The sequence below is a fragment of the Pristis pectinata genome, chromosome 12 (assembly GCF_009764475.1).
Source record: "Pristis pectinata isolate sPriPec2 chromosome 12, sPriPec2.1.pri, whole genome shotgun sequence".
Lineage (NCBI taxonomy): Eukaryota > Metazoa > Chordata > Chondrichthyes > Rhinopristiformes > Pristidae > Pristis > Pristis pectinata.
In genome coordinates, this window is record NC_067416.1 from 55939897 (window position 1) to 56084075 (window position 144179).

At 46.9% G+C, this 144179-nt stretch overlaps 2 protein-coding genes across 2 annotated transcripts in view; both read right to left on the minus strand.

Moving 5' to 3' along the window:
• Positions 1-36870: 36870 nt before the first annotated feature.
• On the minus strand, positions 36871-89187 carry LOC127576520 (titin-like). The gene is made up of 19 exons (XM_052026997.1): positions 89108-89187; positions 88629-88991; positions 65204-65512; positions 63939-64238; positions 55149-55448; positions 54740-55060; positions 52574-52873; positions 52165-52485; positions 50034-50333; positions 49625-49945; positions 47457-47756; positions 47048-47368; positions 44883-45182; positions 44474-44794; positions 42315-42614; positions 41906-42226; positions 38262-38561; positions 37853-38173; positions 36871-37291 (listed from the first exon to the last, which is right to left on the minus strand). Exons 1-19 carry the CDS (start codon positions 89151-89153, stop codon positions 37281-37283), a joined length of 5376 nt encoding a protein of 1791 aa, XP_051882957.1. The 5' UTR covers positions 89154-89187; the 3' UTR covers positions 36871-37280.
• A 35036-nt stretch (positions 89188-124223) lies between these two features.
• Positions 124224-144179, minus strand: part of LOC127576491 (uncharacterized) — a 605240-nt gene continuing 585284 nt past the window's right edge. Inside the window, exons 12-20 of the mRNA XM_052026972.1 lie at positions 144145-144179; positions 142758-143137; positions 137187-137283; positions 134751-135053; positions 134346-134663; positions 128801-129103; positions 128395-128712; positions 125000-125142; positions 124224-124519 (exon numbers count right to left, since the gene is read on the minus strand). The exon at positions 144145-144179 is cut by the window's right edge and continues 286 nt beyond it. Coding sequence (XP_051882932.1) covers positions 124508-124519; positions 125000-125142; positions 128395-128712; positions 128801-129103; positions 134346-134663; positions 134751-135053; positions 137187-137283; positions 142758-143137; positions 144145-144179 — 1909 coding nt within the window. The 3' untranslated portion in view covers positions 124224-124507. The remainder of the gene's footprint in view (positions 124520-124999; positions 125143-128394; positions 128713-128800; positions 129104-134345; positions 134664-134750; positions 135054-137186; positions 137284-142757; positions 143138-144144) is intronic.

Below are 144179 nucleotides of genomic sequence, written 5' to 3' on the forward strand. Positions count from 1 at the left end.
CTACCCATCGCCCACCGCCCCAACACCCATCCCCACCCCTCCCCTACCCCATCCCCGCCGACCCACCAACACCCATCCCCACCCCTCCCCTACCCCGACTGCCCCGCCGCCCCAACACCCATCCCCACCCCTCCCCTACCCCGACTGCCCCGCCGCCCCAACACCCATCCCCACCCCTCCCCTACCCCATCCCCGACTGCCCCGCCAACACCCATCCCCACCCCTCCCCTACCCCGACTGCCCCGCCAACACCTATCCCCACCCCTCCCCTACCCCCCACCGCCCCAACACCCATCCCCACCCCTCCCCTACCCCCCACCGCCCCAACACCCATGCCCACCCCTCCCCTACCCCCCACCGCCCCAACACCCATCCCCACCCCTCCCCTACCCCCCACCGCCCCAACACCCATCCCCACCCCTCCCCTACCCCGACTGCCCCGCCAACACCCATCCCCACCCCTCTCCTACCCCCATCCCCGCCGACCCACCAACACCCATCCCCACCCCTCCCCTACCCCGACTGCCCCGCCAACACCCATCCCCACCCCTCCCCTACCCCGACTGCTCCGCCAACACCCATCCCCACCCCTCCCCTACCCCGACTGCCCCGCCAACACCCATCCCCTACCCCTCTCCTACCCCCATCCCCGCCGACCCACCAACACCCATCCCCACCACTCCCCTACCCCGACTGCCCCGCCAACACCCATCCCCACCCCTCCCCATCCCCCGCCAACACCCATCCCCACCCCTCCCCTCCCCCATCCCCCACCACCCCAACACCCATCCCCACCCCTCCCCTACCCCGACTGCCCCGCCAACACCCATCCCCACCACTGCCCTACCCCGACTGCCCCGCCAACACCCATCCCCACCACTCCCCTACCCGACTGCCCCGCCAACACCCATCCCCGCCCCTCCCCTACCCCGACTGCCCCGCCAACACCCATCCCCACCCCTCCCCTCCCCCATCCCCCACCGCCCCAACACCCATCCCCAACACTCCCCTACCCCGACTGCCCCGCCAACACCCATCCCCACCACTCCCCTACCCCCATCCCCGCCGACCCACCAACACCCATCCCCACCACTCCTCTACCCCGACTGCCCCGCCAACACCCATCCCCACCACTCCCCTACCCCGACTGCCCCGCCAACACCCATCCCCGCCCCTCCCCTACCCCGACTGCCCCGCCAACACCCATCCCCACCCCTCCCCTCCCCTCCCCCATCCCCCACCGCCCCAACACCCATCCCCACCACTCCCCTACCCCGACTGCCCCGCCAACACCCATCCCCACCCCTCCCCATCCCCTGCCAACACCCATCCCCACCCCTCCCCTCCCCCATCCCCCACCGCCCCAACACCCATCCCCACCCCTCCCCTACCCCGACTGCCCCGCCAACACCCATCCCCACCACTGCCCTACCCCGACTGCCCCGCCAACACCCATCCCCGCCACTCCCCTACCCCGACTGCCCCGCCAACACCCATCCCCGCCCCTCCCCTACCCCGACTGCCCCGCCAACACCCATCCCCACCCATCCCCCACCGCCCCAACACCCATCCCCAACACTCCCCTACCCCGACTGCCCCGCCAACACCCATCCCCACCACTCCCCTACCCCCATCCCCGCCGACCCACCAACACCCATCCCCACCACTCCCCTACCCCGACTGCCCCGCCAACACCCATCCCCTACCCCTCTCCTACCCCCATCCCCGCCGACCCACCAACACCCATCCCCACCACTCCCCTACCCCGACTGCCCCGCCAACACCCATCCCCACCCCTCCCCATCCCCCGCCAACACCCATCCCCACCCCTCCCCTCCCCCATCCCCCACCGCCCCAACACCCATCCCCACCCCTCCCCTACCCCGCCAACACCCATCCCCACCACTCCCTATCCCCGACTGCCCCGCCAACACCCATCCCCACCCCTCCCCTACCCACATCCCCGCCGACCCACCAAGACCCATCCCCACCACTCCCCTACCCCGACTGCCCCGCCAACACCCATCCCCACCACTCCCCTCCCCCATCCCCCACCGCCCCAACACCCATCCCCACCACTCCCCTACCCCGACTGCCCCGCCAACACCCATCCCCACCACTCCCCTCCCCATCCCCCGCCAACACCCATCCCCACCCCTCCCCTACCCCCATCCCCCACCCCCCACCACCACCCATCCCCTACCCCCATCCCCCACCAACACCCCTCCCCTACCCCCATCCCCCACCACCACCCCTCCCCTACCCCCATCCCCCACCACCACCCCTCCCCTACCCTATCCCCACCCCTCCCCATCCCCCACCGCCCCAACACCCATCCCCCACCCCTCTCCTACCCCCATCCCCCACCGCCCCAACACCCATCCCCACCCACCGCCCCGCCCACTCCCTCCCACGTGGCGGCCCATCCTCCAATCACACCTCGCCCGTCCTTCCCGCTCGCGCCGCGGCCGTTGGCGGTTTGGAGCGCGCCCAAGCCCACGTGGCGGCGGACTCGCCCTATCACAGCCCGGCGTTTCTTCCCGCGCTCCTCCGCCCGCTCGAGCTCCGGCCGTTGGGGCTCAAACCGCGCGGCTCCCGGTGCGGCCGGTGCTGCAGAGGTGGTGCTGACCCCACAGACCGTGTCACTGGGCTGATACTCGCACACCCAGGGTTGTTGGTGCCCCGGGGACGGTGCTGACAGGACAGGCAGTGTCACTGGTGGTGATACCCACAGCTTTTCCCATTGCTTTGCCGGAACAACTGAGACCATTCCCCACTGCCGTTGATAAAGAAGTGGTGAAGTGAGGTTCAGCAGCTGGAAGGTGAGAACCCCCACGGGCGTCCCCAACACTGACAGATCTGGGTGTCCCAATGTTGTTTTAGCCACCAACACAGAAGGTTGGACGTTGATGTTGCCGCCCCGAGTGAGGGGCTCAGGAGAAGGTCAGCTGAAGGAACCAGGTGGCGTGGACACATTCTGGAAGGGTCACCTGGAGGGAGAACCTCGTCTTCATGGGGTTGGATTAGCTGTGGAAATTGAGCTGGTTGTCACTTTACCAACGGCAGCTTTGGAAGAAATGAATGTCTCCTGACCCTGTGGGTGACTGTAAAATGGAACCAGCTCACTCCTGGCACCGGTGTCTACGCTCTGGGTGTTGGAGATGGGGCCAGAGAGCGTTTCTTCTGCATCTCTCAACCAATCCTGGCCTGAATTCAAATGGGAAACAAATTGTTTCCCTTTGGTGATTTTGATGCAAGAATTAGAAAGGGCAGAAACCTTTGGAAATTGGGGATGTGCAATTGGCACGTAAAGAGAGGCAAAGGCAACTTCAGCAGAACCCTCGCAGGTCAGGCAGCATCTATGGAGGCAAAGGGACAGTTGACGTTTTGGTTCAAGACCCTTCAGTCCAGATGAAGGTCTCAACTTGAGATATCAACTATTCCTTTGCCTCCACAGATGCCGTCTGACCCTGAGTTCCTCCAACATTTTGTTTCTTGCCACAGGTTCCAGCATCTGCAGTCTCTTCTGTCTTCAAGAGAATCCTCCTCCTGATGAACTGTATAGAACAGGGACTCCTCGTCACTCACACACTGCATTGTCGAGAGATGATACAAGACCTCATGGCAGCACCCTCGATCCAAGCACTGGCATCATTCTCATTGCCGCAAGGGACCTTAAGGATGTTGAAATGACAAAGTTGACAGCTACTGGACTGAGTGCCAAATCACAAGAGAAATTCTGATAAATTGCAATGTACGAGAAAGTATTGTGTTCAGTTCTGGTCATCTCATTATAGGAAGGATGTGGAAGCTTTAGAGAGGGTGCAGAGGAGATTTACCAGGATGTTGCCACAGTGGGACAATGGCCAGCACGAGGGGACATAATTTTAAGGTGATTGGAGGAAGGTGTAAGGGGGATGGCAGGGGTAAGTGTTTTTTTTTTTTTACACAGAGTGGTGGGTGCATGGAAGGCACTGCCTGCAGAGGTTGTGGGGGCAGATACATTCGGGACATTTAAGAGACGGTTAGATAGATACATGAATGATAGAAAAACAGGGGGCCTATGTGGGAGAGAGGGGTTAGATAGATCTTAGAGCAGGATAAAATGTGGGCACAACATTGTGGGCCGAAGGGCCTGTACTGTGCTGTAGTGTTATATGTTCTGTGTTCTACCCATTGACCAAAGAAAGAAGCGAGATCAAGTCCCTAAAGGAGAACGTCACTATTGTGGTAGAATGGGACATTGGGCTAGAAGTTGCAGGCCTTGTTCTCAAAAATGGTAGAGGCCACATTTGAGGAATTGCAGTGAAAGATGCCTCAGTGAGTGGCTGCATGCATTTTGAAGATGGTATACACTGCAACCGTGGTACATCAGTGGTGGAGGGAGTGAACCTTCAGGTTGCTGATTGGTCATCAATCAGATTGCTTTATCATGGATGGTGTCAAGATCCTTGAGTGTTGGCAGAGCTGTGATCATCCAAGGAGGTGAAGAGTATTCCATCATGTTTTACAACTGCAGTTCACTCTGGGTGATAATGTTCTCTGCAGTCCTGCTGCTGAGCAGTTTAAATGATATCTTCCCCCTCATGGACCACTGTTGAGAGCAATCAATCCTGCCCATGGATTCTAGGCTGCATCCTATTTTTAAACATCTCCATTGACTCTTTATTCAGCCTCCTCTGCTCCAAAGAAAACAGCCTCATTTTATCCAGTCTGTCTTTGACTAAAATAATTCAGCCCTTGCAACATCCTCTCGTCTCCTGTTAAATGTTACAACCAATCCCTCACTCCACAACAAATCCTAGCTCTCCACGGAGTGGGGGCGGGCAGCTAGAAACAGCACCAAATATGCCAACACAGGGTGTCAACCTGGCAATGCTGCATCTCAAAACTGCATGTCTGTTAAACAGCAAAAGTAGCATGCAATAGCCAAAGCTAGGTGTCCCATGAACAAGAGATCAGATCAAAGCTCTACAGTCCTGCCACATGAAGTTATGAATGGTGATGGGTAGTGAGATGAGGAGGCTCCAATACCACTAAGCTCCAGTCTGGTGGAGCTCAGCACATAATAGCTAAAGACAAGGCTCGAGTGCTATTGTGTTCCAGAACCAGTTCTACCCCTCCCCAAACTGTTTTAGTGCTCCAAATCACTGATATCTGTCCAACCCTGGATAGTTGTGCTCATGTGATTCCAGATCCTCAGTGCAGTAGACTTGTAGCTGCCCTCTGAAAATGTATAGCATAACCTTGCATTCAATGACTCCGTCCTCCGCACCCCCCCCCCTTTCTCTGTCTCCCCAGCACATAAAGAGGAAAGCTGTGTACAAATAGAATCCATCTCTCTTCCTTTTCAACCACCCTCTCCCCACAGTTGGGGAGTTCTGATGAAAGGTCATCAACCTGAAATGTTTGCTCTGTTTCACACCCCACAGTGGCTGCTTGACCTGCTGAGTATTTCCAACATTTACTATTTCTAATTCTTTCCACCTTGCACAAGGACAAGTTCTGCCAATGACCTTGAGGCATGTTGTCTGCTCAAGGCTGTGAAAGCGATGGAATCCAAAGAAGAGTGACAAGTTGTATCCAAGGCTTCCCCAGTGGCATGAAACAATGGGGTTGGGCGATTGGTGCTTTTGCATTTGGAAGGCTGTTGCAATGGGGTCAGTACTTGGTCATTTGCTATTTTTAATATATAAATTAATGATGGCAACTTAAATGTAGGGGGCGTTATGCAGTTGGAAAAATGGTGCATTTCATTGACAGGAGGAAAGCAGACTGGAGGAAAATATAGATGGTGGGGTCAGATGGGCAGAAAAATGGCAAGTAGAATTTAATCCAGAGAAGTGTTGGGGAATGTGTTTGGGAAGGTGCAACACAAGGAAAAGAAATAGACAATAAATGGAAAAATATTGAGTTATGTGGAGAAGTAAGGGACAGATCTTTAAAGTTAGTGGAACAGATCAAGAAGATGGTAGTAAAGGCCAATGGCATACTTTCCCTCATTAGTCAACACATATGATGTAGGAGCAGTGATGCTGGAACATTCAACATTAGTTGGACACCTTCTTGGATACGACATACGTTTCTCTTCACCACAGTGCAGCAAGGCTGAGAATGTACTGGAGAGGGTGCAGTGGCAATTTACGAGGATGCTGCAGAACTGGAAACTTCCTGGATGTCTTCTCTATCCACAAAAGAGATACTGGATGACTGGAGGACAGCAAATGCAGCAGCTACCTTTATTCAAGAAAGACACCGGGGATAAGCCTGGTAATTAAAGGCTGTGAGTCTAACATCAGTAATAGTTAAATTTTTGAAAAAAAATCTGAGAGACAGGACAAATCTGCATGCAGAAGTAGGGATTAAAGTTAGCCTGGCTTTTTAAGGGGAGATCTTCAGAGACCAATTGAGTTTTTGGAAAAGGTAACTAAGTATTGGTATTGGTTTATTATTGTCACTTGTACTGAGGTACAGTGAAAAACTTGTCTTGCATACTGTTCGTACAGATCAATTCATTACATAGTGCAGTTACATTGAGTTAGTACAAAGTGCATTGAGGTAGTACGGGTAAAAACAGTAACAGTACAGAGTAAAGTGTCACAGCTACAGAGAAAGTGCAGTGCAGTAAGGTGCAAGGTCACAACAAGGTAGATCGTGAGGTCAGAGTCCATTTCATTGTATAAGGGAACCGTTCAATAGTCTTATCACAGTGGGGTAGAGTTGATGAGGATGTAGTCTACATGATCTCCCACATTGGAGACTGGTCAAAAAGATAAGGGCCCATGGGAGCCAGAGCGAGTTGGCAAATTGGATTTGAAATTGTCCTGGTGTAGGAGGCCAAGAGTGATTGTCGAGGGTGTTTTTGTGACTGGGAGCCTGTGACTGGTGGGATACCATATGGATCAGCATTGAGATGCTAAATGTGTTTTTTTTCCCACAAACAATACACAAGTTTATTCAATTAAAAGCACTACAAAAAGATGCATAACTACATCAACCATTACAATAATCACTGCAACAAAAAGAACTATACATATGTATAACTACATCAGATTCAAAGTAAACTACAGCAAAACACTTTCAAATTAAAATACCATTGACACCACCTACAACACACTTGATCTCCTGGGGGGGGGGGGGGGCACCGATCCTGGAGATCTCCCAGGGTGCCTGCAGATACCGCATGCTCCCCCTCCAAGGACACCCGGGCATGGCCATAAACCCAGAAGAGGGGTGGGCAGTTGGCCTGGGCAGAACCCTCGACTGCCCGCTGCCTGGAGCCGTGAATGGGCAGCTTGGCCAGGCCCAGCAACAAACCGACCAGGAGATCCCCCGAGCACTAACTGTCTTTTGCTTGAACAATCTAGCTGTGGCAATAGGATGTATGTTTAGTAAGTCTGCAGATGACATGAACATTGTTTGTGTTGTTGATGGTGAGTCTCGTTATCAAACAATATTGATGTGTTAGTAAGATGGGCAGAGCAACTTAATTCTGTAATATGTGAGGCAATGAATTTTGGGAGGACTATTAAGGCTATGATGAACACAGTGAACGGTAGGATCCTGGCAAGTGCTGCAGAACAAGGGCACCTTGATGTACATGTCCAACGATCTCTGAAGGCAGCAGCATAGCTAGATAAAGTGTTTAAAATGCAAATGGATACTTGCCTTCACTAATCAGGGCATAGAGTCAAAGAGTAGGGAGGTTATGATACAATCACATGAAGCGTTAGCTGGGCCACAGTTGGAGTACTGTATGTAGTTCTGGTAGCCATAATTTTGGAAGGGTGTTCTTGTACTGTCGAAGGTGCATTGTAGATTCACCAGAATGTTGCCAAGGATGGAATATTTCAGCTATAATGTGAGCCTGGATAGACTGGATGATGCTGGAGGAGCTCATCAGGCCAGGCAGCATCCGTGGAGAAAAGCAGGCGGTCAATGTTTTGGATCAGGACCCTTCTTCAGGACTGGAGATAGGAAAAGGGGAAGCCCAATATATTGGAGGGAAAAGCAGAGCAGTGATAGGTGGACAAAAGAGGGGAGGCAGGATGGGCACAGGGTGGTGATAGGTAGATGCAGGTAAGATGGTGATAGGCAGGTGCAGGGGAGGAGGGGAGAGCAGATCCACTGGGGGATGGGTCAAAGGTAAGGAGAGAAAGGAAAAAAAGTAGAAAAAAAAGAGGCTAGGAAAGGGAAGAAGGGAAGAAGCATAGTTGCCGGGGGGGGGATTACCAAAAGTGGGAGAATTCAATGTTCATGCTGTTAGGCTGCAAGGTTCCAAGATGGAAAATGAGGTGCTGTTCCTCCAGTTTGCGCTTGGAATTCTGGCAGTGGAGGAGGCCGAGGACTGACATATCAGTGATAGTGTGGGGGGGGGGGGGGGTTGAAGTGACTGGCAACAGGGAGATGCAGATCGCGGTTACGGACAGAGAGCGGGTGTTCTGTGAAACGGTCACCTAGTCTGCATTTGGTCTCGTCAATGTAGAGGAGGCCACACTTGGAGCACGGAATGCAGTAGATGATATTAAGGGAGGTGCAGGTGAATCTCTGTCTCACCTGAAAGGACTGTTTGGGTCCCTGGATGGAGGTGATGGAGAAAAAGGGATAGCATGCTTGCAAGAGACAGGGTTGCTATTCCCTTTCACTCAATTTCTCCACCTCTGCCACATCTGCTCCCATGATGAGGCTTTCTACTCCAGGACATCCGAGATGTCCAACTTCTTTTCTAACTGGGGTTTCCCCCCAGCTGTGGTTGAGAGAGCTCGCACCTGTATCTCTGCCATTTCCCACATCTCTGCTCTCACCCCCACCCCTCCCAGACCCAACAGGGATAGGATCCCCCTTGTCCTCACATTTCATCCCACCAGCCCACGTATCCAAAACATCATTCTCTGCCACTTCCTCCATCTCCAACAGGACCCCACCACCAAGCATATCTTCCCCTCCCCACCCCTTTCTGCCTTTCGCAGGGAACGCTCTCTCCGCAACTCCCTCGTTCACTCCCTCCCCCTCCCCCCCCCATCCTGCTCCCACCCTGGGAACTTTCCACTGTCCCTGCCATAGGTGCAACACCTGCCCCCTACATCACCTCCATCCAGGGACCCAAACAGTCCTTTCAGGTGACAGAGATTCACCTGCACCGCCCTTAATATCATCTACTGCATTCGGTGCTCCAAGTGTGGCCTCCTCTACATTGACGAGACCAAATGCAGACTAGGTGACCGTTTCACAGAACACCCGAGCTCTGTCCGTAACCGCGATCTGCATCTCCCTGTTGCCAGTCACTTCAACTCCCCCTCTCACACTGTCACTGATCTGTCAGTCCTCGGCCTCCTCCACTGCCAGGAGAATTCCAAGCGCAAACTGGAGGAACAGCACCTCATTTTCCGCCTTGGAACCTTGCAGCCTAACGGCATGAACATTGAATTCTCCCACTTTTGGTAATCCCCACCACCTTGCTTCTTCCCTTCTTCCCTTTCGTAGCCCCTTCTTTCCTTTCTCTCCTTAACTTTGACCCATCCCCTGATGGATCTGCTCTCCCCTCCTCCCACACACCTGCCTATCACTATCTCTTACCTGCATTTACCTACCACCACCCTGTGCCCACCCCACCTCCCCTCTTTTATCCACCTATCACTGCTCTGCTTTTCCCTCCAATATATTGGGCTTCCCCTTTCCCTATCTTGAAGAAGGGTCCTGACCTGAAACTTTGACCGCCTGCTTTTCTCCACAGATGCTGCCTGGCCTGCTGAGCTCCTCCAGCATCATCGTGTTTTTCATCTAGATTCCAGCATCTGCAGTCCTTTGTTTCTCTGGATAGACTGGTTTGTTTTTCTTGGAGAGGAGAGGGCTGAGAGGGGACCTGATTGAAATGCACAACACTCTGAGCAATAGAAACAGGGTAGATAGTGAGAAACATTTCTCCTTCGCAGAGGTGTCTACAGCTGAGAACAGATTTATGGGAAAGAGCAAGAGATTTAGAGGCACTTTGAGGAAGAATATTTTCATCTGGAGGTTGTATTCTGGGTCATGGGGAAGGCAGTACTCTCACAACATTTAGGAAGTGTTTAGATGAATTATTGAAACACTATGGTATAAAGGGCTGTGGACTGCATGCTGCAAAATGGGATTGGTATGCATGGGTACTTGATGGCCAGCAACGATACAGTGGTTAGAAAGGACTCTGACTCCACAACTGGAAAATTGATGCAATGAAGAAAAATTGGATGCTTGATTTTCTTTGGAACAGAAGAGGCTGAGGGGAGACATTATTGAACATTGGAAGATAACGAATGGTCTCCCGTGTCGCACATTTTCTATGATTCTGTCTATAAAGATCCTCCCCCCCCCCACACCTCCATTCTCTGCCACACTCTTACTTCCTTCTCTGTCTTCCTCTCTATGTCTCCATCTCTCCACCCTCTGTTCTCTTATCACTCCTCCTGCTCCCCATCACACTGTGTTCAGGGAGAGAGGGTGTTAGCAAAGGCTTCCTGCAATGAACTGAGTGAGGGGTAACCAGAAACAAGAAGCAGAGGACCAAGTTGTCGTTAGCAGTAGAGGGAGGCACTGAAACCCTAGCATTACCTCTGCCTCTCATTTCTTTTCCTCTTTGCATGCCTCCATCTATTGTTCATCTGCCATTGTCTCACAACTCCACCCCCTTCCCTCTCCTACCTGGCTCAAACTGCCAGTCATCTTTCACCCCTCCTCAGTCCACCAGTCACTTCTGAATCCTGTCTCTCCACTCCTCTTTACACTGGCCACCCCCCCTCTCCTCCCTTACTCCTGATGTAGGGTTTCGACCCAAAACGTTGACAGTTCCTTTCCTGCCACAGATGATGCCTGACCTGCTGATTTCCTCCAGCAGATTGTTTGTTTGGCCAGCTCTTGTAGAAAGAGTATCCATAGTGGCTGCTTCAGTATAGTTTGTGTCAGTGTGGAGGGATGGTGAGATGATGGGGGCACAGGCAGTGGCGATAGAAGCAGCAGCAGGGTGGACATTTAGGATATAAAGGCAGGAGTTTAGCCTTGTTGCAGGTAGTTGTTGCCCAATACCTGTGTACAGTTGTTGTGACACAGATTCAGGGTGTCAGAGGGCAAGGGCTCTGAACACAGTCTGGCAGTAAATGATTTATTTACAAAAGACAAACGTGGGACGATCACAACGGGAGTAAAATACACACACACACACACACACACACACACACACACAAAAAACGAACTAGGTACAGATAATCAAGGAAAAACAATACAATACCCGCCACCCCTTGACTCAGTGCAGGCACGGCTCTGTGCTACTAGGGACACTAACTAAAACGCTCCCAACCCTTTAACAGTGCACACCTCACCAATGATTTCTCCAGCGCCGTCCCTCGGTCCTTGGCCTGACATGAAGTAAGGTGGTCCCTCGGAGACAAAAGAGTAAGAGCTGAGCACATAAGGCACTCTTTATAGTACTGGAGGGCTGGGGGATCCAGCCCAGGTAATTTACAAAGGCCAATGGTCAGGTGTGCGCTGATGGGTGGGATGGGGCCAAACCTTGATTGGCAGTGATGTGTCTTCTGACCAGGTAGCAGTGGTGTGTCTTCCGACCAGGTAGGGGGCTGTGCTGTCATCCACGACCCTCCACAATACAACAGTGAATATTACTTGCCACTTATCAGCCCTGGATGTTGTGCAGGTCTTGCCACCTGCAGACACTGAAAGATGGTTTCATTATTTTATATCCATGTTTGGACCAAGGTTGTAATAAGAGCTGAAGACCGGTCCTGGTGGAACCCAAAATAAACATAAATAAGCAGGTTATTGGAAAGTAGGTGTTGCTTGGTCCTATGATTAGCTTCACCTTCCACCACCTTGCTGATGATTGAGGATAGTCTGATGGGCATAGAAAATAGGAACAGAAGCAGGCCATTCAGACTTCTGCCCTTCTCCACCATTTGATGCAGTCACGGCTGATCCCCTGTCTCAGTACCATTTTACTGAGTCTCTCCATACACCCTGAAGCCATTTGTCCAGAAATCTATCACGCTCCTTAAATATATTCAGCAACTTGTCTTCCACTGGCTCTGTGACAGACAATTTCACTCAGAGCTTCCCCACTGAATGAAGAAATATCTCCTCCTCTCATCCCCAAATGTGTTACCCTATATCCTGAGACAGTGACTCCTCATTCCACCACCCCCCCTTCCTGCCAACCCAGTCAGGGAAAACATCCTTCCTACATCTAGTCTGTGTAGCCCTATCAGAATTTTGAATGACTCAAATGGGATCTCCTCTTGTTCTTATAAACTCCAGTAAACATAAGCCAAGTTGTCCCACTCTCTCCTGGTGACAGTCTTGCCATCCCAGAAATGGATTGATGAATCTCTCCTACACTCTGTCCATGACATGCATATTCCTTATTTGATAAGGAAACAAAGACTGTACACAGTAGTCAGGTGGGGTCTCACTGAAGTCCTGTATAATGATTGGAAAATATCCTTGCTCCTGTACTCAACAAAAAGTCCATAAACCATTTGCTTTCTTAATTTGCTGGATTGGAGTTGTCTCACTCTTTATGCGGACAAAGCATAAGACATAGGAGCAGAGTTAGGCCATTCAGCCCATTGAGTCTGCTCTGCCATTCGATCATGGCTGATTTATTTTTCCCTCTCAAACCATTCTCCTGCCTTCTGCCTGTAACCTTTGACGCCCTTACTGATCGAGAATCTATCAACCTCCACTTTAAATATACCCAATCACTTGGCCTCCACGGCCGTCTGTGGCAATGAATTCCACAGATTCACCACCCTCTGGCTAAAGAAATTCCTCCTCATCTCAGTTCTAAAGGGACATCCTCTTATTCTGAGGCTGTGCCCTCTGGTCCTAGAATCTCCCACCACTGGAAACATCCTCTCCACGTCCACTCTATCCAGGCCTTTCAATATTCAGTAGGTTTCAATGAGATTCCCCCTCATCCTTATAAACTACAGTGAGTACAGGCCCAGAGCCATGAAATGCTCCTCATATGTTAACCCTTTCACCCCTGGGATCATTCTTGTAAACCTCCTCTGGACCCTCTCCAATGCCAGCACATCCTTCCTTAGATATGCAGCCCAAAACTGCTCACAATACTCCAAGTGTGGCCTGACCAATGCCTTATAAAGCCTCAGCATTACATCCTTGCTTTTATATTCTAGTCCTCTCGAAATGAATGCTAACATTGCGTTTGCCTTCCTTACTACTGACTCAACCTGCAAGTTAACCTTAAGGATTAGGACTCCCAAGTCCCTTTGCACCTCCAATTTCTGAATTCTCTCCACATTTAGAAAATAGTCTACGCCTTTATTCCTTCTACCAAAGTGCATGACCATACACTTCCTTTTGCTGTATCCCATCTGCCACTTCTTTGCCCATTCTCCCAAACTGTCCAAGTCCTTCTGAAGTTCAAACCTCAGCAATTTTCCAGATCATAGATAGAGTAAACAGTGGGTATCTTCCTTCCCAGGGTCAAAATGTCTAATACCAGAGGGCATACATTTAAGGTGAGAGGGGGAAAATTCAAAGGTGATGTGCAGGGTAGGTTTTTTTGCACAGAGAGCAGTAGGTGCCTGGAATGCACTGCCAGGGATGGTGGTGAAGGCAAATACAATAGAGGCATTTAAGAGACTCTCAGATGGGCACTTGCACGTGCAGAGAATGGAGGAATGTGGACCATGTGCAGTCAGAAGGGATTAGGTGTCATTAGTTTGGTGCAACATCGTGGGCCGAAGGGCCTGTTCCTGTGCTGCACTGTTCTATCATCAAGCAGTGTTGTGGCTCTACTGGGATGTTGGAGGGAGACATGGTCAGTTATGGGCCAGAATCTTCAGCATTACAGCTGGAATATTGTCTGTTCCCATAGGCATTTATGTAGTGCTTTTTCTTGATATCACCGTGAAGACTGGCTGTGTGATGGTGGGGACATCGTGTGGATATTGAGATGGATCATTTACTTGGCACTTCTGGCTGAAGCAAATACTTCACTGTTGTGTTAAGCTCCACCATGGGTGAGAATAGGGATGTCTTGTCTTGTGAAATTAACACCACTCCTGTGAAAGTACCCTGCTCCTAGCTCCCTGCTGTGACACACATCATCCCCACTGTGAAACTCCTTCGTTGTGCAATTCCCCCTATAAATCTGCACCCAAGGATCCCTATGCTATATGAAACACTGCTCTAGGAATATTCCTGCCCTGTGAAATTCCACCCGCTGCCCTTTGGAACTCAATCCTAGGAATGTCTCTACCATGTGAAAATCCACACTGTGGGACTCTAGTCTGGAACCATAACTATCCCCTGAAATTCAACCCTGGCCAGTGCCTTACAAGTCCCACCTTGGGAATATTCCTGGCATCTTGAATAGTCAAGTCAAGTTGAGTTTATTGCCATGTGCACAAGTACGGTGAGGTACAGGTACAATGAAAAACTTGCTTGCAGCAGCATCACAAGCACGTAGGTTCAGACAACACACAAAAAATAAATTATACATGAATTATACAAGACAGTGAAAAGAGTACAAAACAAGACCTTAGAGAAACAAACCACAATCAGAGACGTCCATGCTAGTGCAAGAAATGGTCTGTAGTGTTCCATTGCTGAGGTAGGATTAGGGAGCTGTATGCCGATCCCAGTTTGCTGAACCTGCAGCTTGGAAATCCCACTGCCCTTATAAAATCCACAATGTGAAGCACCTTTTCCTGAGAAACTTCACCTTGGTTATCTCCCTAACCTGTAAGATCACGAAACTGCACCCTGGCAATATGCCTACTCCATGAAATTCCACCCTGGGTATATCCAACTGCCATGTGTGACTCCATCCTGGGAATCTTCCTTCCCTATCAAACACCACCCTGGCAAAATCCCTACTCCATGAAACATCACTGGCCTGTAAAACTCCATGGAACCTCCATTTCCTGGGTGACTTAAGTCTGGGTTTATCCCCACCTAGTGAGACTTTACCTGGGAATATTGCTTCACTGTGAAACATCAAACACAGAACAGTACAGCACAAGAACAGACCCTTCAGCCCACCATGTCTGAACTGACCATGATGCCAAATTAAACTCAGCCCATCTGCCTGCATATAATCCATATTCTTCCATTCCCTGCATGTGCATGTGCATGTCTAAATGCCTCTTAAACATCACTGTCATATCTGTTTCCATCACCAACTGCCTGCACGGAACTCCACCCTGGAATATCCCTCCCATGTAAAATTTCACCCAGGCAATATCCCCGTTCTGTGAAATTACAGCCTGGGAATCCCACTGCCTTGCAAAATTGGACTTTGGAAATATTCCAATCATGTTGAACACAAATCTGTGGATACCCCAATTCAATTCAATTGAACTCAAGCACGGGAATCCCACCATCCAGTGCTCTGGGATTTATCCCTGACAAAGGATAATATGAGGATATATCCCTGACAAACTCCACCCCGGAAATACTTCTGTGGGATTCTGCCCTGGGAAACCCACCAGTCTGTGAAATTCCACCTCAGGAATATCCTTACCTTGTGAATCTTTGCTCTGTTAATCCCTGAGCTGTAGATTGTTGTGCTTAATACCAAATTATATTAGAGATATTACTGACAACTGGTGAAAGATAAACTTAGTTTTACTCAAACACTTATTTGCAAAGACAAATCACGACTTACACAGTACACTACCCATCAAGACACAGGTGATCGGTCTTTCACTTCTGTTCCTTTGTTCTGTGAGTCCAACACTCAGGGCTCCTCCCTCTGAGAGTTGGCTCTTGGTTCTCACAGCGAATTCCAGGACTCAGTAAGGAGTTAAATCCTGTTTCCAAGACCCATCTTCCTCCTATCTCTTCTGTTCTCTTCCAATGAGATGAAGCCACATTGATAGCCCAGTCCCGGTCTGACCCATTTCACCCATTTTTGTCCCATTACCACTGTACTACTGGATGTTACATTGCCACCTCCACCTGCCACTTCACCGACTGCAAAACCACTTAGTTGTTGGTAGTGAGCTAATCAAGTACACCGAAAACATATGATTGATTTCTCCTGACAACTCAGACAAGGACTCAACACCTCCAGTCAGCTTAGCTCTTCTTCCTGCTGTTGAAGTCATGGATGTCGTTGAGATGTGTTGGAACTGGAGATGTTGTTATCCAGAAGATTCTTCAGAAGTCAAGAATGAGGCACCAATCCTATGGTTACAGCCAAATTTATTGGATGTTCATCAAAGTACAGGTTAGGCAGTATCAGCCTGTAACAGTAAGTAGCAGCGGGGAACAACAAGGAACAAAGGACTGCTCCTTGTGTTCTCTCTTTATACCACAAACCTGTCTGAACCAGCAAGATACGGGACTCATCACTCACTGAAAACAGAGCACAGTGGAAAAGTACTGAGTTACACTGCCATAACACTTCAGGCTTATAGACAAAGGAAAATAAAGAAATGCAGAGCCGAATATACTAAAAGTTACAAATGTTTACAGACAAATGGGTTATTATACAAACATATAAGCAAGCGTAAAGAAAACTAAAACTAGAAGGAAAACAACAATCTAGACCCTAATCCAACAGTCCCCTTTGATTCAAAATACAACATCTTGAATCAATACATCAGAGGTAGAAAAACATGCCATACCAGCATGGAATAAGACTTAATCACCCCTGAGATAAGAACGTCAAAGGAAACTCATACAGGTATGTCATAATCAGGTGTATGAGGTGTACAGAGTGGAGCAGTTGGTGATCTGTCTTTACTCTGTCCCATGGACAAGAGATTCAGAGACTTTGCTCAATGTCTTCTGGCTGGTTGTGATTTAATCACTGTAGCCCAGTGGCGTAGGCACTGAGTTAGTGGTTACTAGCAGATTAACCTCAGTGCTTGCTGTCTCCATCTTCACTTCCTGGTGCCACCTTAGCTCGCTTGCAGTGGCTAACATGTATCCACTTACTTTTTCCTTCGACCTTTACTGCTGAGTTAGTAGTTAGCAGCCTCGTCCTCTGGTATTGCTGTCCATCGACTGAGAAAGCCAACCACGGTTGACATTCAGGCATCAGGGGTACAGACCAGAACCTGTTGACTATGTCAATGACTGTGAGCTGCTCGTGTGATGGCTTCAGTGCATTGAGAATGGTTGATGGGTCAGCCACTAGAGGGTTTAACCTGTCAGCGCATTGATTGGCTGTCAGCATCCAGATGCCATTCACTTTCTTCAGGCCAAACCAGTCTGTATGATAGACTGTGGGTTTTGACAAGAATTCCCCATCCCTCCAGTTGGTTAATGATAGGTAAAATATCTTTAATGTATGTTTTGCTGTACTACTTAGTACATAGGGGCACCTTTTCTGACAGGGTCCATTTCCAGAAGGCCACAGTCATTTTTCTCCTTCAACCATACTCTGTGATTTGTTAGTTCAGATTTGACCTACTGTATTAGGTTCCAGGCATCTCTACCATTCATGAACTCAAGGGTGGAGTTCAGGGTCAACGAAACATCCATTCCAAGGAGAGGTTGCGAGCTGTCTCCCACCCAAAATTGTATTTTTTGTAAATGAGGACCAAGCTGCACTTCAACTGGTATAGTTTTGTTTAGAATGATTTTCTGTCCTCCAGCACCATAGGCACATTTGTGAATATTGGTCAGTGGCACTTTGCATTTTTGGGCAATAATTTGGGCCATAGATGTTAGCTCAGCTCTGATATCCAACAAGAATTCAACACATTCATTTTCAATCAGTAGTTTAACACATAGACCATCTATGTTTTATTCTATCAGGGCAAGCAAGGGCTTCAGGGAAGGAGTTAGTTGTTTTTTGACTCTGGGACTGCGTCCAAAAGCCGCCTAGTCAGTTTTTGAAACTGTGTCATCAGGTCACGGTCTTCCGACATTGGTGGAGCTGATGGTTGAGGCTGTTTCCATTGACCACCTTTTTTTGGCCTGCAGCTTCTAGCCCAATGTCCCATTCTACCACAATAGTGACATTCTCCTTTAGGGACTTGGTCTCGCTTCTTCCATTGGTCAACAGGTAGCCCTGTCTGTAATGTTCTCACTCAAGCTTCCATGTCTCATTCCACTTTAGTAGTGGCTTCCACTAACTGGCTGATTGAAGTGCCAGTTTTATTCCAATTTGATTTTGTTAAACTAATGATTGTGGCAACATCTGGCTCCAGGCCATCCATAAAGGTTGACTTCAGTGTACCATAGTCAGATGTTATCTTCATTTACCATTGGCACTCCTGAGTGGTTCAACCACACAGTTCTGAAGCATTCCTCATATTCAGGGATGTCCTCAGAGTTCTTTTACTTGCAGCTGTCTACCTTTCCCCAGTCTGTTGGTGTTGGTGTTTGTTCATGCAACCACATCTTAATGGCATTCCAACCACCTTGTAGATTTTGCTTATCTCCCATGTCAGTACTAACTCTTCACATCAATTGTTTGACTTGACAAGGAAGTAACATAGTGGCCAGAATTTGGATGTCATCATATGTGTGTAGGTCGTATAGATTCTTAATACGCAAAGTTCAGTCCAGGTCTTTGAACTTCCTTTTTTAGGAAGTGGGACTTCTTTAGATCGTCTATCAATTTTCTCAGGTTCAGCAGATTTGTGAGAAAACACTTGTCTTATTTCATTGTGCAGCATCCCTGCTTTTGTCTTTAATTGAGCTGGTCGGGGCATGGCTGCCAGATCTATCTTCTCATCATTGTCATCATCACTTGAATCACTAGAGGATGCCTTTGTATCAATGTCATGTTTGTTCTTCAATTCCTCTAAGTTCAGATAGAGGTGCTGCTTTGGATTATTGTCTGTTGTAGGGCGTGTATCCAGTGACAGGACCTTGCTCTGCTTCCCCATACTGTCTCAGTTTGTCTCTGAGCATCGTACGGTTCACTTCGACTCTATCACACTTCACCTTTTGTTTTCTCACTTGTTCAACTAATGCACAGATCTTTAGATTTTTTATTGTCTCTGTCATTCTCACTTTGTAATTTGTCACAATTCTCCTTTTCCTTTTTCACTTTTTCAGTTAACGCACAGATCTGTTCTTTACATTTTTTACAGTCTCTATCATATTGATATTGTAACTGAATATGTTCTCTCTTTCTTAGTTGTGACGTGACTGCTCATGTCCATCGAGTTTTCTCCTTTCCCTCAAGTCATTCTCTGGATTTTATGCCAGCTTTTTTAGTATCACCTAGCAGCCAGATTCCATTTGGCTCAGTATTGATGGTGTGTTTCATTCTGAAGTCTTCATCAGTCTTATCCTGCTGGAATGTTTTGTTTAGATAAGAACTCAAGCCCTCAGTCATCTGTTAACATGCAACAACTGGAGGTTCAGTTCCCCCTTTGATTACAGTAGGTTTCTTCTCTAATTTGGCCATGGTTCTGATTCTCCTCCTGCTGCAGCAGATGCGTTCAACAATCGCCCACTTACTAGAGCTTCTTTAGCTCATATCAATAGATTGTACAACCAACATTTATAACCATGTATAGCCGAACAGTTTAAGTTTAATTCGTAGACCGTGCGCATCCAAACAGTACTGTTTAGTCACTTAAAAATAGAGGATCCCTGATGATTAGGAGAGTAAGGAGAAAGATCTTTATCTCCTGTTGAATGAGTGCTTTGAAACTTTCCATCTCGCCTGGGATTCTCCCCCATCCTTTCTCCTTGCAACTATCAGTCAGACTATGCCTAGTTGTTGGATCTGGAGATGTTATCCAGAAGGTTCTTCAGAAGTCAAGAATGAGGCACCATTCTTATGGTTACAGCCGAATTTATTAGATGTTCATCAAAGTACAGGTTAGGCAGTATCAGCCTGTGATAGTAAGTAGCAGCGGGGAACAACAAGGAACAAAGAACTGCTCCTTGTGTTCTCTCTTTATACCACAAACCAGTCTGAACCAGCAAGATACGGGACTCATCACTCACTGAAAACAGAGCACAGTGGAAAAGTACTGAGTTACACTGCCATAACACTTCAGGCTTATAGACAAAGGAAAATACATAAATGCAGAGCCGAATATACTAAAAGTTACAAATGTTTACAGACAAGTGGGTTATTATACAAACATATAAGCAAGTGTAAAGAAAACTAAAACTGGAAGGAAAACAATGATTTAGACCCTCATCCAACAGATGTTAACTTTGTTACAGTCAGACCACCAGTGACTTTGTTTACACCTCATTTGGGCCCTGGTTGTCCTTTGTCTCAAGATGGACTGGTTTATCCTGTGATTGAATTGTTATCACTCCTTCCTGGTAATTTCCAAGCATTCTCAAAGAACTTCATGGACCATTACCCATCCTTGTATGTGACAGCCTCAAAAGGTTTATTCAATCTGAAATCTGCCCACTAGTCTGTCCTGCAATGGTTGTTTTTAACCATTTATCTACCACCGTATCTCCACCCCAGAATATCTCTACCTCCATGGGAAATCAACTGCTCTGTGAAACTCTAGTCTGGGAATAATCCTACCCTGTGAAACTCCAGCATGGAAGAGTACCTGCCAAGGAAAAGACCAAATGGGGAATCCCCCCTTTCCTGTGAAAATCCACCCTGGAAATATCCCTATCCTGGTTGAGCGCATTCTTGGAAATCCCACTGTCCTGGGAGTATTTCGTATGAGATATTTCAAATGACACAGAAGAAGGCCATTCAGTCCATCAACTGAATGACAGGCGTCAGAACATTCCCTTCTGTTCTATTTCCCTTATCATTGCCTGTAACCTAAACCCTCTCACATGCCCATCAACTGTCTGCTGATTGTTCTGCTACCTACCAACACTGGGGTAATTTACAGAAGCCATTTAACATAGCAGCCTCCCTCTGGAATGTGGGAGGAAATCAGAGCATAGAGGGGAAATCTACAAAGTCACATGGATGCAAATTGCACAGACAGCACCTAAGGTCAGGATCAAACCCTGGTCATTGCAGTTCTGAGGCAGCAGCACTAACTGCTGTGCCACTGTGCTGCTCACACTGTGAAATATCATCCTTGGAATCTCCCGACCCTGTGAGAATATACATGTTTTCTGAGCCACCTCCCCTCCTCCCATCCCCATCAGAGAATATTCCTACCTGTGAGGCTTCATCCTGGGAATATCCCTACCCTGTGAATCTCCACACTGGAAATATCCCTACACTGTGAGACTCCATCCTGTGAATATCCCACCCTGTGTATGCTGCTGTCGTGTGAAATTTCACCTGCGATCCTATTGCCCTGCCTCATCCCACCCTGGGATTAAACCTAGCTGTGAAACTGCATCCTAGGACATCTCTTCCTTATGATGCTATGATATATCTTTATCGGTCACATGTACATGGAAACACACAGTGAAATGCACCTTTTGCATAGAGTGTTCTGGGGGGCACGCTGGGGGGCAAGTGTCGCCACGCTTTGACAGTCCGTTAGGAATATCCCTACCATATGACATTCTATCCTGTGAATCCCATTTCCCTGTAAAATTCCATGCTTGGGAATATTTCATTTTACATAGTTCATATGACATTTGGTCCATTGAGTCCGTGATGACTCTCTGAGCTCCAACCCTTCAGTCCCTTCTCCTTCTTATTTCCCTAGAACCGTTCTTTCTTAAGTGCCCACCTATTGCCCCAATTGCCCTGCCATTCATCTAAGCTAGGATAACAAACACGCACTTGTGTGAGGACGCCCGAACACCCAGGGAACACAAGGCAAATACATGAAGAATGTGTAAAGTCCACACAGACACACCCAAAGTTAGGACCTGAGCCACTGGACTTGGGCGACATCCCTAATTGCTGCAGTGCTCTGCACCCACACAGTGAAATTCCATGCAAGAAATACATCTGCCCGCTGAAACACAAACCTGGAAATATCCCTGTCTTGTGAAACTCCATGATGACAACATTCCCACACTGTGAAACTCCACCTTGGGTATATCACCAGCATGGAAAGACCTCAGACTTCAAACCCTTCAATTTGCTGCCTCCTTTCTCCCTCCCACCCCACAGGGCACAGGGTCAGAAGCTGCCTCTGACCAGCTGGCTGCACTTTGTACAAACAGACTGTCTGAGCCATTGGCTGAGAGGAGAGAAGCAGAGACACAAACAGGAAGCAGAAGTCAAAGCCATTATCTGTGAGCAGTGAAGTGTGTAAAATATACTGGAGGACTGGAAGCACTTACTCACGGAGGGAAAGAAGGAGATGGCAGGCCAGTGTGGGGAGCCGACATTACTGGAGGGGAGCAGAGGCCAGTGGCAAGGTAAGGTCCTCATTTATTGCACATCCTGGGTTTGGAGATGGCTGAAACATGAGGGTGGGAGGGAGACTGGTTGCTGAGCGACACACGTTGTTTGTTGGCTGCTGTCACCACGCTGCTGTGAAAGATGGAAGGCAGTTGTCATGGTGTCGCGAGAGAGAGAGAGAGAGAGAGAGTCCATAGGGGAGAGATGTGTTATCAAGCAGGAGAAAGGAAAGGAATGATGGTACAGAAGGGAGAAGTGTGTCATGAAGTGGAAGGCAGAGGAATCAGAAGGAAGCTGAGTGTATGGAGCAGGAGAGAGAAAGATGGAGCACGAGGAAGGAGATTGAATGGCAGACAATGTGAATGGGACGGGTATTCTTTGCTGGATATAAACACTGGACTGTGTTGTTGGTCTCTCTGCCTGATGATTCAGTTGCGATACACTGGTACAAAGTTTAAGTTACTGCATTTAATTCAGAAGCTAGAGTGGTGATTTGGACACATGAGTTCAAATCACCACACAGCAGTTGGGGAGTTTAAAGTCAGTTCATTACATATGTGGAATTAAGAGTCTGTGTTAGTAGTTGTAACATTGAGAAATGGATTGATGTCTAAACCCATGTGCTTCAGGGAAGGAAATCTACTGACCTTACTCAGTCTAGTCCGTATATGATCCTTAACTGCACTGTGAAATGGCACAGTAAGCCACCCAGTCAGTTCAAGAGCAGTTAGGGATGGGCAATAAGTGCTGGTCTTATCCACATCCCATGAAAGAATCAATAAAAATAACACACCATTTTATTGTGTTATGACTGATCCACCACTATTTTATATTCAGATCTGGATTGGGATTGACTTCTAACTAAATTGCAATGTAATTCATACGGTGTTATGTTCCTTTTTATGACTGATTCACTATATATTGTTTGTTGATTGTTATGTCATGATTTTATATTGAATTGTTTGTATGGAGATTCTATTTACAAATTATTGTCATTTGTATAACTGGATGTGGGTTGAATTCCCTCAGATATGGCATTGGGAATCACTCTGCCAAAAACTGTACTGGTCAGGCTTGTTTGTACATGGGACAGGTAATCTCCCCAAGATCTGGTCCCAAGTCATATTCACCCATCACTGGTTCCTATGATATATTCTGCCAGTATCTGAACCAGGGCCATGTTCCTCACTAGCTGCTCTGCCTTCTGGGTTATGGGCACTGGGAATCTCCCCCACTATGTGATTTTGGGTGCAGTCTGATCTGATCTTATTTTCCCAAATGTCTGAACTTGGGGCATTCCCTCAGAGGTGGGTTTGGGAATCTGATCCTGGGGTTCTCCCAGATAACTGATTTTCTTCATGAATGTATCCTCTCATACTTGGGAATCAGAACCTTTCCTAAGACTGATCACATATTCCCGACTCTATCATATTGTGTCATGCTTGAGGTTTAGTAGTAACCACACCTGAACCTGGTCCATTTCCCACTGTCTGGTCTTTCAGAGTTTTTCCCAGTGTCCATTCCTGGGATGTATTCATCTACTGTCTGGCCTTGGATGCCTTCCCCCAATGTCTGGCCCTTGGACTTAAACCCCGCTGGTGTGTATCACCACAATGTCTGTTTATCTATTCAGTTCTTTGATTTAATTAATGCAGTATCTATCCATGTATCTTCTCCTGCTGTATTTTCCTGCACTGGCAGATTTTCTCATGATGCTATCTCTTGTTAACATCAGCTTAAGACAAGTACATGGTTGACAAAAAGCAGAATGCTGGATGAATTCAGTGTCCATCAGTATCTGTGGAGGCAAAATGAGCAAGTCAACGTTTCAGGTCAAATCCCTGCATCAGGACTGGGAGTGAAGAGGAAAGGTTGCTCGTATATCTCAAATTCCATTTGGATAGCCCAATAGTATGAACACTGAATTGTCCAATTTCAGGTAACTCACACCCTTGGGTGTTCTCCCATGCACACACTACCTGCCCACGAGTTTCCTTCTCCCTTTGTTCACCTCTCCCATCTCCTCCCCCAACCTGGTTCCATTTGCCCTTCATCCCCTCTCCATCTGTATTCACCGATCACGTACTAGCCTGCATCCCACCGCCATCATCCCCTTGTACTGCTAGATACTGACAACCTTTGCCCTTCCTTCTCAGTCCTGATGAAGAATCTTGTTCTGCAACATTGATTTATAGCTTTAGCCTCCACAGATGCTGATTTGACCTGCTGATTTCTTCTAGGGTTCTGTCTCTTGTTCCAGATTCTAGCATCTGCAGTCTCTCTTGTCTTCATCCAGCTCTGTGTCACCTGCACTTGTATCAACCCCTCCACTGCCTCTGATCTGGGATCCTGCTTTTCTAAGATCCAGAACAGGATGCACAAAATTATCTTCAACTAAATATTGGGAATACTAAACTCATTAACTTCAATCCCCACAATGAATTTTGTTTCTGAGCCACTGATTCTATGTCTCTGCCTGGCCTTTATAGGAGCCTGTTTACAATTTCAGCCTCCAATTTGCTTCTGAGTTGAGCTTCCTGTTCTCATTGTGAGTTACAACCTTTTCAAGTGACCCGGGAACAAAAATACAGGCTGAATTCAGACTGATCCTTCATTGCCATGCTGAGGGACAGGGGTGTCGTCTTTCAGCTGAGACATTGAGGTGAGAAGAGAAATTCCCTTCCCCACAGAATTATGGGGTGTGGAGGATGGAAAGGAGGATAATACCTTTAAATATGGGATTGAGAGCCATTAAGTTTATTGTCATGTGCACAAGTACGGTGAGGTACAGGTGCAATGAAAAACTTGCTTGCAGCAGTATCACAGGCACTCATTATGAAACATTACACCAATATCTGGCTCTAGGATTTATAACAGGGTTCTGAGAAACTCCTCCAATGAGCCTTCGTGTTTTCCTCGATATCTTTCTCGGGGTGCAACGCCTCAGTATTCCCACTGTGGGAATCCCTTATGACCATGAGTGGTAAGGGTGGGGCTACACTCACATATTACAGGCTGGAAATCTCTCTGATATGTGTCCTGGGGTGCATTACCCACTTGTTGGACTTGGAGGCAGATGAAGTCGCTGCAGTGGCGAGGGAACTAAGATGGGCTAAATGGTTTCTCTACAACTCCAATTATTTAACTTCCTTTGATTTTTTTTGTTTTTTTTCATCTAATTTCAAACCAAAATGTATACTCCAGCAGAAAACTGAACGATAAGCTACAGGCAATGGTTTCAACACAATCTGATTTACAAAATATGACATAGAAAGTCCCAAGAGCCAGACTGCCCACCTCCATGTTACTCCATACTCCCCTGTATTTTTCATACTCCCCTTCATTCTCCTTCTCCCCTCCCCAGGTCACCCTTACCCCTCATGCCTGTCTTCTCCTTCTTCACTGCTAACACTCCCCATCCCCAAAGATTAACCCTGCCTTCCTGTCCCCCTCCTGTATCCCCCTCCCTCCAGTGTCACATACCCTGACATGTTCCCACTGTGATGTCCTCTCCTGTCCCTCCCTCCCACCTACCCCTCTCTGTCCCCCTATTTCCCCTCCAGCATCCCCAGTGCATTTGGAGGTTTATCTCCTGAAATGAGCGGTTGCAGTGCAGTAGCCTGGGATTGCTGAGTGAGTGAGAGGGAGACTGCATTTCCAAACATCAGCAGCCACACGGGGATTTCTTGACTGAATGTGGGCCGTGTATCTGCTGGTCACTGCAGAACCTGAAATATAGACGGGAGAGTAAGATATTGTGTGTGCTGAGGTGCAGCACAGACTATAACCTGTAAGGACGGGGAAACCAAATAACATGCATTCTAGAAAATGGACCCCCATGGACAGGTGGTCTTTCATTAGAGGTCACCCCTAAAGGACAGTCTGAACACCAGTTGGGGCCTTAGGGTGTTGGGCTCATGTTGTCAGTCACAAGTACCCTGTTGTTCACAATTTCCTTCCTTAAGCCCAGGGTTATTGCCCCAGGTACCCAGTCACATTCTGTCACCTTTTGCTGTATCAAGGCCCAGAGGACAGGAGTAAAGAGGAAAGGTTCAAAGTCCCAGGGGATGTGAAGGGCCCCAGACTGCATCGTCTGTCGATTGTGCTGTAGTTGGGATCCCAGAGTCCGAGGATGCAATGTGGTGAGAAATAGAAGGTGAAAATGTGGGCTTCATGGGATATCCCTGTTGTTAGTCATTTGGTTACCTTGACAATAGTGACGAAGGTGCTGTAGAGGAAACTGATAATGAACAGAATGGCAAAGGCAGCAACTGCAAGCACATTGTCAACTCCATTCAAGTCTCCCGGTTCTTCCTTCCCCTCCTCTCCTGTCAAGTCTGTGCAGACTTCTGAAACAATAGAGAAAGTGAGACTGTTAGTTTCCTGCAGATGTTTCATGGAGGTCAACAAAACCCCAATGACATGAAGACAACAGGAACACATGAGGCTTGAGCCAGTCCCACCATTCAATGAGATTGTAGTTGATCTATGAGCAAATCTATTGATCTAATTTTTCTCCAGATTCATTCATCCCTTGGATTATCCAAACTCTGCAGTCTCAGGTTTAAAATTACCGTCAGGTCTGACACTGATAATGCCAGTGGAAGACAGTTCCAAACTTTCATGAACCTCTTCCATGAAGAATGCCTGTCTCTAATTTTTATACATGCATCCTGTGCTAAGCTATACAACTAAAAGAAATACTTTCTCCAAAGCTCAGTATGGCTAAACGTCAGTATGCCTAAACAACTTGTCCTGTCCTCTAGATATAAAGACCACCATTCTCATTTGATTATTTTCTCCACCCCTCCACAACCATGTTAATCTTCTCTGTATATGGAGCCCTCAGTCTCTCTGAACCTTTACTACACCCATCTATTTACCATTTTGAAATACTTTATTATTTCCTTTTTAGTTTCTATGTCATTGACCTGATTTTTGCCACAGATTTACCCACTAACTTAATCTATTATTACTTTGGGAGTTAAAGCCTTCCACTACTGATAGTTCTGCCAGCCTTGTATGACTGGTAAACTTGTAAACATGGCTTTCTACCTAACATCTAAACCATTAATAAATATAGTGAAAAGTTTCAGCACTGAACACATTGCTGCAGGTCATGGCTCATCTTGTGATTTGATAGAGGTGCACAAGATGATAAGAGGCATAGATCGAGTGGACAGTCAGAGATTTTTTCCCAGGGCGAAAATGGCTAACTCGAGGGGGCATAATTTTAAGGTGATTGGAGGAAGGTATAAGGGGGATGTCAGAGGTAAGTTTTTTACACAGAGAGTGGTGGGTGCATGGAACTCATTACCAGCAGAGGTTGTGGGAGCAGATATATTAGGGACATTTAAGAGACTCTTAGATAACCAAATGAATGATAGAAAAATAGGGGGCTATGTGGGAGGGAAGGGTTAAATAGATCTTAGAGCAGGATAAAATGTCGGCACAACATTGTGGGCTGAAGGGCCTGTATTGTGCTGTAATGTTCTATGTTCCATCACTGCCTACCCATTGTCCCTTATTTCTGTGTCTCTCTACTTTCTGGGTGAGTTTAGCAAATCCCTTCACAAAGTTGATAAAAATACCTGTCCATTAGATTTGAATATTTTTAACCGTTGACCAACAGGTTGATCAGGAATGTTCTATCCTTTGGACAGTGGAAACTATAACACACACACATATGTACATAAATATATATAAATGTATACAGTGAGAGACAGACCAGAAACCATCGATCCAAGGTCACCTGTCCCTCCCAACCAGGCAACACCTCCGACCCCTTGTGCAAGTCACTCATTTACTGTCTGCCCAAACATACCGGCAAGGAACACTGACAGCCGAAACCTTTCCGCATCTTCTTTATTGAACTTTCATTGGTTACATTCACATATACGTACGTCTAACCTCTTATGGGGTGTACACAGGTTTCAAACAGGATCAGACCCGACACACACAAATTTGAACAGGAATGCAGGATCTCAAAAATGTTGGTCAATGATATTTGATACGAATTTGATCACAGAATATATTTGATGATAAAGGACTTAATTTTGATTATTTCAGTGAAGGTTAATATTAATAGTGAGGTAAGCCGCATTGTCATAGGTTCAACTATCAATTGGCGGTTGGCCAGTGATGTTGTTGGCCACCCTGTCCATGGAAATCTCTGCTGCAGAGAACCCAGTGACCCAACACATCTCCATCTCATCCGGTGGGGAGGGTAGCCTTGAGAGCGAGTCTACTGGGAATAGACTCTTTTATTCATCTGATGTTTACCTTGAATATTCTGCTCTCACACCGACCTCAGCAACTTTTATATCACTAGTGACCTCTCCGCATCTGAAAATGAAGGCTTTTCTCTTTTGGAAATGTAAGAGAAATTGCCAAAAGTAGTCAGCAGGTCTGAGAACAATTGTGGAGAGAGAAAGAGATGACATTTGAGGTGGCATCACAGGTGTACTCTGCACCTCTGCTTTAGCACTGGTCTTGTGCACCTCTCTGGGTTGCTGGAACTCAACAACTGTCTGGTGTCCAGTTACATTCCACAATGCCTGCTCCAATGGAACTCAGATATCTTCACCAATATAAAGGCTGGCTAATATAGTCCTCCAGACACTTGGTGTGACAACGATATAAGGAGATGTTGTTTGCATGAATGACAATCCATTCCTCCTCTTCCACAGAGATTTAAGGAACCTCCCAAGTCAGGCCCTGATCTCCAGGAAACCCTTACAGAACACAATAGCAGCAGGCAGGAGGAAACTGTGTCCTCAGTTACCCATCCATAAATAAGATCTCATCTCTGACCCAACAATAAAGCTGCTTGTGTTTGACCTTCAATGAAAAACATGAAGCACTTTAAGTTGGATCAGAACTGGTGTCACGGCTGCAGTCACTTGAGCACAAACAGTGCATTAATTCTGCAGAATATTACAATCACAACCCTGTTCAGATTGTGAACCGTGCAACAGATTCTGTGCTCTGCACAGAGTAATGGTGACATTGCAGAGATACATTCCCTTTACTCAGGAGCAATAACTGATTAACCAACCATAACCTGGACTTATTACTGTGGGTCCAATACAGAAAGGGAATGTAACATATTGGACGACTTGCCACCAGATGGTTACACATCACCCCATTGCTCACAGGCTTGTACCGAGCTCCATTCTCACTTATCCTGGGACTCCCTGATGGACCTCTTCTCCAGTGTTGGCAAACAAATGTACAAACACGAGTACTCAACCCCACTCTCCAAATCTGCCCCAGGACCATTAGTCATCTGAAGATGTCTTTATCCCTGTTCCTTCTGTGCCCCTGAGTCTTCACCCATCCTTTCTTTCACTTCCGCCCATCTCCCGGGTGACCCATAACTCCTCTAAATCACTGAGAAGCTGCTCACATAAGGTGGTCGTCATCCAGTTCCTTCAGTTCTGCTGACAGCCAGACTTGCTTCAAGTTTCTGAGATGCTGGTGTCCAAACATTAATCCTGTGGTCATTATTTCATCGTTCCCTCACTGCCAAGGCCGGCATTTCTTGCTCTGCTCCACTGAATGAATCATCAGGTCCATCAGAGGGCAGTGAAGAGATTGGTGTGGGGCTGAAGGATAAGGGTAAACAGGGTAGGAAGGTGGGTGTGCTTCACAAAAGGACATCAGTGAACCAGTTAGGTTTTATGTGATTTTCACAGCTTCACAGTCACTTCTACTGACAACAATTCATTTCCTGTTTTTACTTCTGAAATTAAAATACCGTACTGTCATATCTGGTTGTTGTGTGTTCAAGCCATTCTTGAGGGGCTTGGGAACAGAGTGAAATCACAGTTCCTGGTGCTTGTACTGAGGGAGTGCTGCACTCTCACACATCTATCTGAGGTGGTACACAGACGCCCTGAGGGCTTTCAACAGTGGATGGACAGATCCTCTTACCACTAATTTTAAAGAACAGCAGAGTTCATCTCCTCTGTGGACTGGCTTTTGGGGTGTTTTGGAAGAAAGCAAATAAGTAAATCCAATTGTTTCCTAGTCAAGGCCTCTGGATATCAGTTCACTAACACAAGCACAACAATGCCACACCTGTCTTTCACTGTTGAACTTGCTTGGTCCTAGTTAGTGGCAGGGGCAGAGGATGTCGACATTGGAGTGAATCCCAGCACATTCAATGCTTTTTGCCTGCTGACTTTTCTGGTCTTGTTGATCCAAATCTCTTCAGTGGAGAGATTTTGGATAAAGACAGACAATTCTGCAGATGAGAAATAGAAAAACACGGACAAGCTCTGGTGTCAGCTGGCTTCACAACTTCAGCACAGACTTGTACTGAAGATCAATATGCACAAAACTGTACATTAGAATGAAATCAGGATTGTTTAAAGGCTGGGTTTTTCCTCTCTGCTTACAACCTTTGACTGAGAAAACAACATCAAACATCAAGGAACTCATTTCCTCAAGAACCAGTTGGGTCACAGCAGGAACTGCAAGATAGTTGCAAGGCTGTGTAACATTTAGCTGCTGCAGTGTCAATAAAATGCAACCTTAGAGCAGTGAAATGCAATGAGAGATGCAGTTTCTGACCAAAGAAAACATTTCCTGAATTCTTCTTGTCTGGGTGCCTGTGTGGGACTGTCGATCCATTTGTGACATTGAACCTGCTGAATTATTGAGGTCTCTCATCTCTGTTCGGACTGAGCCTGGGATTCCTCCAGTTTGAACATCCTGATGCTTTCAAATCTCCCATGACCCTACCTCTCTCTATCTCTGTAACTTGCACCAACAAAACAAGAATATTCAGAGAATATTACACTCCTCCCGCTGTTGTCCCTCAGTGAACAGGACTCCTGTGACCAGTGACTGTGCCTTCTCTGTAACTTTGGTCACAAGCACTGGAAGTCACTCAATAAACCTCACTTGAAACAACCACATGTGGTAAGGTAGCATATTGGTTCAGCGACTGGCCTGGAGACACGAGTTCACATCCTAATATGGCACAGTGGTGCAGCCAGAAGGGATACTGTCTCACAGCACCAGAGATGTGGGTGCTGTCTGTGTGCAGTTTGCATGTTCTCCCTGTGATTGTTTGAGCTTCATTTGGGTGCTCTGGTTTCTTTCTACATCCCACAGAAGTGCAGGTTGGTCGATTAATTGGCCCCAATATGCAGTTGAGTAGTAGAATCCAGAGGGGAGAGGGGAATTGAAGAGAATGTGGGGAGAATAAAAAAATGAGATCAATGTAGGATTAGCGTAAGTGGGTAGTTATTAGTCCATATGAACTCGATGGACGGAATACCTCGCTCTGTGACTGTGAAGCAGCTGAGGATTCAAATTCAGTGGAACCAATTCTGCAATAAGTCCAGTGTCAATAACACTGACTACAAGGCAACTACATTGTTCAAACCATCTGGTTCTTGAGAGAAGGAAATCAGCCATCCATTCCTGTACTGTCCATATATGACTACAAACACACTTGTGACTGCTCTCACAAATGGCCCAGCAAGCCCTCACCTTAAGGACAGCTCGGGATGGCCATGAAATGTTGGCCAAATGCTGTGAATGAATCAAATATCTTTGACCAAGTTTCTGGGCACCTGTCCTCTGGCTTGGTGTCAGCTTTGTCTGTTAATGTTCCAGTGAATTACTCAGTGTGTTTTAGTACTCCGATGGAAGTATTTGAAAGGAAATTATCGATGACCACCAGGCAAGGAAAGATTATTTGCAATGGCCGTGCAATACATTTGAAGTAGAATAGTATCAGATGTCTTCTTCTTCTCAAGGTTGGGGATTATTTATGCAGAGAGTTATTTTCCCCAATTTCATTCCTGAATCATTGGATGAGGAAGAAGGTTGGATCAATTATTACACGTTCTGCACTGTCACTTGTCTTCTGAAGCACCATCGTCACTTCAGTACCCAGCAGCTCACTGCATCTTCTGTGCACCATCAACACACCCACATTCACTCCGGTCCATGTTGACTGATCTCGCTCTCCCAGACATGTGTGAAGACGGTGCCTGTCACTGTGTTATGACTCTAACCTACAATGATACCAGGAGTGAACTGCTTTGATTGCAGGTTGAGCTGATGTTCAGTGTAGAGGGCCTGTCTGACTGGGCCCTTTCTTGAACAAACCTACAGTGTTCCCACTGAAGTCTGAACAAGTTTGTGGCCAGTTTCATTTAAAACATATGAGACAAATGGCGCACTGCACCATTCTGTAGTCATAATCCGGTAAAGTTTGGTCAGAGTTTGGACAATGATTTGTGAATTTGGGTTCAACCAGCAGTGCCCTGATGTTAAAGATTGCCAAGTGTTCAGCCCTGTGCTGCAGTAGTGACACAGTCTCAATATGCAGGTGAGAAGCAGTTGGTGTCAGAAAGCCTCACAGGGTTGGGACAATTTCCCTTATTGTGGGAAAATGCTGGAAGTACTCCAGAAGCAGTGCTTGATTGTGTTAACCTTTGGGTGGAATTTAACCAAACACCTCCTGAATTTGGGAATACTGTATTCCTGTTGACAAATGAACCCATCTGCAACTTTATGAAAGAGTTCCCCAACTCCTTTGATGGCAGTCACCCAGCTCCCCCTTCCACCTTCACTACCTCCTGCCCCACACACTCTGGACGAGAAAAAGGGGATTCCTGTTGTTGTAAACAGGAGTCAGACCAGAAGAGGGATCTGGTCAAGCTGTGCGTCTGGGATCTGAGTCACACTGAACCAACAGTGTTCAGAAATAAATGGGCAAGGAATAGTGAGGAGTCTGAAGGGGTTAGTTGTTGCTTCCTGTTGTTAGGTTTGGAAGCCAGTGGATGCTGTGGGCTGAACTTAAATCTGCTAAACAGGTTGTAATAAAACTGGATCCCCAATTACATTCAAGACCAATCACTTCACCTCACTCTTATCTTCCTAATAGTTACACTAATGCGCAGCCCCATCCCCGAGTGCCAGTTAAGATAAATCAGGTACTGGGACATTGGTATGCATCCCATACAAAAGCATGGAGGGTTTGCCTGGAACAGGGAGATTTGAGATTCGAGACATTTTCACCCTCATTCCCTGTGCCTGGAAAATGGGAGCTGCGCGCATCTCCCAATATCTACATTGTGTTTGTAGGATCCTCAAGGGATGAGATCACACAAACCTTAAAGATCTGCGGGCCACGAGAATATAAGAAAACTAGAAAACAGAAGCTGGTGGAAGCTACCTGACCCTATAAAGATCTCACGTTATTGCAGTTGTCCCGTTCACTTCATCTATTGCCACCTCGACACTTTAAACATTCCTGCCACACCTCTTATAACAGCACCTGCTTTTCTGTTGCTGGAAACTCATGGATTTGTATCCCATGCTTTCAGTCATTCATAAACTCATTAAATAGTTGTGGCCACAACAAAGATCATTTCTGGACACTGCTCATTATCACATCCTGCTGGGTTCAGGACCCATCCTCTCTTCTGTCCATCCCTATCATTCCGCCAATTTCTGAACCATACCACAATTTGTTTTCAGTTCCATAAACAGTAACTGTGGCTAACAGTCTCTTAAGAGGAACTTTCACAAATACCTTCAAGAAATTGATATAAATTAATTCCTATCTCTCCTATTTTCATTGCCTCCTTCAAAGGTTCATTGGGGTTCACAAGATGCGACATAACTTTAAAAGATCTGTGCTGGATAACACAGGGATGAGGGGTGTGGGTTTCTGAAGGAGTGGCACTGAGGCCAGTGAACCATTAGGTGGCCTCCCTGTCTCTTTCTTGGTCTGTCTGATTCTTCCTGCTGTAGTCTTGGAGTCTGTCCCACTGCCTTCCCTTTGACTTACTCACCCACTATTTCTCTGTCTGTCTGGTTCCCATTTCATCTTTTGTACCTGTTTGTATTTCTTGTGTCTCTGTTTCTCAGTCACTGTTTTCATTTTTCAGTTACGTGCAAACAAATAACAAACTAAGTTGCTGATAAAAGCAGGTGAGAAGTCCTGAGAGACAGAGATTTAAATGTACCATTGGAATAGAACAGTTCCCAACACTGAGACGTTTCTTTTATTCAGCCTCACACGTGAGCAGCAGCAAGGTGACTGAGGACATTGATCCCCCTTGTTTGACACAGATGTCATGTGTGGCTGAGTGGTTCACAATGTCACCTCTTGGTCAGAGGTTGTGGGTTTGAATTTCTCTCCAGGGCCTTGCAGCTATTATCAAGACCAACACTCCAGAGAAGTCCTGAGGGTCAGATCCACCACCAGAGGTGGTGTCGTTGGGATGAGATGAGGCTTCAAGCAGAGGCTTTTCAGGTTGATCTCAGTCATCCCCTGACACAACTGGAAGAAGGAGACACAAGAGGCTGCAGATGCTGGAATCTGGAGCAAGAAACAACCTGCTGCAGGAGCTCAGTGGGTCAGGTATCATCTGTGCAGACAGAAGGATAGTCGATGTTTCAGATCAAAACCCTGCATCAGGGCTAAGAGTTTAGAGGGGAGATGGCCAGTAAGAAGAGGTGAGGGGGTGGGTTGAGGCAGGAGCTGACAGGTGATAGGTGGATCCAGGTGAGAAGGGGTACACATGATGGGCAGATGAAACCAAGTGGGGAAAGGGAAAGAAAATGGGTAACAGGGTTGGGGGGGGGCAGTGGTTTATAAGGACGGTACCTCATATTCTGCCTGGGTGGTCTACAGTTGAATGGTATGAACAGCGATTTTTCCAATTTCAGGTAACCCACACCCTCTTTGATTCTTTCTCTCTCCTTATGATGTACCCAGGTTCTCTCAACCACCAGTCTTCCTTCCAACCCTGCCCCCAGCCTCCCTTCCAACCCTGCCCCCAGCCTCCCATTACCCAGTTTCTTTCCTCTTCCCTGCCTGCTTCTATCTACCTATCACCCACACACAATCCACTGGGTCACCTATCCCCTCCCTCACTGGTTCCGTTTGCCCATCATCCCTCTCCTATCTGATTCCACATCACCTTCCTTACTTTGCAGATTCCAGAATCTGTAGCCCTTTGCTGTCTCTACTTTTGACCTTCCAGCCTCTGACTTAATCTCCATCCTCCCCTCCCCTACCTGGCTCCATCTGCCCATCATCCCACTCCTCACTTGTTTCCACCTCTCACCTGACAGCTCCTACCTCACCCCTCCCCTCACAATTTTATACAGAACAATAGGAGAGTTCTCCTTGGTATCCTGAGCCAGTATTTATCGTGCAACAGACAGCTAAACATGGAAGATCTGACCAGATCCGATTTGCTATGTGGGAGCTTGCTTGGAGTACATTGTGAGATTTAGACGAGGAAAGACCGTGGTGCAATCCGTTCACCTTCTGTCACGTGACACAGTGATAATGGAGTTGTTGGCTAATGATCGCAAACAATCTCTGTCCATCAGTCGTCAACAGATCCAGGCACGGTGTGGGGACACCCAATGGAGGAAGCTTTGGACACCACAGATCCAAAGTCACCTATTTCTCCCTGTTCTACGAGGCGTGGTAGGTGATGAGCTTACCATGCCTCATAGAAAGAGAACAGTCCAGCACAGGAACAGACCCTTCAGCCCACAATGTCTGCACCAAACATGATGCAGAATTAAACTACATCTCTTCTGCCTGTACACGATCCATATCCCTCCATTCCCTGCATGTTCATGTGTCTATCTAACAGCCTCTTAAACGCCACCATCGTATCTGTTTCCACCAGTACCCCTGGCAACTTGTTCCACACACCTACCGCTCTGGTTAAAAAAAAACTTGCCACACACATCTCCTCTAAACTTCTCCTGCCGCCTCACCCTAAATGCATGTCCTCTTGTAATTGACATTTCTACCCTGGGAAAAAAGATTCTGACTGTCCACTTATTTATGCCTCTCATAATTTTATAAACTTCTGTGAAGTTTCCCCTCGGCCTCCTGACGCTCCAGGGAAAACAACCCAAGTTTGTCAAACCTCTTCTTACAGCTCATATCTTCTAATCCAGGCAGCATCCTGGTAAACCTCTTCTGCACCCTTCATTGGTCAGGGAATTGAGTATAAGAGTCAGGGAGTCATGTTTATAAAACTTTAGCTAGGCCACATTTGGAGTATTCTGTGCAATTCTGTTCACCCCATTATAAGGAGGATGTGGAGGCTTTGGAAAGGGTGCAGAAGAGGTTTACCAGGATGCTGCCATGTTTTTCCAAATGCGTGTAAATCCTATCCCTAGGAATCCTTTCCAGCAGTTTCCCTACCACTGATGTGAGACTCACTGGCCTATAATTTCCTAGATTATTCCTATTTCAAAGGAACAACATTGGCTACTCTCCAGTCTTCTGGGACCTCACCTGTTGCAAGTAAGCATACAAGGATCTTTGTCATGGCCCCAGCAATCTCCTCTCTTCCCTCTTTCAAAAACCTGGGATATATTCCATCAGGCCCTGGGGACTTATCCACCTTAATGCTCTTCAAAAGACTCAACACCACCTCCTTCTTATTCTCAAAATGCCCCAGCACATTGGCATGCATCACCCTAATCTCACTACCCTCCTTGTCCTTCTTGTGTTTTAAGTTACTCACTTAGTGTCTCCCAAAACACAACAGCAAGGGACACTCACAACCAAAACATTTTCATGTCATATTTATTGAACATGGATTGGTAAATTAACACATAAATAGATTCAATACCATGTGCAATCCTATACAGCATTGAAATCTGTTCAAATATGGCAGAGAAAAGGTTTGAAGGGTTTCCAGCTGCTCATAGATTTGTGGTGAATCATGTCAGTTGCTTAATTTGATCCCTCAATCGAATTTTATTCTCAAGGTCCAGATTTTCATCATGTTTTAAGTGTCAGGAGATTAGTGACCCAAACCATCCTCCGGGTCAGTTAATATTCATAAAACTAATAAAATAAGCACTTTATAGATTGAATCATGAGGGATTATACACAAGATTTAAAACTAGTGGTCAGAACAAGTGAGAGATTGACCAGGGTGGCTTTGCTGTGAGATTTATTGATCCTTCTGAACAGATTGGTTGTGATCGACTGATGTCCCACCACACAGGAGAAAGTGATGCCACTATTTCAGGCTGCATCTGTGGAGAGGGAAATAGAGTTAACGTTTCAGGTCAAAGATCTTCCTGCACTTTTCCGTCATAGTTCAAAATGTGAGCAGCGGCAATATACTGATTTTATACCAATCATTTAAATCCATTTTTACTTCATAAAGTGTAACTAGATTCTTCAGCTGCTTTGTCAGAATGTTACGTATTCAAGCCACCCTCCAGAGGCTTCCGCACATTATCCAGGCTGGCTGTTTCCACACAGGAGCAGAGAGCGCTGCTCTGATGGAAATTCTGTCACAACGAGGCCACGAATTAGAGGCTGGGATTACGCCAAATGCAGAGAGAAAGACCATATTGAAGAAGGGTATCAGAGATCTCCAGGCTGCCGGTCCAGTGAAATGGTTTGGATTGTCCTCAAGTTATGACAACATTTTCAGAGATGCAATTATTTCTATGGTCAGGCTTCTGGATTATCATTTCACTCACATAACTACAACAGGGCTGCACCATGTTTCAGTGTTGACCTTGTCTGGCAGGGTTTATAGCACAAAGCAAACAATGTCAATAATGGGGTGAGTCCCAGGGCCCTACCTTGGATGTTCTTCACCTCCCGGCTGACACTGCTGTTGGAGGGGGGATGAGATACCGTACATCTGAAGACTGAGCCTTTCTTCCACTCCTCTGTACTCACAGTCAGGAAATGGCTGGCACTGAAAGTGCCCCCCTGCTCCAGAGCAGTTGGTGCAGCGCTGGTGGTGTTTGAGGTGATCAGGGAGCCGTCTTTCTCCCAGGTAATGTCAATGCGGTCTGGGTAGAATCCGGAGACCACACACTCGAGGGTGGCCGTGTTCCTACTCTTGGTCCCGTCGTGTGGTGGAGGCAGCAGTCTGACCTTGGGACGTTTGGTCTCCACTGGAATAGACGAGCAAATAATGGAAATGTAAAACGGTTTTACTCAGGTAACTAACGTTTGCGATTTATTTGCTGATCAATTGCCCACCTTTGGTACTTCTTGTCTGCGCTGACACTGGTTTGGAAGAAGGCTCTCGAGCAGAGCACACGTACTCAACCCCACTGAACCACTCCTCTATACTGGTCCGGAGTTCACTGATCACTGTGTTTTGGGTCCCTTCCCTCTCCGGTTGTCGGATCACAGCTTCCCTACTTCTGTCCTTCCCATTGACCAGCCAAGAAATGTGGACCTTGCCTGGATCACTACAGATAACAGTGCACTTCAGGATAGTGGTCTTGTTGATCCACATCTCTTCAATGCCAGGATTTTGAATAAAGACAAACAATTCTGTGGATTAGAAATGGAAAACTTCAGAATTTTAGTGGAGGCTTTTCCGTTGGTTATGTTAAGTCAGGACAGAGCATCAACGTGTATCGCCTATATTCTTTGGAAGTAGAATGAGAAACACGCAGGGTTGAACAATGTGTCGTATGTTGCTGCAGGTTGTGACTGACAAAGGACCTGCCCACTGGGTTTTCAATCCCTTTCCCATAACTGTGACCAATAGGTTCACTGCAGGGACTGCAAGATGGGTGTGAGGCTGAGCAACATTTACATACCGCAAAGTCAATGACAGGTTTGTGTACCACAGTGAGAGGGAAGCCTGCAGATTTCCTAGCACAAACACAATTCAATATATCCTTTGCTTGGAGCCCCTTCACATCCCAACAAGCCAGTCTTACTGTGACAATGCTTCTCCCCACCTCTGCAACCTTCACCTCCCACACAAGCTTCAGCATGCGATATATAACAGCCTCCTAAATGCCTCTATCATAAATGCCTCCACTACCAGCCTTGGCAGCACATTCCAGGCATCCACCACTATCTAAGTAGACATCTTAACCCACACATCTCCTTGGAATTTACCCCCTCTCACTTTAGATGCACGTCCTCTAATATTAGACATTTCGACCCTGGCAAAAAGATACCATCAGTCTACTCTATCTATGCCTCTCTGAAGCTTGTAAACTTCTATCAGGTCTTCCCTCAGCCTCCACTGCTCCAGAGAAAACAACCCAAGTTTTTCTAATCTTTCCTCATAGCACATGCCCTTTAATCCAGGCAGCATCCTGGTAAACCTCTCCTGCACCGTCCCCAAAGCCTCCACATGCTCCTATAATGGAGCAACCAGAACTGAATGCAGCACTCCAGATGCAGCCTAAATATGAAGCTGCAACATAACTTCCTGACTCTTGAACTCATTGCCTCGATTAATAAAGGCAAGCATGCCGTATGCCTTCTTTACCACCCTAGTAACCTGTGTAGCCACTTTTAAGGAGCTATGGACATGAACCCCATGTTACGTGCCCAGGTTGCAACTTGATGAGTGTCACTTTAAGATGCCTGAATGGTAGTGTGTGTGGCTTTGTCTGACTGCTACTAGTGGGAGATTCTATAACTGGAATGCTGCAGGTGTCTTAAGGTGGATTCATTGAAGTGCTGGGAACTGCAGATATATCTGTGAGGTGATTGTCGAACCCAGCAACAGACATCAGGAGAGAGAGCGAGAGAGCGACAGACAGAGAGACTTGGTAGCACTGACTGCCAGTCTCTGTATCTATGGGTGAAGCACAATCGTTGTGACCGTCACTTTTCAATCCATGTATGGATATTTGGAACAATCTGTGGAGTCTACTTTGTCATTAACCTGGACAGGAAAACAGGTATATCTGTGGGTGGCAACGTATCGAGTGCCCTCGGTGTGGCAGATACTTCGGAACAAAGCAATGGAGATCTTCGGTGATTGAAGCGTCATATTGGTTCCATCGTGGAACTTGTGGAATTCGTAAACACCTTCTCTCTGCATTCTAACATGGTTTTCAGAAGCCTTTGCTCATCGTTTTGCTTCATGACTTGCTCATCTGAACTGGTTTACCATCATAAAACTTTGAGAACTATTTCTAGACTGGGTGGTTTGGGAACTAGCAACACACACACTTTGGTTTATTTTGATCAATATCTAATATCTAACGGTTTCTTTTCTCTTATTATTACAAGTAGTTATTAATACAAAGATTTTAACGTGGAAACCTGGCTTGTTGTGTTTCTATTGTTGCTTGTACGTAACAAAATTGGGGGCTCGTCTGGGATAGATCCAAGATTGACGAGAGTGATCTGGGATCAAGACTGACACGAGAGGTCTGGGCTTGAAAGAAATTGGGGCTTATTGAACGACTGATTGTTGATCTGCCTGATAAATTTCTTTTTGATTGGCTTGTGGGTGTGGAAACCAGCAACAATGGATGTTGATGCATTTTTGGACTCGCCAACATCTGAGGAATTGCAGTGGGCGAGGAAGGCAGAGTTGTTGAGCATTGCTAAAAAGTTAAAAATTGAAGCAGCAAAGCTGCCTATGAAAAAGGCAGATATTCGGAGACTGATAGCTGTGTGTTATGTGAATGAAGGGCTGTTTGAGGAGACTAAGCTAGAACAGTTTCCTGAGAGTAAACCAGAGATCTCTGATTCCCAGGTACAGCTGGCTCAGATGCAATTTGAATGAAGGAAGTTAGAGATAGCAATAGAACAAAGGAGATTAGAGATGGAACACAGGAGGATGGAGATAGATAGGGAGGAACGGGAGAAACAGCGACAGCATGTTAGAAATACTGCATCGTGGGGGTTCTGTTTCTGGTCCTGGTGGTAACTTTATGGCCAGTAGGGAGGTTCGATTAGTCCCTCCTTTTGAGGAGGATCAGGTTCATCAGTATTAACAACATTTTGAAAAAGTTGCTCAGAGTTCAAAGTGGCCACTTGATAGTTGGTCTCTTATGTTGCAAAGTGTGAAGGTAAAGCTCAACAAGCTTATCCTGCCCTATCTGTTAGTGAAGCAACTAACTACGAGACAGGAAAACAGGCTGTGCTTAAAGCCTACGAATTGGTTCCTGAAGCTTATAGACAAAAGTTTAGGGATCTGAAGAAATCTGTGAACCAGACTTGTATGGAATTTGCTAATGAAAAGAGTGTGTGTTTTGAACGATGGTGCATGTCTAAAAGTATAAATGAGGATTATAACAGACTGAAAGAGTTGATGTTGGTAGAAGAATTTAAAAGGTGTGTCCAGAGTGACTTAAAAACTTATTTAAATGAGAAGGAAGTGGCAACTTTGCAAGAAAATGCTAAGTTAGCATATGAGTTTGCTTTAACCCATTAGTCTAAGTTGGGACTTAGTTTTGAAACTAAGACCTTCCAAAAGAGTTATAGGGATAATCGAGGTAAATCAGAAATTAAATTGGGAAGTAGTACAAAGGGGAAGGATAATCGGAAGGAAGTATCGGAGAAACCTGCTGATTGTAATTGTTATTACTGTAAGAAGCCTGGTCATGCAAGAGCAAATTGTTCCCTCCTGAAGAAGAAGAAAGAAAACAGGCAGTGCCAAAAGCTTGTTTGAAATAGTTCAAACAACTAAAAATCAAAAGGGTTTTGGACAGGCTGATAAACTTCAGTCCTCGCCGGAGGCAAATGCCGAGATGTTGGATGGAGTTAGGGATGGAACTAGGGTCAGGCTTCTGGATTATCAGATCACTCACATAACCGCAACAGAGCTGCACCATGTTTCAGTGTTGACCTTGTCTGGCAGAGTTTGTAGGACAAAGCAATCAATGTCAATTATGGGGTGAGTCACAGGACCCTACCTTGGATGTTCTTCACCTCCCGGCTGACACTGCTGTTGGAGGGGGGATGAGATACTGTACATCTGAAGACTGAGCCCTTCTGCCACTCCTCTGTACTCACAGTCAGGAAATGGCTGGCACTGAAAGTGCCCCCCTGCTCCAGAGCAGTCGGTGCAGCGCTGGTGGTGTTTGAGGTGAGCACAGAGCCGACTTTCTCCCAGGTGACGTTTATGATGTCCGGGTAGAATCCAGAGACCACACACTCGAGGGTGGCCGTGTTCCTACTCTTGGTCCCTTCGTGCGGTGGAGGCAGCAGTCTGACCTTGGGACGTTTCATCTCCACTGGAACAGACGAGCAAACAATGGAAATGTAAAACAGTTTTACCCAGGTAACCATTGTTGGCCATTTAATCGCTGATCTATTGCCCACCTTTGGTACTTTTTGTCTGCACTGACACTGGTTTGGAAGAAGGCTCTCGAGCAGAGCACACGTACTCAACCCCACTGAACCACTCCTCTGTACTGGTCCGGAGTTCACTGATCACTGTGCTTTGGGTCTCTTCCCTTTCCAGTTGTTGGATCACAGCTTCTGTACTTCTGTCCTTTCCATCGACCAGCCAAGAAATTTGGACCTTGCCTGGATCACTACAGATAACAGTGCACTTCAGGATAGTGGTCTTGTTGATCCACATCTCTTCAATGCCAGGATTTCGAATAAAGACAAACAATTCTGTGGATTAGAAATGGAAAACTTCAGAATTTTAGTGGAGACTTTTCCGTTGGTTACGTTAAGTCAGGACAGAACAACAACATGTATCGCCTATATTCATTGAAAGTAGAATAAGAGAATCACCCAGGGTTGAACAATGTGTCGTATATCGCTGCACGCTGTGACTGACAAAGGACCTGACCATTGGGTTTTCAATCACTTTCCCATAACTGCGACCAATAGGTTCACAACAGGGACTGCAAGATGGGTGCGAGGCTGGGCAACATTTACATACTGCAAAGTCAATGACAGGTTTGTGTACCACAGTGAGAGGGAAGCCTGCAGATTTCCTAGCACAAACACAATTCAATATATCCTTTGCTTGGAGCCCCTTCACATCCCAACAAGCCAGTCTTACTGTGACAATGCTTTTCCCCACCTCTGCAACCTTCACTTCCCACATAAACTTCAGCATGCGATATATAAGAGCCTCCTAAACGCCCCTAATCGTAATTGCCTCACCTACCAGCCTTGGCAGCACATTCCAGGCATCCACCACTATCGAAGTAGACATCTTATCCCGCACATCTCCTTTGAATGTACCCCCTCTCACCTTAAATGAACATCCTCTAATATTGGACATTTCGACCATGGCAAAAAGATACCATCTGTTTACTCTGTCTGTGCCGCTCTGAAGCTCATAAACTTCTATCAGGTCTTCCCTCAGCCTCCACTGCTCCAGAGAAAACAACCCAAGTTTTTCTCAGCTTTCCTCATAGCACATGCCCTTTAATCCAGGCAGCATCCTGGTAAACCTCTCCTGCACTGTCCCCAAAGCCTCCACATGCTCCTATAATGGAGCAACCAGAATTGAATGCAGCACTCCAGATGCAGCCTAACTATGAAGCTGCAACATAACTTCCTGACTCTTGAACTCATTGCCTCGATTAATAAAGGCAAGCATGCCGTATGCCTTCTTTACCACCCTAGTAACCTGTGTAGCCACTGTCAAGGAGCTATGGACATGAACCCCATGATACCTCTGTAGTTTAAGGGTCCTGCCATTAACAGTGTACTGTCCCTTTACATTCGATCTCCCAAAGTGCAACACCTCAGATTTGGTCGGATTAAGCTCCATGTGCTATTTCTCTCTCCATATCTGCAACTGGTCTATATTCCGCTGTATCCTTTGGCAATCTTATACACTATTCACAACACCTCCAATCTTTGTATCTTCTACAAACGTACTGAGCCACCCATCCATATTTTCATCCAGGTCATTTACAAACAGCAGAGGTTCTAGTACAGGTCACTGCAGAACAACCCCGTCATGGACCTCCAGCTAGGACAAGTCGCATTGACCACTACCTCTGTCTTCTGAAGGCAAGCCAACTATCAATCCAAAAGGCCAAATCACTGTGGATCCTGTGCATCCTAATGTTCTGGATAAGCGCAACTAAAATTTCCTGCTGCTTTGTCAGAATGTTGTGTGTTCAAGCCGCCCTCCAGAGGCTTCCGCACGTTGCCCAGGCTGGCTATTCCCATGCAGGAGCAGAGAGAGCGCTGCTCTGCTGGATATTCTGTCACATCTAAGGCACTTATTAGAGGCTGGGAACACGCCAAAGGCAGAGAGAAAGATCATATTGAAGAAGGGTATGAGGGATCTCCAGGGGGCCAGTCCAGTGAACGGGTTTGGATTATCCACGAGTTATGAAAACATTTTCAGAGATGCATTTATTTCTCTGGCCACGCTTCTGGATTATCAGATCACTCACATAACCACAACAGGGCTGCACCACGTTTCAGTGTTGACCTTGTCTGGCAGGGTTTATAGCACAAAGCAAACAATGTCAATAATGGGGTGAGTCCCAGGACCCTACCTTGGATGTTCTTCACCTCCCGGCTGACACTGCTGCTGGAGGGGGGATGAGATACCGTACATCTGAAGACTGAGCCTTTCTTCCACTCCTGTGTACTCACAGTCAGGAAATGGCTGGCACTGAAAGTGCCCCCCTGCTCCAGAGCAGTCGGTGCAGCGCTGGTGGTGTTTGAGGTGATCACGGAGCCGTCTTTCTCCCAGGTGACGTTTATGATGTCCGGGTAGAATCCAGAGACCACACACTCGAGGGTGGCCGTGTTCCTACTCTTGGTCCCGTCATGTGGTGGAGGCAGCAGTCTGACCTTGGGACGTTTGGTCTCCACTGGAACAGACGAGAAAACAATGGAAATGTAAAACGGTTTTACTCAGGTAACTATTGTTGGCCATTTAATCGCTGGTCTATTGCCCACCTTTGGTACTTCTTGTCCGCGCTGATACTGGTTTGGAAGAAGGCTCTCGAGCAGAGCACACGTACTCAACCCCACTGAACCACTCCTCTGTACTGGTCCGGAGTTCACTGATCACTGTGTTTTGGGTCTTTTCCCTTTCCGGTTGTCGGATCACAGCTTCCCTACTTCTGTCCTTTCCATTGACCAGCCAAGAAATATGGACCTTGCCTGGATCACTACAGATGACAGTGCACTTGAGGATAGGGGTCTTGTTGATCCACATCTCTTCAATGCCAGGATTTCGAATAAAGACAAACAATTCTGTGGATTAGAAATGGAAAACCTCAGCATTTTAGTGGAGACATTTCCGTTGGTTATGTTAAGTCAGGATAGAGCATCAATGTGTATCGCCTATATTCTTTGGAAGTAGAATACGAGAAACACGCAGGGTTGAACAATGTGTCGTATATTGCTGCACGTTGTGACTGACAAAGGATCTGCCCATTGGGTTTTCAATCCCTTTCCCATAACTGGGACCAATAGCTTCACTGCAGGGACTGCAAGATGGGTGCGAGGCTGGGCAACATTTACATACTGCAAAGTCAATGACAGGTTTGTGTACCACAGTGAGAGGGAAGCCTGCAGATTTCCTAGCACAAACACAATTCAATATATCCTTTGCTTGGAGCCCCTTCACATCCCAACAAGCCAGTCTTACTGTGACAATGCTTCTCCCCACCTCTGCAACCTTCAATTCCCACACAAACTTCAGCATGCGATATACAAAAGCCTCCTAAACGCCCCGATTGTAATTCCCTCACCTACCAGCCTTGGCACAATATTCCAGGCATCCACCACTATTTAAGTAGACATCTTATCCCGCACATCTCCTTTGAATGTACCCCCTCTCACCTTAAATGCACGTCCTCTAATAGACATTTCGACCCTGGCAAAAAGATACCATCTGTTTACTCTGTCTATGCCGCTCTGAAGCTCATAAACTTCTATCAGGTCTTCCCTCAGCCTCCACTGCTCCAGAGAAAAGAACCCAAGTTTTTCTAATCTTTCCTCATAGCACATGCCCTTTAATCCAGGCAGCATCCTGGTAAACCTCTCCTGCACCGTCCCCAAAGCCTCCACATGCTCCTATAATGGAGCAACCAGAATTGAATGCAGCACTCCAGATGCAGCCTAACTATGAAGCTGCAACATAACTTCCTGACTCTTGAACTCATTGCCTCGATTAATAAAGGCAAGCATGCCGTATGCCTTCTTTACCACCGTAGTAACCTGTGTAGCCACTGTCAAGGAGCTACGGACATGAACCCCATGATACCTCTGTAGTTTAAGAGTCCTGCCATTAACAGTGTACTGTCCCTTTACATTTGATCTCCCAAAGTGCGACACCTCAGATTTGGTCGGATTAAACTCCATGTGCCATTTCTCTCTCTATATCTACAACTGGTCTATATTCCACTGTATCCTTTGGCAATCTTATACACTATTCACAACACCTCCAATCTTTGCATCATCTGCAAACTTATCTGCAAACTTAAAATGAAAATCCACATTTTCATCCAGGTCATTTACAAACAGCAGAGGTTCTAGTACAGGTCGCTGCAGAACACCCCCGTCATGGACCTCCAGCTAGGACAAGTCGCATTGACCACTACCCTCAGTCTTCTGAAGGCAAGCCAATTCTGAATCCAAACGGCCAAATCACTGTGGATCCTGTGCATCCTAATGTTCAGGATGAGCGCAACTAAAGTTTCCTGCTGCTTTGTCAGAATGTTGTGTGTTCAAGCCGCCCTCCAGAGGCATCCGCACATTGCCCAGGCTGGCTATTCCCATGCAGGAGCAGAGAGAGCGCTGCTCTGCTGGAAATTCTGTCACGTCTAAGGCACTTATTAGAGGCTGGGATCACGCCAAAGGCAGAGAGAAAGACCATATTGAAGAAGGGTATCAGGGATCTCCAGGGTGCCTGTCCAGTGAACGGGTTTGGATTATCCACGAGTTATGAAAACATTTTCAGAGATGCATTTATTTCTCTGGCCACGCTTCTGGAATATCAGATCACTCACATAACCACAACAGGGCTGCACCACGTTTCAGTGTTGACCTTGTCTGGCAGGGTTTATAGCACAAAGCAAACAATGTCAATAATGGGGTGAGTCCCAGGACCCTACCTTGGATGTTCTTCACCTCCCGGCTGACACTGCTGCTGGAGGGGGGATGAGATACTGTACATCTGAAGACTGAGCCTTTCTTCCACTCCTCTGTACTCACAGTCAGGAAATGGCTGGCACTGAAAGTGCCCCCCTGCTCCAGAGCAGTCGGTGCAGCGCTGGTGGTGTTTGAGGTGATCAGGGAGCCGTCTTTCTCCCAGGCGACGTTTATGATGTCCGGGTAGAATCCAGAGACCACACACTCGAGGGTGGCCGTGTTCCTACTCTTGGTCCCGTCGTGTGGTGGAGGCAGCAGTCTGACCTTGGGACGTTTGGTCTCCACTGGAACAGACGAGCAAACAATGGAAATGTAAAACGGTTTTACTCAGGTAACTAACATTGGCCATTTAATCGATGGTCTATTGCCCACCTTTGGTGGTACTTGTCCGCGCTGACACTGGTTTGGAAGAAGGCTCTCGAGCAGTGCACACGTACTCAACCCCACTGAACCACTCCTCTATACTGGTCCGGAGTTCACTGATCACTGTGTTTTGGGTCCCTTCCCTCTCCGGTTGTCGGATCACAGCTTCCCTACTTCTGTCCTTCCCATTGACCAGCCAAGAAATGTGGACCTTGCCTGGATCACTACAGATAACAGTGCACTTCAGGATAGCGGTCTTGTTGATCCACATCTCTTCAATGCCAGGATTTCGAATAAAGACAAACAATTCTGTGGATTAGAAATGGAAAACCTCAGCATTTTAGTGGAGACTTTTCTGTTGGTTATGTTAAGTCAGGATAGAGCATCAACGTGTATCGCCTATATTCTTTGGAAGTAGAATAAGAGAATCACCCAGGGTTGAACAATGTGTCGTATGTTGCTGCACGTTGTGACTGATAAACGACCTGCCTACTGGGTTTTCAATCCCTTTCCCATAACTGCGACCAATAGGTTCACTGCAGGGACTGCAAGATGGGTGCGAGGCTGGGCAACATTTACATACTGCAAAGTCAATGACAGGTTTGTGTACCACAGTGAGAGGGAAGCCTGCAGATTTCCTAGCACAAACACAATTCAATATATCCTTTGCTTGGAGCCCCTTCACATCCCAACAAGCCAGTATTACTGTGACAATGCTTCTCCCCACCTCTGCAAGCTTCACTTCTCACACAAACTTCAGCATGCGATATATAAGAGTCTCCTAAACGCCCCTATCATAATTGCCTCACCTCCCAGCCTTGGCAGCAGATTCCAGGCATCCACCACTATCTAAGTAGACATCTTATCCCGCACATCTCCTTTGAATGTACCCCCTCTCACCTTAAATGCACGTCCTCTAATATTGGACATTTTGACCCTGGCAAAAAGATACCATCTGTTTACTCTGTCTATGCCGCTCTGAAGCTCATAAACTTCTATCAGGTCTTCCCTCAGCCTCCACTGCTCCAGAGAAAAGAACCCAAGTTTTTCTAATCTTTCCTCATAGCACATGCCCTTTAATCCAGGCAGCATCCTGGTAAACCTCTCCTGCACCGTCCCCAAAGCCTCCACATGCTCCTATAATGGAGCAACCAGAATTGAATGCAGCACTCCAGATGCAGCCTAACTATGAAGCTGCAACATAACTTCCTGACTCTTGAACTCATTGCCTCGGTTAATAAAGGCAAGCATGCCGTATGCCTTCTTTACCACCGTAGTAACCTGTGTAGCCACTGTCAAGGAGCTACGGACATGAACCCCATGATACCTCTGTAGTTTAAGAGTCCTGCCATTAACAGTGTACTGTCCCTTTACATTTGATCTCCCAAAGTGCGACACCTCAGATTTGGTCGGATTAAACTCCATGTGCCATTTCTCTCTCTATATCTACAACTGGTCTATATTCCACTGTATCCTTTGGCAATCTTATACACTATTCACAACACCTCCAATCTTTGCATCATCTGCAAACTTATCTGCAAACTTAAAATGAAAATCCACATTTTCATCCAGGTCATTTACAAACAGCAGAGGTTCTAGTACAGGTCGCTGCAGAACACCCCCGTCATGGACCTCCAGCTAGGACAAGTCGCATTGACCACTACCCTCAGTCTTCTGAAGGCAAGCCAATTCTGAATCCAAACGGCCAAATCACTGTGGATCCTGTGCATCCTAATGTTCAGGATGAGCGCAACTAAAGTTTCCTGCTGCTTTGTCAGAATGTTGTGTGTTCAAGCCGCCCTCCAGAGGCATCCGCACATTGCCCAGGCTGGCTATTCCCATGCAGGAGCAGAGAGAGCGCTGCTCTGCTGGAAATTCTGTCACGTCTAAGGCACTTATTAGAGGCTGGGATCACGCCAAAGGCAGAGAGAAAGACCATATTGAAGAAGGGTATCAGGGATCTCCAGGGTGCCTGTCCAGTGAACGGGTTTGGATTATCCACGAGTTATGAAAACATTTTCAGAGATGCATTTATTTCTCTGGCCACGCTTCTGGAATATCAGATCACTCACATAACCACAACAGGGCTGCACCACGTTTCAGTGTTGACCTTGTCTGGCAGGGTTTATAGCACAAAGCAAACAATGTCAATAATGGGGTGAGTCCCAGGACCCTACCTTGGATGTTCTTCACCTCCCGGCTGACACTGCTGCTGGAGGGGGGATGAGATACTGTACATCTGAAGACTGAGCCTTTCTTCCACTCCTCTGTACTCACAGTCAGGAAATGGCTGGCACTGAAAGTGCCCCCCTGCTCCAGAGCAGTCGGTGCAGCGCTGGTGGTGTTTGAGGTGATCAGGGAGCCGTCTTTCTCCCAGGCGACGTTTATGATGTCCGGGTAGAATCCAGAGACCACACACTCGAGGGTGGCCGTGTTCCTACTCTTGGTCCCGTCATGTGGTGGAGGCAGCAGTCTGACCTTGGGACGTTTGGTCTCCACTGGAACAGACGAGCAAACAATGGAAATGTAAAACGGTTTTACTCAGGTAACTAACATTGGCCATTTAATCGATGGTCTATTGCCCACCTTTGGTGGTACTTGTCCGCGCTGACACTGGTTTGGAAGAAGGCTCTCGAGCAGTGCACACGTACTCAACCCCACTGAACCACTCCTCCGTACTGGTATGGAGCTCACTGATCACTGTGTTTTGGGTCCTTTCCCTTTCTGGTTGTCGGATCACAGCTTCCCTACTTCTGTCCTTTCCACTGACCAGCCAAGAAATATGGACCTTGCCTGGATCACTACAGATAACAGTGCACTTCAGGATAGGGGTCTTGTTGATCCACATCTCTTCAATGCCAGGATTTCGAATAAAGACAAACAATTCTGTGGATTAGAAATGGAAAACCTCAGCAGTTTAGTGGAGACTTTTCCATTGGTTATGTTAAGTCAGGACAGAGCATCAATGTGTATCGCCTATATTCCTTGGAAGTAGAATAAGAGAAACACGCAGGGTTGAACAATGTGTCGTATATCGCTGCACGTTGTGACTGATAAACGTCCTGCCTACTGGGTTTTCAATCCCTTTCCCATAACTGCGACCAATCGGTTCACTGCAGGGACTGCAAGATGGGTGCGAGGCTGGGCAACATTTACATACTGCAAAGTCAATGACAGGTTTGTGTACCACAGTGAGAGGGAAGCCTGCAGATTTCCTAGCACAAACACAATTCAATATATCCTTTGCTTGGAGCCCCTTCACATCCCAACAAGCTAGTCTTACTGTGACAATGCTTCTCCCCACCTCTGCAACCTTCACTTCCCACACAAACTTCAGCATGCGATATATAAGAGCCTCCTAAACGCCCCTATCGTAATTGCCTCACCTACCAGCCTTGGCAGCACATTCCAGGCATCCACCACTATCTAAGTAGACATCTTATCCCGCACATCTCCTTTGAATGTACCCCCTCTCACCTTAAATGGACGTCCTCTAATATTGGACATTTCGACCCTGGCAAAAAGATACCATCTGTTTACCCTGTCTGTGCCGCTCTGAAGCTCATAAACTTCTATCAGGTCTTCCCTCAGCCTCCACTGCTCCAGAGAAAACAACCCAAGTGTTTCTAATCTTTCCTCATAGCACATGCCCTTTAATCCAGGCAGCATCCTGGTAAACCTCTCCTGCACCGTCCCCAAAGCCTCCACATGCTCCTATAATGGAGCAACCAGAATTGAATGCAGCACTCCAGATGCAGCCTAACTATGAAGCTGCAACATAACTTCCTGACTCTTGAACTCATTGCCTCGATTAATAAAGGCAAGCATGCCGTATGCCTTCTTTACCACCCTAGTAACCTGTGCAGCCACTGTCAAGGAGCTATGGACATGAACCCCATGATACCTCTGTAGTTTAAGGGTCCTAACATTAACAGTGTACTGTCCCTTTACATTTGATCTCCCGAAGTGCAAGACCTCAGATTTGGTCGGATTAAACTCCATGTGCCATTTCTATCTCTATATCTACAACTGGTCTATATTCCGCTGTATCCTTTGGCAATCTTATACACTATTCACAACACCTCCAATCTTTGCATCATCTGCAAACTTACCGAGCCACCCATCCACATTTTCATCCAGGTCATGTACAAACAGCAGACGGTTCTAGTACAGGTCGCTGCAGAACACCCCCGTCATGGACCTCCAGCTAGGACAAGTCGCATTGACCACTCTGAATCCAAACGGCCAAATCACTGTGGATCCTGTGCATCCTAATGTTCTGGATGAGCGCAACTAAAATTTCCTGCTGCTTTGTCAGAATGTTGTGTGTTCAAGCCGCCCTCCAGAGGCTTCCGCACATTGCCCAGGCTGGCTATTCCCATGCAGGAGCAGAGAGAGCGCTGCTCTGCTGGATATTCTGTCACATCTAAGGCACTTATTAGAAGCTGGGATCATGCCAAAGGCAGAGATAAAGACTATATTGAAGAAGGGTATGTTGGATCTCCAGGGTGCCTGTCCAGTGAACGGGTTTGGATTATCCACGAGTTATGAAAACATTTTCAGAGATGCATTTATTTCTCTGGCCACGCTTCTGGATTATCAGATCACTCACATAACCACAACAGGGCTGCACCACGTTTCAGTGTTGACCTTGTCTGGCAGGGTTTATAGCACAAAGCAAACAATGTCAATAATGGGGTGAGTCCCAGGACCCTACCTTGGATGTTCTTCACCTCCCGGCTGACACTGCTGCTGGAGGGGGGATGAGATACCGTACATCTGAAGACTGAGCCTTTCTTCCACTCCTCTGTACTCACAGTCAGGAAATGGCTGGCACTGAAAGTGCCCCCCTGCTCCAGAGCAGTCGGTGCAGCGCTGGTGGTGTTTGAGGTGATCAGGGAGCCGTCTTTCTCCCAGGCGACGTTTATGATGTCCGGGTAGAATCCAGAGACCACACACTCGAGGGTGGCCGTGTTCCTACTCTTGGTCCCGTCGTGTGGTGGAGGCAGCAGTCTGACCTTGGGACGTTTGGTCTCCACTGGAACAGACGAGCAAACGATGGAAATGTAAAACAGTTTTACTCAGGTAACTAACATTGGCCATTTAATCGCTGGTTTATTGCCCACCTTTGGTACTTCTTGTCCGCGCTGACACTGGTTTGGAAGAAGGCTCTCGAGCAGAGCACACGTACTCAACCCCACTGAACCACTCCTCTGTACTGGTCCGGAGTTCACTGATCACTGTGTTTTGGGTCCCTTTCCTTTCCGGTTGTCGGATCACAGCTTCCCTACTTCTGTCCTTCCCATTGACCAGCCAAGAAATGTGGACCTTGCCTGGATCACTACAGATGACAGTGCACTTCAGGATAGTGGTCTTGTTGATCCACATCTCTTCAATGCCAGGATTTCGAATAAAGACAAACAATTCTGTGGATTAGAAATGGAAAACCTCAGCATTTTAGTGGAGACTTTTCCGTTGGTTATGTTAAGTCAGGATAAAGCATCAACGTGTATCGCCTATATTCTTTGGAAGTAGAATAAGAGAATCACCCAGGGTTGAACAATGTGTCATATATTGCTGCACGTTGTGACTGATAAACGTCCTGCCTACTGGGTTGTCAATCCCTTTCCCATAACTGCGACCAATAGGTTCACTGCAGGGACTGCAAGATGGGTGCGAGGCTGGGCAACATTTACATACTGCAAAGTCAATGACAGGTTTGTGTACCACAGTGAGAGGGAAGCCTGCAGATTTCCTAGCACAAACACAATTCAATATATCCTTTGCTTGGAGCCCCTTCACATCCCAACAAGCCAGTCTTACTGTGACAATGCTTCTCCCCACCTCTGCAACCTTCACTTCTCACACAAACTTCAGCATGCGATATATAAGAGTCTCCTAAACGCCCCTATCGTAATTGCCTCACCTCCCAGCCTTGGCAGCACATTCCAGGCATCCACCACTATCTAAGTAGACATCTTATCCCGCACATCTCCTTTGAATGTACCCCCTCTCACCTTAAATGCACGTCCTCTAATATTGGACATTTCGACGCTGGCAAAAAGATACCATCTGTTTACTCTGTCTATGCCTCTCTGAAGCTCATAAACTTCTATCAGGTCTTCCCTCAGCCTCCACCTCCAGAGAAAACAACCCAAGTTTTTCTAATCTTTCCTCATAGCACATGCCCTTTAATCCAGGCAGCATCCTGGTAAACCTCTCCTGCACCGTCCCCAAAGCCTCCACATGCTCCTATAATGGAGCAACCAGAATTGAATGCAGCACTCCAGATGCAGCCTAACTATGAAGCTGCAACATAACTTCCTGACTCTTGAACTCATTGCCTCGATTAATAAAGGCAAGCATGCCGTATGCCTTCTTTACCACCCTAGTAACCTGTGTAGCCACTGTCAAGGAGCTATGGACATGAACTCGATGATACCTCTGTAGTTTAAGGGTCCTGCCATTAACAGTGTACTGTCCCTTTACATTTGATCTCCCAAAGTGCGACACCTCAGATTTGGTCGGATTGAACTCCATGTGCCATTTCTCTCTCTATATCTACAACTGGTCTATATTCCACTGTATCCTTTGGCAATCTTATACACTATTCACAACACCTCCAATCTTTGCATCATCTGCAAACTTATCTGCAAACTTAAAATGAAAATCCACATTTTCATCCAGGTCATTTACAAACAGCAGAGGTTCTAGTACAGGTCGCTGCAGAACACCCCCGTCGTGGACCTCCAGCTAGGACAAGTCGCATTGACCACTACCCTCTGTCTTCTGAGGGCAAGCCAATTCTGAATCCAAACGGCCAAATCACTGTGGATCCTGTGCATCCTAATGTTCTGGATGAGCGCAACTAAAGTTTCCTGCTGCTTTGTCAGAATGTTGTGTGTTCAAGCCGCCCTCCAGAGGCTTCCGCACGTTGCCCAGGCTGGCTATTCCCATGCAGGAGCAGAGACAGCGCTGCTCTGCTGGAAATTCTGTCACATCTAAGGCACTTATTAGAGGCTGGGATCACGCCAAAGGCAGAGAGAAAGACCATATTGAAGAAGGGTATGAGGGATCTCCAGGGGGCCCGTCCAGTGAACGGGTTTGGATTATCCACGAGTTATGAAAACATTTTCAGAGATGCATTTATTTCTCTGGCCACGCTTCTGGATTATCAGATCACTCACATAACCACAACAGGGCTGCACCACGTTTCAGTGTTAACCTTGTCTGGCAGGGTTTATAGCACAAAGCAAACAATGTCAATAATGGGGTGAGTCCCAGGACCCTACCTTGGATGTTCTTCACCTCCCGGCTGACACTGCTGCTGGAGGGGGGATGAGATACTGTACATCTGAAGACCGAGCCTTTCTTCCACTCCTCTGTACTCACAGTCAGGAAATGGCTGGCACTGAAAGTGCCCCCCTGCTCCAGAGCAGTCGGTGCAGCGCTGGTGGTGTTTGAGGTGATCACGGAGCCGTCTTTCTCCCAGGCGACGTTTATGATGTCCGGGTAGAATCCAGAGACCACACACTCGAGGGTGGCCGTGTTCCCACTCTTGGTCCCGTCGTTTGGTGGAGGCAGCAGTCTGACCTTGGGACGTTTGGTCTCCACTGGAACAGACGAGCAAACAATGGAAATGTAAAACGGTTTTACTCAGGTAACTAACATTGGCCATTTAATCGCTGGTCTATTGCCCACCTTTGGTACTTCTTGTCCGCGCTGACACTGGTTTGGAAGAAGGCTCTCGAGCAGAGCACACGTACTCAACCCCACTGAACCACTCCTCTATACTGGTCCGGAGTTCACTGATCACTGTGTTTTGAGTCCCTTCCCTCTCCGGTTGTCGGATCACAGCTTCCCTACTTCTGTCCTTCCCATTGACCAGCCAAGAAATGTGGACCTTGCCTGGATCACTACAGATGACAGTACACTTGAGGATAGGGGTCTTGTTGATCCACATCTCTTCAATGCCAGGATTTCGAATAAAGACAAACAATTCTGTGGATTAGAAATGGAAAACCTCAGCATTTTAATGGAGACTTTTCCGTTGGTTATGTTAAGTCAGGATAGAACATCAATGTGTATCGCCTATATTCTTTGGAAGTAGAATAAGAGAAGCACCCAGGGTTGAACAATGTGTCGTATATCGCTGCACGTTGTGACTGATAAACGTCCTGCCTACTGGGTTTTCAATCCCTTTCCCATAACTGCGACCAATAGGTTCACTGCAGGGACTGCAAGATGGGTGTGAGGCTGGGCAACATTTACATACTGCAAAGTCAATGACAGGTTTGTGTACCACAGTGAGAGGGAAGCCTGCAGATTTCCTAGCACAAACACAATTCAATATATCCTTTGCTTGGAGCCCCTTCACATCCCAACAAGCCAGTCTTACTGTGACAATGCTTCTCCCCACCTCTGCAACCTTCACTTCCCACACAAACTTCAGCATGCGATATATAAGAGCCTCCTAAACGCCCCTATCGTAATTGCCTCACCTCCCAGCCTTGGCAGCACATTCCAGGCATCCACCACTATCTAAGTAGACATCTTATCCCGCACATCTCCTTTGAATGTACCCCCTCTCACCTTAAATGCACGTCCTCTAATATTGGACATTTTGACCCTGGCAAAAAGATACCATCTGGTTACTCTGTCTATGCCGCTCTGAAGCTCATAAACTTCTATCAGGTCTTCCCTCAGCCTCCACTGCTCCAGAGAAAACAACCCAAGTTTTTCTAATCTTTCCTCATAGCACATGCCCTTTAATCCAGGCAGCATCCTGGTAAACCTCTCCTGCACCGTCCCCAAAGCCTCCACATGCCCCTATAATGGAGCAACCAGAACTGAATGCAGCACTCCAGATGCAGCCTAACTATGAAGCTGCAACATAACTTCCTGACTCTTGAACTCATTGCCTCGATTAATAAAGGCAAGCATGCCGTATGCCTTCTTTACCACCCTAGTAACCTGTGTAGCCACTGTCAAGGAGCTATGGACATGAACCCCATGATACCTCTGTAGTTTAAGGGTCTTGCCGTTAACAGTGTACTGTCTCTTTACATTTGATCTCCCAAAGTGCAACACCTCAGATTTGGTCGGATTAAACTCCATGTGCCATTTCTCTCTGCATATCTGCAACTGGTCTATATTCCGCTGTATCCTTTGGCAATCTTATACACTATTCACAACACCTCCAATCTTTGTACCTTTTGTGAACCTACTTAGCCACCCATCCACATTTCAGAATCAGTGGAGGGATTTTGAACAAAGGCAGACAATTCTGTGGATTAGAAAGGGAAAAGTTTGGAAGCTTTGTTGAGATTTTTCTGTTTGGTTATGTTCAGCTAGGACAGATCATCAGTACATTACAGCTGTACTCACTGGAAGTAGAATTACCGAAACACCCAGGATTGAACAGTGTGTCACATATTGTGCAAGTTGTGACTGAGAAAATAAATTAGAACAAAGGACGTGCCAACTGGGATTTGATTCCTGTTCCAATGACTGTGACCAGTGAGGCTGAGCAACGTTCAGTTGCTGTGTAACAGTGAGAGAGAGAGCAGATTTCTTTGCAGAGACACAGTTCAGTATATTCTCTGTTTGGAGCCCCTGTGGCATTGACGAGTAACACTGATCACTGTGAATCAATGAGAATCCTTTTCTCTGTCTGGGCTGAGCCTGGGATTCACTTAATGAAGTTCACATCCGGACATTACAGTCTTACTGTGACCTTGCCCTTCCTCATCTCTGCAACCATCACCTCCCACACAGCCTTCAGTAAAGGTTGCATCCTTCCAACTCTGGTCACTCATACACCTGCACTCCTTCTGTTGGCCGTGTCTTTAGCAGTCTTACTTACAAACACTGAAGCTCACTCAGTAAACTTCCACAGGAGACCCCAGTCTCTCCTCCTTGAAATGAGCAGCTCTGGTAAGAGTGTATGCATAAGTTGCTGGGCTGATGATCTGGTGATGGAGTTCAAATCCCACCTGGCGGCTGGGAATTTAAATTTAATTAATAAATGCATTCTGGAGTGAAAAGCTGGCATTGGTGGTGAGGACTGTGGAAGGTTTTGATCTGTCATAAAACCCATCCAGTTCACTGTTGTTCTTCAGGGGAGGAAATCTGTCATCCACATCTGGTCTGACTGATATGTGACTCCAGACCTGCAGCAATACGGCTGAATCCGAACCACCATCAGAAATGGCCCAGCAAGCCCCTCAGTTCCAGAGCAATCGGTGATGGACATGAGATGATGACTGAATAAAACATCTCTCTGACCAAGCTTTGGGGCACCTGTTCCCTGGGTTCGTGTCAGCTTTGTGTGATTGTGCTCCAGTGAAGTTGTTGAGGTGTCTGACCATTTGAAAGTAACCATTTAAAAGGAAGGAATGGGTGACTCGTTCTCCGGCAACAACAGAGCAAACCAGGAATCCAGAGAAGTGACAGAAGTCTCCCTCTTGCTCCAGGTTGGGATTATTTTCTGCATTCGATGGACTTTCCCCCATTTCACTTCAGAACCATTGGGCTCGGAAGAGTGAGATTCATTAATTTATTGCAAATGATTTACACTTCCACTCGTCTCCCAAAGCACTTCTGTCAGTTCAATAAAATTGCAGCTCACTTCAGCTTGTGAACTCTATTTACTCACTTTGGTCCACATGGGCCATTTTTGCTGTCTGACGCTAATTATGGAGGGTGATCGTGTTTGTGCCAGGTTTGAAACCTTCAATGAGAATTTGAGTCTATGCCTTTGAATTTAGAGCAGATGGATCTACACTGTTGGCTCCTTGCTTTGTGAATCTTGACTTAATCAGCACTGTGACGTTTGTTTTTTTGCAAGGTGCTCAGTCCTGTCCCATATCAGTGACATAGTTGTGATGTTCAACAATCCCTGGTGAGGGCAATCCCCCTCACAAAACCTGACAGAGTCAGGACAGCTCTCCTTTTTGCAAAATAGTGATATTGTTTCACAAGAAGCATGTTATTCTGTTAATCCTTGGGTGATGCTAACAAAACACTCTCTTTAATAATGAACAAAATGTGCTGGAGGAACTCCCAATAGGTCAGGCAGCATCTATGGAAGGACATGAACAGTCGACGTTTCGGGCCAAGACCCTTTATCAGGACTGGATAGGAAGAAGGCAGAAGCCAGAATAAAAGTATGGGGGGAAGGGGAGGAGCTGGCAGGTGATAGGTGAATCCAAGTGAGAAGGGGAAGATAGGCAGGTAGGGGAGGGGGGAAGAGGAAGTGGGAACGATGTGAGAAGCTGGGAAGTGATAGGTGAAAGAGGCAAAGGGCTGGAGGAGATGGAATCTGATTGGAGAGGACAGTGGACCATGGAAGAAAGGGAAGGAGGTGGGGAACCAGAGGGAGTTGGGCAGGTTGTTGGTGGGGGGGGCGGGTGGTGGGGGGTGGAGGTGGGGGCAGAAACGGGGGGAGTGGTTACTGGAAGTTAGAGAAATTGTTGTTGGTGCCGTCAGGTTGGAGACAACCAAGACGGAATATGAGGTGTTGTTCCTCTAATCTGCCTCTAGCCTCAACTTGGCAGTGGAGGAGGCAGTGGACAGAATCAGATTTATCATCACTGTCTTACAAAGTGAAATTTGTTGGTTTGCCCCAGCCGTACAGTGCAAAGACAAAATTACTGTGAATTACAAAATAAATGAATAATGCAAAAAAATGAATAATGGGGTCGTGTTTCCGGGATCACAGACCATTCAGAAATATGATGGAGGAGGGGAAGGAGCTGCTTCTGACTCATTGAGTGCGGGTCTTCAGGCTCCTGTGCCTCCTCCCCGATGGTAGTAACGAGAAGAGGGCGTGTCCTTCGTGATGGATGCACCGCCTCTTGAAGATGTTTCGATAGTGGGGAGGGTTGCGCCTGTGCTGGAGCTAGCTGAGTCTACGAGCCTCTTACCATCCTGTGCATTGGAGCCTCCATACTAGGCGGTGATGCAACCAGTCAGAATGCTCTCCACCGTACATCTGTAGAAATTTGCAAGAGTCTTCGGTGACGTACCGAATCTCCTCAAACTCCTAAAGAAGTAGAGCGGTTGGTGTGCCTTCTTCGTGATGGCACGCCAGCGTCGATGTGTCGGGCCCAGGACAGATCCTCTGAGATGTCGACGCCCGGGAACTTGAAGCTGCTCACCCTTTCCACCGCTGACCACCACCCCCCACCCCCCTCAATGAGGACTGGTGTGTGTTCTCGCAACTTCCACTTCCTGAAGTCTGCAATCAATTCCTTGGTCTCGCTGATGTTGAGTGTGAGGTTGTTGTTGTGACACCAGTCAAACACCCGATCTACATTACTCCTGTACGCCTCCTCGTCACCATCTGAGAATTTACCGACGACAGTGGTGTCGTCGGCGAATTTATAGATGGCGTTTTAGCTGTGCCTAGCCACACGGTCATGAGCGTAGAGAGAGTAGAGCAGTGAGCTCAGTGCACATCCTTGAGGTGCACCCGCGTTGATTGTCAGCGAGGACCAGATGTTATCACCGAACCATACTGACTGTGGTCTCCCGATGAGGAAGTCAAGGATCCAGTTGCAGAGGCAGGTACAGAGGCCCAGCTTTAGGACCTTGGTGATTAATACTGAGGGGGTGATGGTGTTGAACGCTGATCTGTAATTGATAACCAGCAGCCTGATGAATGTTTTGCTGTTGTCCAGGTGCTCCAAAGGAGAGCGGAGAGCCAGTGAAATTGTGTCCACTGTAGACCTGTTGCAGCGGTCGGCAAATTGCAGCGGGTCTAAGTCCTTGCTCAGGCAGAGGTTAATTCTGGCCATAACCAACCTCTCTAAACACTTCATTGGAGTAGATGTGAGTGCCATTGGTCAATAGTCATTGAGGCAGCTCTCCCTGGTCTTCTTGGGCACCAGTATGATTGCTACCCTTTTGAAGCAGGTGGAAACCTCAGACCACAGCAGTGAGAGGTTGAATACATCCTTGAACACTCCAACCAGTTGGTCGGCACAGGTTTTCAGTACCCATCCAGGTACACCGTCGGGGCCTGACACCTTGCGTGGGTTCATCCTCTTGAAGGATGTTTTGACATCGGCCTCCAAGACAGATCACAGGGTTGCCAGATATTGTGGGGATTCGCACAGGTGTAGTGTTATTCTCCCTTTCAAAGTGTGCATAAAAGGAGTTCAGCTCATCAGCGAGTGAAGCATCACTGCCATTTATGCTGTTAGGCTTCGTCTCGTGGGAAGTAATGGCACGCAAACCCTGCCACAGCTGTCGTGCATCCGATTGTGTCACTAATTTCACACAGAATTGCCTTTTCACTCTCACGATGGCCTTCCGTAGGTCGTACCTGGATTTCCTGTAGGATTCTGAATCGCCAGTCTTGAACACCACAGACCTAGCCCTCAGCAGACTGCGAATCTCCTGGTTTATCCAGGGCTTCTGGTTTGGGAAAACTCAGTACATCCTCAAAGGCACACACTTGTCCATGCAGGTCTTGATGAAGTCAGCGATGGCTGTGGCATATTCGTTCAGATCCAAAGATGAATCCCTGAACATGGTCCAGTTCACCGATTCAAAGCAGCCCTGTAAACACTCCTCTGCCTCCCTTGACCATACCTTTGCGGTCCTCAGTCTCTGCATGTATGTTGGGAGAAGTAGTACAGCCAGGTGATCAGACCTGCCAAAGTGCGGTCGCGGGACGGCACAGTTGGCATTCTTGGTGGTGTAACAGTGATCGAGTCTGTTGACTCCTCTGGTTTCACAGCTGACATGTTAGTGGAAGTTGGTCAGAGACTTCTTCAAGTCGGCCTGGTTGAAGTCCCTGCGATGATCGGGAAGGTGTCAGGGTGCACTGGCTCGGGACTGTCGATCATGGCGCTCAGCTCAGCTCCTCCAGTGCCAGCTGGACATTTGCCAGGGTGGAATGTACACCACCACCAGGATGACGGTGGAGAACTCCCTCAGCCGATAAAATGCATGACACTTGACTGCCAGATGTTCCAGGTCAGGGGAGCAGGACTAAGACAGAATCACCACATCTGTGCACCACAGTGAGTTAATCATGAAGCAAACACCGCCACCGTGCAGTCCATGCGGTGGATGGTGAATCCCTCAGGCTGGTGCGCCGTGTCCGGAGTGCTGGGATAGGCCATGTCTCTGTGAAGCAGAGTACACAACAGTCCCCGATATCCCTCTGGTACTGCAGTCTTGCTCTGAGGGCTTCAATTTTATTTTCCAGAGACTGTACATCAGCCAGGAGGACAGTTGGGGGGGAGGGAGGCCTTAGGGCCCTGCCTTTCAGTGTTACCTGGAGCCCTCCCCGGCACCCACATTTCCTGAGAATGGAGATTGTTCCCCGAGGTTCCAGCTGCAGCATGCGCTCCCTGGGTGGTCTGGGATCCCGAATCTGCCGGTTCTGAAGATCACTAGTTCTTTTAAAATGACTTCTAAGTGACTCTTATGGCAATGTCTGTGGCTAGTTGTAAATGGGAATACTTGAGGATTCGCTTGGGAGCTGCACACAGAAAGTTGCCCTCTCCAGCACCATTTTAAACCACCTATTTCTGTTCAACTGACACAGACACGTCACTGTGGGAATGGGAAGTGGAATCAAAATGCCTGGCAACTATTTTATACATCAATACATCGAGCTCCTTCGTTCTGTCTGCCGTAACAGCAGACATTTTAATTCCACTTCCCATTCCCACACTGACATGTCTGTCCACAGCCTCCTCTACTGCCAAGTTGAAGCTAGATGCAGGTTAAAGGAACAACACCTTATATTCCATCTTGGTCGTCTCCAACCTGACGGCATCAACATCAATTTCTCTAACTTCCGGTAACCCCTCCTCTCTGTCCTCCCCTTTATTTTCCTTTATCCCTCTGGCCCCATAACCCCTCCCCTTTCCCGTCCCCCGCCCCCAGCCCATCAACTTACACCTCCCTCCGTTTCCCCACCTCCTTCCGTTTTTTCCATGGTTCACTGTCCTCTCTGATCAGATTCCATCTTCTTCAGCCCTTTGCCTCTTCCACCTATCACTTCCCAGCTTCTCCCATCGTTCCCAGATCCCCCCCCAACAATCTATCTTCCCCCTCTCATAGATACACATACAGGCCCTTCGGCCCACAAAGCTGTGCCGAACATGTCCCTAACCTTAGAAATTACTAGGCTTACCCATAGCCCTCTATTTTTCTAAGCTCCGTGTACCTATCCAAAAGCCTCTTAAAAGACCCCATCACATTCACCTCCACCACCGTTGCCAGCAGCCCATCCCACACACTCACCACTGTCACCCAGATTCACCTGCCAGCTTGTGCTCCTCCCCTTCCTCCCACCCTTTTATTCTGGCTTCTGCCCTCTTTCTTTCCAAATTCTGATGAAGGGTCTCGACCCGAAACGTTGACTGTTCATATCCACTGGGTGAGAAATAGGTTCCAGTTCTTGCTGACTGGAGTCAGACCAGGAAGACATCTGGCCAAGGGAACTGGAACTGGGATCTGCGTCACACTGAAGCAGCAATGTCCACAAATGAATGAGTGTGTAGATGAGGTGTGGAGGGGAGGGGGAGGCAGTTTGAATCGGGTGTTTTCTCCTCTCTCTGTTACACTTCAATCCCAATGGATACCAGAGGTTGGACTGGAATCCAGTAAATGGATTGTAATGAAACTCTGATGAATTCCATCCACAGCCAATCACTTTATTTCACACTTTCCTGCCCAACAATGATACTGTCGGGTAGAACCATCTGAGAATGTCGCATTGAGGTTAGTCTGGTACAAGAACATTGGCACACACTCCAAACAACAGCTGGGACATGGTACACCTGCAACTGGAAGATTCATAGATTTGAGTGTCAGACACTTTCACCTCCCCTCCTGTGCTGGAAAATGGGAGCCCCACACATTCCCAATCTCTATCCTCTGTATCTGGCATCCTATCGGGATGAGGTTATACCAACCATGATAAACTGCTTCACCTGGCCCAGGATCAGAGAACGCAAAGTCACAACATTCACTCAAGGGTTGGGGGTCAATTCAAAAATAATCCAGGGCAACTACATTTCAGTGAGTGGATAATCTACAGAACAGGCTCTCAGGAAACACTGGAAACAGATTGTGGAGATTGAATCAGATACAACATTGCAGAGATGTTTTTTGAGGAATGAACATTGAGGAGACGGGGAAAAGGGAACAGGGACATTTTCTCCAGATGGTGTGAAAGACGGGACGTGTGCTTTGCTCACCGTCTCATTTTTCTTGTCACCGCACACAGAGGCAACTAAAGTTGTGTGAGAGTGAACGGACAGGAGACCCAATCTTGCACCTTCCCTGCCCAGTAGATGGTGTTGGAGTTACTGATGGAAAGAGTTGATTCAAAGTGCAAAAGCAAAATACTGAACATCATGCATCACTCAACAGGTCTGACATTAGGGACAGGAATTGGGTGGGAGGGTCAGTGAGGTAGTTCAATTCTATAAGTAAATTAATTTTCTTTCAGACAACACTCACCCTCTTTATATTGCATGCTGATCCTTTCCCTGAAGCCATAAGGAACATGGCTCACTTCACAAGTATATACATGTCCATTGGTCCAGTCATTCATAGGCAGTGTCAGGTAAGCAAATGTTTCAGAACTAGCATTGGTTTTTGAAGTGGAAGGGAGAACGATGCCTGCTTGAGCTAATCCACTGTTTTTCCAGGAAACTTTAAATTTGTCAAGGTGGAATCCAGATACCACACAGCCCAGGACAGCAGTTGTTTGATTGTGGATAACCTCCGGGGATGGAACAAGGGGGATGAGCTTTGGAGCTGTAACACATTTAATATCTGCCATTACATGACTGCTTTAGGCACAATGTAGGTGGACAGCATTCCCCCAACACAAGACCCCTCCGCAATGTTGTTGATATACCAGTGATCTGTTGATGTGCTGGATCCACACTGTGACACTGGACAGAGCTGTGAGTGGGAGGGCTGGGTGTATAACCCAGGCCTCCCCAGCAATGTGCCCCACTCTGCAGTGACGAGGGGGAAAGGTGGGTAAGTGTAGTGGAGGTGCAGACCTGCCCTGATCTAATTGTCTGGTGGGGTGGGTACAAAGAGCAGAATGGCTGACCCGATTTCCTGTGAGCAGGAGTAGATAGGGTGGAACTTGGGAACCACAATTTTAGGATAAATGGGAAAGAAGAACAGATGGACAGGAGGAAATTAACTGCAAGGGTTTGTTCAGATCTGGAAGACGATGGTTAGAGAACGGTGGAAGCAGATTCTTTCGTCACATTCACAAGGGAATTGGATTTTACTCGGAGAGGGGACAGCTGCAGGGTGGAGGGGGAAGTGCAGGAGGAATGGGGTAAAGTTTAAATTGTCGTCCCGATGGCAGGGGCACGATGGGCCTGCGGTCTCTGTGTGATTCTGTGTCCGGGAGCTGATCTGGAGGGAGGTGTTCAGGGGTGGGGGTGGTGGAGAGGTTTCTGAAATTAGACAAAGGAGTGGATACAATGGGGACAGATCTGCACAAGTTGCTTCCTCCACCCTCCACTGATACAGAGTTTCATTGACTTCAGGATGAAGTTTCCCCTCTTACTGACTTCCACACAGTTTCCCCACAGCCTTTTGTTTGTGAGCAGCAACACCGCTGGCTTGTAGGAATAGAATAAATGAGCAAGAGAGTTAATTGCCATCCTCCTACATTGTTTGACAAAGGTTCCCACTCCGGGTTTATCCCCTGACACCAATGCAGCTTTAAAGAGAAAATAATATCTCATACTAACATTGAGGTTTCTGGAACTCTGCTGTCACCATCTCGCTTGGCTCGTACCCTGCCTTGCAGGAGTAGACTTCATTCCTGTTCCAATCCGCCGCAGGGACTCGGAGCAAGCTGCTCATTGTGTATGTTGAACTTTGCCCCAAGACTGCCGGGTACTTCTTGATTCCAGTGGTGATGTCCCCACTCTTGGTGGACCATGTCTGACTGATGCTCTCAGGCTGATAGTCCTTGACCAGACAGAGGAGGCTGATCTCTTGGCCAGATTTCGTGTTGCAGGAAGGGGTGATGTAGACTGATGGCAAGGACTTGGCCACTGAAATGTAAATAAATTCACAGACGGCTCTGTAAATAAATGCATTACTGGCAGACGAAGCAGGAGACATGGTGTTGCATATAAAACCAGTAATTTCCAAAATCTTTTACCCTGTTACACAAAGGGCTCACCACTACAACTCTCAGCTGGGTATCTGTGTCTCTGAGGTAGACGGGTGTGGATCAATCCCACAGCAGAGAGTTGGGCAGACAGTCCGGGCCAACACTCCAGTGCCGTACTGAGGCAGTGATCCAATGTCTGTGTCGGATTTCAGTCAAAATATCAAAGGTGACACCCTGTCTCTCCCCCAAATACAATTATTGATTCTGATGAGACTGTTCGCACCAGATCAGTGGAGTTTACAGAACAAGGAAGAATTTAGCAGTAAACTTATTCAAATAATTATGATCAGTTCAATGGTGATGTTGGTTAGAACACTGAAGTAAAACTGGTGTGGATACCTGTATCTTGTCTCCAGCACCACGTGTGATATAGAGGTGTCTGTGTAATGGACTCTGCTTCTGAAATCCAACTGAACTGACCACACGATGCAGCTGACACTGCATCACACATGTAACGTGTGTAACTGAGTAAGAATTTCAACCCCACAGAGCCTGTGTAAGTTACAGGCCAACCAGGAGGGAATGGTAACGTGGGTAAGAACGGACAGAGGAACTGTGGAAATACAGGAGCCCAGACTGTGTGGGAAAGTGTCGGCCGACACAACTGAAGTAAGGATGAGATTCCTGAGCAGATGCAGAAATCTCAAAATGCTTTTTGGTAGGTTGATTCAGAAGATAAAGAGGCATAGGATCCAGGGTAAATTGCAAGTTTGGATTCAGAATTGGCTTGCATAGAAGACAGAGGATGATGGTGGAAGGGTGTTATTCTGGCTGGAGGTCCATGACCAGTGGTGTTCAGCAAGGATCAGTGCTGGGACCTGTTGTTTGTGATATACAGTATGTCAATGATTTGGATGAAAATGTAGTCGGGTGAATAAGCAAGTTTGTGGAAGACACCAAAACTGGTGCAGTTGTGGACAGTGTAAAGGACTGTCAAAGGATACAGTGGGATATAGATCAATTACAGATATGGGTAGAGATATGGCAGATGGAGTTTAATCTGGGCAAGTGTGAGGTGTTGCACTTTGGGAGGTCATTTGAAAGGAGAAAGTACACAGTTAATGGTAGGTCCCGTAATAGCATTGAGGTACAGAGGGATCTTGGGGTCCAGGTCCATAGTTCACTGAAAGTGGCTACGCAAATGGATAAGGTGGTAAAGGCTGCATGTGGCATGCTTGTCTTCGTTGGTAGGGGTGCTGAGTACAAGAGTAAGGAAGTCATGCTGCAGCTGTATAAAACTTTAGTCAGACCACGCTTGGAGTATTGTGTGGTTGTCCCATTCTGGTTGTCCCATCGTAGGAAGGGTGTGGAGATTATGGAAAAGATGCAGAAGAAGGTCAACCAGGATGCTGCCTGGATTAGAGGGTTGGAGTTATGAGGAAAGGTTAGACAAACCTGGGTTGTTCTCCTTAGAGCATCAGAGGCGGAGGGGAGATCTGATACAGATTTTTAAAATTATGAGAGGCATAGATAGGGTAGACAGTCAGAATCTGTTCCCCAGGGTAGAAATGTCAAACCCCAGAGGACGTGCTTTTAAGGTTAGAGGGGGAAGTTAAAAGGTGACATGAGGGGCAATTTTTTTTGCAGAGAGTGGTAGGTGCCTGGAATAGGTTAGCAGGGGTAGTAGTGGAAGCAGGCAGATCGGAGGAGTTAAGAGGCTTTTAGATAGACACATGAATATGAAGGGAATGGAGGGATATGGATGATACACAGGAGGAGGACATTTGGTATAAATCGGCATCAAGATCGGCACAACGTCGTGAGCTGAATGACCTGTCCAGTGCTGTCCTGTTCTATGTTGACAATATTTTCACTGACTGACCAGCCCAGACAGTCCAGTGAGGAAATGCAGGTTATGGCAATTCCCAAGGTGCAAAATCCACTCAAGAGAGCTGATTCTCAATTCATTTCACAGGAAATGAAGGACTGTTGACTTACTAGGCAAGTATTGAGTTTAATTAAATTATTGCAGATATCCCTAAGTGCTTATAGGTGCTTTAGTTTCAATATTTTTTATCTTAATAGTCTTGAATAGCTTCTTAATGCTCAGTATATTGACGGCTTGGACAGGTGGATAAATCGGGGATGTGGTTTCACCAGTTGTCAGAATTACCTTGAGCGGTGTTGTGGGCGCGGCTTGTTCTGGCCCACTGATGTGATGTCATTTACCTTGTGATAGACTCTGCCGATGGCAGCTTGTTGATCATGGATGAGGTTAAATCACCCAATCAGAATGTGTGGGCAGACAAGAACATGCAGGGACCCTGGGAGCAGGAGACTGGCAGGAAAGTAGACATCAGACAGTTTGAATTGTAGTAGGTGAGGGCTCTGTTGTCCAACAGTAAGATGGTCAGCAGCCACACACACACACACACACACACACACACACACACAGACATATTCTGCTACTGGAAGGGCAGCAAACTCAAAATTTGGAGAAAAAGTGGTGGGAAGGTCAGGATTTCAATCAGGGCTAATATAAAATAATGGAATGTTTACAATAATTTATATTGGAGGAAGAAGATAAAATGCTGAAATCTCGTTGCTTTCAAATTGAAGATATAAAACAAGAGGTCCAACAGCCTTAGCAACAGAGGGGAGGAGCCAGCAGAGTTTAAAACTTGCTTTGCAGGTATGAAAGTGAGGCAGGCTCCAGCAGAGTTCTGTTTGAGTTGCAAGTGTGGTGTTTGAGGTTAAAGTGCTGAGGCTTTGGCTGTGAGGTCTCAGCAAAGAAGCTTAACAGATGCAAGTGTCAAAGTAAACACATGTAAGGCTTTTCAACTTAAATCTTTGTAGTTGGAGCATTAGGATGGCAGTGAGGGCAGTTGTATGCTTGTCCTGCAGGATGTGGGAGATCAGGGGGACTTCCAGTGTCCTTGAGGACTCCAGGAAGTGTGTTCAGCTGCAGCTCCTGGCTGACTGTGTAAGGAGCTGGAGCTGGACGTGCTAAAGATCATCTGAGGTGCTGAGAGCACCGTAGATGAGAGTTTCAGTGAGGTGGTCACACCCAAGGTGCAGGCTGCAGGTGACCACCACAAAAGATAGAGGGGGTAGAGAAATAATGCAGGATTCCCCTTGAAAACAAGTATACAATTTTGGATACTGTTGTTGGGGGGGGGGGGGTGGTTTAGAAATGACCATTTAGGAGAAAGCAGCAGCAGCCAGGTCTGTGACACCAGGACTGGCTCTGAGGTTCAGCGGGGAAGGGTGAAGACGAATAGGACTATAGTGATAGAAGACTTGATAGTTATGTGGGAAGACAGGAAATTCTGTGGCCACAAAAGGGATTCCAGGATGGTGTGTTGCCTTCCGGGTGCCAGGGTTGAGGATGTCTCTGAGCAGTTGCAGAACATTCTTGGGGGGGGGGAGGGGGAGCAGCCAGAAGTGGTTTTGCACATTGGCACAAAGGACACAGGTAGAAAAGGGGACATGGTCCTACAGAGTGATTATAGGGAATTAGGAAAGAGGTTAAAAAGCAGGAACTCGAGGGTAGTAATCTCTGAATTACTCCCAGTGCCATGTGCTAGTGAGGGCAAGAATAGGAGGATATGGCAGATGAATGTGTGACTGAAGAGTTGCTGCAGGGGGCAGAGATTCAGCTTTTTGGACCATTTGGATCTGTTCTGGGACAGAGGTGATCTGTAAGAGAGGGACAGGTTGCACCTGAACTGGAAGGGGACCAATATCGTGGCGGGCTGTTTTGCAAGTGCCACTTGGGTGGGAGGGTTTAAGTTAGATTGGCAGGGATTTGGGATCCAAAGCAGCAGTGGGGCTGATGGGAGGCTGGAAATTGAGACAGAATTCAATGCCAGCGAGGTCAGTCGACAAGACAAGCAGCAACATGGCAGGGAGCAAGGAATGACTGTTGGACTAAGTTGTATTTATTTCATTGCTGGAGGCCTGACAGGTAAGGTGGGTGAACTGAGGGCCTGGGTATCTACGTGGAACTGGGATATTATAGCCAATGCAGAAACACGGCTGAGGGAGGGACAGGACTGGCAGCTCAATGTTCCAGGGTACAGGTGGGACTGAGGAGGAGGAAAGAGAGAGGGGTGTTGAGTTGCTGATGAGGGAGAACATCACAGCAGTAGTCAGAGATAAAATTACTAAGGGATCATCCAGTGAGGCTTTATGGGTGGAGCTGAGAAATAAAAAGGGGATGGTCACCTTGTTGGGATTGTAGTATAGGATCCCTAATAGTCAGCAGGAACTAGAGGATCAAATATGCAGGGAGATTGCAGAAGGTTGCAAGAATAATAGGGTTGTTATAATAGGGGATTTTAACTTTCCTAATATGGACTGAGACTGCCATAGTGCTAATGGCTTAGATGGGGTGGAATTTGTTAAGTGTGTTCAGGAAAATTTTCCTCAGGCAATATATAGAGGGTCCTACTAGGGAGAGACCATAGTTTATCAGTATTAAATTAGTTGTGGGAAGGGCAGATCTGGTCCACAAGTTGAAAGCTCTAAATCGGGGCAAGGCAAATTTTGATGGTATTAGACAGGAAGTTGTAAAAGTTGATTGGAGTTGGTTATTTGCGGGCAAAGGGACATCTGGCAAGTGGGAGGCTTTTAAAAGTTTGTGAGTTCCTGTCAGAGTGAAGAGCAAGGCTGGGAGGAGTAGTTTAGATGTTTCAGAAGGGATAGCGAGGGAGGTAAAAGGGGGGCGGGGGGAGTGGCATTGGTAATCAGGGATAGCATCATGGTTGCAGAGAGGGAGGACGTCATGGAGGGAACATCTATTGAGTCAGTGTGGGTGGGAATCAGAAACAGGAAGGGAGCAATCACTCTATTGGGGGTGTTCTATAGGTCCTGCAATAGCCACTGGGACACTAAGGAGCAGAGAAGTAGGCAGATTTTGGAAAGGTGCAAAAATAACTGGGTTGTTGTCATGGGTGATTTCAACTTCCCTAAAATTGACTGGCACATCCTCGGTGCAAAAGATTTAGATGGGGCAGAATTTGTGAGGCATCCAGGAAGGATTCCTGACACAGTATGTGGACAGGCCGACTAGAGGGGAGGATCTAGTACTGGGCAATGAACCTGGTCAGGTGAGCATTTCAGAAATAGTGACCACAACTCCCTAACCTTTAGCATAGCCATGGACAAGGATAGGAGCAGATGATATAGGAAAGTTTTCAATTGGGGGAGGGCTAATTACTATGGTATTTAGCAGGAACTTGGGAGCAGATGTTCTCAGGGAAATGAACAGCAGAAATGTGGAGGCTGTTTAGGGAACACTTGAATGGGGTTCTGGATAGGTTTGTCCCACTGAAACAGGGAAAGGATGGTAGGGTGAAGGAACCATGGTTGACAAGAGAGGTGGAACATTTAGTCAAGAGGAAGAAAGAAGCTTACTTAAGATTTAAGAAGCAAAAATCAGACAGGGCTCATGAGAATTACAAGGTAGCCAGGAAGGAACTTAAGAGGAGAGCCAGAAGGGGACGAGAAGGCCTTGGTGAGTAAGATTAGGGAAACCCCAAGATGTTCTACATGTACATGAAGAACAGGAGGATGACTAGGGTGAGGGTAGGACTGCTCAGGATAAAGGGGGAAACATGTGCCTGGAGGTGGAGGTGGTGGAGAGGTCCTCAATGAATGCTTTGCTTCGGTGTTCACCAGGGAGAGGGACTTTGACAAATGTGAAGTCAGTGTAGAACAGGCTAATGTGCTGGAGCATGTCAAGGTTAAGAAAGAGGTAGTGTTGGAGCTTTAAAAAAATCAGGATAGATAAGTCCCCAGGGCTGGATGGGATATACCCCAGGTTACTACGGGAAGCAAGGGAAGAGATTTCTGGGACATTGACGATGCTCTTTGTCCTCCCTGGCCACAGGAGTGGTACCAGAGGATTAGAGGATGGCAAATTTTGTTCTGTTGTTCAAGAAGGGTAATAGGGATAATCCTGGGAATTATAGACCAGTGAGTCTTGCTTCAGTGGTGGGCAAACTAGGACAGGATTTATGAGCATTTGGAGAACCATAGTCTTATTAGGGATAGTCAGCATGACTATGGTGAGGGCAGGTCATGTCTTCCTAGCCTACTTGAGTTTTTGGAGGAGGTGACAAAACAACTTGAAGGTAGAGCAGTGGATGTGGTGTATAAAGACTTTAGTAAAGTGTTTGACAAGGTTCCCCATGGTAGGGTCATCCAGAAAGTCATGAGGCATGGGATCCATGGAGACCTGGTTGCATGGATTCGGAATTGGCTTGCCCATAGAAGGCAGAGGGTGGTAGTAGATGGAGAGTATTCTGCTTGGAGGTTGGGAACTAGTGGTGTCCTGCAGGGATCTGTTCTGGGAGCACTGCTCTGTGTGAATTTTTTTTATAAATGCCTTGGATGATGAAGTGGAGGGGTGGGTTAGTAAGTCTGCAGATGACAAAAAGGTTGGAGGGGTTGTGGATAGTGCAAAGGTTGTCTATATCCCGTTGTAACCTATGACAAGATGCAGAGTTGTGGCAGATGGAGAGGGCAGAGAAGTGGCAGATGGAGTTTAATCTGGAAAAGTGTGAAGTGCTACACTTTGGAAGACTGAACTTGAAGGCAGAATACAAGGTTCATGGCAGGATTCTTAGCAGTGTGGAGGAACAGAGGGATCCTGGGGTCCACGTCTATAGATCCCTCAAGGCTGCTGCACAAGTTGATAGGGTGGTTAAGAAGACTGAGTTCAAGAGCATGAGGTAATGTTGCAGCTCCATAAATTGCTGGTTAGACCACCCTTAGAGTATTGTTTTCAGTCGTGATTGTCTCATTATAGGAAGGATGTGGAAACTTTCGAGAGGGTGCAGAATAGATTTACCAGGATGCTGCCTGGATTGGAGAGCATGTCTTATGAGGAAAGGTTGAGTGAGCTGGGGCTTTTCTCTTTGGAGCGACGGAGGATGAGGGGTGACTTGATAGAGGTGTATAAGATTATGAGGGGCATAGACAGAGTGGACAGCCAGCACCTTTTCCCAGGGCAGCAATGGCCAATACCAGAGGACATCCATTTAAAGTGAGTGGAGGGAAGTTTAGGGGAGATGTCAGAGGTAGGTTTTTTTATATACACAGAATGGGGGTGCCTGGAATGCACTGCCGGGGGTGGTGGTAGAGGCTGATACAATAGGAACACTTAAAAGACTCCTAGATAGGCACATGGATGTAAGAAAAATGGAGGGTTATGGGTTGTGTAGGAGGGAAGGGTTAGATTGATTGTGGAGTATGTTTATATAGGTTGGCACAACATTGTAGGCCGAAAGGCCTGTACTGTGCTGTTCTATGAGTAGGGAACTCTGGATGACGAGGGATATTGATGCTTTTGTCAGGAAAAAGGAGGCATGGGTCAGGTACAGGCAGCTGGGATCAAGTAAATCCCTGGAGGAGTATAGGGGGTGCAGGAGTGTACTCAGGAAGGAAATCAGAAGGCCACAAAGTGGGCATGAGATGGCTTTGGCAGAGAAGATTTAAGAAGAATCCAAAGAAATTTTTTAAGTATATTAAGGGAAAAAGAGTAATTGGAGGATAGGGTCCCTCAAAGACCAAACTGGACATCTTTGTGTACAGATGGGGGACGTTCTCAATGAATCCTGTGTTTTGACCAAGGCATGAAGACGTCAGAGCTTGAGATAGTTAATGGGGCTGTCTTGGGGACAGTTAGTCTGCAATACAGCAGAAAGGTACTGTATGTCTTAAAGTGTATGAAGGTAGGTAAATCTCCTGGGCCTGATCAGGTAAGTCCAAGAACACTGAGGGAAGCTAGAGAAGAATTTGAGGGAGCTCAGGCTGAGATATATGCATCATTGTTAGCGATAGGTGAAGTGCCAGAAGACTGAAGGGTGACTAATGTTGTGCCTTTATTTAAGAAGGGCTGCAAAGAAAAACCTGGGAACTACAAACTAGTAAGCCTAACATTTGTGGCAAGTATTTGGAAAGACAGAGGTTGACTAGGGAAAGTCAGCGTGGCTTTGTGCATGGGAGATCATGTCTCATGAATTTGATTGTTTTGAAGAAATAACTAAGATGGTTGATGAAGGCAGGGCGGTAGCCATAGTCTATATGGACTTTGATAAGGTTCCACATGGTAGGCTGCTACGGAAAGTTAGATCGCATGGAATCTAGGGAGAGCTGGCTAATTGGATACAAAGTTGGTTTGAGGGTGATGGTGGAAGGTTGTTTCTCAGACTGGAGGCCTGTGAATAGTGGTGTTCCCCAGGGGTTAGTGCTGGGCTCATTGCTATTGGTCATGTACATTCTCATCCGGATCATTAATATACAAGGCGGTGTTAGTAAGTTTGCAGATGATACTAAAATAGTGTCGTTGACAGTGAAGATGGTTATCAGGGATTACAGAGGCATCTTGATCAGCTGGGTAAGTGGGCTGAGGAATGGCAAATGGAGTTTAATTTTGATAAGAGTGAGCTGTTGCATTTTGAGAACACAGTCAACAGTAGGGCCCTGGGGAGTGTTGTAGAACAGAGGGACCAAGGAGTACAAGCACGTGGTTCCCTGAAAGTGGCATCACAGGTAGACAGGGTGGTGAAGGCGGCACTTGGCACGTTGGCCTTCATCAGTCAGGGCACTGAGTACAGAAGTTGGGATGTTATGTTGCAGTTGTACAAAACATTCGTGAGGCCGCATTTGGAATATTGTGTTCAGTTTTGGTCACCCTGCTGGAAGGAGTGCAGAGGAAATTTACCACGGTGTTGCAGGAACTCAAGGGACTGAGTTATGGAGAGAGGTTGAGCAGGTTGGGACTGTTTTCACTGGCGTGTAGGAGAATGAGGGGTGATATTACAGAGGTGTATAAAAACACGAGGGGCACAGATAGGGTGAATGCACACAGTCTTTTTCCCAGTGTTGGGGAATAAAGAACTAAGGCAAAGATTTAAGGCGAGAGGGGAGAGATTTAATAGGAACCTGAGGAGCAACTTTTTCACCCAGAGGGTGGTCAGTATATGGAATAAGCTGCCAGAGGAAGTGGCTGAGGCAGGTAAAATAGCAATTTTAAAAGACACTCAGACAGGTACATGGATAGGAAAGGTTTAGATGGTTCTGGGCTAAAGGGGGGCAAATGGGACTGGCTTAGATTGGAATCTTGCTCAGCATGGACCAGTTGGGCCAAGAAGCCCATTTCTGTGCTGTGTGACTCCATGACAAGCAAATAGCAATGGGCATGATTTAACTGGTCAATAATTACAGCTACATGTTTAAGAACCATTTCTAGGTTTGCATTCCTGAGTAAACACAGGTGATTCAGGCTGACAGAAGGTCAGGCAGAGCAAAGAAATTGTCCCTTTCTAATTCCTTTCAGACTGCGCCTTAAACAAGCAGTGAAATGCTGATCTCAGACTGCCCATTGGGGAGACAACTTCTGTCAAACAGCGGGACAAGCCGACCTGTACTGTGGGTGAAGTGCCACAGGATAGGAAGCACAGGGCACGGTGCCAGCTGGACCATATCCACACACCGGGCTGAATGGGGCTGGTTCTAACCTGCTGCTGGGACTCTCCCCACGCTGCTGCACAAGGAAAGGTGGGACCTCACTGGGCTTCTGGATGCCAGAGACCTGCGGTGAGATGTATTGAGGCCTCAGCATTGGGTGGCCTCAGGCAGCACACTGCTGGGTCTCTGGGCCCCAGAACACCCTGACACAAGGTAAACCTGGGGTATCAAAGCTGTCATGTAATTTAAACAGGTTTTAAATATCTCCTCAGAAATATTAAAGTTGATTTAATTTCCTGCAACAAATAATATTTTAGTGTGTTTTGTTTAAAATAATAAACCTGTCATGCATTAAAAACACAATAATTGCCCAGAAGTCATTCAGAACTAACTGTCTTCCCGACTCTGCAGGCCCAGGGTCCCCAGTCAGATGAATGGGGACTGTGATCCTTTGCCAGGACCGGTCTGGGAGGGGATCATTGAGGTGGATTCCTCAGTGTAATCCTGGGATGTCCAGCAGGGCCCGGCTCCATGTGGTGGAGGGTTGTGACATGCCCGGTGGCATCTGCCGCTCAGTAAATCCCAGAGTACAGTGGCTCTGTGGAGGTCTGAGACTGACTCCAGTGTAAGTGGCTGAACACTGGTGGTTCCCTTTGGGTTCAGGCACAGAACATGTCATCCATGCTAAGGAGAGGGACCAAGAACCAGTTTCTCAGGAAGCAGAGGTCATCCCTCTTCGGCAGCAGGACGTTGACTGCTGTGAGCCACAACAAGGGTATTTCTCCAGTTGCCAGGCTTTCCCCCAGGACAAACACATCGTGGCTCCCAAGGATTCCCCGAGTAAGTCCATGGTCAGCCAGTCTAGTCCCGGGGACTTGCACCACTGTTCAGCCCTGCTAACTACAACATAGAATCCAGATGATTGGCGCCTTTCAGGCTGACATTGGGCACGTCCTCGCACACACTTCTGCTCTCAGTCTCACTGGATGGACAAAGAAAGCAAAAGCCCTGTAAAAGGAGTGGACCAAGTCACCTATTTCCTCTAGATATGTGACACAGATGCCATCATTGATCAGCAGCTCCACAAACTCCTTATGGATACACCATCATTTTTCCAACAAGTCTAAATCATTTAGGATCTAGTCCCGTGACCTATCAAACTGGAGGTCCCTCAGCACATCCTTTTCACATTTGTATGTTGGCCACAGGGCCAGGTCCCCAATGGCTCAACCCAGACAGGACTCCAAGCCAAGCACCTCCCAAGGTGCCCAATCTCAAGACTCCCACCTCTTGTTTGACACCTTTGCGTATCAATTGCTAGAGTTGTAGAGACAGAAGCCGGTCCTTTGGCCCACCATGTCTATGCCGACCTTTTCACCCATCTACATTAATCCCACTTGCCTGCATTAGTTCTATATCCTTCTATGCCTTATCTGTTCAAGTGTCTGTCTAAATGTCTCGAACATTGTGCTTGCATCTGATTCCACCATCTCCTCTGGTAGTGAGTTCCAGATATCAACTACTCTGTAGAAAGGAACCGTCTCCTCAAATCCCCTTTAAAACTCCTTCCTCTTACCTTAAAACTATGCCACTTTGTTTTTGATACCGCTACCATTGGAAAAAGATTCTGACTAATTATACCTCTTCTGACCTTATATAACCAGATAAGGTCACCACTCTGCCTCCTTCGCTCCGGGGAAAACAAGCCCACCCGATCCAATCCCTCCCCAAACCTCGAGTCCTCCAATCCAGGTAACATCCTGGTGAATCTTCTCTGCACCTTGCCCAGCTCAACCACAGCCTTTCTATAGTGTGACGACCAGAACTGTACTCAATACTCCGAGTGTGGTCTCACCAGTGATTTGTAAAGTTGCAATTTGGCCTTCCAACTTTAATATTCTATTACCCTGATCTATGAAGGCAAGCCTTCTTCACCATCCTATCCACCTGTGTCACTCTTGGTCCCTCTGTTCATCAACATTCTTTAGCACCCTACTGTTTACTGTACATGTCCTACTGCTATTTGACTTCCCAAAATACGACACCTTGCACTTGTTGAGATTAAATTCCACTTACCCACTCTCCACCCACCTATCTGATCTAGCTGTAGCCTTAGACAACCTTCCTCACTATCCACAACAACACCAACTTGCATGACATGCAGAACTTACCATTAATTCCTCCTACATTCATATCCAAGTCATTTATATATATCACAAACCACAAGGAACCCAGCACCAATCCGTGATACGCCACCGGTCACAGATTTCCAACAAGAAAAGCATTCTGCCACTGACTATCCTCTGCCTCCTATCATCAAGCCAATTTTGGATCCAATTCGCCACCTCGCCATATGCTTTAGCCTTCTGGACCAGCCTACCATGCAGGACCTTGTCAAATGCCCCTCTGAAGTCCATATGGACAACATCTACTGCACTGCCTTCATCAATCTTCTTAGTTACCTCCTCAAAAAACTCATATCAGTGAGGCAAGATTTGGCCCACACAAAGCCGTGCTGACTATTGCTAATTTGCCTTTCCAAATATACATGAATTTTATCCCTTAGAATTTTCTCCACTAATTTCCCTAGCTTTAGTTTCCTGGTTTATCCCTGCTGCACTTCTTAAAAAAAACATTAACAGTCCTCCTGTCTTCTGACACCTCATCTGTGGCTATCAAAGATGCAAGAATCTCCATCAGGGCTCTTGCTATCTTCTCCTTCACTTCCCCTACCAACCTGGAATAGATCTCATCCAGCCCAGGGGATTTATCAATGCTTTTGCATTCCATGACATGTAATACCTCTCCTGCTTAATACTGACCTGCTTCAAATTAGTCACCTAGCCCTCTCTGAGCTCACTATCTTCCACGTCCTTCTACTTGGTGAATATAGGTGAGAAGTATTACATAGAACAGTACAGCACTGGACAGGCCATTCGGCCCATGATGTTGTGCCAATCCTGAAGCCAATTTATACTAAATGTCCTCCTCCTGTGTATCAATCATATTCCTCCATTCCCTTCATATTCACATGGCGATCCAAAAGCCTCTTAAACTCCACCGAACTGCTAGCTTCCACTTCTACCCCTGGTAAGCTATTCCAGGCACCTACCACTGTGTAAAAACAAAATCAAACTTGCCCCTCATGTCATCTTTAAACTTCCCCCCTCTAACCTTAAAAGTATCTCCTCTGGTGTTTGACATTTCTACCCTGAGGAAAAGACTAACTGTCTACCCCATCTATGCCTCTTGTAATTTTAGAAACCTCAATCAGGTCTCCCCTCAGCCTCCAATGCTCTAGGGAGAACAACTCAAGTTTATTCATTTAGGACCTCATCCATTCTTCGATAAAAGCAGGTGGTCAACGTTTCAGGTCAGGACCCTTCTTCAGCACTGAAAATAGGAGAAGGGTAAGTATAAGGTTTAGTTTTTAATAGGGTTAGAATTTACTAGGGTTAGTATTTTTTATTTTTTATAAGTGTTTTAAAAGTTTTTAGTGGTCAAGTGGGGGCTGGACTGCGCAGGCGTGGCGCGGGCAGTTTAAAAACCAACTGCCTATAGAGCGGGCAGCGTCGGAGCGGGCAGCGGAGTGAGAGAGAGCAGAGTGTTCTGGGCTTTGGCTCAAGGGGCTTCGGCAAAAAGGGGTAAGGCAGGTGAGTAGCTGGTAGGTAGGCAAAGGTAAGGTTACCTGTTGTCTGTGATAAATATTTAAGTAGAATATCAGGAGGGGTAATAAGAGGAGCGGCCAGTGTGTGAGTGGCACAGGGTAGGAGTGGAGCCTTGAGGCTTTGGCTCAAGAGGCTTCGGCAAGCAGAGGCTGAGGAAGAGCTAGCACCCTGAGAGGTAAGGCCGGTAAGTTCCTTTAAGCTAATTAAAGTCGGATTGGGTAATGAAGGCAGCAGCTAGGGCAGTTGTGTGCTCCGAGTGCAGTACGTGGGAAGTTAGGGACAGCACGCTTGTCCCTGATGACTACATCTGTAAAAGGTACATCCAGCTGCAGCTCCTTGAAAACCGTGTTAGGGAACTGGAGCTGGAGCTGGATGAACTTCGGATCATTCCGGAGGTACAGACATAAATAGGAGTTTCAGGGAGATAGTTACACCTAAGTCAGGAGGCAGGTAGCTGGGTGACAGTTAGGAAAGGGAAGGGGATTAGACAGAAGGAGCAGAGCACCCCTGTGGCCGTTCCCATCAACAATAAGTATACCGTTCTGGATACTGCTGGTGGGGACAACCTACCAGGGACATGTTGTAGTGGTTGAGTCTCTGGCACCAAGGCGGGACCCTCACCTCAGATAGGAGGGAGGGTAAAGAAGAGAGCAGTAGTGATAGGGGATTCAATAGTTAGGGGGGCAGATAGGAGATTCTGTGGGAGAGATCGAGAATCCCGGATGGTCTGTTGCCTCCCTGGTGCCAGGGTCCGTGATATCTCAGATCGAGTTCTTGATATTCTCAGGAGGGAGGGTGAGCAGTCCATGTTGGGACCAATGACGTGGATAGGAAGAAGGAAGAGGTCCTACAAAGAGAGTTTAGGGAATTAGGTGCAAAGTTGAAGGACAGGACCTCCAAGGTTGCAATCTCAGGACTGCTACCAGTGCCATGTGCTAGTGAGGCTAGAAATAGGAGGATCATGCAGCTAAATATGTGGCTAAGGAGTTGGTGCAGGAGGGAGGGCTTCAGGTTTCTGGATAATTGGGCTTTGTTCCAGGGAAGGTGGGATCTGTTCCAAAGGGACGGTTTACACCTGATCTGGAAGGGGACTAACATACTTGCGGGTAGGTTTGCTAGTGCTGCACCGGTGGGTTTAAACTAGATTTGTGGGGGGGGGGGGGGGGGGGGGGGGAGGGGAACCAGAATGTTAGAGAAGAAAGTGAGGAGGAAAATGATCGTGCGAGGTCTGCAGGTATGGGCAGAAATCAAAGGTTTGTACATGATAGTAATGTTCTCAGGTGCATCTATTTCAATGCAAGGAGTATTGTAGGTAAAGCGGATGAGCTTAGGGCATGGATTGGCACGTGGGATTACAATGTTATTGCTATTAGTGAGACATGGTTGCAGGAGGGGCAGGACTGGCAGCTTAATGTTCCAGGCTTCCGTTGTTTCAGACGTGAGAGAGAGGGAGGGATGAAAGGGGGAGGAGTGGCATTACTGGTCAGGGAACAGATCACGGCTGTGCATAGACAGGACAGCCCGGAGGGCTCGTCTACAGAGGCCATATGGGTGGAGCTGAGGAACGGGAAAGGTATGGCCACACTAATAGGGTTGTGTTATAGACCGTCCAATAGTCAGAGAATTGGAGGAACAAATCTGTAGGAAGATAGCAGACCGATGTAAGAAACAGAAAGTTGTAATAGTTGGGGATTTTAACTTTCCACATATTGACTGGGACCCCCACACTGTGAAAGGGTTGGATGGCTTGGAATTTGTCAGATGTGTTCAGGAAAGTTTTCTAAATCAATATATAGAGGTGCCAACGAGAGAGAAGGCAATACTTGATCTCCTATTAGGGAACCAGGCAGGTCAGGTGACAGAAGTATGTGTAGGTGAGCATTTTGGGTCTAGTGACCATAATGCAATTAGTTTCAAGATAATTATAGATAAGGATAGGTCTGGTCCTCGAGTGGAGGTTCTAAATTGGAGAAAGGCCAATTTTGTGGAAATGAGAAAGGATTAGGTAGGGTGGATTGGGATAAGTTATTTTCTGGCAAGGATGTGCTCAGTAAATGGAAAGCCTTCAAAGACAAAATTTTGAGAGTGCAGAGTTTGTATGTTCCTGTCAGGATTAAAGGCAAGGGTAACAAGCATAGGGAACCTTGGTTTTCCAGGGATATTGGTGAGCTGGTTAAGAAAAAGAGAGAAGTGTATAGCAGATATAGGCAACTAGGGACGGATGAGGTACTTGAAGAGTATAGGAAATGTAAGAAAATACTAAAAAAGGAAATCAGGAAGGCAAAAAGAAGACATGAGGCTGCTTTGGCAGATAATGTGAAGGTAAACCCAAAGGGTTTCTACAGGTATATTAAGAGCAAAAGGATAGTAAGAGACAGAATTGGTCCCCTAGAAGATCAGAGTGGTCGTATATGCGTGGAGCCTCAGGAGATGGGGGGGGGTCTTAAACAGTTTTTTTGCATCAGTATTTATTCAGGAAACTGGCATCGTGGATATGGAAGGAAGGGAAACAAGCACTAGTGTTATGGAACATATAGAGATTAAAAAGGAGGAGGTACTTGATGCTTTACAGCGAATAAAGGTAGATAAATCCCCAGGGCCTGACAAGATATTTCCTCGGACCTTGAGAGAGACTAGTGTAGAAATTGCGGGGGCCCTGGCAGATATATTTAAAATGTCCTTAGCCACGGGTGCGGTGCCAGAGGGCTGGAGGATAGCTCATGTTGTTCCATTGTTTAAGAAAGGCTCGAAGAGTAAACCGAGTAATTACAGGCCAGTGAGCCTGACATCAGTAGTGGGTAAATTATTGGAAGGTGTTGTGAGAGATAGGACATGTAAGTATTTGGACAGCCAAGAGTTGATTAAGGATAGTCAGAATGGCTTTGTGCGTGGTAGATCGTGTTTAACGAATCTTGTGGAGTTTTTTTGAGGAGGTCACTAAGAAAGTAGATGAAGGTAAGGCTGTGGATGTTGTCTACATGGACTTTAGTAAGGCCTTTGACAAGGTCCCACATAGGTTCAGTCAATGGGTATCCATGGAAAGGTTGTAAACTGGATTTGAAATTGGCTGAGTGGGAGAAGACAGAGAGTGGTTGTGGATGGTTGTTTCTCAGATTGGAGGCCTGTGACTAGTGGTGTGCCTCAGGGATCTGTGTTGGGGTCATTGTTGTATATATCAATGATCTAGACGATCATGTGGTAAATTGGATTAGTAAGTTTGCGGATGACACTAAGATTGGAGGTGTAGTGGACAGTGAGGAAGGCTTTCAAAGCTTGCAGAGGGATCTGGACCAAATGGAAAAATGGGCGAGAAAATGGCAGATGGAATTTAATGCAGACAAGTGTGAGGTGTTGGATTTTGGAAGGACAAATCAAGGGAGGACATACACAGTAAACGGTAGGGCACTGAGGAGTGTGGAGGAACAAAGGGATCTGGGAGTTCAGATACATAATTCCTTGAAAGTAGAGTCACAGGTAGACAGGGTTGTGAAAAAGGCTTTTGGAATTCTGGCATTCATAAATCAAAGTATTGAGTATAGGAGCTGGAATGTTTTGGTGACGTTGTATAAGTCATTGGTGAGACCAAATTTAGAATATTGTGTGCAGTTCTGGTCGCCGAACTACAGGAAGGATGTAAGATTGAAAGAGTGCAGAGGAAATTTACAAGAATGTTGCCGGGTCTTCAAGATTTGAGTTATAAGGAAAGATTGAGCATGTTAGGACTTTATTCCTTGGAGTGGAGAAGAATGAGGGGAGATATGATAGAGGTTTATAAAATGATGAGGGGCATAGGGTTAATGCAAGTAGGCTCTTTCCACCTAGATTAGGAGAAATAAGTACAAGAGGACATGGCTTTAGGGTGAAAGGGGAAAGGTTTAGGGGGAACATCAGAGGGAACTTCTGTGGGAGTGTGGAATGGGCTGCCATCTGATGTGGTAAATGCGGGCTCGCTCTTAACTTTTAAGAGTAAATTGGATAGATACATGGACGAGAGAGGTCTGGAGGGGTATGGGCTGGGGGCAGGTAAATGGGACTAGCCGAATAATGTTTCGGCACAGACTAGAAGGGCCAAATGGCCTGTTTTCTGTGCTGTAGTTTTTTCTATGGTTTCCATGGTTTCTAAGGGGAAGCCCAATATATCAGAATTAGAAGTAGATGGGGGAAGAAACAGAGCAGAGGCAACAGAAGGCGAAGCCTGGAGAGAGGGACGCCCCGAGGAGGAAGGGGATGGGAGGAGCAGAGAGTGGTGTAGAGCGGGGGTGTCTGCACCGTCCTCCGGCACCCCCTCCCCTGCCTGGCCGGACACCCTTTCTTATTCCCAAGTTCTACCCATATGGCTTCACTGGACAATCCCTCCAATGTATCTATTCTATGTATCGCAATCAAGTTCTCCCTAATCAATAGTACAATTCCTCCTTTTCTTTTGAATCCCCTTCTGTTAAATCTGAAATTGCTATATCCTGGTACATTAAACTGCCAATCCTATCTTCACTCAACCACGTTTCTGTGATTGCAATAATATCATAATTCCATCTGGCTTACCCATGAGGCTCCTTGCAGTAAAGTAAATGAAATTGAGCCTGCCAGCCCTACCATGGACCCTAACCTCGTTCCGTCTACTCTACCCACTAGACTCGCTTGATTTATCCTCCACATTGCACTGCTACCATGCCTCCCATGCCCCACCAAATTAGTTTAAACCCTCCTGAGTTGTGAGAGCAAATCTCACTGCAAGGATATTGGTTTCTGTTCAGTTTGGGTGCAACCCATCCTTGTGCAGGTCCCACCTATTCCAGAAGTGATCCCATGGTCCAAGTACCCTCCCTCCTGCATCAGCTCTTCAGCCATGTGTTCATCTATCCTATCCTCCTGTTACGGCCCTCACTACCAGGTGGCATGGGTAGTAATCCTGAGATTACAACCTGTCTTAACACCCTAAATTCACTTTGCAAGATCTCACCCCTCTTTCTACCCAAGTCATTTGTACCAACATTCACTATGACCTTTGACTGTTCTCCCTTCTCCTTCAAAATGTTCTCTACCTGATACGAGACACCCCTGACCCTGGCAGTAGGAGGCAACATAACAATCTGGAGTCTTGTTGTTGTCCACAGAAGTGCCTGTCTGTTCCCTTCACTAATGAATCCCTAACTGCCAGCTCTCATGTGGACTTTACCCTCCCCTGATGTTCAATCATAGTCAACCATGGTGCCACAAGCTTGGCTGCTGCTGCCTTCCTCTGAGAAGTCATACCCCCAACAGTATCCAAAACAATATACCTGGTTGGGAGGGGAATGACCACAGGGTATTCTGTACCACCTGCCTGCACTTACTGCCCTTCCTGGGGGTCACCCATCTCCTTTCTTTCGGTACCTGCAGTGTGATTCACTCGCTAAATGTACCATCAACAACGTTTTCTGCATCCTGGCGACTCCACAGTGAGTTAATCTGCAGCTCCCATTGCACCTCACAGTCTGACAGGAGCTACAGCTGATGCACTTCTTGCCCATATACTCACTAGGCACCTCTGCCCCTCCTAACGGAAGAGACAGTTGAGAGTCTTGCCCACATCCCACCAGAGGCTCAAGGAGGGGAAGCCGTCCTGCATCCTTCTCCAGTCAGCCCTGAATTGATGGAATGAATCCCAAAATCACCCATCCTCCAGCAGCCAGTTAACGTGCCGCACACACTAAGTGGTGGTCCGACCGTGGCACTGGCTGCGTCCAGGCCACCAAGATGCAGGGCCTGGGAATGGACGCATTCACAAAGTGTAACCACACGTCACCCAGATGCACAGTGAGGTGGAGGAAGCAGCTGAATGTTCCTTGAAACCCCAGGATCTCTGGCAGAAAAGTCAGGGCAAACAAGGTAACCACCCCATTGGAAAGCAAGCTGAGGTGACTCAGGTAGATCCCTCCTTGCCACTCCAGGAGCCAGGCAGCTGTCTCTTCCAGAACAGTATGGGTTTCTTGCAGGGCACTCACCACATAACTCGCTTCCCCAATGACTGGGAGATTGTGAAATCCACGGAGAGACCCCCTGCTGCCTTTAACATTGAGGCTGATTATGGTGATCTTCATCCAAAGAATACTTCATCCAAAAAATCCCATCACCAGCACCCATTGGAGAGGTAGTGGAGTCACTCATCTCCCTCCACTCCCTCAGCTGTCCAGTGAGGAACCCCTTGAAGTGGCACCACTCAATTGGAGCTATACTGTACTCCTCCCATATTTTTGAGGATAGAATGGACAGACTCCATGAGCAGTGCCAGTCTGACCAATGCTTAATGGCCAGTGGACCCAACTGTGGTGACCCTTTGGATTCTCCAGGAAACCCCTCCATGGAGTGTGGGGACGGGGGGGGGGGGGTAGTGGGAGGGGAAGACTCAGAACAGGGCACAAGGCTGTCCACCACCTCCATGTACATCGCACCCCACCCCAGAGTGCCTGTCCACTGGGCAGTCACTGCTAGCAACCTATGTGCCCACCCCACAATCCTTAGTGGGCACCTCATCCAGGCAGCCCCACCTTCATCACGATCCCACTCCCTGGATCAGTGGTGGAGGAATCCTCCCTGAGCTTCCCTGGGGAATCAGGGCCATTTGGCAGCACCAGGACAGGCTCCCTCTCCACCAGGGTAGTCACCCTGCTGGGGTGGATGTTGTCTGTCTCTGGCTCCAACATCACTGCTCCGGAAGTCCAGCTGGAACCAGTTCCTGGGGCAGAGGGAGGCAATTCTCCCCTACCCCACCACTGCCCACAGGCCCAGAACTTGGGCAACTATTTGCAAGGGGAAAGAAATGACATGCCACCTCTGGGTTGGGCAACTCCTGGGCATTGTTGGTGTGGCCATGGCTGACCCAGGACACCCTACCCAGAACGTGTCTCCAGGAGGTCCCCAGCCTCACTGTCCAATGGGAGAGAGTGGTGCTGTGGGACTTGCCCCATTCCCCTAAAACCGGGTAACAGAGTGCCCCCTTTAGGGGTTGTGGCCACAATGTCACTGACATTGGTAGAAGACCAGGGATCCACCCCAAGGCAGGTGGCCCCCTGCACCTCAGGCCCATCCTGTACCTCAGAGGAAGAGCGCTTCCTCCTCTTCTTCCTTGGGGAGTGAGGAGGCTCAGAGACCACAGAGGAAGTCTCTGCCTCCCCTGCCTCAATTTCATACCTGGATCCCCAGGCCCTTGCTCAGCCTGAGGGTAGATGGGCTCCCCAGGGATGAGCTTAGGTTAGGACTGGCAGTGCAGGGGATGTGCCCAGAGGTGTCTCGTCTTCCTCCGCACCTTCTGTTCCCAACTTCTGGCTCAACCCCATGCCCACTGGAGGGATAGCAGTACCACCCTGGGCCACTAAGCATGCCCCACCTCCTTGTAGGAGCAGCACCACTCTCTGTCTGAGCTCCAGAGGCCGTCCCCTGGAACTGGACCATGTCCTCCTCCCACATGAGCTGCATGAACAACTGGCAGCAGAAGAAGAAGACACGGCTGAGGCTGCTCTCTGGAAGACTGAGTGGGATTGGGGTGATCCCTGACTTCACCTCTCCAGGTGGTGGAGGTGGGAGAGGAGGAGCTCACCAGGAGTGAAGGGTGGGACATTGGAAAGCTAAGGAGAGGAGAGGTGAATTGGGATGGGAAAGGGAGAAGAGGGCAGGACAGTTTGTGCTGACCTCCTGCAATGGCTCTTCAGCAGTGCGAGTCCTCTACATCTTGGTCAGCTGGAAGCAGCCTGCGCTTTACCAAAGTCCAAGACGTTAATCAAACTTTCTTTCCCCAGACAGCCCCAGCTGACCCGGCCAGGCAATCGGGTTACTGATGTTAAACTTGATGTAGACTTGGTGTAGACTCGCAGCCCCACCCCAGTGATGCTCCCGCCTCCCCAGCACTTCCACCATGCAGCCGTCACCTTGCAGGATACCTTAAAGGTTAACCACCAGGTCGGATCGGTGGTAAAGAAAGCGAATGCTATGTTGGCATTCATTTCGAGAGGTATAGTGTATAAAAGTAAGGAAGTGTTGATGAGGCTCTACGGGGCACTAGTGAGGCCTCATTTGGAATATTGCGCGCAGTTTTGGGCCCCACATCTTAGGAAGGATGTGTTGATGTTGGAGAGGGTTCAGAGGAGATTTACGAGGATGATTCCAGGAATGAAAGGGCTTACGTATGAGGAGCGTTTGTCGGGTCTTGGACTGTACTCACTGGAGTACAGAAGAATGAGAGGGGAACTCACAGCAACATTTAAAATATTGATAGGAAAGGACAGAGTAAATGTGGCTAGGCTGTTTCCCTTGGTGGGTGAGTCCAGGACCAGAGGGCACAATCTTAGAATTAGAGGGTACAGTTTCAAAACAGAGATGAGGAAAAATTTCTTTAGCCAGAGGGTGGTGAATTTGTGGAACTCCTTGCCATGTACAGCAGTGGAGGCCAGATCAGTGGGGGCGTTCAAGGAGGAGATAGATAGATATCTAAATAGTCCGGATATCAAGGGATATGGGGATAAGGCCGGAAATTGGGATTAGAATAGTTTTTTTTTCTTCTTCCCCCATTCCCCATTTCTCATTTCTATTTCCCTTTCCTTGGAGGAGACTCGATGGGCTGAATGGCCTGCTTCTGCTCCCTTGTCTTGTGATCTTGTGAATATACAAGGAATCTTTTACTTTCCCAGAATAAAGTCCTTTTCTTTCCTCTTTCCTCCAGCTTCCCTCAGCTCAGCCAGCCACACACCCAGCTCCACAGCACGTCTGCACACTGACTGAACACGTGCGTCCAGTCCTTCAGTCAGCACGGCATCACTCAGTGCTGTCCTTGCCCTGTGAGTGAAGGGCCAGTGCAGAAGAAATTTGTACCCGACCCATCACTGACGGGACAGTACAGAGGGTGCTTTCTGCTGTATTTTACTCATGATGTCTGCCCTTGGGGTAAGATGAATCAACCATCAACCTATCATACATTTGCAGACCATTCCCTCAGACTGTGTCTTAATCCAATTACCTTCAACATGAAAGCAGCGGACAGTAAAACCTGCCCCAGTAACTCGACCCTGAACAGATCCAGTGTTGTCATTGACAGGGAACACGTTAAACTGCACTTTAAGGGCCATTTCCAGCTTCTAGTTACTCTCCTTCCCACTCCCACACTGACCTGTCTGTCTCCAGCTTCCTCCATTGCAACAGATAGGCCAAATGCAAATTGGAAAAATATCTCCAATTCTGTTTGGGTAGCTGCCAACCCAGTGGTATGAACACCAAATTTTCCAATTTCTGGTAACCCACAGCCTGTGTTCTCCCTCATGCACTCACCTGTCCACCCAGTTTTCTTCACCCTTTGTTTATCTTTCCCTCCTCCTCCCATTTCCCTCCCCCACCTGATTGCATCCATCTATCATTCCCTCCTCATCACCTACCCTCGCCTCCGTCCCATCCCTCCCTCTAACTGCTTATATACTGGCAATCTTCCCTCTCAGTCTCCATCCGAAATGTCAACATACAGCTTTTGCCTCCACAGATGCCGCCTGACCTGTTATGTTCTGCCAGTGTTGTTTTTTTCGTTCCTTGAACGTGGGTTCAGTTGGCGCTGAGTATCAGAACCCAGACATGAACCAAACACTGAGCTCACTCACCACACAGGGTTCATCGGCTGGTGTTGAGGCACAGCCAAAACCTGAGGACAAGATCCAACCCCATTCCCCTGCAGACTGTTCCCGGTCTGTGGACAGCTCACTGGTGGGGTGGGGGATGTACCGTTGGACTGTTCCCGGGGATGTTCTGACTCTGGAGAAACCCGCCCGTCTCGGGGGGATTCATGTCATTGCTCCAAATATCTCACCGACTTCAGGCATATCACCGAATTCACCAATACTGTAAATTAATGAAATACAAATGGGTGAAGATGGAATTGAGAATTGGTCTTACCTGAAGTCACTGTCAGCGAGGTTCCTTTCCCCCAGTCTCGAAGATCGTAGTATGGAGTACCCCCATCTCTCGCACAGTAATAGACTGCAGTGTCGTCCACTGTTGGGTTCTTCATTTCTAGAAAAACTGTGTTTCTGTCCTTGGAAGCGATTAATCGGTTTTGGAGTCCAGGCGCATAGTCCGGGTTATTTTTGGTCCATACTATCGCCAGCCACTCCAGCTCTTTCCCGAAGACCTGTCTCACCCAGTGAACATTTTTATTTTTGAGATCGACCCCACTGACTGCACAGGTCAGTCTGTGGGACTCCCCGGGCTTTACCACCGCTGACGCGGGCTGTGTCAGCACGACGGCAGACCGCACGCCTGTCAATAAAAGAGAAAAGAGTGGACTTTAATAAACAGTTCCACGAGCAGAGGGTCACAGAGCCTCCGAGAAGCAGCCGGGACACCGGTGGGGCACAAGCGGCGGGGACACCCACCTGCCAGACAGGACAGAAGGAGACAGAGATAAGGAGCGACCCCCATTGCCCTGTGCACTGAGCCAGACTTGGACACTCCGGCTTCAGCTCCGGCCGGCTTTGTCGGGAGCCGCAGTGAGCGCTGTTTAAATAGGGACATGGGCTGTGGGTGAGAGAGGGAGCAGCGGCTTGAACAGGCTCCCACCCACTGAAACCAGAGGCGCAGCTTCCTGTCCCCGCCCCCAGCAGCGATTTCAATTCCCCAAAAGATGTTTGTCTCCACAACAGGGGGCAGGTCAGCGGCAGTGCTCAGATCTGGATTAAAGATCTGTCACACACTGCTCGATTCATGAACTTCACTGTTGAACCGTTTGTGTAAGCGGAAACACCCAGAGAGGGACTGAGAGACACTGGTCAGTGTACAGATATTCTCCTGAGGGAGAGGGACTGAGGGACACTGGTCAGTGCAGATATCCCCCTGAAGGAGAGGGACAGAGTGACACCGGTCAGTGTACAGATATCCCCGTGAAGGAGAGGGACTGAGAGACACCGGACAGTGTACAGATATCCCCCTCGGGGGGAGGGATAGTAAAGTGCAGGAAAGGGACAGAATTAAAGAAAAAAAAATCTCCTGACAACCTGGCTGCACCCACATTGTGAGATTCAACCTGAAGCAGATTCCTGACAAATTCCCTGACACTTTTGCAGCGTGAATTTTGCTTGCCAGTTATCGGCCTGATTATGATCAAGATTTTGGTGCACACAGGTGTGGACTACTTCATTTGCTGAGGAGCCAAAATAGGGTTGAATATCATGAAATCATCTGTGAACATCCCCACTTCTGACATTCTGGAATGAAATTCATTGATGAAGCAGCTAGGTCAAGGACAATAAGTGATATCCTGGGTTTGGGAAGATTAACTTCCAACAACCAAGACCATCTTCCTTTGCGTGAGGTACAACTCGAACCACTGGAGTGTTTCCCCACTGATGCCCTTTGACCAGTTTTACCAGGGCACTTCAGTATAGCTTGGCTAGAGGCACCACTAACTCTGAAGCACAGGTCTTCAGTATGACAGCTAGGATGTCTCATCTTGTCCCATAGCCAAGTGCTGTACCTAGCACCCTCAGCCATTTAAATCAAGAGTGAATCCAATTGACTGAAGACTGGTTTCTGCAACAGTGGAGATATCAAGAAGAAGCCGAGACAGATTACCTGTTTGGCATTTCTGAATGCTTCATTTTTTTTTCTTCAGTACTCACATGCTAAGCCCTGCCATCATTGAAGACAGATGATATTGGAGCCTCCTCCCCCACAACCAGATGTGGTTGAACTGCAAAGCTTTGATCGAACCCTTGACTGCAGATCTCTTTGCTCTGTCCATTGCATGCTTAGTACACATGTAGTGCTATGCTGCAGCTTCACACCCAACCTCAAGGCACTGGAGAGATACAACCAACACCATCTCTACAAAATCCTCGAAATCTACTGGAAGGATGAACAAACTAATGCTGATACCTTTCCCCGGGCTGACATCTTCAGTACTGATGCCGAGGTTGCACAATATCAGCTGTTCACATGTGCAACAGACTCCAGAAATACACACTCCGTTCCAAGCCCGTCACAGGAAGAGGGGCAGAGGAACAGATTTGAGGATGTGCTCACTGCCTTCCTGAACAAATGCAACATCCTTACTGAATCTTGGGAATCTCTGGCACATGACTGATCAGAGAAGGAGCACATGAGATGGTAGTGGGAACATCAAGTCCGTACATCAGTGCAGACAGAAGCCCTGCATTAGCCATGGAAGCAGAGGAGCACCTCACAAACTGCTAACCCACCCACTCCATCAGGCACTGCCTTCCCTATCTGTCAAATAAATTGCAATTCAGACATTGGCCTCATCAGCCACCTCACACCAGAGGTGAAAGTCATCCTTGATCCCAAGGGACTGATTAAACTGTAGAAGAGGAAAGAGGTTAAGATAAGATCTTTATTAGTCACATGTACTGTACATTGAAACACACAGTGAAATGCATCATTTGTGTAGTGTTCTGGGGGCAGCCCGCAATTGTCGCCACGCTTCTAGTGCCAACATATCATGTCCACAACTTCCTAACCCGTACGTCTTTGGAATGTGGGAGGAAACTGGAGCACCCAGAGGAAACCCATGCAGACATGGGGAGAACATACAAACTCCTTACAGACAGTGGCCAGAATTGAACCCAGGCCACTGGCGCTATAAAGCATTACGCTAACCGCTACACTACCATGCTTTGAGCTTTTGATAGTGTTGACTGTACATAGATCGTCAAGAAATCCAGCTCCTTGAGAGAGCTGAACTTCTAGTTCAGTGGGAATAAGGTCATAACACAAAAGTTCCTGTTTTTGGTTTAATTAAACTGCACCTTTAATGTGAGCCAAGCTCTGTTTTCTCCTCCGACTTCATCCCGTGATTTTGTTAGAAAGAATTCCTCAGGCAGTTTTGTTCTCTCCAAAGGACGGATGTTCTCCATGCTTGCATGGAGCACGTGTCTTCATCCTATTCTCCCTTCAGACTTTCAGTCCTATTAGTCAGTCTGCCTTTTGGTAATTTAGAACCAATAAACTGCAAATATATTTCCATGCCTTATGCAAGGCTGTTTACTCAGGGAGGCCCTTTGTTCAATTTGTGTTGCCATCTCCTATGGAACATCTGAGAAGGAAATAGCCCCCAGATCATTGCCCAGTTTCACTCACCTGTCAACAATGAAAATATGAAACGTGTTTCCGGTAAATCGACAGCTGCACACAGAGATTCTGTTCAAATGTGTCCCATGCATCGAGTGTCAGAAGGAGGTTGTTCAGTCCTCCAGTCTATTCCCACTGATGCTGACCTGCATCTGAGCTCCATTTACCCACCTTGGCTCCAGATCTTTTAATAACATAAATCTAACAAAAAATTCTATAACTGCAGAAATTTTCAACTGCCCCACTCCACTCCTTGACAGTTTTCCAGAGGGAGTTCCAGATTTTCAGTGCCCTGAATATCTTGGGTCCAACTTTTATGTTTTTTTTGCCCTTGTTCTGGAATCTACAGTAGAAGTAACAGATTCCCTCTGTCCACTCTAATAAACACTTTAGTGATTTTAAACTCCCCAGTTAAACCAACCAAATTTTCACACTTCAGGGAACACAAAACCAGACCTAATATTCTCACTGTTCCAGTCCCATTACCACTTTGTTGGCCCCTAGGCTGCCCTCCACCCTCACCTTCTCTTCCCCCCCCCCCCCCGCCCACCCAGGACAGCACATTGTCCTGAGGGGTGATGCCCAGAATCACAGCCAGTGCTCCAGATGTGGTCTAATCAGAGCTCTACACCATCGCTGTGTAATGTCCACCCCTTTGTATCCCTGTGTTCCCCACTAACTGATGCACGTTGGGACCTTTGGTTAAAATTCATCCATAGGATTAATCAAACCCCAAACCTGCCCGTGGTCTCGCAACACAAAGCAAACCTTCCACTTTTCCTCGTGTGCAATGGAATTGGTCATTCCCTTATGGAATCTGTCAGTCAAGTGAGTCACCAAACAACTACCTCTGTTACTGTGACTGTGGGCAGTTTCCCTCCTTATGCTTCTCATCACAGCTGAAACTTTTCAGACAAACCTGCCTACACCCACCAGTTGCCCGTATTCATTACAGGTTGTTTAAAACTTTCTAGGCTTACTGCTGTCAGATAAAATCTCACAGCTGACTGCCCCTTTCCAGCTCCCACTGCCTCTGTCTCCCGTTCTGAACTGAGACATGAGAGTGAAGGCAGAAGTTACCCGAGCCTGACGATCTGACATACCAGACCACAGGTCACAGGTCTGGGCGCCAACTGCTGCCGCTGGGAAACAGCAGCTCCTGAGAGTGAGTTTGGGAGTAGGTACTGGAGAGAAAAGTGAAGGAAAAATAATGAGGAGAGGGATGAGAGGGGAAGAAGGACAGTGAGAGAGACATGAAATGGGAGAAAATGGAAAGGGGAGGAAGAGTGGAGAGGGGTGACAGAGGGAGGAAAGAGGAAATGAGAGAGAAAGCAGGTGGATACACAAGCTGGGGAAAGGGAGGGGAGAGAAAGACAAGGGAAGAGATAGAAAAGAGGTTGGTGAGGAAGAAGGGGAAGATGGGAAGGGAAAGAGGAGAGAGAAAAAGGAGGAAGGAAGATGAGAAAGAAAGTGAAGACTGAAAGATGGTGGGGGGGGGGGGGTGGGGGGGAAGAGGCAGCGAGAGAAGTACAGTGAAAGTAAGTGATACAGCAGCCTGACCTCTCCTACACAGAGCCCAGACTCAGCTAATTTGACCAAAGAGCTTGGCCTGTTTCATTCACTGCACACTGACCATTCTTACCTCTCCAGTCATAGTGAAGATTCTCCTCCAATGGCTTCCCCTTCTGCCTCTATTTGGTTTCTTCTGGAGGTCTCCAAGGCTCTGAGCTTGCCTCTTAGTCTTTACATTTTTCACCTCAATGTGTTAATGTGTTAGATTGTTTACTTACATTGTCAATACTGAACTCCACCTTATCATGACCCATTAACCCCACACTTCTTTCATGTTGTCCAGCTGATAGTTTTCAGTATCAGTGTAGAGGTCAATAGATCCCTTTCCTTGATCTTTTAACTGGTCTTTCTGCCAGATTTATAGGTTTACTCTCAAGTGACTGAATAGAGGTTTACTTAATACTTTCCACATACATGATGTCCATCATTCCCAATTCCATTGTCTTCAGACCCACTACAATGTGGTCGCCAGGCACCGATTCCCTTTCTGATCCCAGACGTCATCTCTGACCAAACCAGATTGCTCACAACCTCAGCCTCTCATCTGAAATGCACTGACTTTCCCTCAATGACTGATCTTCATCTCCGTAACATTGCACATCTCTGCTCTTTCCTCTTCTTATATGGTAATTATACCATCACCCATGCTTAGGTTGCCTCCAGACTCAACTATTCCAATGGGTTCTCACATTTTCTATTATTTTTATGTTGGCTCACAGACAATCAATGACTGTTTCTATAATTGGTATCCTTGTATTAAGACCTCACACCTCAATCCATGACCTCACTCCTAGCTCTGGAATCATACCCAACCTTATAACAAATCTGCATTCCACCAACTCTGATCTCTTGTGCACTCTCACAACCTACACCCATCGTTGGCAGCAGTTTTCCAGTTGAAAACTGTCTTCCAGTTACAGTTTTCCAGTTTTTTTGTTGGGATGAGTAGCCCTGCTCTGAAAATCAGTTAATCTGTAATCCAAAAATTCTCGTAAACACAAAAATTAGAATAGGTTCCCTTTACACTGCAGCATTGAAAGCCCTTTGTGTGAGTAGTTGTCTGGGTAATCTCCATGTTGCAGTCATCGGTCACCCCAAAGGATGTCCACCTGGCAGGTCAGGAAATGGGAGGCAGACAAGGAGTTTTCTGGAAATGTGGTTCTCCCGATGCATATCTTTAGTGTTTGCTGTTGGTGGCATCATCTCAGGGGAGTGAGGTCTATCAGATATCCAGTGCATTTTGGAGCAATTAATTGCCCAACACAATCACAAGTTAATTTACGAATCCTACCTGCTCATGGCAGGCAGATTTCCAGTCAGTGGCAGGTGCCTGGAACACGCTGCCTGGGGTGGCGGTTGAAGCAGACACAACAGTGACATTTAAGAGGCATTTAGGCAGGCACTTGAACATTTGGCATTGTGGTCAACACAGACATCGTGGGCTGAAAGGCCTGTTTCTGTGCTGTACTGTTTTATGTTCTCTGTGTGTTCAAATCCCATCTTGGCAGCTGGGGAATTGAAATTCAGTTAATTTACTAATTCTGAGATAAAAAGGAAGCATCAGTAATGAGGATCATGAAACTACCAGATTGCCACAAGCATTAACCTGTTTAACTGGAGAAAGTAATAACAACAACAACAGGAGCAGGTGCCCCAGAATGAAGGTCCTGCTGATGTCAAACCAGTGGAAGATGACGATGCGTTCATGCGTAAACCTCCATCTCACAGTCCATTCCCCCCCCATCCCACAATCTCCTCTATTTATGAACTGCACTTGCTGTAAGCAACTTCATTCAACAGCACTGCTGCACCTCCAACCTGACAATCAATGCAATGTTTACCAGCCCCTTTCAGATATATTGGTAGAGGTGAAGGAGACACCCTGTCACTTGACCAGACATTCACATGCTCCAGCTGAGATACCGACACTACAAACTGTGGATTTACACCAGCGTGGATGATGAGCTTATTGTTTGTCTAAATAACTTGTTTCCAGCCTGGGAGTGTTTGAAGAGACTGTGCAGAGGGAATGGCACTCTATCAAACCTACGTTGTCCCATCCCAGGGAGTGTTTGATGGGATGTGGGAGAAACTTCACTGTGTCAAATCTGTGTTGTTCCCATCCTGGAGTATATGACAACAGAGGAGGACGACGACTCGGTCTTAATGTTATCTTCCAGTCACATAACACATGACATCAATATTTCCTCCAAGCCCCAATCTGTTTGATACACTTTGTTACAGCATCAAGGAGATTGATTCTGAATAAAACCTATGCTGTCTGCTGGGAGAATTTCATGGGACCAAGTAGGAGTGCAGAGGTTGCTTTTTGTCCAAATAAAAACGCAGGATTTCATGTTTGCGTTAACCTGGATGAAAAACTCGAACTCTCAGTTACACCTTTGGTTTACTTGATGCTCAGTAACCATTTATTATTAACAGCTGACAGATGTCTGAAACTCTGCGATAACATTAAGATTCAGTCCTTCTCCTTACACTTCCTCTCAGGTTTAATTTGGGCAGGGGGCCCTCCCAGTGGAAGTGTTACAAAAAAAATAAACACACTGCTTACTTATATGAAAATATATTTCTGATGTTGTGCTTTGCACCAACAGGTTCACATTTACCAAACAGAATGGGACAGGAGGAACCAAAACCAATGGGCAAAAGATCCACAAGACCTTCTCCTCATTTCAGAACATTTACCACATGTGGAAAAAAAACAGGTTCAGAGTAATGGTGATTGATTGATACTAACTGATTGATTATCAAATAGGCATAAGTGTTTCAGACAAGGGCACCCTGCAATTTGGATTCTGAAACAGTTGAGAGACTCTGACCAACAATTTACTTTGTTTGCTGATATTGATTGCAGATGTTCACCCTGACGACTTTAGTTAAGGTGATCAGGTAGTTGGAAATTGGCAGCATTAAAAAAAAGGATAAACAAAAAGTGGTGCCATGGATTACCTTGTCAACATTACAAAAGGGCATGGGCAGAATCCCCGATGTTTGCTGATGAGAATCAAGGCTGCTCAGTGAATCACGTTTAAAAGATGACTGAAGCAGTATCATAGACCACAATCAGCTATGGATCACTGTAGGAGCTGGGGGTTATGATTGGCCTGGAAGCTCACAGTTCCTGAAGATTAAGGGGTGATAAACTTGGCTATTCAGAGAAAATCACTGATCTGCTGACCAAGGAAGGATGAAACGTTGTCAGCTGAAAAGGTTCTCCAAGTGATTGGAGAAGAGGTTCTCCAACTTTCATTTTGACATCAAGACAGTAATATGTGTATAATTTCTTTGCTGTAAAAGCTATGTCACAGCACCTTGCCTTTTGATTTTGGGTTCACCTTTAATAAAATGAATTCACCTTCACTGGATTTAAACCTCTTTGAATTATGGATCAATTCTGATAAGGATAGGGCCTACTCATCATGCAACTTCCCAAAGAAAGTGCAGAGGGGATATTGGTCTATTGTTTGGGTTAAAGGTATCGATCTATTTATCCAATGTACAGGCTAGAAACTCAATGTAATCTCAGTTGTGGTGTAGGACTGTACACAGAGCCAAGGATATATCTGACCAAAAAGCAGCATCTGAGGTCTCTTGTGTCTCCATCTATCTGACCATTTGATCCATTACTTTTTTACAAGATCTCCTGACCTCTGCTATGAATTCACCTTCAGTAATTCCCAAGTTTCCACCTGGGAGTCCAGTCCTGGTGTCAATAACTCTGAGCGAGGAGCTTCCTCACTTGTTCAAAAATTGCTTCTTACTAATGTAAACCTGTGTTTCTGGGCCTTACTCTCCCTTTTTAATTTAAATTCATATTGCAGACATTATTTCTATATCCTTCACTCTTTCAAATGCTCTCAGTGTCAGTAAATTGTGATCCAAACTATTGAGCATTGCAGCCTGTAATATTGAGGCACTGCCTCTAGACTCTTTTTTGACCAGACTCTTTCACCTGCCATTCCATCTCCTTCTATGACCTGATACCTGATTTGTACTCCTTTGAAGCACCTTGTGATGATTTGCTATATTAAAGTCTGTCTGTAAATGCAATAGTTGCTGTCAGGTGAAACTGCCCAATTCTTTTGCACTGCAGGCCAACCATGTACACAAATGAGCCACAATAGTCCTTGATGATGAACAGGGGCTGAGTCACAAGGAAGTTGCTTTTAATATTGAAAAGTGCATCAGAAAACAAAACTGTGAAGTGGCAAGGCTGACAACATCTGGGGGAGAACAGAAATCACTGGTGATACAGGTCAGATACAAGGGAAGTCACTTTAAAGGATATTAAATAAAAGGGTATTTCAGGGAAAGAGGACAGGCAGCTCCCCCTGTACATCAGGGACCTGGGGTGGAGGGTGTTGCACCGGGCAGTGCCACGCAACCGTTTTCTGAGCCGGTTCACCGAGACGCCAGCCACCTGTCACTTTTGTGGCTGGGAGGAGATGGTGTACCACATATACGTGGAGTGCGAGAGGTTGCAGCCCCTCTTTGCGTATCTGAAGGGGCTGCTGCTCAAGTTCCGGCTGCATTTCAGCCTGATGCTGCTGACCTACCGTCAGCCAGTGCGGCGCAGGGCAGGTCGCATGGAGGATCTCCTGGTGGGTCTTCTGCTGGGCCTGGTCAAGCTGGCCATCCACAGGACGCGGTGATGGGCAGCCGAGGGTTCCGGCTGGTCCGCCTGCCTGCCCGTCTTCTGTGCGCACGCAGATGTCTTTGGAGAGGGAGCACGCTGTCCTCGCGGGCACCCTGGTTAAGTACTGCGCTCGGTGGGCCCCTCGGGATCGTGCGTGTCGTGGACGGTACGAACGCGATTCTTATTTGAAGTGTTGCGTGTTGTGTTAGCGGGTGTAGTGTTGCGTGTGTTTAGTTAGTATTAGTTTGCATTATCTACTGTAGTTATGTAGTTACTTAGTTTCTTTTCTGTATTAGATGTAGTGTATTGATTCTGGTTGTCCTTTTAGCTAATAAACATTTATATTAAAAAAAGGGAAGGGCAGCCCTTCAATCCACACCAGGTTTACAGGGGAAAAACAGCAGAGAGGCAAGGGAGGAGAAGAGATTGGCAGTAAGGGTCAGAAATGGAGAGCCTGAAAGGGAAGGACAGAGCAAGAGAGGGACAAATGAGACCAAGCAAGAGGGGGAGAGGGAGGAAGATTTGGAAGAATTGAGTGGGACACAAACATATGAGGAGAGTGAAGTGTGGGAAAGGTAATAAGACATTGACAGAAAAGTATACAGAGAGATGGCAAGGTGTTTATAAAATGCCCTTCACATCGCTGTTGAAAGCCTCTTCACTGAGAGCAAGATCTTAACTGGTGAATCAATGCACTGTTGTTTCTGGGCCCATCATTTGCAATGCAACAATTCATCTGAAGAGTTCCGACAATCTCAGGACCTTCTGGCACAGAGTAATCCTCCTGCACACTGTTTCACCCACACCCTCCACCAGCCGCTCTCCCTCTCTCTCTAGCTGCTACTGTGACATCCAGGGGCTGAGAGTTACCATTACAGCAGCCAGAACACCTTCGGTTTGGCTGAAGCCTCTCCCATTGGAAGAGTTTCACTGCCCCCGAGTGGTTGCAGGTTGTTATTGCAAGATCCAGTACCAGGAGAATTCCAAGTATAAACTGGAAAAACGGCACCTCATTTTCCATCTTGGAACCTTGCAGCCTAACAGCATCAACATTGAATTTTCCCACTTTAAGTAATCCCCACAACCCCACTCTCCCCCCCGCGACCGTGCCTCTTCTTTTCTACCCATTTTCCTCCTTACCTTTGACCCATCCCCCAGTGGATCTGCTCTCCCCTCCTCCCCCACACCTGCCATTACTACCTCTTACCTGCATCTACCTATCACCACCTTGTGCCCACCCTGCCTCCCCACTTTTGTCCACCTATCACTGCTCTGCTTTTCCCTCCTAGACATTGGGCTTCCCCTTTTCCCATCTTCAGTCCTGAAGAAGGGTCCTGACCCGAAACATTGACCGCCTGTTTTTATCCACGGATGCTATCTGGCCTGCTGAGTTCCTCCAGCATCAGTGTTTTTCATCTTGATTCCAGCATCTGCAATCCTTTGGTTCTCCTACAAAGCTCAGATTGGCTTCAGTCTAAATTGCGGCTGGAGCTATAATAGGTGGAATGAAACCAACACACAGGCATAATAAAAACTACTGATGTTGCGAATCTGAAATACAAACAAACTCCAGGAAATATGGGACAGGCAGCATCTGTGGAGAGAGAAACAAACTAATATCTCAAGTCAAAGCCTTTCATAAGGGCTGGAAAAGGTAGAGATTTAATAGTCTATGAGAAAGTACAGTTGCAGGAAAACATTCCATCTCACAGTGACCTCCACTCTCCACGGTGACTAGGACTCCACATGACTAACTTCATACAGGCACTGTTGCCCTATCTCCCTTAATAACCTTGGAAATAAAACAAAACTGCAGATGTTGGAAATCTAAAATAAAGAAAAACCAGTGGAAATACAGAAAAGTCTGCAAGTGGAAAAGTCCATGTCTGGGAGTGGAGGGAATGCCCAACTTGAACTGACATGTACGTCTTCCTGCTCTGCATTTCACAACTCCTACAATCTTTTATCACCTCACTATCTCACTCATTGACCAGATAACTTTGTTTATAGCCTATCCCTACAGTCACCCTGGTTTTACTCTTAGAGACCCGCTGCCTCTAACAGCCCTGGAGCTTAAACAGCTTCCTCTATCTTCTTCCCAGTTGAGGAAGGGTCTTCGAGCTCAAACGTTAACTCTGCTCTTTTCCCCCCACAGATGTGGCCTGATCTGTTGAATATTTTCAGCATTTTATCTCCTTCAATAAACGTTGCTGAGCAGAAATAAACAATACCTCATCCCAAGGTGTTCCAGTGAAGCCTGAGGGAGGACATCACATCTCCCAATGAGGCACATTACAGCCCCGGGGCTCAGAGACGTCCTCAACAAACTCAGATAACCGGCCATTCCAGTTTGTGACACAACTGTCCAGCCCCGACGAAGAACATTCACCAACCTGCAACATTAACCCAGTTTCTCTCTCCCCACACACGCTGCCCGACCCGCTGAGTTTCTCCAGCAGGTTGTCTGTTGCTCCACATTGCGGCATCTGCAGCCCCCGGGTCTCCGGCTCACCCTCATCTTGTGGGTTTCCTCTTTCCCCGCTCCAGTTCGGCCCGCAGTCTGTGCTGGTTCCACACACCAGCAAACCGACAGGTTCCCCGGCCCTGCCTCTCCCCTTACCCTGCAGCGTCTTGTCCCGTTGGCCTTTGAGGTTCCCCCGGCCCAGGGACCCCGTCCCTCAGCCTCCTCCAGTCACCGACCGCGGGCTCCCGGACACCACAGCTCAGGGCCGCTCGCCTCCTTCCTCCCGCCACTCGCCTCCTCCACTCACGTGCTCACCCACCCACCAATCGGAGCCCCGCTTTCTCCCGCTCCCCGCCCGAGCTTTCAGCCGGTGCCGCGCGCTCGGCCCCTCCCTCGAGCTCCGACCGTTGGGTTTCGAACGCGCGGCTCCAACGGCTGCCCCCACGTGCCGGCCGATCGTCCAATCACAGCTGCCGCTCTTCCTGCCCGCGCTCCGGCCGTTGGGTTTCGAACGCACGGTCACGTTCCAGGCGGTTGGGAAGAGCCCGGGCGGCCGGTGCTGCAGAGGTGGTGCTGACCCCACAGACCGTGTCACTGGGCTGATACTCGCACACCCAGGGTTGTTGGTGCCCCGGGGACGGTGCTGACAGGACAGGCAGTGTCACTGGTGGTGATACCCACAGCTTTTCCCATTGCTTTGCCGGAACAACTGAGACCATTCCCCACTGCCGTTGATAAAGAAGTGGTGAAGTGAGGTTCAGCAGCTGGAAGGTGAGAACCCCCACGGGCATCCCCAACACTGACAGATCTGGGTGTCCCAATGTTGTTTTGGCCACCAACACAGAAGGTTGGACGTTGATGTTGCCGCCCCGAGTGAGGGGCTCAGGAGAAGGTCAGCTGAAGGAACCAGGTGGCGTGGACACATTCTGGAAGGGTCACCTGGAGGGAGAACCTCGTCTTCATGGGGTTGGATTAGCTGTGGAAATTGAGCTGGTTGTCACTTTACCAACGGCAGTTTGGAAGAAATGAATGTCTCCTGACCCTGTGGGTGACTGTAAAATGGAACCAGCACACTCCTGGCACCGGTGTCTACGCTCTGGGTGTTGGAGATGGGGCCAGAGAGCATTTCTTCTGCATCTCTCAACCAATCCTGGCCTGAATTCAAATGGGAAACAAATTGTTTCCCTTCGGTGATCTTGATGCAAGAATTAGAAAGGACAGAAAGCTTTGGAAACGTTCAGTCGGCATGTAAAGAGGAGTAAAGGCAACTTCATTAGAATCGTGTGGGACAAGGATCCTGTGTCCGTCCCGATGCAGAGTCTCCACCTGAAATGCCGCCCCTTCCTTTCCTTCCACAGATGTTGCCTGGCCCGCTGAGTTCCTCCCGCAGTTTGTTTTATGCTCCAGGTTCCAGCATCTGCAGTCCCTTCTGTCCTCCTCCTGATGAGCTAAATAGAACAGGGACTCCACATTGCTCACACATTGCACTGAGAGACGATGCAAGACCTCGTGGCAACACATTCGATCCAAGTGCTGGTAAATTGGTTTATTATTGTCTCATGTACTGAGGTACAGTGAAAAGCTTTGTTTTGCATGCTTTCTATACAGATCATTGCATTACAGCAGTGGATTGAGATAGTCCAGGGGAAAACTATAACAGAATGCAGAATATAGTCTTACAGTTACAGAGAAAGTACAGTGCAGGCAGACAATAAGGTGCAAGGCCAGAATGAGGTGGATTGTGAGGTCAAGTGTCCACCTTATTGTACTAGGTGAACATTTAATAGACCTACAACAGAAGCTGACCTTGACCCTGGTGGTACGTGCTTTGAGGCTTTTATATCCTCACCCGATGGGAGGGGGGAGAAGAGGGAATGTCCAGGGTGGGTGGGTCTTTGATTATGTTGGCTGCTTTACCGAGGCAATGAGAAGTGTGGACTGAGTAACAGAGAGGAGGCTGGTTTCTGTGATGCGCTGGGCTGTGTCCACAAATCTCTGCAGTTTCTTGTGGTCTCAGGCAGAGCAGTCTCCATACCAAGTTGTGTTGCATCCGGATAGGATGCATTCTGTGGTGTATTTATGAAAATTGTGAGGATCAAAGGGGATGTGCTAAATTTCTTAAGCTTCTGAGGAAGTAGAGGCGCTGGTGAGATTCCTTGGCCGTGGTGTCTACGTGGTTGAACCAGGACAGGCTATTGGTGATGTTCACTCCAAGGAACTTGAACTTCAACCCTCTTGATCTCAGTACCATTGATGTAAACAGGAGCGTGTGCACCGCCCCCCTCTTCCTGAAGTCAGTGACACCTTTTGTTTTACCGACATTGAGGGAAAGGTTGTCATCATTCATGACACGATGTCACTCGGCTCACTATCTCCTTCCTGTACTGTGACTCATCATTATTTGAGATTCAGCCCACAACAGAGGTATCATCTGCAAACTGGCAGATGGAGTTAGAGCAGAATCTGGCCACTCAGTCGTGAGTGTATAGCGAATAATTTGGGGGCTGAGGATGCTGCCCTGTGGGGAACAGCAGAGGTATTGCTGCCTATTCTGATTGTGGTCTGTTGGTCAGGAAGTCAAGGATCCAGTTGGAAAGGGAGGTGTTGAGTCTAGAAGTTTGGAGATGAGTTTGCTTGGAATTATAATATTGAAGGTAGAGCTGTAATCAATAAACAAAAGTCTGAGAAGCCAGTGGGCAGGTGCGGGAAGCGGCAGCAGCGGGAAGAGAGCGGAGAATCACTTGACCTGGTGAGTTTTCTTTTCTCTCTCCTTGCTTTGGGTCTTTAACCAGAAGAAAGAGGTAGGGTCTAGCGGAGTAGCCATCATTGGAGCGGCTATCGTTGGAGCGGGCTTGAGTCAGAGTGGGAAATTGGAGGCTTTCATGAGAAGAGGCTTTGATGAGAAGAGGCCCAGGCAAAAGAACAGGTAAGAAGGGTAAGTTTGTCCTTTTCATTCTTGCTGCTTTGGTCTTAGATTCCCAAAGTACAGTGTAGGCAGGATGGCAGATACAGTAATGGAATGCTCCTCCTGTAGGATGTGGGAATTCATGGAACTTGATGGTCTCCCTGATGATGACACCTGCGGGAAGTGCAGCCAATTTCCGCTCCTGAAAGACCGAATTAAGGAGCTGGAGTTGGATGAACTAAGGATCATCTGGGAGGCTGAGCGAATCATTGATGGGACTTTTGTGCAGGTAGTTACACCCGGAGTGCAGGATTCAGGTAGTGGATATGTGAGCACCAAGAGAGGTAGGGGGAAAAAGAAGTCAGTGCATGGTCCCCCTGTGGCCGTTCCTCTCAGCAACAAATATACCCCTTTGGATACTGCTGAGGGGGATGACCTATCTGGGCAAGGCAGCAGCAGCCAGGCCAGTAGCACTGTGGTCAGCTCTGAGGCTCAGAAGGGAAGGGTGAAGTCAGGCAGAGCGATAGTCGTACTCAATAGTTAGGGGGACGGACGGGAGATTCTGCGACCGCAAAAGAGGTGCCAGGATGGTGTTTTGCCTCCCAGGTGCTAGGGTCCTGGATGTCTCGGAGTGGCTGCAGAATATTCTTCAGGGGGAGTGTGAGCAGCCAGAGGTCGTGGTTCATATTGGTACGAATGACATAGACAGGAGAGGGGTAGAAGTCCTGCGCAATGCGTATAGGGGGTTAGGAAGGAGGCTGAAGAGCAGGACCTCCAAGGTAGTAATCTCTGGATTACTCCTGGTGCCAGGAGCTTGTGAAGGAAAGAACAGGATGATAGCACAGACAAATGAGTGGCTGGAGAGATGGTGCAGGGGGCAGGGTTTAAAGTTTGTGTCTTCTCCGACCACGGGTGAGGTCCGGGAGGACTGGCGAGTGGCAAATGTTGTTCCTCCATTTAAGAAAGGAACAAGGGAAAATCCTGGGAACCATAGACCGGTGAGTCTCACGTCAGTTGTAGGGAAATTGCTGGAGAAAATTCGTCGAGATAGGATATACGAGCATCTGGAATCCAATGGCTTGATTCGGGAAAGCCAGCATGACTTTGTGCAGGGCAAGTCGTGTCTTACTAACCTGGTTGAATTTTTTGACAAGGTGATGAGAGAGATCGATGAAGGTAGAGCTGTGGATGTCATCTATATGGACTTCAATAAGGCTTTTGACAAGGTCCCACATAATAGTTTAATCAAGAAAGTTCAGATGCATGGGGTCAGTGGAGAATTGGCTGTGTGGATCCAGAACTGGCTTGTCCATAGAAGACAGAGAGTGGTAGTTGAAGGGAATTATTCGGCTTGGAGTCCTGAGAGTAGTGGTGTTCCGCAGGGATCTGTACTGGGACCTCTGCTGTTTGTGATGTACGTAAATGACCTGGATGAGTATGTTGATGGGTGGGTTAGTAAGTTTAGAGACGATACCAAGGTTGGTGGAGTTGTGAATAGTGTAGAAGACTGGCGACAGACACAGCGTGATAGAGGTCAGTTGCCGATGTGGGAAGAGAAATGTTTAACCCGGATAAATGTGAGGTGTTGCATCTTGGTAGGACTAATGTCAAGAGGCAGTACACTCTTCAGAGCAAGACCCTTAACAGTATTGAAGAGCAGAGAGATCTTGGGGTGCAATTCCATGGTTCATTGAAAGTGGTTACACAGGTAGATATGGTGGTTAAGAAGGCTTATGGAATGCTTGCTTTCATTAATCAAGGTATTGAGTATCGGAGTCAAGAGTTATGATGCATCTCTCTAGAACTCTGGTTAGGCTGCATTTAGAGTATTGCATACAATTCTGGTCACCTCACGATAGGAAGGATGTTGGGGCTTTAGAGAGGGCGCAGAGGACATTTACTCGAGTGCTGCCTGGAATAGAGGGCATGTGCTATCAGCAGAGGTGGACAAACTTGGGCTCTTTTCTCGGGAGTGGCGGAGACTGAGGGGTTATGTGTTGGAGGTGTATAAAATGACGAGGGGCATAGATAGGGTGGACAAGCGATATCTTTTTCCCATTACTGAACGATCGAATACCAGAGGGCGTGCATTTAAGGTGAGAGGGAGTATGTTCAGAAGAGACGTGAGGGGTAAATTTTTCTGCTCAGAGTGGCGGATGCCTGGCATGAGTTACCTGATAGGGTGGTGGAGGCAAATTCATTGGGAGCTTTGAAGAGGGGCTTGGATTGGCACATGAATGAGAGGAAAATGGAGGGATATGGGCATTCTGTAGGCAGGAGGGATTAGCTATGTCGGCACAGCATTGTGGGCCAAAGGGCCTGTTCTGTGCTGTACTGTTCTATGTTCCTACATAGGTGTCATTACTATCTAGATGCTCCAGAGATGACTGTAGGGAGAAGGAGGTGGCATCCACCATAGACCTGTTTCAGAGTTAGGCAAATTGCAGTGAGTCGCGGTTGTCTGGGAAGGCTGGAATTGATGTGTGCCATGAGCAGCCTCTAGAAGCACTTTATGATGGTGGATGTCAGAGCCACTTGGCGATAGTTACCTTATTTTTCTTCAGTACTGGGATGACAGTCGTCTTTTAAAGCAGGTGGGAACCTCCGATTGAAGCAGGGAGAGGATAAAACTGTCTGCAAATACCCTCGCCAGCTGATCTGTGCAGGAACTAAGGACAGGGCTGGAGACACTATCCTGGCCAGCTGCTTTCCAGGGGTTTACTGTCTGGAGGACTGATCTGATGTCTGCAACAGTGACTGTGGGTTTAGATGGACTGAAAGCTGTGGGGACGGGTCGTGACATTTCAATACCCTTCTGTTCAAAAGGTGCATGAAACATTCTATCCAAAACCTGATGGACATCGTTGTCATTGGAGCAAGGGACATGAAGGATGTTGGAATGACAGGAGGTGACAGCTGCTGGACTGACTGCCTCGTCACAAAGAATCACTGACACGTTACAGTGTAGAAGAAAGTCAGTTGGCCTATTAAGTCTGAGCTGGCTGTATGCAAGAGCAAACTAACAGATCCTCCTGCTCTGCCTCTCCCCTTATTCCTGCAGTTTGTTTTCCTGTCAATTTTCCAGTTCCCTTTTGAACGTCACATTTAAGTCTATCTCCTGTAGCAGGCCTGCCAGTGCTTTCCAGACACATGGCACTCACTACATAAATCACTCCTTCCCGATGTGACTCTGATCCTTTCATCAGTCGCTTCATTCTGCATCTTCTGGTTCTTCACTCTTCCACCAGTTCGAACAATTTCTCTTTTTGTCCATGTGGAGCCTTCACGATTATAAATACTTATATCCACCTCCTCCTTTGCAAACAAAACAATCCCAGCTGCTCCATTTTTCCAAGGAACTGAAGTCCACCATCCCTGGAATCATTCAGATATCCTCTCTAAGGTCTTCTCATCATTTCTCTTGTGATGTGTTGAGAATTAGGCATAATACTGGCAGAATCAGCTTTATAAATATACATCATGGTTTATTTGCCTCCCACATCATATTATTTGTGCTGCAGAGGGATTACTAACAATTGAGATGATGTTATTAGCTTGATACTTGAACATCTTGATTGTTCTTCTTGTGGAGGGGGTGCGAATACTATAGACCGTGTCACTAGTGTGATGCTCACATACCTGTGGCTGTTAGTGACACAGAAATCATGTTAATACTCCAGATGGTGTCAGTGATGTGATATTTGCATATCAAGGCTCTCAGTTCTTCCAGGATGGTGCTCACACCATAGACAGTGTCCACTGTGTGGCATAGATAAAATGACAATGTAGGAGCAGAGATCTGTTTCCAAGTGCAGATAGTGCATGATATGCAGGCAGTAGCATTTCCCATGCCCTAAGTGCACTTGTCCTCCTTAGTGCCAGAGGTTGCAGTGTCAGAGCTGCTGTCAAAGAAACATCAGTGAGGAGCTGTGGTACATATGGTAGAGAGCATACACTGCATCCACGGTACATCAGTGGTGGAGGGCATGAATTGGAGTGTAGGTGGGCAGAACATATACATCACCAAATGTGCCAACACATGAGGTGCCAATGATCGTCTACATTTCTGTAAAATATAAAAGCAGCATGGAAGAGCCAAACCAAGAGGCTCATGAACAAGAGATCAGATCAAAGCTCTGAGGTCCTGCCAGAGGCAATTATGAGTGATGATGGACCATGAAAAGCCAATGAAATGTGGCGGCTCCAATAGCACTAACCTCCATCAGGGTGGAGCTGAGCACATGAGAGCTAAAGAAAAGGCATGAGTGCTTTTTGTTTAACTTCCCTCACAAACGGTAGAGCATAGATTAGATTAGATAATGTTGGTTTATTGTCACATACACCAGGCCTCAATGAAATTCCTTGCTTGCGTGAAGCTCATAGAGTCAACGGTATACATAGCAATAACAAATACGACAATAAATACAACAAGATGCACAAAAACAGTGCAATGGTGCAATGAATGTCGTGCAATCTGAAGTTGTGCAACAAAAAAGTATGAAAGTGACAGAAGCGGACTAACCGAGAGAGGTACAGTTAAGAATGTGGCAGCACCACCAGGAAGGGGGTGTGAAAGAGGTAATTGATTCAGGAGTCTGATAGCAGCGCGAAGAAACTGTTCTCAAGTCTGGACATCTGGGCTTTCCAGCTCCCGTATCTTCTCACAGAAGAAAGAAAAGGGAATGACCAGTGTGGAAGGCACCCTTGACTATATCACTGGCCTTTCTGAGGCAATGCACTGTGAAGACAGACTGGATGGAAGGATGTGACAAGCCTGTGATGGACTGGGCTGTGTTTACCACTCTCTGCAGGTTCAGACAGTAAAGAGCAGAGCAGTTGCAGACTGAGATACAACCCGTCAGAATACTTTGTATAGTGCTTCTCTAGAAGTTAGAGATAATCCTCGTGGACATGCTGCATCTGCTCAGACACCAAAGACAGTGAATATACTGATGGGCTTTCTTGATCACTGCATCAGTGTGAAGGGACCAGGTGACGTTGCTGGTGATATGGGTGCCAAGGAATTTAAAGTTGTCAACCGTCTCTACAGCAGCTCCGTTGTTGAGGACCGGGTCGTGTTCACTCTCTCGCTTCCTTAGATAAACAACCAACTCTTTTATCTGGCTAACGTTAAGGGAAAGGTTGTTGTTCTGACCCAGTAACACAAGATTTGTGATCTCCTTCCTGTATTCCGTCTCATCATTGTTGTTGATCTGGCTGATAGCAGTGGTATCATTGGCAAACTTAAAGATTGAGTTGGTGTTGTACCTGGCCACACAGTTATGGGTACACAGGGAGTAGAGCAGGGACTGAGCACACAACGCTGAGTAGCACCAGTGTTGAGGGTCAGGGTGGATGAAATATTCTGACAAATTCTAACCAACTGAAGTCAGCTGGTCAGGAAGTCCAGAAGCCAGTTGCAGATGGGAGCTCCAAGGCCAAGGTCCAGGAGTTTAGAGATAAGTGTATTTGGTATGATGGTATTGAAGGCTGAGCTGTAGTCAGTGAATAGCATCCTGACATAGGTATTCTTGCTGGGGTGATCCAGAGCTGAACATAGTGCCAGGGAGATGGTGTCCTTCATGGACCTATTTCTCCTGTACGCATATTGCAAGGGGTCTAGATTGTCCGGGAGACTGATGCTGATGTGGGCCATTATCAGTCTTTCAAAGCACCTCGTTACAGTCGATATTAGAGCTACTGGTCAGTAATCATTGAGATAGGCCACTTTACTTTTCTTGAGGGCTGGGATAATGGAGATTTCCCTGAAGCACCTGGGGACAGTAGACTGTTGAAGTGAGAGGTTGAAGATGTCCATGAAGACAGTGCCCAGTTGACTGGCCCATGATTTCAGAAACCATCCAGTGACTCCATCTGGCTCACTGCTTTCTGAGAAATTACCCTCGTGTGAGCAGATCTGACTTCTGCCACTGAGATGTACAGGACAGAGCTAGCGGGAGATTGGGGGACGTGCCTGAGTAGAACTTTGCTTCCCTGCTTGAAACAGGCTTAAAAGACATTGAGCTCATCTGGTAGAGATGCGTGGTTACCAGAGATCACCCCCGATATCAGCTTGTAGCCCATTATGGCATTCAGGCCCTGCCACAGTCACGTGGCGTTCACTTGATTGAATTGAGCCTCGAGCTTGTTCTGAAATTCTCTCTTGGCATCTCTCATAACTTCATGGAGAACATACCTGGCCATGTACAGTACAGGGTAATCCATGCTGAAATCCTCAGACCTGCACTTTGGCAGAATGGATCCCCCAGTTCATCCAATGTTTCTGGTCAGGATAGACGCAAATCATCTTCGACAGAATGCAGTCGTCCACGCATTTCCTGATGAAACTAGTGATGACTGAGGTATACTCATTCAGGCGACATGAAGTGGTCTTGAGCATGTTCCAGTCCACTGACTTGTGGCAGTCCTGAGGTAGACCCTCAGCCTGCTCAGACCACGACTGTATTACTCTCGTCATTGGTTCTTTGCACTTTGTTTATAAGCTGGCAGGAGCAGCAATGACAGATGATCCAACTGGTTCAAATGACGGTGAGGGATGGAACAATAGGCGTGCTTGATGGTGGTGTAGCAGTGGTCCAGAGTGTTAACCCCAATATGGGGCAGGAGACATGCTTATGAATTTGGGGAGTACGTTCCTGAAGTTTGTTTCATCAAAGTCATCGGCAGTAATGAAACGGGCATCAGGGTTTGCCGTCTCGAGTTGATGGGCTAGTATAATTTGTCCAGTGGCACCTTGGCATTTACTTGACGTGGAATGTAGACCACTGTCAAGATGGAAGAGGTGAATTGCCTTGGTAGGTAAAATGGATGGCATTTTATGAACAGATATTCCAGGTCAGAGGAGCAGAATTGAGCTGAGACCGTCACATCAATGCACCACGAAACATTGGTCATCAAGCAGATATTGCCAGTTTTTGCCTTGCCTGAGGATACCATACAGAGATAATTAGAGGAAACCCTCAAGTTGTGCAGCAGGATCAGGTGAGTTGTGGATGAGCCAGTTTCAGCTAAACAAAGAACACACCAGTTCCCGATCTCCCTTTGGAATTGCAGCCTTACTCTGAGCTCGGAGCCTGTTTTCGAGTGATTGGACATCGGCTGGAAGTATGCTAGGGAGGGGAGGAGCTAAAATTCCCATCACTTCAGCCACGCCTGGATCATCTCTGTACCCAACTGCCAGGCTTCCACGTTTGTCATTATTCACAGCCGTGCTCGTAGCATTGAATGGAATAAAGATCGGTAGTTCCGAGAGTTCCTTTGATTTCAGCCCTGGAACTAATGACTTTCTTAGTGCTGGATTTGACAGATAATAAGGAAAAACGATCACAGAAGGCACCATTTTGTTTTGTATTCACTGACTCACTCCTCTGCACCCACCTTTTCTTTCTCTCTCACTCTCACTCTATCAACACAGAACAGTACAGCACAAGAATAGGCCCTTCAGCCCACGATGTCTGTGCTGAACACAATGCCAAATTAAACTAAATCTCTTCTGTCTCCACATGATGCATATCCCTCCATTCCCTGTATATTCATATGTCATCTAACAGCCTCTTAAATGCCACTGTTGCATCTGCTTCCACCACTACCTCTGGCAGTCCATTCCACACACCTAACATCAATTGCGTTTTCAAAAAAAAACTTGCCCCACACACCTCCTTAATACTTTTCGCTTCTCACCTCAAATGTATGTCCTTTAGTACTTGCCATTTCTCCTCCAATAAAAAGATTCTATCTACTCCTCTCTGTTAATTTTATAAAGTTGTGCCATGTCTCCCCTCAACCTCCAACGCTTCAGAGAAAACAACCCAAGTTTGTCCAACCTCTCCTTGTAGCTCATACCCTCTTAATTCAGGCAGCATCCTGGTAAATCTCTTCTGTACCAGAGCCTCCACATCCTCCCTGCAATGGTGCAAACAGAATTGCACACACTACCCCAAGTGCAGCCGAACCAAAGTTTTATATGACCGCAACGTTATACTCATTCTTAATCTTATACTCAATGCCACGAGCAATGAAGGCATGCATCCATATGCCTTCATTACCACTCTATCTTTCATGGCCTCTTTCAGGGACCTATGGACTTGAACCCCAAGATCCCTCTGTATATCAATGCTTTTAAGAGTTCTGCCACTAACTGTACACTTTCCCTTTATGTTTGATCTCCCAAACTGCAACACCTCACACTTGCCTGGTCAAATTCCTTACTAAAGTGCATGTAAACAACATCCATTGTCTGACTCACATCAATCACATTCATCACTGTCGTAAATCCTATCGTAAATCACCACACGTAAATCCTATCCCTAAGAATCCTCTCTAGTGTCATCCCTACCACTGATGAAGTGCACCCTCGGATTCTGAAGAAGGTGGCTTTAGAGATTGTGGAGGCAGTGGTGATAATTTTCCAGGTATCAATATACTCTGGCATGGTTCCGGAGGAGTGGAAGGTCACAAATGCAGTTCCACTGCATAAGAAAGGTGGGAGGCAGCATAAAGGAAATTACAGACCTATTAGTCTGACATCGGTGGTCGGAAAGTTATTGGAGTCGATTCTCAAGGACGAGGTTATGGAATACCTAGAGGTGCATGACAAGATCGGTCCAAGCCAGCATGGTTTCATGAAGGGAAGATCCTGCCTGACCTACCTATTGGAGGTTTCTGTGGAAATCTCAAGTCGGATGGATGAGGGAGAGACTGTGGATGTTGTGTATTTGGATTTCCAAAAGGCCTTGACGAGGTGCCGCACAAGAGGCTGCTTAATAAGATGAGAACCCATGGAATTACAGGAAGGATATTAGAATGGGTGGAGCATTGGCTGATAGGCAGAAAGCAAAGGGTGGGAATAAAGGGATCCTGTTCTGGTTGGCTGCCGGTTACCAGTGGTATTCCGCAAGGGTCGGTGTTGGGGCCGCTCTTTTTTTACACTGTTTATTGATGATTTGGATGGTGGAGTGAATGGTTTTGTGGCTAAGTTTGCAGATGACACCAAGATAGGTGGAGGAGTAGGGAGTATTGAAGAAACAGGAAGGTTGTAGAGAGACTTAGTTTAGGAGCCTGGGCAAAGAAATGGCAGATGACATTCAATGTTGAGAAATGTGCTGTTGTACACTTTGGAAGAAGAAATAAAAGGGCAGATTATTATCCAGATGGGGAGAAAATTCAAAATACAGAAGTGCAAAGGGACCTGGAGGTCCTCGTGCAGGATACCCTAAAGGTTAACCACCAGGTTGGATCGGTGGTAAGAAAAGCGAATGCTATGTTGGCATTCATTTCGAGAGGTATAACGTATAAAAGTAAGGATGTGTTGATGAGGCTCAATGGGGCACTGGTGAGACCTCACTTGGAGTACTGTGTGCAGTTTTAGGTTCCTTATCTTAGGAAGGAGATACTGACATTGGAGAGGGTTCAGAGAAGATTTAAGAGGATGATTCCCGGAATGAAAGGGCTTAGATGGGATAAGTGATTGTCGGCTCTTGGACTATACTCATTGGAGTACAGAAGAATGAGAGGGGACCTCATAGAAACATTTCGAATGTTGAAAGGACTGGACAGAGTAGATGTGGCTAAGTTGTTTCCCTTGGTGTGTGAGTCCAGGACTAGAGGGCACAGTCTTAGAATTAGAGAGTACCCATTTAGAATAGAAGTGAGAAGAAATTTCTTTAGCCAGAGGGTTGTGGATTTTTGGAATTCATTGCCACATACAGCTGTGGAGGCCCGATCATTGGGGGTGTTTAAGGAGGAGATTGATGGGTATCTAATTCGTCAAGTTTTCCAGGGATATGGGGAAAAGGGCAGGAATTGGGGCTGGATGGGAATAGTTTAGCTCATGGTGAGGTAGCGGAGCAGACTCGATGGGTCGAATGGCCTACTTCTGCTCCTTTGTCTCGTGATCTTGTGATGTGAGGCTCACTGGCCTATAAATTCCTAGATTATCCCTATTTCCCTTCTTGAACAAAGGAACAACATTGGCTACTTTTCGTTTGGGACCTCGCCTGTTGCTAGTGAGGCTACAAAGATCTTTGTCGAGGCCCCTGCAATTTCCTTTCTTGGCTCTTTCAAAAGTCTAGGACATATTCCATCAGGTCCTTGGGACTTTTCCAACTTAATGCTCCTCAAAAGACCCAGTGCCGCCACCTCCTTGACCTCAAAATGCCCTCGTGCATTCGAATGCCTCACCCTAATTTTGTTATTCGCCACGTCCTTCTCCTGGGTGAATACCGACAAGTACTCATTTATTACTTCACTGACATCCTCTGACTCCAAGCATAAATTCCCTCCTTTATTCTTGAGTTGATCCCACCCTCTCCCTAATTATCCTCTTGTTTTTAATGGATGCCTTTAATCCTACTTGCCAAGGACATTTCATGGCCCCTTTTGGCCTTCCTAGTCCCCTGCTTGTGCTATTTCCTGCGATTGTTATATTCCTCAAGGGCCCTGTCTGATTTTAGCTCCCTATACTTGACATATACTTCCTGTTTCTTTTTGACGAAGTTGATAACCTCTCTCATCATCCAAGGTTTCCTTCCGTAGCTATCTTTGTCCTTCCTCCTTACTGGAAAGTATCAGTCCTGAACTCTGGTCAGCTGGTCTTCAAACATCCCAGAGGTCAGGTGCAGATGCCCGACAACTGCTGCTCCCAATTAACCCCCTTAGCTCCTGTCAAATAATGTTGGAATTTATCCTCACCCAATTTAGTACTTTTCCACAAGATCCAAACTTGTCCTTATTCATAACTATCTTAAAACTTAAGGAGTTGTGATCACTGTTCTCAGAATGCTCTCCCACTGAAAGGCCAGTGACGTGGCCAGGCTCATTTCCCAAAACAAGGTCCAGTATGGTCCCTCCTTGAGTTCAGCTACCCATGCACTGTTTGAAGAAAATCTCTTGGATGTATCTCCCCATCTCAGCCTCTTGCACTAAGGAAATTCCAGTCAATATTGAGGAAGTTAATGTCACCCACTACGACAACCATGTTGTCTTACCATAATCTGTCTACCTATCTGTTCCTGTATCACCCGGTGGCTAATGGGAGGCATGTAGTATAAGCCCAACACAGTAATTACGGCTTTCTTTTCTGTATATTCCCCCTCTGATCCCCTCTCTCTGTCTCCCGGTGTGGTCCTGGGGAGCAGCAGTGAAGCAGAAGCTGTGGCCTGAGAGGTCCCGTGAGATCCGGTCGACAGGCATTTCCGTGATCCATGTTGATGACTTGACCGGGATCCTGCTGCACGCTCTGGAGGGTGACTGAGTACGCAGGGTCCTGAATTGGTGTCCCCTGGCTGCAGCACCAATGGGGAGTTTGTGGGGGCGCTGCCAAATATCCTAGGCTGTCCGTCCGCCATCCACGCACCTGGGGCTCTGGTCTGGGTCCTGCTGGGTGCTGAGCGTTGGGTGATGCTGATGGTGGGGGAGTGGGAGGTCCCCGAGTGGACCCTAGAGTGCGGCTACCGCTTCCCCGAGCTGCGGGCTACCCTCAGGGACCTGTTCTCCTGACCTCTCAGTCAGAGGTCAGGATCAATGATTACAACCATTGCTTCCTCTCCTCTCTTGGTGGCTTTTGTCTCCATGCCGTCGCCGAGGTCAGGTTTCAGGTGATGTGGGAGGTCAGGGATCAGTGGGGATGGAGTCAGTGGGTGCAATGATGCTGGGCGACCTGCGCTCAAATACTCTGACCCCATGTGGCAAGCTAAGGTCAGGAGGTCAAGTAATGTGAAAGGTCGGGTCAGCAGGCACGTCTCCGATCCAAGGTCGGGGGAGGTGGGTTGAGGGCTGCTGACATGGTCAGGGGTCAGCGGTTGGAGTTTCTGGAAATCGGAGGTCTGGGAGACGACATGCGCGCACTGGGGTGCGGACTACGAGACCGTCCATCAGACGAGGCTGTAACATCAGGTTACATGAAGTAATAAAGTCCGTTTCCTTCATCTGAGGCTCCTGTGTCCCTCCAGTGCCTGGGTTTAATGTCTCCTTGGAACCTGACGGGGATATTGGGGCCTCAGTACTGGTCGATGAGTGAGGCCAACTCTCCCCCACCCCACTGAGGGTTAGTCTCTGTGTGTGACTCCCTTGCCAGGGACCCTCCTCCAGGGATGACCAGCCCAGCTCCTCCTGAAAACTGACCTCCCCACAATCCCATAGCAGCTCCTCCACAACTGGCCCCAGCACCATTCCCCCTCTCTGTACATGGAGAAACAGGGAGCACGGCTTGGGCAGGGGAGGGAGAGTGGGAGGTTACAGACACGGTGAAAAAAATAAGAAAAGTCAGGTAGTAAGTGATTTTATATTTCCACAAATTGACTGGGACTCCCATACTGTAAAGGGATTGGATGGGATAGAGTTTGTCAAATGTGTTGAGGAAGGTTTCCTCAATCAATATGTAGAGGTCCCAACAGGAGAGAGCGCGATACTGGATCTCCTCTCGCGGAACGAGAGAGGGCAAGTGACAAAAGTGTGTGTAGGAGAACACTTTGGATCTAGTGATCATAATTCCATTAGTTTCAAGATAATTACGGAAAAGGATAGGACTGGTCCTTGGCTTGAGATTCTAAATTGGAGTAAGGCCAACTTTGATGGCATCAGAAGGGATGTGGCAGGCGTGGATTGGGAGTTTTCCGGCTAAGAGATGCTTGGCAAGTGGGAGGGTTTCAAAAGTGAAATACTGAGTGTACAGAATCTGTATGTTCCTGTTAGAATAAAAGGCAAAGCTGACAGGTTCAGGGGACCTTGGTTGTCGAGGGATATTGAGGCCCAAGCAAAGAAAAAGGAGGAGGTGCATATCAGGTTTAGGCTGTTAGGATCAAATGAGGTGCTTGAGGATTTTAAGAATTGCGAGAGAAGACTTAAGAGAGAAACCGGGAAGGCAAAAAGAGGACATGAGGTCGCTCTGGCAGACAAGGTGAAAGAGAACCCCATGGGTTTCCATAGCTATATAAAGAGCAAAAGGATAGCAAGGGACAAAATTGGTCCACTTGAAGATCAGCATGGTCATCAATGCATGGAGCTGAAAGAGTTTGGAGAGATCTTAAATGAATTTTTTGCATCCATATTTGCTCTGGAGACACAGAGAATATAGAACTGAGGCACAAGGGTAGTGTGGTCACGGACCGTATCCGGATCTGGAAGAGGATGTGCTGGCTGTCTTGAGGTGAATGAAGATGGATTAATCCCTAGGGCCAGACAAGGTGTCCCCTCGGATCTTGTGGGAGGCTGGTGCAGAAATTGCAGGGGCCCTGGCAGAGATATTTAAAACATCCGTAGCCACGGGTGAGGTGCCGTAAGACTGGAGGATAGCTCAAGTTGTTCCATTGTTCAAGAAAGGCTCCAAGAATAAGTTGGGAATTTATAGGCCAGCAAGCCTGAGGTCAGTCGTGGGTAAATTATTGGAAGGTATTCCAAGGGGCAGGATATACAAGTATTTGGATAGACAGGGCCTGATTAGGGGTAGTCAACTTGGCTTTGTGTGCGGTAGATCATGTCTAACCAATCTTATAGAGTTCCTCGAGAAGGTTACCAAGAAGGTCGATGAAGAAAAGGCAGTGGACGTTGTCTACATGGACTTTAGCAAGGCCTTTGACAAAGTCCTGCATGGGAGGCTGCTGCAGAAGGTTAAGTCACTTGGCATTCAGGATGAGGTAGCCAATTGAATTCAACATTGGCTGAGCGAGAGAAGCCAGAGAGTGGTAGGAGATGGTTGTCTCTCTGACTGGAGGCCTGTGACCAGTTGTGTGCTGCAGGGATTGGTGCTGGGTCCATGGTTGTTTAGCACCTATATTAATGATTTAGATGACAATGTGGTAAACTGGTTATACAAATTTGCGGATGACACCAAGATTGGGAGCGTAATGGACAGCAAGAAGGGCTATCAAAGTTGCAGTGTGATCTTGGCCAGCTAGGAAAATGGGCTGAAAAATGTCTGCATTAAATTCCATCTGCCAAGTGTGAGATGTTGCACTTTGGAAGGACAAACTAGGGTAAAACTTGTACAGTGAATGATTGGACTCTGAGGTGTGGGGTAGAACAAAGGGACCTGGGAATACAGATCCATAGTTCCTTGAAAGTGGCATCACAGGTAGTTAGGGTCATAAAGAGAGCTTTTGGCACTTTGGCCTTCATAAATCAGGGCATAGAGTACAGAAGTTGGGATGTTATGTTGAAGTTGTACAAACCGTTGGTGAGGCTGAATTTGGAGTATTGTGCGCAGTTCTGGTCACCAACCAACAGGAAAATTATCAATAAGCTTGAAAAAATGCAAGGAACATTTGCAAGGGTATTGCCGGGACTTGAGGACCTGAGTTAAAGGAAAAGGTCGAATTGGTTCGGGCTTTATTCCCTGGAGCGCAGGAGAATGACGGCAGATCTTATAGAGGTATACAAAATTCTGAGGGGGATAGATAGGGTGAATGCATACGGACCTTTTTCCCCGAAGGTTGGATCAGACGAAAACTAGAGGACATAGGTTTAGGGTGAAAGGCGAAACATTTAAGGAATCTGAGGAGGAATGTCTTCACTCAGAGGGTGGTGCAAGTGTTGAACGAGCTGCCAGCAGAAGTGGTAGATGCGGTTTCAATTGTAACGTTTATGAGAGGTTTGGATAGGTACATGGATGGGAGGGGTTTGGAGGGATGTGGTCCAGGTGCAGGTAGAGGGGACTAGGCAGAAGATCAGGCTGGCATGGACTGGACGGACTGAAGGGCCTTTTTCTGTGCTGTAGTACTCTATATGACACTAAAGATAAAGGATGACAGGCACCTTTCTCAATGAGGTGTCACTGAGCATCTCCCCGTCGCCTTTCAGGAGTCTTATCCCATCATGTAATTGGCTGTGCTTCGCGTCTGTCATCTTAAATTACCTACCTGAATTGCCAAACTGTGATGAATGGTCGCTGCTCTGAAGCTCATAATGTCGAGAGCGAATGCATTTAAGGTGAGGAGGAAAGTTCAAAGGAGATGTGGTGGGGGGGGCGGGTGGGCAAGTTTTTCCTTTAAACAGCGAGTGGTGGGTGCCTGGAATGTGCTGCCAGGGACGGTGGTGGAGGCAGATCCGACAGAGGCGTTTAAGAGAGAGAGTATGGAGGGATTTGGACCATTTGCAGGCAGAAGGAATGAGGTGGCATTAGCTGAATTACTTTGGTACGACATAGTGGGCAAAGGGCTTCTTCCTGTGCTGTACTGATCTACAAAATAAATATTTACAAATCCCAATCGCTGGGCACAGCATTCAGTACAATTTAACTTTACACTGCAACTGAAGGATTCCGAAGCAAAGGAACTTCCTGGATTCGTGAACTTATCCCTGTAGCAGGAAAGTAAAATGCACCCGGAATGGAAATTGTCCTTCATGCAGCAATGTGGCACTTCCCAGAGTTCAGGGATGTCACCAGAGAAAAGGGCTGGCAGACACAATGAACCAACACCTGCTGTCACTGGTTGGAGGACCACTGGGTCCTCTGCCCGCCTTTCACCATTGGTTGGAGGAACACACAGTCCGCTTGCTGCTATTGGTTGGAGATGTGCACCATTCCACCCCTCCTGCTTGCCACCATTGGTTGGAGGACGATGCCGTCATGCGGCTTGACCTACCATTGGTCACGATATTCCAATCGTGGCGGGGTTGAACGGCAAGAGAATTTCACAGAAATGTCCAGTCAGTTCACAAGATAAAAGCAGATGTTTGATCAAGGTTACAAAATAGGAAAGGGGAGAGGTTTTATGTTTAAACACAGAAAACATTGTTTAAACTTCAGGAACAAAAAGCGCTGCAGGTTTGCGTCCGTACCGGAGGGTGACATTTGTCGGGCATTCCTGTTGAAATTATTCTTTCCATTCCACATGCGGATCGGACGCCTCCGGGAACGTGGGGGCGAATTTAACACCTCACGGTCACCGGTTGTGATTTTCAAAAAGATAATTAATGCAAGTTATAATCTCCTGCCAATGGGAATGAATGGAGACTTCTCTTACCCAAACGCCACTGCGCCGGGAATAAGCTCCATCTTGAGTGGAAATGGAGAGTCGACGTTTTGGGTTGCGGCCCTTCATTGGACTGAAAGGTAGAGGTGGGATGGACAGTATAAAGAGGTGGGGGAAGGGGTGGGGCAAGATCTGTGAGGTGATGGGTGGATACAGGTGAGGGGGTGATGAGTAAATGGGGGAGGGAAGAGTGGTAAAAGTGCTGGAAACTCGGAGGTGATGGGTGGAGTATGGAATAAAGAGAAAGAGGTGGGGAGGGCAGAGGGGAGCAGTGAGGGAGGGGAACCGGTGTGTGGGTGATGGGCAGACAGAGAGGGTGGAAGAGGGGAAAGAGACATAGTGATGGGGAGCAGGTAGATCAGGAGGAGAGTGAAAAGGGACAGAGGGGGAGCAGTTACTGCAAGTTGGAGAATTCAACGTTAATGCTGCCAGGTTGTTGGCTACCCAGGCAGCATATGAACACTCCTGAGGGCTCTGCCGTTTACTGTGAAAGACTAACTATGGTTTGACTTCCCAAACTGCAGCATCTCGCACAGAGTCACAGAACACAGAAACAGGATCTTTGGCCCTGAGTTCATCCATCTTACCTGTCAGTCCTCTTGCATTGAAATAAATACAACTTAATCCAACAGTCATTCCTTGCTCCCTGCCATGTTGCTGCTTGTCTTGTCAACTGACCTCGTTGGCATTGAATTCTGTCTCAACTTCCAGCCTCCCATCAGCCCCACTGCTGCTTTGGATCCCAAACCCCTGCCAATCTAATATAAACCCTCCCACCCAAGTGGCAATTGCAAAACAGCCCGCCAGGATATTGGTCCCCTTCTAGTTCAGGTGCAACCTGTCCCTCTCTTAGAGATCACCTCTGTCCCGGAACAGATCCAAACGGTCCAAAAAGCTGAATCTCTGCCCCCTGCAGCAACTCTTCAGCCATGCATTCATCTGCCATATCCTCCTATTCTTATCCTCACTAGCACGTGGCACTGGGAGTAATTCAGAGATTACTACCCTCGAGTTCCTGCTTTTTAACCTCTTTCCTAACTCCCTATATTCCCTCCGCAAGACCTCATCCCCTTTTCTGCCTGTGTCATTTGTGTCAATGTGCACAACCACTTCTGGCTGCTCCCCCTCCCCCTTGAGAATGTTAAGCAACTTGTCTGTATTAAACTGCATTTGTCATTTCTCGGCCCACTTCCCCAGCTGATCAAGATCCCACTGTAATTGTTGATAACCTTTTTCACTGCCTGTGATACCGGCTGTGTTAGTGTCATCTGTCATCAAATACTCGGGAATATGGGATCGATTCCCATGTGTGAGAGAACTCCTCCATCGGGGTATGATCAGTCATTTGGGCAAACCCCAAGGATGAGACTAAAAGGGACAATTCTCAGTCCCATCTCTGAGGGAATGCCCCCTGCTTCAGTCTTCGTACACCTGGATCAGGTTTTAGAGACACATGCTCACATACGGGGGGAGGTTCCCAGTGCCCATAACACAGAGTGCAGAGCAGGTGGTGAGGAGTGTGGCCTGGATTCAGATATTGGGTCGGTACCTTGGCCTTTGGGGTGGCAGAGACTAATCCTGCAACACTCCTTCCTTTCCCCTTCTCTCCCTCTCACTCCATGCTCCCTCCCTCCTTCCCCTCCCCTTTCTCCTCCCCGCAAATGCCCTTCCTTGCTTTATCCCTACCAGTTCTCTCTCTCTCCTTCCAACTTCTCTAACCTCCTTTCCAGACTTTTCAAACCCTTCAATTTGCTGCCTCCTTTCTCCCTCCCACCCCACAGGGCACAGGGTCAGAAGCTGCCTCTGACCAGCTGGCTGCACTTTGTACAAACAGACTGTCTGAGACATTGGTTGAGAGGAGAGAAGCAGAGACACAAACAGGAAGCAGAAGTCAAAGCTGTTATCTGTGAGCAGTGAAGTGTGTAAAATATACTGGAGGACTGGCAGCACTTACTCACGGAGGGAAAGAAGGAGATGGCAGGCCAGTGTGGGGAGCTGACAAACCTGGAGGGGAGCAGAGGCCAGTGGCAAGGTAAGGTCCTCATTTATTGCACATCCTGGGTTTGGAGATGGCTGAAACAGGAGAGTGGGAGGGAGACTGGTTGCTGAGCGACAGACGTTGTTTGTTGGCTGCTGTCACCACGCTGCTGTGAAAGATGGAAGGCAGTTGTCATGGTGTCGCGAGAGAGAGAAATTACTAGGGGAGAGATGTGTTATCAAGCAGGAGAAAGGAAAGGAATGATGGTACAGAAGGGAGAAGTGTGTCATGAAGTGGAAGGCAGAGGAATCAGAAGGAAGCTGAATGTATGGAGCAGGAGAGAGAAAGAGGGAGCACAAGGAAGGAGATTGAATGAAGGTGTTGTAGAATGGCAGACAATGTGAGTGGGACGGGTATTCTTTGCTGGATATAAACACTGGACTGTGTTGTTGGTCTCTCTGCCTGATGATTCAGTAGGGATACACTGGTACAAAGTTTGAGTTGCTGGATGGAATTGAGAAGCTGGGTTCATGATCTGGATATGTGAGTTCAAATCACAGCAGCTGGGGAGTTTAAAGTCAGTTCATAAAGTCTGTGGAATTAAAGGCCTGTGTCAGTAGTTGTGGTTTTGAGAAATGGATTGGTGTCTGAACACATGACTGACAGAAGGAAGGAAATCTGGTGACTTTACCTGGTCTGGCCTGTACATGAGTCCAGGCCCACAGTAATGTAGCTGATCCTTAACTGCACTGTGAAATGGCCCAGTAATCCACCTGCTTCAAGAGAAGTTGGGGAAGGGAAAGAAATGCTGGTCTGATCCACATCCCATGAATGAATAACTAAATGTCACCCACTGTCATGTTGTGTTATGACTGATCCACCACTAGATTGTTTTTATTGATGGATCCCACAGGATTGGTTGTGAGTTTGAGCTAAGCTGTATTGAATTCAATGTTATAATTCTTCATGACTGATTCACAATATGTTATTTTTTGATTGTTATTTCATGATATTGTATTGACTTGTTTCCAAGCAAATACCATTGACAAGTTGTTTCCTTTGTATGACTGGATATGGGTAGAATTCCCTCAGATATGGCATTGGGAATCACTCTGCAAAAAATTTTACTGGTCAGGCCTGCTTATACATGGGATATGTAATCTCCCCAAGATCTGGTCCCAAGTCATATTCACCCATCACTGGTTCCTACGATACATTCCCCCAGTATCTGAACCAGGGCCATGTTCCTCACTACCTGCTCTGCTCTGCATTCTGTGTTATGGGCACTAGGAATCTCCCCCACTATGTAATTTTGGGTGCAGTATCTCAAATCTGATCCAGGTATATTTTCCCAAATGCCTGAACTTGGGGCATTCCCTCAGAGGTGGGTGTGGGAATCTGATCCTGGGGTTCTCCCAAACAACTGTGTTTCTCATATAACTTGCTTCTCATACATAGGAATCAGAACTTTCCCTAAGATCGATCACGTATTCCCGAGCTCTGTAGTGTTCCCTCATGCATGAGAGTGAGAATTAACCACAACATCTGGTTCTGGGGGTATTTCCCACTGTCTGGACCTTCAAGAGTTTTCCCTAATGTCCATTCCTGGGGTGTATTCCTCCAATGTCTGGTGCTGGGTGCCTTCCCACAATGTCTGCCCCTTGGACTTATTCTGCTCGTATCAGGTGCTGGTATGTATCACCCAAATATCTGTTGGATCCTATTCTATTCTTGGTTTGCATTAACCCAGTACCTGTCCATGTATTCTACTCCTGGTGTGTCTTACCCCAGTATCGGGTGTATTTTCCTGCACTGGCATATTTTCTTATGATGTTCTCTCTTGCTGACATCACATTAAAACATGTTCATGGTCCACATCCAGCTCTGTGTCACCTGCACTTGTATCAACCCCTCCATTGCCTCTGATTTGGGACCCTGCAGGATGCATAGAGTTTCCTTTATCTAAATATTGCGAAGACCAAAGAGGTTAACTTTGGTCCCCACAGTGAATTCTGTTCCCAGGGCACTGATTCTGTTGAGTTAAGTCCCTCTTAAGTGACCTGAGCTCAAGACTTCAGGCTGACTGTTCATTGTAGTACTGAGGGACAGAGTTGCCGCCTTTCAGCTGAGACATTGAAGTGAGACTGTGAGTGCAGTGGAGAAGTTCCCTTCCCCACAGCTTTATGGGATGTGGAGTGTGGAGAGCAGGATAATACATTTTAAATATGGGATTGAGAGACACATTGTGAAACATTCCACCAATATCTGGCTCTGGGATATATAACAGGCTTCTGAGAAACTCCTCCAATGAGTCTCCATGTTTTCCTCGATATCTTTGTCGGGATGCAGCACCCCAGTATTCCCACTGTGGGAATCCCTTATGACCATGAGGAGTAAGAGTGGGGCTACACTCATACATTACAGGCTGGAAATCTCTCCGATATGTGTCTGGGATACATTACCAACTTGTTGGGTTTTGAGGCAGGTGAGGTTGCTGTAGTGGTGAGAGAACTAAGATGGGCTGAATGGCTTCCCTCAGTCTTATCAACTCCAATCATTTCATTTCTTTCTTTTCTTTGTTTTTAATTCATCTAACTTCAAATCAAGACATACACTCCAGCAGAAAACTGAAAAATAAGCTACAGGCAATGACTTCCACAACATCCGATTTACAAAATATGACAGAGCAAGACCCCGAGCCCACCCTCCTCCACACCCCCCCTCCCCAGGTCACCTTCATGCTCCACAATATCAATACCCCCATCCTCACTCCCCTCTCCTCCTCCACTGACCACACTGCCATCCCCTGCTCCCCATTCCCAAACATTAACCCTGCCTTCTTCTCCCCCTCTTGTATTTCCCCCTCCCTCCAGTGTCATTTTAAATGCCCTGACATTTTCCCACTGTATTGTCCTCTCCTGTCTGTCCCTCCCTCCCACCTACCTCTCTCTGTCCCCCTATTTCCCCTCCAGCATCCCCAGTGCATTTGGAGGTTTATCTCCTGAAATGAGCAGTTGCAGTGCAGTAGCCTAGGATTGCTGAATGAGTGAGAGGGAGATTGCATTTCCAAACATCAGCAGCCACACGGGGATTTCTTGATTGAACGTAGGTCGTGTATCTGCTGGTCACTGCAGAACCTGAAATATAGTCAGGAGAGTAAGATATTGTGTATCAGCACAGACTATAACCTATAAGGACAGGGAAACCAAATAACATGCATTCTAGAAAATGGACCCCCATGGGCAGGTGGTCTTTCATTGGCGGTCACCCCTAAAGTACAGTCTGAATGAATACCAGTTGGGGCCTCAGGGTGTTGGGCTCATGTTTTAGGTCCCGAGTACCCTGTTGTTCACAAAATACAATTTCCTTGTTTAAGCCCAGGGTTATTGCCCCAGATACCCAGTTACATTCTGTCACCTTTTGCTGTATCAAGGCCCAGAGGACAGGAGTAAAGAGGAAAGGTTCAAAGTCCCATAGGATGTGAAGGGCCCCAGACTGCATCGTCTGTCGATTGTGCTGTAGTTGGGATCCCAGAGTCCGAGGATGCAATGTGGTGAGAAATGGAAGGTGAAAGTGTGGGCTTCATGGGATATGCCTGTTGTTGGTCATTTGGTTACCTTGACGACGGTGACGAAGGTGCTGTAGAGGAAACTGATAACGAACAGAATGGCAAAGGCAGCAACTGCAAGCACATTGTCAACTCCATCCAAGTCTCCCGGTTCTTCCTTCCCCTCCTCTCCTGTCAAGTCTGTGCAGACTTCTGAAACAATAGAGAAAGTGAGACTGTTAGTTTCCTGCAGATGTTTCATGGAGGTCAACAAAACCCCAATAACATGAAGACAACTGCCTACACATTGCCCTTTCTTTCTGTATCTGTCCATTTTCTGAATGATGTCACCAAATGCCTTCACAATGTTCATAAAAATACTTTTCCCTGTCCATTAACTTTGAATTTTTTAACCATTAACCAATCAAGTTGATCAGGAATGTTCTATCCATTGGACAGTGGAAACTATAACACACACACATATGCACATAAGCATTTATAAATGTATACCGTGAAAGACAGACCAGAAACCATCGATCCAAGGTCACCTGTCCCTCCCAACCAGGCAACACCTCCGACCCCTTGTGCAAGTCACTCATTTACTGTCTGCCCAAACATACCTGCAAGGAACACTGACAGCCGAAACCTTTCTGCATCTTCTTTATTGAACTTTGATTGGTTACACTGACACATACACACATTTGACTTCTCATGGAGCCTACACAGATTTCAAACAGAATCAGACCCGACACAAACAAGTTTGAACAGTAATGCAGGATCTCAAAAATGTTGGTCAATGATATTTGATATAGATTTGACCATGGAATATATATTCATTCTCAGTTGATGATAAAGGACTTAATTTTGATTGTTTGAGTGAGGATGATGTCATGGTGAGGTAAACCACGCTGTTATAGGGCCAACCATCAATTGGTGGTTGGCCAGTGTTGTTGTCGGCCACCTTGTCCATGGAAATCTCTGCTGCAGAGAACCCAGTGACCCAACACATCTCCATCTCATCCGGTGGAGAGGGTAGCCTTGAGAGCGAGTCTATTGGGAATAGACTCTTTTATTCATCTGATGTTTACCTTGAATATTCTGCTCTCACACCGACCTCAGCAACTTTTATATCACTAGTGACCTCTCCGCACCTGAAAATGAAGGCTTTTCTCTTTTGGAAATATAAAAGAAATTGCCAAAAGTGTTCAGCAGGTCTGAGAACAATTGTGGAGAGAGAAAGAGATGACATTTGAGGTGGCATCACAGGTGTACTCTGCACCTCTGCTTTAGCACTGGTTCTCTCCCTGGCTGAGAACTGTGCACCTCTCTGGGTTGCTGGAACTCAACAACTGTCTGGTGTCCAGTTACATTCCTCAATGCCTGCTCCAATCGAACTCAGATATCTCCATCGAGGAAAGGATGGCACAGTGGTATTATCACTGGATTAATAATCTAGATACCCAGGGCACAGTCCTGGGGACCTGAGTTCAAATCACACCATGGCAGATGGTGATAAATTCAAATTCAAATTCTTGAATTAAAAAGCCTCATGATGACCATGAAAAGCATTGTCAATTGTTGTAAAGACCCATCTGACTCACAAATATCCAAAAGGGGAAGAAATCCACCATCCTTATCTGGTCAGGCCTGCACGTGACTCCAGACCTACAGCTGTGTGGTTCACTCTGAAATGGCCCAGCAAGCCATTCAGTTGTAATAAATCATGAGAAAGCCAGAAGGATACCCACACATCGAGGACTGCAGTGGTTCAAGAGGGCCGCTCACCACCACCTTCTCAAGAGCAACTGGGGATGGGCAATTAAATGCTGGCAAATATACTCCTCCAGACACCCAGTGTGACAAACGACATAGAGAGACGTTAGGAGGCAAGTGTGGAGTCAGTCGCCCATTGGGAAATGACATCTAAACTCCAACCCAACAATAAAGCTGCTTGTGTATGTTCTTCAGTGAAAAACATGAAACACTGCAAATTGGATCAGAACTGGTGTCACTGCTGCAGTCACCTGAGTACAAACAGTGCATTAGGAGTTCTGCAGAATGTTACAGTCACAACCCTGTTCAGATTGTGAACCATGTAACAGATTCTGTACTCTGCACAGGTTAACGGTGACATTCTGGAGATACATTCCCTTTCCTCAGGAGCAATAACTGATTAACTAACCATAACCTGGACTTCATACCGTGGGTCCAATACAAAAGGGGAACGTAACCGTATTGGACAACTTGCCACCAGATGGTTACACATCACTCCATTGCGCACAGGCTTGTACCAAGCTCCATTCTCACTTATCCATGGGACTTCCTGATGGATCTCTTCTCCTGTGTTGGCAAACAAATGTACAAACACAAGTAGTCAACCCCAATCTCCAAATCCGTATTAGGACCATTGATCATCTGAAGATGTCTTTATCCCTGTTCCTTCTGTGCCCCTGGGTCTTCACCCATCCTCTCCTTCACTTCCATCTATCTCCCAGATGACCCTGAACTCCTCTAAATCACTGAGAAGCTGCTCACATAAGGTGGTCGTCATCCAGTTCCTTCAGTTCTGCTGACAGCCAGACTTGCTTCAAGTTTCTGAGATGCTGGTGTCCAAACATTGATTCATCGTTCCCTCACTGACAAGGCCGGCATTTCTTGCTCTGCTCCACTGAATGAATCACCAGGTCCATCAGAGGGCAGTGAAGAGATTGGTGTGGGACTGAAGGATAAGGGTAAACAGGGTAGGAAGGTGGGTGTCCTTCACAAAAGGACATCAGTGAAGCAGTTAGGTTTTACGTGATTTTTACAATTCCATGCTTACCTCTTCTGACAAGAACAATTTGGAGTCAAGGCCAATATTCCTGGTGCTCATACTGAGGGAATGCTGCACCCTCAGACATGCTGTGTATCTGACATGCTGCACAGATGCCCGAACAGTGAATGGACAGTGATAAGGGTAAACAGGCTAGGAAGGTGGGTGTCCAACACAAAAAAAATCGGTGCACCAGTTAGGTTTTATGTGATTTTCACAGTTTCATTGTCACTTTCATCGACAACAACAACTTATTTCCTGTGTTTACTTTGTAATATGATATCAAAATCCTGCACTGTCACATCAGGTCGTGTGTTCAAGACATTCTCCGGAGGCTTGGGAACAGAGTGAAGTTACAGTTCCTGGTGCTCGAACTGAGGGAGTGCTGCACTCTCACACATCTATCTGAGATGCTACACAGAGGCCCTGAGGGCCTTTAACAATGGACGGACAGACCTTGTGTTAGTGCTTTGGAAGAACCTGAAGATGTGAACGCACCAAAGGAAATATAATTGTTTCCTAGCCTCTGGCTTATCAGTACACTCACACAACCATAGCAATACCACTTCTCTCTTTCAGTTTAGAACTTGCTTGGTCCGCGTTTATGGCAGCGGTAGAGGATGTCAACATTGGAGTGAATCCCAGCACTGTACCTTGAATGCTTTTCACCTCCCGGCTGACACTGGTGTTGGAGGGGGGATGAGACACTGTACAGCTGAAGACTGAGCCTTTCTTCCACTGCTCTGTACTCACAGTTAGGAAGTGGCTGGCACTGAAAGTCCCTGCCTGCTCCAGAGCAGTCGGTGTAGCACTGGTGTTGGAGGAGATCAGGGAGCCGTCTTTCTCCCAGGTGACGTTTATGAAGTCCGGGTAGAATCCAGAGACCACACACTCGAGGGTGGCCGTGTTCCTACTCTTGGTCCCTTCGTGTGGTGGAGGCAGCAGTCTGACCTTGGGACTTTTTGTCCCCACTGGAATAGACGAGCAAACAATGGAAATGTAAAACAGTTTTACTCAGGCAACTAAAGTTGGCCATTTAATCGCTGGTCTCTCGCCCACCTTTGGTACTTTTTGTCCGCGCTGACACTGCTGAGGATGAAGCAGATTGTTGGGCAGAGCACATGTACTCCACCCCACTGGACCACTCCTCCACACTGGTCTGGAGTTGGCTGATCACTGTGTCTCGGGTCCCTTCCTCTCTCAGTTTTTTGGTCACATTTCCTTTAATTTTCTCCCTCTCGCTCACCTGCCAGTAGATTTGGACCTGGCTCGGATCAGCACCCACAACCATGCACACCAGAGCAGCGGTCTTGTTGATCCAAATCTCTTCAGTGGAGGGATTTTGGATAAAGACAGACAATTCTGCAGATGAGAAATAGAATAAAATGGAGAAGCTCTGGAGTCAGCTGGCTTCACAACCTCAGCACAGACTTGTACTGAAGATCAATATGTAGAAAATTATAGATTGGAATGAAATCAGGGTCGTTTAAAGTGTGTGTTGTTCATCTCTGATTACAACCTTTGACTGAGAAAACAACATCAAACATCAAGGAACTCATTTCCTCGAGAATTAGTTGGGACACAGCAGGGACTGCGAGATGGGTGCTGCAGTGTTAATAACATGCAATCTCAGAGCTGTGAAATGCAATGAGACATGCAGTTTCTGAGCAAAGAAAACATTTCCTGAATTCTTCTTGTCTCGGTGCCTGTGCGGGAATGTAGATCCATTTGTGACATTGGGTCTGCTCAGTTCATGAGTCCTCTCATCTCTATTTGGGCTGAGCCTGAGATTCCTCCAGTTTTGAAAATTCTGATGCAGGATTTCAAATCTCTCATGACCTCGCCTCTCACCTTCTCTGTAACTTTGGTCACGAGCACTGGAAGTCACTCACTAAACCTCGGTGGTAAATCCCCTCTGTCCTCCTTCAAACTGCTCCCTGAAACAAGCACATGTGGTTGAAATCCTAAAAAGGCAGCTGAGGATTCAAATGCAGTGAAACCAATTCTGCAATAAATCTAGTGTCGATAACACTGATAACAAGACTACTTGCTACATTGTTGAAACCAACTGGTTCACAAATGTCCTTGAGAGAAGGAAAATTCTCATCGATTCCTGGACTGCCCTTTCTGTGACTTCACACCCACTTGTGACTGCTCTCACAAATAGCCCAGCAAGCACTCACCTCAAGTACAGTTCAGGATGGGCACGAAATGGTGGCTTTCCCACTGAGGTCCAAATGCTGTGAATGATTAAATATCTTTGATCAAGTTTCTGGGCACCTGTCCTCTGACTTGGTGACAGCTTTGTCTGTTAATGTTCCAGTGAAGAATTTGGTGTGTTTTAGTATTTGAAATGAACAAGCTGTAAGGAACTTATTGATGACCAGCAGGCAAGGAAGGGTAACTTGCAATAACAATGCAATCAACTTGAAGTAGAATAGTATCAGATGTCTTCTTCTTCTCAAAGTCGGGGATTATTTATGCAGACAGTTATTTTCCCCAATTTCATTCCTGAATCATTGGATGAGGAAGAAGGTTTGATCGATTATTACACGTTCTGCACTGTCACTTGTCTTCTGAAGCACCATCGTCACTTCAGTACCCATCAGCTGACTGCATCTTCTGTGCACCATCAACACACCCACATTCACTCCAGTCCATGTCGACTGATCTCGCTCTCCAAGACGTGTGTGAAGACGGTGCCTGTCACTGTATTATGACTCTAACCTACAATGATATCAGGAGTGAACTGCTTTGGTTACAGGTTGCGCTGATGTTCAGTGTAGAAGGCCTGTCTGACTGGTCCCTTTCTTCAATAAACCTACAGTGTTCCCACTGAAGTCTGAACAAGTTTGTGGCCAGTTTTATTTAAAACATATGAGACAAATGGCGCACTGCACCATTCTGTAGTCATAACCTGGTAAAGTTTGGTCAGAGTTTGGACAATGATTTGTGAATTTGGGTTCAACCAGCAGTGCCCTGATGTTAAAGATTGCCAAGTGTTCAGCCCTGTGCTGCAGTAGTGACACAGTCTCAGTGTCCAGCTGGCCTTGGTGAGAAGCAGTTGGTATCAGAAAGACTCACAGGGTTGGGACAATTTCCCTTACTGTTGAAGAATGCTGATACTATTCCAGAAGCAATGCTTGGTTGTGTTAAGCTTTGGGTGGAATTTAACCAAACACCTCCCCAGGATGGGAATACTGAATTTCTATTGTTAATTGGGAGGCAGGAAAATGGAAGATACAGATTGTGCTCCGCAGCTGTTTCATCTAAATGTACCGGAGTAGACAGGACACCGGTGTGATCCCCGTGTCCTGTCTCACCCATCTGCCTCAGATCCAACTTTATGGAAGGGTTCCCCAACTCCTTTGATGGCAGTCACCCAGCTCCCCCTTCCACCTTCACTACCTCCTGCCCCACACACTCTGGACGAGAAAAAGGGGATTCCTGTTGTTGTAAACAGGAGTCAGACCAGAAGAGGGATCTGGTCAAGCTGTGCGTCTGGGATCTGAGTCACACTGAACCAACAGTGTTCAGAAATAAATGGGCAAGGAATAGTGAGGAGTCTGAAGGGGTTAGTTGTTCCTTCCTGTTGTGTTAGGTTTGGAAGCCAGTGGATGCTGTGGGCTGAACTTAGATCAACGAAACAGGTTGTAATAAAACTGGATCCCCAATTACATTCAAGACCAATCACTTCACCTCACTCTTATCTTCCTAATAGTTACACTAATGCGCAGCCCCATCCGCGAGTGCCAGTTAAGATAAATCAGGTACTGGGACATTGGTATGCATCCCATACAAAAGCATGGAGGGTTTGCCTGGAACAGGGAGATTTGAGATTCGAGACATTTTCACCCTCATTCCCTGTGCATCTCCCAATCTCTACGTTGTGTTTATTGGATCTTCAAGCGATGAGATCACAGAAACCCTAAAGATCAGGAGAATACAAGAACACAACGGGAGCTGGAGGAGACCTCCTGGCCCCTCGGGCCTGCCCCTGTCAATGATCTCACTTTGCTGCAGTTGTCTCGTTCACTTCATCTATTGCCACCCTGACACTTTAAACCTTCCTGCCACACTTCTTACAATGGCACCTGCTTTTCAGTTGCTGGAAACTCAGAGGAGTGGCTTTGTATTTCATGCTCTGTCATTACAAAAGTCAGTGAATAGTTACAGAACCATCAAAGATGGTTGCAAGATACTGCTCATCATCACATCCTACTCGGTTCAGTACCCACCCACCCGGCAGATGCATTAGGGACATTGAAGAGACTCTTAGATAGGCACATGAGTGATAGAAAAATAGGGGGCTATGTAGGGGGGAAGGGTTAGATAGATCTTGGAGCAGGATAAAATGTCGGCACAACATAGTGGGCCGAAGGGCCTGTACTGTGCTGTAGTGTTCTATGTCCATCCTCTCTTCTGTCTGTCTCCTGTCATTCTGCCTATTTCGAAACCAGCTAAACACACAAGATGTGGCCATTTCCAATGTGCTAAGTGGGGGTTGATTAAAGCACATTCTGACAGGTGGACTAGGAAAGACCATGGTCCAAATTGTTCACCTTCTGTCACCCTGACACAGTGAGAATGGAGTTGTTGATGAATGATTGCAAACAATCTCTGTCCATTCATCTGCGGCAGATCCAGGCACGGTGTGGGGACACCCACTGGTGGAAGGTGTTGGCCACCATAGATCCAAAGTCCACTATTACTCTGTGAGTCTGCATCACCTACCACACCTCACGTTGCAAGGTACCCATTCACTGTCTCCCAAAACACACTAGCATTGTGGAACACTCACAACCGATACCTTTTCGTATTTTCTTCATTGAACTTTGATTGGTTACACGGACATTTACACCCATTTAACCTCTCATTGGGATGGCACAAGTTTCATGTGTGATCTCCAGTCACGTTCCACAATCATAAGATGCACAGATCGAGGGGACAGTCAGACACTTTTTCCCAGTGCAACAATGGCTAACGTGAGGGGACATAATTTTAAGGTGATTGGAGGAAGGTGTTAGGGGGATGTTGGGGGTAAGATTTTTACAGAGAGAGTGGTGGGTGCATGGAAGGCACTGCCTGCAGAGGTTGTGGGGGCAGATACATTAGGGACATGTTCTAATACCTGCTCGAATGGAACTCAGAAATCTCCACCAATGTGAAGGCTGGCTAATATAGCCCTCCAGACATTCAGTGTGACAAACGACAAGGAGAGATGTTGGGTGGAAAGTCTGGAGTGAATCACCCGTCCAGAAATGACATCTCATCTCTGACCCAACAATAAAGCTGCTTGTGTTTGACCTTCAATGAAAAACATGAAGCACCTTAAGTTGGATCAGAACTGGTGTCACGGCTGCAGTCACTTGAGCACAAATGGTGTATTAGTTCTGCAGAATGTTACAATCACAACCCTGTTCAGATTGTGAACCATGCAACAGCTTCTGTGCTCTGCACACAGTAATGGTGACGTTCTGGAGATACATTCCCTTTCTCAAGAGTATTATCCTGATTAACTAACCATAACCTGGACTGATTATTGTGGGTCCAAAACAAGAGGGCAATGTTACAGTTTTGGACAACTTGCTTCCAGATTGTTTAGAATCACCCCATTGCTCACAGGCTTGTACTGAACTCCATCCTCACTTATCCTGGGAGTTCCTGATGGACCTCTTCTCCAGTGTTGGCAAACAACTGTACAAACACAAGTACTCAACTCCACTCTCCAAATCTGCCCCAGGACCATTAGTCATCTGAAGATGTCTTTATCCCTGTTCCTTCTGTGCCCCTGAGTCTTCACCCATCCTCTCTTTCACTTCCGCCCATCTCCCAGGTGACCCTGAACTCCTCTAAATCACTGAGAAGCGACTGACATAAGGTGGTCATCATCCTGTTACTCCAGTTCTGCTGACAGGCAGACTTGCTTCAAGTTTCTGAGATGCGAGTGTCCAAACATTAATCCTGCTGTCATGATTTCATCGTTCCCTCACTGCCAAGGCCGGCATTTCTTGCTCTGCTCCACTGAATGAATCGTCAGGTCCATCAGAGGGCAGTGAAGAGTTTGGTGTGGGGCTGAAGGATAAGGGTAAACAGGGTAGGAAGGTGGGTGTGCTTCACAAAAGGACATGAGTGAACCAGTTAGGTTTTATGTGATTTTCACAGTTTCATTGTCACTTTCATTGACAACAACAACTTATTTCCTGTTTTTACTTTGTAATATGATATCAAAATCCTGCACTGTCACATCAGGTCGTGTGTTCAAGACATTCTCCAGAGGCTTGGGAACAGAGTGAAGTCACAGTTCCTGGTGCTTGTACTGAGGGAGTGCTGCACTCTCACACATCTATCTGAGGTGGTGCACAGAGGCCCTGAGGGCCTTTAACAATGGACAGACAGACCTTGTGTTAGTGCTTTGGAAGAACCTGTAGATGAGAACGCACCAAAGGCAATATAATTGTTTCCTAGTCTAAGCCTCTGGATTATCAATACACTCACACAACCATAGCAATACCACTTCTCTCTTTCAGTTTAGAAATTGCTTGGCCCTCATTTGTGGCAGGGGCAGAGAATGTCGACATTGGAGTGAATCCCAGCACCGTACCTTGAATGCTTTTCACCTCCCGGCTGACACTGGTGTTGGAGGGGGGATGAGACACTGTACAGCTGAAGACTGAGCCTTTCTTCCACTCCTCTGTACTCACAGTTAGGAAGTGGCTGGCACTGAAAGTCCCTGCCTGCTCCAGAGCAGTCGGTGTAGCACTGGTGTTGGAGGATATCAGGGAGCCGTCTTTCTCCCAGGTGACGTTTATGAGGTCCGGGTAGAATCCAGAGACCACACACTCGAGGGTGGCCGTGTTCCTACTCTTGGTCCCTTCGTGTGGTGGAGGCAGCAGTCTGACCTTGGGACTTATTGTCTCCACTGGAATAGACGAGCAAACAATGGAAGTGATTACAGTTTTACTCAGGTAACTAAAGTTGGCCATTTAATCGCTTGTCTCTTGCCCACCTTTGGTACTTTTTGTCCGCGCTGACACTGCTGAGGATGAAGAAGTTTGTTGGGCAGAGCACGTGTACTCCATCCCACTGGACCACTCCTCCACACTGGTCTGGAGTTGGCTGACCACTGTGTCTCGGGTCCCTTCCTCTTCCAGTTTTTTAGTCACATTTCCTTTAATTTTCTCCCTCTCGCTCACCTGCCAGTAGATTTGGACCTGGCTCAGATCAGCACCCACAACCATGCACACCAGAGTAGCCGTCTTGTTGATCCAAATTTCTTCAGTGCAGGGATTTTGGATAAAGACAGACAATTCTGCAGGTGAGAAATAGAAAACTTACAAAGCGGACAAGCTCTTGTGTCAGAGGGCTTCATAGCTTCAGCGTAGGCTTGCACTGAATCTCACTCTGTACAAAACTGTACATTGGAATGAAATCAGGGTTGTTTAAAGGGTGGGTTGTTCCTCTCTGCTTACAACCTTTGACTGAGAAAACAAAATCAAATATCAAGGAACTCATTTCCTCGAGAATCAGTTGGGTCACAGCAGGGACTGCAAGATAATTGCAAGGCAGTGCGACATTTAGCTGCTGCAGTGTCAATAAAATGTGATCTCAAAGCTGTGAAATGCAATCCGAGGTGCAGTTTCTGACAAAAGAAAACATTTCCTGAATTCTCCTTGGTTCAGTTCCAGTGTGGGACTGCAGATCCATTTGTTACATTGGACCTGCTGAATCATTGAGGCCTCTCATCTCTGTTTGGACTGAGCCTGGGATTCATCCCAGTTTGAAAATTCCAGTGCTGACTATCTAATGACCATGCCTCTCCCCTTCTCAGTAAGTTTCGTCAACAAATCAACAATATTCGGAGAATACTATAATCCTGCAGCTCTGATCCCTCAGAAAACAGGACTTGTGTGACCGGTGACTGTGCGTTCTCTGTAACTTTGGTCACAAGCACTGGAACTGACTCACTAAACCTCAGTGATAAATCCCATCTGTGCTCCTTCAAGCTGCTCCTTGAAACAACCACATGTGGTTGAAATCTTAACCAGGCAGCTGAGAATTCAAATATTGTGATACCAATTCTGCAGTAATTCCAGTGTCAGTAACAACAAGATGACATTGATTGGAAGGGGACTCGAGCAGGGATGACGGGTCCCCTTCCAATCAATGTAGTCATCTTGGATTGCTACATTGGCAATGGCAGGAGTTTCTGGGAGTAATTGGAAGATGCAGGATGAGTTCATCCCAAAGAGGAAGAAGCGTTCTAAAGGGAGGATGAGGCAACCATGGCTGACAAGGGAAGTCAAAGACAGCATAAAAGGAAAAGAGAGGGCATACAATATTGCAAAAAAAAAGTGGGAAGCTGGAGGATTGGGAAGCTTTTAAAAACCAACAGAAGACAAGTAAAAATGCAATAGGGAAGAAAAGATGAAATATGAAGGTAAGCAAGCCAATCGTAAAAAGGGGATACCAGAAGTTTTATCAGATACATAAACAGTAAAAGAGAGGCAAGCGTGGACATTGCTCTGCTGGAAAATGATGCTGGAGAGGTGGCAATGGGGAACAAAGAAATGGTGGACGAACGTGCATCAGTCTTCACTGTGGAAGAATTCAACATCAAACACTGACGTCTCCAATTTCAGGCGCCCTGCTCGCCCTCTGTCCCCTTTCTCCCTCCTCTTGACATATCAAGTTCCTCCTGCACCCATCACACCCCCAGCCCCCATCACCCTGCTCCTTTCCCCTCTCCACACAATCCATCTGCCCATCACCCACACACTCCTCCCACTGGGTCCCCTGCCCCACCTGTTCCCATCTGCCCTCCCCACCTCACTGGGTTGGTTCCCTGCTCCATCTTCCTTTCCTATCAGATTCCATTCCCTGCAACCATTTGTCGCCTCCACCGATCACCCCCCAGCCTCTGTCGCTACTTCTGCTCTTCCCTCCTCCATCTGCCGATCACCCCTCCTCACCTGGATCCACCTATCACTTGCCAGCTCTTGCTGCCCCCCCTTCCCCTCACCTCTTTATACTGGCTACATCCCCTCCACCTTTCAGTCCAGGTGATGGGTCTTGACCTGAAACATCGACTGTCCAGTGCCCTCCACCGATGATGGCTGACCTGCTGAGTTCCTCCAGCATTTTGTTTTATGCACAAGACAACAGGAGCTGGAGGAGACCTCCTGGCCCCTCGGACCTGCCGCCGTCAATGATCTCACTTTGCTGCAGTTGTCCCGTTCACTTCATCTATTGCCACCTCGACACTTTAAACCTTCCTGCCACACTTCTTACAATGGCACCTGCTTTACTGTTGCAAGAAACTCAGAGAAATGGCTTTGTATCCCATGATCTACATCACAATTAAAGTTAGTGAATAATTGCAATGCCAACAAAGATCGTTGCAGGATACTGCTCGTCAGCACATCCTGCTGGGTTCAGTACCCACCCGTCGTCTCTTCTGTCTGTCTCCTGTCATTCTGCCAATTCCCAAACCAGCTGAACACACAAGATGTGGCCATTTCCAATTTGCTAAGTGGGGGTTGCTTCAAGTACATTGTGAAAGGTGGACTCAGAAAGACCGAGGTCCAATCCGTTCACCTTCTGTCACCCTGACTGTCACAGGACGCAGTGATGATGGAGTGGTCGACGAATGATTGTAAACAATCTCTGTCCATGAGTCTACAGCACATCCAGGCACGGTGTGGGGACACCCACTGGTGGAGGGTGTTGGCCACCATAGATCCAAAGTCCCTTATTTCTCCTGAATCTGCATAACCTACCGCACCTCACATCCCAAGTTATTCATTTAATGTCTCCCAAAACGCACTGGCATTGGGGAACACTCACAACACAGACCTTTTCATATCTTCTTCATTGAACTTCGATTAATGACACCAACACATACGCACATTTAACCTCTCAGTGGGACTACACATGTGTCATCACATGTGTAATTTCATGTGTGATTTCCAGTCGTATTCTGCAATGCCTGCTCCAATGCAACTCAGAAATCTCCACCGATATAAAGGCTGGCTAATATCGTCCTCCAGATATTGAGTGTGACAAATGACAAGGAGAGATGTTAAGTGAAGAGCCGGGAGAAAAGTGTGTCCTCAGTCACCCCTCCAGAAATAACATCTCATCTCCGACCCAACAATAAAGCTGCTTGAGTCTGACCTTCATTGAAAAATACGAAACACTGTGATTTGGATCAGAACTGGTTTCACGGCTGCAGTCACTTGAGCACAGATGGTGCATTAGGAGTTCTGCAGAATGTTACAATCACAACCCTGTTCAGATTGTGAACCATGTAACAGTATTCTGCGCTCTACACTGGAGATACAGTGATGGGTGTGGCCCCGGTGGAGTGGCACTAAGGCCAGTAAATCGTTCGAAGCCCTCCCTCTGTCTCTTTCTTGGTCTATCTGTCTTTCCCTGCTTTTGCCTCTCAGTATGTCCTGCTTTCTTTTTCAATCTTTTTATTAATTTTCAAATTAATACAGATTAATACATATAACATTGGTGATTATATACATAATACAAAGAGATCGAGAGGTCAATGATGACATCTATCATCATAAAAAATAAAAAACATATTCTAGGCCCCACGGTTTCTTGGTAAATGAATATATTACAAAAACAAAATCAAAAGGAGAAAGAAAAAGATTTCTTATATAAAAAAAACCAAATCGAAAAAAAAATTGTAAGTAAAAAATGAAACAAACTGAAAAAAAATTTCAAAAGAAAAGAAAACTGGACTGCTATTTCTAGATGAACAAAGAGCATTATTATGTCGTCAACTCCGCTCCTCTAAATTCAAAGATTATTGAAAAGGGATCAAGATCCTATGAAAATATTGAATGAATGGACTCCAAACTTCCTCAACTTTAAGCGAAGAATCCACAGTGCCACTCCTAATTTTTTCTAAGTTTAAACATGATATAGTTTGAGAAAACCATTGAATAGTGGTGGGAGATATTGGATCCTTCCACTTTAAAAAAAAAGGATAACTTGGCCATTAATGTAACAAAGACAATCATACAACGAGCAGCAGCAGATAGGTGGCCAGATTCCATCATTGGTAACCCAAAAATTGCAGTGATTGGGTGAGGTTGTAAATCAATATTCAATACGGTTGAAATAATGTTAAAAATGTCCTTCCAATATTTTTCCAAAAGAGGACAGGACCAAAACATATGTGTCAGGGAAGCCACCTCTGAATTACATCTATCACATATAGGATTTATATGGTGATAAAAATGGGCTAACTTGTCCTTTGACATATGGGTCTTGTGAACCACCTTAAATTCTATCAAAGAGTCTCTGGCACACATTGAAGATGTATTAACTAATTGAAGAATTTTCTTCCATGGCTCTGTGGGTAAAAGTATCTGGAGTTCTCTTTCCCATTCATTCTTAATTTTATCAAGTGTCTCTGGACATATTTTCATAATTAGATCATAAATTATTGCTATCAAGCCCTTCTGATAGGGATTAAAGCCTAAAATTTTTTCCGTAATTTCAATTTTATATGGAGTTGGAAAAGAAGGCATAGTAACTTTTAAACAATTTCTAATCTGTAAGTATTGAAAAAAGTGTGATCAAGGCAAATTGTATTTATTAGACAACTGTTCAAAAGATAAAAAAACAGTTATCAATGAATAAATCATGGAAACATTTTATTCCCTTCATTTTCCATAAAGAAAAAGCTAAGTCGATTCTGGATGGTTGAAAGAAAAAATTAGATTGAATGGGGCTTGATAATAATTTTTTCAAGAATTTTACACTTCTTTATACCAATCAGAATTCCCTGAGGATTCTCCATTAATGCATGAATTTTTAAGGGACCTGAAGACTCCGAAATTATCAAGTAATGAATGTTCAATATTAGGTGCACCCATTTCAGAGGAAGAAATAAAGAAGGCAATTTTTTCAATGAATTCGGGTAAAACACCCGGTCCTGATGGGTATACAGTCGAATTTTTAAAATCTTTTTCTGATCTTCTTTCTGCCTGGTTAGGAAAAATTTTTAAAGATGCCTTATCAGTGGGTAAACTACCACAATCCTTTTATGAAACTACTATCCCTTTAATTCTTAAAAAGGATAAAGATCCCACTGAATGTGCATCTTATAGACCCATTTCTTTATTAAATGTGGATTCCAAAATCTTTTCCAAAATATTGGCTTCTAGATTGGAAAAGGTTCTTCCTCAAATTATCTCTGATGACCAGACAGGATTTATCCAGAATCGTTATTTGCATTTTAACATTAGGAGGTTAATGAATATTATATATACCCCCATCATCTAAAATTCCAGAATGTGTTATTTCATTAGATGCTGAAAAGGCGATTGATAGAGTCGGATGGGAATATTTATTTAATACACTTGAGAAATCTAATTTTAGTCCCAATTTTATATCTGCGATCAAATTGATTTATCATACACCATTGGCTTCGATACTTACTAATAATCAGAGATCCCCTCTGTTCAGGCTTTTTCGAGGTACGAGACAGGGTTGCCCTCTAAGTCCTTTATTATTTGATATTGCTTTGGAACCCTTGGCAATTGCCCTTCGGGATTCTTTTAACATATTTGGTATCACTCGTAGACAGGGGATTCATCAGGTATCTCTATATGCAGATGACTTGTTACTTTATATTTCTAACCCAGAGGAATCCATCCCTGCAGTATTATCACTGCTTGCTCAGTTTAGTGTTTTTTCTGGTTTTAGATTAAATCTTAATAAGAGTGAACTCTTTCCATTAAATATGCAAACCCCAATTTATAGGCAATTACCATTTAGATTAGTAACAGACTATTTTACATATTTGGGTGTTAAAATTACCAAGAAGCAACAGGACCTGTTTAAAGTTAACTTGTTACCTTTAATTGATCACGTTAAACAGTTATTTACGAAATGGTCCCCATTATCTCCATCATTAATAGGCCGAATTAATGCGGTTACCAAAATTTCTATATCTATTTCAGGCGATTCCAACTTTCATCCCGAAATCTTTTTCTGACACTATTGATTCTAAAATTCTTTCATATATATGGCAGAGTAAAACCCAAGGTTAAGTAAGAAATATTTACAGAAATTAAAAAAGGATGGTGGCATGGTTTTGCCCAACCTTAGATTGTATTACTGGGCAATTAGTATCAGATATTTAATTTTTTGGGCACAAGATTTGGATGTAATTCAATGTCCCAAATGAGTATACCTTGAGTATGAATCAGTGCAAGGATTTTCATTTGTTTCTATTTTAGGAGCCTCACTCCCTTTTGCACTTACTAAATTGAGTAAACATATGACTAACCCAATAGTTAAACATACAATACGAATATGGTTTCAATTCCGTAAGTTCTTTGGATTGAATAAATTTAACTTATCAGTATGTCCTGCTGCCTTCCCTCTTTGATTCATTCACAGACTATTTCTCTCTCTGTATATTTCTTTCCGATTTCATCTTTTGTCTTTGCAATTCTCTCCGTCTCTGTCTCCACTCATTTCACAAGAACAAAAGAAAATAGGAGCAGGAGCAGATCACCAGGTACCTCAAACCTGCCCTGCCATTCAGTATGATCGTGGCTGATCTGTGCTGGCCTCAACTCCTCTTCTGTGCCACTTCTCCAAAGCCCTGAATTCAGATGTTTATCTTTCTCCACCTTCAGTATATGGAATGATCTGGCCTCCACCGTCCTCTGAGGCTGCAGATTGCAGAGATTCACTGCCTCTGCGGGAAGAAATTTCTCCACACCTCAGTTTTAAATGACCGACCCCTGAACTTTGTAACTATGTGCCCTTGTTTGTGACTCTCTCACTGGTGAAAACATCTCAACATCTACCCTCTCATGCCCCTTTGGGATCTTGTATGTTTGAGTAAAGACATCTCTCAATCTTCTAAACTCCAAGGAATACAGACCCAGACCGTCCAGCCTCTGTCACTGTCTGACAGTCCTGAGGGACTGTGCCATTGGAATAGAACAGTTCCCAACACTGAGACATTTATTTTATTCAGCCTCACACGTGCAGACCTGCTGAGCAGCAGCAAGGTGACTGAGGACAGTGATTCCCCTTGTTTGACACAGATGTCAAATGTGGCTCAGTGGTTCGCAATGTCACCTCTTGGTCAGAGGTTGTGGGTTCGAATTTCTCTCCAGGGCCTTGCACCAATAATCAAGACCAACGCTCCAGAGAGGTCTGGAGGGTCAGATCCACCACCAGAGGTGGTGTCATTGGGATGAGGCTTTAAGCAGAGGCTTTTCAGGTCAATCTTAGTCATCCCCTGACACAACTGGAAGAGGAATGGGACAGTTCCCTTCAGATTCTTGAAGCAATATTTATCAAACTATGAGCAACTAAACACATAAGATCTGACCAGATCCGATTTGCTGTGTGGGAGCTTGCCTGGAGTACATTGTGAAAGTTAGACGAGGAAAGACCATGGTGCAATCCGTTCACCTTCTGTCACATGACACAGTGATAATGGAGTTGTTGGCTAATGATCGCAAACAATCTCTGTCCATCAGTCGACAACAGATCAGACATGGTGTGAGGACACCCAATGCGGGAAGGTTTGGGACACCATTGCTCCAAAAACACCCATTACTCCCTGAGCGTGCATCACCTACCACACCTCATGTCTGAAGTTACTCATTTCCAAAAATCACAGCAGAGACACTGGCAAGCAAAACATCTTCACATCACATTTATTGAACTTGGATCAGTACATTGACACATACAAAGATATAATACCTTGTGGGATCCCATGCAGGGACAAAATCTGACCAAACGTGGCAGAATAAGGTCTGAAATGGTACCCAGCAGTGCAGAGATTTGTGGTGAATCATGTTTGTGGCTTCATTTGATTCTTGAGTCTAATTTTGTTCTTAATTGTTCAGAAAGGTCCATATTTTGATCATGTTTTAATGAGCTAAACTATCCTCTGTGATAGTTAATAATCATAAAACTAACAAAACAAGGGGTTTATTGATTCTATCATGTGGTATTATACACAAGATTTAAAACTATCAGTCAGAACAAGTGAGAGATTGACCAGGGTGGGTTTGCTGTGAGATTTATTGATGCTTCGGAACAGACTGGTTGTGATCGACTCATGTCCCACCAGACAGGAGAAAGTGGTGCCGCTATTCCAGTCCTCTGGAGAAACCTTCAACTGACTGGTCATTGTATTCCAGCCGTTTCTGGTGTCCTTGGTCACCGGCTGGTTCACGAACCCTGTCTTCAGAAGGGTGTCATTGGCCATCCAGGCCACGTAGATCTCTGCAGGAGAGAACTTGGTGACCAGGCACATCAAGGTCACCGTCTGATCTGCCTCTACCTCATCCAATGAAGGGGGGAGGAGGTAGACTTGAGGACGAGTCACAACACCACCTGGGAAACAGAGAGAACCTCAGTTAGAGCGAATCTTTCAATAATTCCCAACTTACCCCACACATTCTGATTTTATGCCAACATGGGCAATGTCTACACTTTGGGGGACTTCACTTTAGCTGAAATTGAAGGCTTTTCCCTTTCTGCTCATTGTTGGGATTTGCGGAGTGGAAATCTTGAATCTGGTGCATTTTATGGCCTTCAGCGAGGTTAGTCTATTCAGTTTAATCAACGGGAGCCACTGAACACAGACTGGACAGAGAGTGGAACTCAGCCCCTGGACTTGTGTCATCCTGTGCTGTCTGTTCTATCTTCCCTTCAGTCTGTGCCTCAACCTCTCTGCCCTTCCAGTCGCTGACTTGACCCAGTCTCAACGTCATCCTGTGAAAGCTGCCAATCCCTCTCCCTCTACCCCATCACAGGAACTCACCACACAGGAGCTAGTGTGGTTTTGGGTGAAGCTGCTGTGGGGATTTGGGATTTTACTGATGTGGTTAATCAGGAGGGTTAAATCTTCTTTTGGTCCCTCATTCTCTCTGACAAACTGTACTGGGCATTCACTGGAGTTCAGACGAATGAGAGGGAATCCCATAGAAACCTGTAATATTCTTACCAGGATTGGACAGACTGGATGCAGGAAGAATGTTGGGGGATGGTGGGGGAATCCAGGACCATGGGTGGCAGTCTAAGCTGTGTAGATGTGAGAGGGAGTGAGAACCTGTGGAATTCTCTCCCACAGAAAGCAGTTGAAGCCTCATCATTAAATATATTCAAGAGTGAGTTGTATATATTTCTTCGGGTGGAGGGATCAAAGGATATGGAGAGAAAGCAGGAACAGGGGACTGAATTTGGATGATCAGCCAAGACCATATTGAATGGCTGAGGAGGATGGAGGGGCCCAGTGACCCACTGCTGCTCATTTTCTGTCGGTCTATCACAGTGCTGGAAGGTGATAACTCTGTCCATTTGTGAAGATCAGACTCACACCGAGCTCTATCCACACGTACCTGTGTCCTTCTTGATGGATCTCTTCTTCGGCGTT

Coding starts and splice junctions, on each gene's coding strand:
- LOC127576520 (XM_052026997.1), bottom strand. CDS start 89,153: ATGGGGGTCGCTCCTTATCTCTGTCTCCTTCTGTCCTGTCTGGCAG. Junction 52,486..52,573: donor GCGGACAAGAAGTACCAAAG/GTGGGCAATAAA, acceptor CGTCTGTTCCAG/TGGAGACCAAACGTCCCAAG. Junction 38,562..41,905: donor GGAGGTGAAGAACATCCAAG/GTAGGGTCCTGT, acceptor TCTAATCCACAG/AATTGTTTGTCTTTATTCAA.